General features: G+C 38.1%; 1 protein-coding gene across 3 annotated transcripts; it reads left to right on the forward strand.

Moving 5' to 3' along the window:
• Nucleotides 1–20,431: 20,431 nt before the first annotated feature.
• On the forward strand, nucleotides 20,432–112,909 carry GREB1L (GREB1 like retinoic acid receptor coactivator; the record flags this gene model as incomplete). Of its 3 annotated transcripts, XM_084252787.1 has the most annotated exons (32): nucleotides 20,432–20,588; nucleotides 20,799–20,996; nucleotides 29,416–29,592; nucleotides 36,140–36,316; nucleotides 38,555–38,677; nucleotides 46,952–47,080; nucleotides 49,808–49,924; nucleotides 50,683–50,802; nucleotides 51,868–52,005; nucleotides 53,958–54,143; nucleotides 58,061–58,387; nucleotides 59,414–59,542; nucleotides 60,050–60,184; nucleotides 62,416–62,613; nucleotides 79,028–79,208; nucleotides 81,456–81,648; nucleotides 85,895–86,028; nucleotides 88,912–89,251; nucleotides 93,181–93,296; nucleotides 93,928–94,172; nucleotides 96,454–97,028; nucleotides 97,259–97,361; nucleotides 100,285–100,440; nucleotides 100,729–100,868; nucleotides 102,648–102,809; nucleotides 103,195–103,399; nucleotides 105,505–105,670; nucleotides 106,917–107,144; nucleotides 107,854–107,995; nucleotides 109,082–109,282; nucleotides 111,613–111,751; nucleotides 112,746–112,909. In XM_084252787.1, 32 exons carry the CDS (start codon nucleotides 20,432–20,434, stop codon nucleotides 112,907–112,909), a joined length of 5,901 nt encoding a protein of 1,966 aa, XP_084108913.1. The 3 variants fall into 3 exon arrangements, with proteins under 3 accessions (XP_084108913.1, XP_084108914.1, XP_084108915.1); XM_084252788.1 differs by lacking the exon at nucleotides 46,952–47,080; XM_084252789.1 differs by lacking the exons at nucleotides 46,952–47,080; nucleotides 58,061–58,387.
• Between the last annotated feature and the right edge of the window lie 5,254 nt (nucleotides 112,910–118,163).

The following is a 118,163-nucleotide window of genomic DNA, read 5'->3' on the forward strand; positions in this document are numbered from 1 at the left end:
TATTTGTCGTTCCTAGAGCAAGTCCAAATTAGAACAAGTCCTTCATATATCAGTGAACAGTATGTAATGATTTAATATTTTTTCATTGAATTACATAATTGTACACATTTAAATTTTTAGTGTGCATTCTCTTTTACCAATGTTAATATAAAACTTAGAAATTCTGAGACTGAAATGATTTCCCTATTTTGTGCAGACACAAAGGAAATGAAGGAGACATAAACAGGTGTTTAAGAATGAGATATGTTGTTTTATGAAGTTGAAATTTTTTTTCTTCTACCCCTCAAATACAGGAGATGAAATAAAACATCTTTTAAAAATTATTTTAGTAAAATGAGTGTGACTCTAAAGAAAAATAATTATAACTTAAGACTTCTTGTGCAAATATTTTAAAGAAAAATAAAATGTTTTTATTTTATTTTGGTATTTTTCAAGTCAGTCCCCCTGTCTTAAGGAAATGCTGTTGTAAATTCTTAGGTTTCTTCTCAGAAATATAGTTAACAACTTTTCTTGAGTTTTTGGCTTGGTTAGATTTAACACAGATATTTGTGCCATCTACCCTATTTGAAAACGATAATGTATTCAGCTGCAGTGTCATCTTGATATCTGTTATAAAAATGGTTGTTAATCTCTATAATTGACATTGATCACACCATGTTCTTAATTGAACACCAAGTCAGTTTTTGTTTACTGTTCTTCAAACATTTCATTTCATTTATTTACGTGAATTTTAGAATAAATTTAAAATTAAATGTTACTTTTAAATTTATCTATTGATAAATAAAGATTTTAAATAAAAACCTTAAAAAAGAAAACCCTAAATGGCATAAGGCAGTATCCCCTGAATCTACTGCATCCTCCTTGTCCTTCGCCTGATGCTGGGAGATGTTAATAAGACCTTTTCTTTGTTAGAGGAGATCTGTGGCCTTTCCCAGAATCCTCTTGTTAACTGTCTTTTTCACTCAAGTTGGAGGTTGTCTGACGAATGAATGGTGAGCATTTTTTATGAGCGACCCATATTGTTGACATTGTGTCACATGTTGCTTTTTAATTTCTAATGCCTTTTTAATGTGCAAAGCATGCATATATCTTTCCTGGCAGTAGAAATGAGTCAGCATTTCTGAGACCAGATATTTCTTTATGTAAACAAGACAGGTCAGATTTAAGAATGCTTATTATAGCCTTAGGGTCACTGGAGCACACATGTGAATGAATTTCACTTTGAATTTTATGGAATAAAAGAAAGTACTTGAGGAAGGCTTTTTTCCCCCAAGAACTTTTCTTGCCTCTTGGCAAGTGAATTGCCCCAATATAAAAGCGTTGTGGGGGGAAAAGTAAGCTGCAGAGTGAAAAGGCAATCCACAAATAATCACTCTTTTCTGCCTTTGATTGTGTCAGATTTTTTTGTGTGTGGCAATTGTTTTCTTTTTCGCTTAGAAGAGGTTTATGGTCCAATGTCTGTCAAGTCAGCCCCTGTCTTAAGGTTGCAGTTGTATTTCTCTCTGGAGTTCCTAGAGGTGATGTTATCTTTTGTTCACTCAGCAGTGTGGTGGTTCCTGAGAGCATCTGTCACTTTAGGCATTACAAGATGGATGGGTCTCCAGTGAACTGCTGGTTGAAGCAAATGGTGAAAATAAGAAAAGACAAGGGGTTTCAGGGTCTGCAGAGAGGACAGACAACAAGGAAATACTGTTAGAAATCAAGAGTAAGCTGAGCAATAGAGGACGAGACCCCCAAAGATGGATCATATGTCTTTTTATAAACATCTTGGAAATCAGAATCTTTTGGTGGCTACAGTGATCTGAGGGGGACGTCTGCATCATGGTAAAGAACTCCCTGCTTTGGATTTGTAAAATGGGTTTGGACATTAACAGAAAAGTCTGGGGAAAGTGTTGGAAAATTGCAATGATAGAGAATGTTTTATGTGAGGATTTTGCTGTTTGGACAATGAGTAGTCTTAAAATGTAAAACTTTTAAGGATTTTATCTTTAATTTTTTGTATATTTTTCTTTCTTTCCTCTTTTCTTTTCTTGGGAGTAGTTGAATAATTGTAGTTATTTAAATGTTTGAAAATGTTTAGCCACATAACTAACATCCCTACTGTTTGCAGGAGCTTCTTTGGCTTTTTTGTTGTTTTTTTTGGCAGGAAAATTATGAAAATTCTATACTCATGCCTTAGTGAGGCAAGAACAGATTTTAAGTTATTTTAAGTAAACTTTCACTTAATTTAAATGAACTCTTTGATGAAAGAGAGACACACATACTAATTATTGATCTGCCAGAACAAGGTGGGATTTTGAATTATATTTAGAAATTAATTTTGTTGGTGAAACTCAAAACTTGTAATTTTTGACTGATACAAAGTCCCTCCTATGTAGGAGAAAGAAGAGGAAGGAGGTTGGCCAGGGAGTAAGAAAGGAGAAAGGGGGTGATGTGGTTGAAAAGATGATTTTTTTCAAACTTTTTGGCATTAGTCTATGAAAAAGACCATGGGTTGAAAGGCAAAGAAATTAAGATGATTAGAAGCTTTAAGCTATACAAATGGCAGAGTATCTTCCTTCTCTATGGATGTAAATAATAGATGAAAGAGTAAGAGTGACAACAAAGGATCAGGTCGTTTAAGAGAATGTATGCAGCTTGAATAGGGGTCTGTGGCCCAGGGCCAAAGGTCTTAGCTTTGAGTGTAATTAGAAGAAAATACAAAAATGTCATTACTAGCAGGTGAAGTGTGCAGCACGTGGCCCAAAATTAGCAATTTTAGACTCTGAAGCCATTGGAATTGGATTACTGACCTTTTTTAAAAATCATTAAGGTCCTTGTGGAGTCATATAGTTTCATTGGCAGTAATGCAGTTTGACCTTGTTGACCATATGGAGTAATCTTGGGTTTGAATATAGGTAGCAAGACTCCTGACTCACAAAACAAGATGTGTATTTCTGGTTGGGTGGCTGGGAAATATATGAGTTTTAAAAATTGAGTTTTTCACTTATAATCATTCTTCTGCCTGAAGACATTTTTTTGACAGTAAGAAAGGTAAGGTAAAGATTTTTATTTCAAAATCTAAAATGGTTCATTTCACTCTTTCCTTTCAAGTTCATAGAAAAGAAGAGTAAAATGAAACTTTTTTTTAGAGGATGTAAGTTAAGATTATGTTACATAATTTAGTGTTATAAATATTCATATTGAAATTAGTACATTCTTAGGAAAATCTTCTTTTGTTTTCTTTTTAGACACAGCAACAAAGGAAAATTATGTATAATAATCAATGAAGCTTTTTAAAAAAATCACCTGAAGCTTTTTAAAAATATATTTTCTATTTTTCTTTGTAATAGTTTATATTGACCATAATTTACTTAGAGAAAAGAGTAACATGAACACTATACTTTTCAACCAGTTACATGTAATTGTAGTTATTTAGTTTAATTTCTTCTAGGAATACACTACTGAAAGAGTTGGAAATAGTAGCTCTTTTCTTCTTGCAGACTTTCTTGGAAGTTACTAAAGCATTACTTTTAAAAAAGTAGAAAAATAATTTCAATCAAATTAGTTATGTCTTAAATTTTCGTTAGTTCTTTGAGGAGATAAAATTTAGCATCAGATTATAAAACCCAGAATCCTTAGAGTAAAAAAATTTCCTTTTCACTGATCTCATACCTAAAAATAATCTGTAGACTTTTAGCACTATGGTAATAGCTATCGAAAATGTAGACTTAATAGTTATTCAACATACATTTATTGGGGGGTATCTTAAGACCAAAAGATTTATTTTTGATTATGTATAATTAGTATTTTGGGAATTTTTAAGGAGAAGGAATATCTGTATTTGCCTGTTGTGTATATGGAATTGTGTAAGACTTTGATAATCCATTTCTAATTATAATTTTTGTAGAATTATAAACATTTAGGTTATTATATTGTGGAATTATGTCCTTACATATGTATTTTTTTATGTTTTTGCAGGTGCAAAAAAGCTTTAAACAAGTGAAATCTAGGCAAGAGGCTCCCTGAAGTGTCGACAACCCAACTTAATCATGAACGTGATTCAAAAATGTTAATATATAAACCAAGGTATTGTATAAAGTATGCTCCCAGATTTTTCAAAATCAAATTTGTTTTAGTAAGTTATATTTAGAATTTAAATAAAGCTACTATATTAGCCCTCAGATGGATTAAGCAACTATTTCTATGATTTCCTCTCCTCCCATTTTCTATCCTCCCTGCTTTCTTCATCCCTCCTCTTTCTCTTTGGCAAAAAGTAAAGAAAAATATTCAGCAATAAGGTTTTTTCCCCTACAATACTCTCTGTGTTATATTTCTTGTTTACCTAAATTAGGATAACAACTCAGTTTATTTTCCTTTGTAGACTGTGGTTTTATCTTTCAAACTATCTCTAGTAAGAGAGACAACTAGATTTGTAACCTTGGCAAAAAAAAAAAAAAATGAACCATACCTAGAAACCATGTATATTTAAAATTTTTATCATAAAACACTGAGATAAACATTTTTTAAAAAAGTTTCATTAAAGTTATTTTCCTATTTTTAGGAGATTTAGCTTAGAAAAGGGAAAAGGTGATACTGCCTCCCCCTACTCCCATGTCAAAGAAAATCAAAGCATTGTGTAGAACTGAGTATTTAGGATATTGTTTAAGGTAACTTGTCTATCAGGGCACAACCCAAGAATCTCCTTTTGGAAGTTACAACTTGCTTAAATAGCCTGGCATTTCCAATGGAGGCCAAAGAGCTTTTCTTCTTTTATGACCTGTCGTATCCTTTTGAGACCAAAAAGAACAAGAGGGTCATTGCCACTTCAGCCTGGTCCCTGTTTGTTCCTTCATGGTGACCATGCAGATCCTGAAAGCTAGTATTGGCTTAACATTTGGATCTGGAACATCTGGAAAATGGTCGGAGAGGGAGAGGAGGAAACAGAAAAGAGGGGGAACTGTTGCGTTTTGTTACACCAGGTGCTAGGAGGAAGCGACATTCGCCTTTTTGATATGGGAGGCAAATTCTGTGGGCCCTGGAGTTAGGCTTCAACAATTGAAGAGGTCAAAGGACAGCTGAGTGGGGTCAGTGAGACACCATGGGGTGTATTTTGTTACTTAGTAAAAGGAGCAGCCTCCTAAAACCTTAAAGGATTCTCTTGAAAATCTGTGTTGTGAAAAGGTTTTATGAGTCTCATGGCAAAAACTCCTGATTTATCTAAGGAATGCTTGCTTTTGTCTAATGGAAGGATAATCCTTACCAAATGTTGGCAACTTCTATAAGTCAATATAGATCTGAAGAGAATAGTCAGGGTTTGAAGTGTACTTTGCTTTCCAAAATGCTTATCATTTCGATATTTCTCTCTCAGTAAGGAATTTTGTGCAGTTGAAATATCACCTTTTTCTTTCCTTGGAGCAGAAATTATGTTTGTGAGGTAAGGGGTTAAGGAATGAGCCTATACTAATTAAGAAATTGTTCCATGAGCTTTTGACTGACCCACAAACAGGATATTATAAACCTATTAAAACATTAATACTTGTTAACTCTAAGAAGTTTTATTTGAATTTACTTTTACATATAAAAGGACTAAGTGGCACAGGAAGCGTAATGTTTCGGGATTGTAGAAATTCTTTTTTAATTTAGTTGTATTTCTCAAATAAAAAATTTAGTTGGATTGAATAGAAGTGCGTATCTGTTGATAAATAACTTTAAATCTTGTTTTTCTCCTTGGATGTTTCTTACAGATTTTGTTAGTGAAAAGAAAATCATTAGCACAGTCAAGTCAGAGTATAAGAGAAGCAAATACAATACAGAATTTTCTCTTTGAAGGGAGATAGAGCAGGGGAAAATCTGTGTGTTGTAAGCTCCTCTATAGCACATGATCTCATAATACCACTTCTATGATACCTTTGAAAGTTGGCCATCTGGTGGATAGGTAGTAAAAGGGGACTGTTAGAGGAATTTGACAGTGTTTTTATTTTCCCACTATTTTTTATACACAGTTTATTGTTTTGTTTACATGTACAGAAAGAGCATATAGCACAATGTGTATTGTATGAAGGCAAAAGATGAAATGATGAATAGTATAAAAATAGGCTCTATTAAGGATTTTCTTAGTGATTCGTAAATTCAGAATACTTGTAAATTACTTCTATATGTGAATTTTAAAAATTTTTAAAAAATAATTCCTCATTTTAAAGTAATATATACAAAAATGTAAGATTTAGCAAACAGTGTGCTATATGTCTATTTTCTCAAGGTTAAAGTACCTTTCAACAACTAATTTAGAAACCTAAGTGTAGTGACTGATAATTTCCCAGAGAAAACCCACAGCTGTTTAAGTAGCATTGAAATTGTGGCAAAACCGACAGATACAATTAGCAATGTTAATAAGATAAGAAGATGGAAAGACCTGGCAGATGACAGAGTGGAAAGATGAAGGAAGCAGAGTAACAAATCCATATGAGAACAGAATGTTCACAGTTGCTTTGAATTTCTAGACTTTTTTCTTTTATGCTAGCTCTGTGTTTTACTACTCTCTGAATTACCAGCAGAAGGGTGGTTTTGCAAGTTAAATAATTCATATACATTTGTTCAGTCCCTAACTCATCTGATTTTGAAAGAAGTCAGATGTTTGGCAGTAGTATCTAGGGAAAACAATCAAATTTTTCTGATTTGGAGGCACAAGTTTATTCGTGGGACTCTTTGTACTTCTTAAAGTTAATTTTAAATGTACTTCTACTTGACTGTAATTACCATCAATGGTAATTTCATAACACCTCTTTACAACCTTAGAATTCTTTTTAATTATCCAAATACATTACAAGGAGACTAAAACCGTTTCTGGATTTAGTAAACCAGTACTACCAACACAAAACAAAACAAAAACCTGCAGAAGTCTTTAATGTGTTTTTATTAATTATATTTATCTCATGACTGTTCATAACCCACTTTCAAAAGCAATTCTTGGAAAAATTAAATGGGAATAGGTAAATAAGAGGAATGAGGTAAATGTGTGAAAAATATTATACTTGTTAAGTATTCAGTGAAATTTGGAAAATTATTTTAGTATCTTTTGACATTCTACCTACCATTTGGGGAATTGGTTTTTGCCTGTGGTGTTTCATGCAAATTTTAATGATTGCTGTGATAAATCCCCAGAAGTTTGTTCTCTAAAACCATAGAGACTCTAAATTCTCTGAATGTGGCAGTCTTGATGGATGTGGTAAGCCACACTTTGGAAGCATTTCTCGTTATTTAATGTTTTCTGTTCTGGATTATTGACTCTTCCTTCTGTTGAAAAATTGGTCTCTGGTGACTTGGTAGAGGTCACACGTTGCCTATTATTGTTTTACTTCTTTGATCTTACACAGGGATTGCCTCTGGTAATTATACTAGTTCCAGAGAGTCTTGATGAGATGTGTTTATTTTACAAAAGAATTTCTGGCATTTCAAGGAAGAAAGTAAAGATTTCCAGTAGTAACATGTAACTCTTTGTTACAAAGGAAATAGAAATATACTTTATCATTTAATTATAATGGGTTTTAATAATTATGAAATTAGCTGGCATAGTACAGTAATTGTTTCTCTAACAATTTAAGACATTGTATAGCCATTAGTATATTGATAAAAATAGCTAATTTAAAAATTGTTACTAGCACTGGGTTTTTATTTTAGTACCTTAAATACTTGTAACTTCAGAAACTGTCAAGATCCATCTAGACTGAAAGGCACAGAACTATTAAAAGAGGTTGGAAATTTTGTCTTTTAATCAGTTTGCATTTTCTAAAAATTTTTGGCATAGAGGTTGAATAAAAATTCTTATTTCTAATGTGTGGCTAGCTTTGTGCTTTTTGGGAATGTGCTTGGGAAGAGATAGTATCTCTTCAAATCCACTTAATGTATAATTAGATAGGACACACCAAAAAAGCTCAATGTATTTTTTTTAACTCAATTCCAGTTTTAAACAAAAATATTTTCCTCTAAGAACTCACAATCTAATTGGGGGAGCCAGACAAGTACCAGACCCAACTAATTATAATTAAGAGCAACAAATGTAAAGGTAAAAGGATAAGTGAAGTATGAAAAGAGCACAAAATAGAGAACTTTGAATATATGCTGGTTTTAATTTTGGATATAGGCACTATGAGAACTTGCCAGAACCAGGTTTGAATTCCATGTCTAGAAGTCACACATTGTCACTGTCATCAGTGAACAATTTCAATAGAGTAAGGGCTCATAAGGATCTGATTGCTGGCTATAGGGAATGATAATGATTTGTATATGATTGTAAAATTTCTTAATAAATGAGTATGTAGTATCAAAGAGCAACTTTTGGAATGTTTTTATTGATGGTCACTTGTTCCTAGAACAATGCCCCAAAATCTACTGTAGTGACCAATATGTACAAGGGAAGGAGAACAGCTTACTGTTTTTAGTACTGTTAGTGTAGCACAATGCTAAAGAAAAACAAACTATTATGACTAACATTTTCTGCACATTCATTCTATGCCAGGAACTATTTGTAAAATTTTATGTGAGTATAAAGTCTCACATATTCTCATAAAAACCTATGGTACGGTTGTATTACTGCATTTTACTGATGAAAGACTAAGTAACTGGCTTAATATCATACAAGATAGTGTGTGCAGGATTTGAATTGGGGTCTTCTGAATCTAGAGTCTATGTGCTTAACCACTTCGATGGTAAGATTTCTATAAATGATACCGGGTTGGGTAGATTTTAAGTTTGGAAATTATGTGACAACATTTGTAGAGATAAAGGTAAGAGAAAACTGATGAGTTATATATAGTTGTGTTTTTCAAAATTTTTTTCATTTTTAAATTTTTGTTTTGTTTTTTATAATCGTCTTTTTAGTACTATGCTTGGCACCAATCAATAAAAAAATTCAAAAAACCAAAATAACCACACACATGTACACACACTACCAACAGAATATAGCTCCTTCACGCTCACCTTTTTTCTATTTCAAATAGTGTGTTTTAATGGAAAAGGCATGGGCTTTTGAGTCTAAATATGAATTCAAGTTGCATCAAGTTTATAAACTAGATAAATTTGGTTTGTTGCAGAAACTTTGCTATGACCACCTGTCTATCCCTCTTTCTGAATTTGCTTGCTTCCTGTGGTTTTATTTACTTATTAATGGAAATTCTCATTAGAGGTTTGATGACTGTCACTACATCCATTGGCAGGAATGCTTCCTAGGGGATGTGTATGCTGCATACTGTCTCCCTCGGGGAGGCACACAACATTCATTGTCTTACTTTTAGTGATCTAACCTTGTCGATGTAGGAGGTTACAGGCTTATCCCTTCATTATAGTTTCCCATCAACCTTCTATCTACTGATTTCACTCATATCACTGCATAAGTGAATTTTGCTTTAAAGGTTTCAAAGTGGTAATTTTATAATTTTATCATTCTTTCCATATGTTAGCTGGAATTCTTCATTTAAAAAAAAACTCAAAAACCAGGACTATATGGTTAATTTGACGTCCAGAAAAAAAAAAAAAAAAAAACAGGATAAATGTATCTCATTTTCCTTTTCCTTCTACTAGGGTTTAGTTAGATTTGGTCTTGTTTTTCCAAGAGACTCTCTTTTTTTCTTTGACTAGCAAAATTAATTCACAAGTTTTTAAATTTTGGACGTGATCTGGTCCTTTGCATTTATTCTTTTATGTTCAGTTTCTCTTATCTTTGGCCTGTCGACCCTTCATGTAGACTCATATCTTTTGATGTGACTCATTAGTCTTTGATAGCTTATTTGCTTACTGGTAAGGCTCATCTTGTGTATTCCCTGCCCTGGAATTGGCTATACCTTCGATAGGCCTTATTCTTTTCAGTGAGGGAATGGTATTAGAAAGTCACAATCAGGGTAGTAGGAAGTGCTGATTGTTATTGAATTATTGCTTCTCAGACTTGAATGAACAAAACTTGGAAATTCAGGTTTGAAGCTCTTTAAAAAATGAGTTGTTACTTTAAAAAAAAATACAGATGCTTCTCATTTTGCAATGTTTATATCCTGACAAACCCATCATAAGTTGAAATTATCTAAGTCAAAAATGCATTTAATATACCCAGCATAGCCTAGGCTACCTTAATCATGCTCAGAATATTACATTAGCCTGCAGCTGGGCAATTATCTTTAGTTTCATCAGAAGAGTAATTGCCTTCCTTTTCTCCGAAGAAACAGGAGACACAGTTGGGCATTTTGTATACATGAAGGAATATGAAAACACAAAACAACATCCAAAAACACTGCCAACACAGTAGATAGTAGAATATCAGTTGTTTACCCTCATGACCACATGAATGACAAAGAGCTGGGGTTCATTGCTACTACCAAGAATTATATCATAATACTGTCATGCTACATATTTCTAACTCTGGGAAAAAAACAAATTCAAAATTCAAAGTATGGTTTCTACTGAACATGTGTAGCTTTCATGTAGTCATAAAGTAGAAAAATCATAAATCAACCACTTTAAATGGGGGACCATCTGTATATCCCTATTATCCACTTTATAGTCTAGTGACCTTAAAGTAGTTCTTAGATATAGTTCTTTTTTTTAGCATGTACATTTTTTAAAATGAGTATTCCTCTTGTTGATTCTTGTCACTAACTGTGATCCTGTTAAAATAATTTTTTAACATTAATGTCCAGCTTCTCCAGGTAGCTGCTATTAAAAATCAACTTAGTAGCCCAGTGGAAAATATTTATACTTGGTTAAAAGAGAAACTTGTTGAGGAAATATGGTCAGGTCATTTCAAGTATATCATAACTGGAGAAATAGTTTGGAGAATTATACTTCAAACTATACTCCAATTCTTTAAAAAAAAAAAAAAAAGATTGATTTATTTATTTATACAAGCACTGGGTACAGTCAAAAGCACGGGAGGGTGAGAAAATTCACCAGAGCCAGAGCAGGGAACAGAACAGGCAGACTGACGAAATACACTGCTGAGGGGAGCAGCGGGCGGCAGGAGAGGTCTGCGCGCCATGTGGGACCCTCCTGTGGCCGGGGAGCAGCCAGAGATCGAACCGGCGCTGCAGACTGCGGGCAGCTTCACAACCCAGTGCTCAACCGCTGCGCCACCGGGGAGGCCCTATTCTCCAATTCTTAATGTGAATTCTCAGCCCAAATGCTTGAATGAATTTTATTTTTCAGGAATCCTAATGCATCAGCAAGTGGTGGAGGGATATTCCTCTGCAAATTCAATTGTTCTTACCATCTCTTTGAGTGATAAAACTACTTTTTAAAACTACTTTTCAAGGATAGTCATAGAGTTGATTAGCTCAGCTATTATATGACATCTTTCCATGTATTATATTATTCTCTAAGAGTCTCTTCATTACTTAAAAAAATAAAAAGATACCAATAATAAAAATGAAATATAGTTTTTAAACAACCCATCATCAATAGATAAACATTATTAATACATTATTGCATATACATTTTGGCATTTTTCCTACTTGCATTGATAATTTTACATGAAATTTTTATTTAAAAATTTTCTAGTAAATTCATATTAATATAATTTTTCTTGTGATTTCTACTTACTCAAATTAAATGTTCTGCTACAATTGGAGGAGGAAAATCAAAATTAAAGTGTTTAAGTTTTTCAAGGTCACAGATTGGACAGTATCTCAAATCTAGTATTTTTAAACGAATGTTAGAAGGAAGACAAGGAAGATTCATTCTCAAATTAGTTTCTTTTTATCATTTGAATGTTAAAAAAACTTTCTCATCATTACTAGAAAACAAAAGCTTTTTTTTAGAAAGAAGAAAAATTGGAAGAAAATAAATTATATAAACACTCATGATTTTTTAAGGCGTCTATATGATTGTTTTTGTTCCTGGAATTACTATATGATAGTAACAAACAAAACATATAATGGATTAATGAGTCTTCTAAGGTTGTAATTAATGGGGAGGAAAAAAGATAGTGGGCTGGAGATTTTGCAAAGTTAATGTTCTGGTGCTGTGGGGTCTAAGGCAGGCCCATGCTTCCTCCCTTCTATGTGTGCAGTTATTCTTTGTTAAGAAACTTACCTTTTGTTCAACTTTCCCTTTCATCCATCACTTTCAGCGAAGAGTGAGGTCTCTTTTTTCTTAATTGCGGAAAGGGGTAGTTATTTTATTTTTGAAATTGTTGATTGGCTTTATGCCTATTAGCCCCATATCTTAACACTCCTTTCAGACTTATCTTTCAGCTATGATAGATGTAAAGAAGGAAGGAAGGAAAGACAGAGAGAGAGAGGAAGAAAGGAAAATCAGTAAAGAAAAAATTGTCCTTGATTTTTTTTTTATTTTTGCCTAACAATTTAGTTTTCTTTACAGAGTGTCCATTTACCCAATTCGATCATATTGCAGGTGTCTTAACAGCTGAATGACAAAAGTGATTAGGATAACCTAAGAGAGAAGCTGCTGTAGACAAACTGATTAAATTCTACTCCAGTATTTACCTGGGGCAATTTGCTTAACTTCTCTAGGCCTCAGTTCTCTTTATAATGGAGCAATAATAGTACTTGCCTGGCAGCTAGTAAGCTGTCCATGTTAGTATCGTTATAATCATTCAAAGAAGAATGTTTCCTTTCACATTCTTGACAATGGTGACTACTACTGTTACTCCTGCCACCAGTGGTAATAACAGTAATGAGGGTAGCAGCTACTATTATATCACCTCTCTATTAGATGTCTACCATTGTGGTATGTCTTCACGTACAACTTGACATCTAAAAAACAAGAACTTGTATGCTGAAATCTAATCTGACACTTTAATTATAAAAAAGTCTTTGGGAAGTTAAGGAAATTTTTTTAAAGATTTATTTATGCATACAAGAACTGGGGTACAGGCCAGAAGTGCAGGAGGTGAGAGTATTAACCAGAGATAGAATGGGGAACAGGTAGATTGACTGAAATACACTGCTAAGGGGAGCAGCTGGTGAGACATGAGAATGAGAGATCTGCTGCGCCATGTAGGTCAGCTCCCTAACCGGGGATTGAACTGGTGCTACAGTGGCTGCTAATAGCTTCATAGTGCTGAGATGTTAACACCTTGCACCACTCAGGAGGCCCACTTAAGAGAAATTTTTCTCTCTGTCTCCCGTGTACTTAATATTCTGTAAAAGTAATCACTGCATTAATAATATAGTTAATTATTAACCATGAAAACTTTGTCAAAAAAAAAAAAAGGAAGTCAAAACATTACTGATCAAGAATACTTAAAATGAGGGCCTCCCCGGTGGTGCAGCGGTTGAGCACTGGGTTGCAAAGCTGCCCACAGCCTCTGCAGCGCCAGTTCTATCCCCGGCTGCTCCCCGGCCACTGGAGGAGGGTCCCGCATGACGCGCAGACCTCTCCTGCCACCCGCTGCTCCCCTCAGCAGTGTACTTTTGTCCTTCTGCCTGCTCTGCTCCCCGCTCTGGCTCTGGTGAATTCTCTCACCCTCCTGTGCTTCTGACTGTACCCAGTGCTTGTATAAATAAATAAATAAATCTTAAAAAAAAAAAAAGAATACTTAAAATGAGAAGTTACTTTTCTTTTCCATTTTCAAGAGGAAAAGGAGAATTGAGAAGAGGCTTTGAAGGCATTAGCATGTAGCTATTACCAACCACTCTTTAATGCTTCAGTCCTTATTCCTAAAGCTACCAGTGATAGAAGCTGCCTGTTTCTTCTACCCATATTCCTCTGACTTACTTTCTGTGGAAAAGGGTAAAGGACAGAGCAGAAAGACGGCAAACCAGAATGTCATGGTGGTTTGAACTTGATCCCAATTACACTGTGAGCATTAATTAGTGGTACAGAAAGAGCCCATATTGAATACCATCCTTTTCTTAGAGATTATCTCAATATCTTGAGTGTCAAATGTCTTTTAGCAATTCAGAAATCTCTAGTGGTATAACAAAGCACTTAATATAGTTTGACCTTTTGTAATTTCATAATAATAAAAGAAAACATGGGAAAGTAATAAAATGCAGTATCATAACTTAATGTCGGCCAACTACAAAATTTTATCTATGATGTGATAGAATCACAAGTCAGCTTTCTTCTTGTATGTAACAACTGATTTTGAAAGCTATTTCTCCACTGTCTGACCTCTAGTTAGATTATTCACATTAATAACTGTTATGTCATCTCAGGCGCTATGGGCTCTTTGTTGTCATTTCAGTGACAGTAAATACTATGGCATATGATGTTAAGAATACATTGCAGTGCCTCCCCGGTGGCGCAGCGGTTGAGCGCTGGGTTGCGAAGCTGCCCACAGCCTCTGCAGCGCTGGTTCGATCCCTGGCTGCTCCCCGGCCACCAGAGGAGGGTCCCACATGGCGCGCAGACCTCTCCTGCCGCCCGCTGCTCCCCTCAGCAGTGTACTTCGGTCCTTCTGCCTGCTCTGCTCCCCGCTCTGGCTCTGGTGAATTCTCTCACCCTCCCGTGCTTCTGACTGTACCCAGTGCATGTATAAACAAAAACAAAACAAACAAACAAATAAATAAATAAAGCATGCCTCTATTTAAAAAAAAAAAAAAAAGAATACATTGCAGTAAAAAGGTTTCTTTCTTTGAACTCTGCCCTCTGGGTAGCACTGAACTACCAAGAGAAGAAAGCTATAAAAAGCACTAAAAAAGCACTAAAGAAGAAAACACTAAAAAAGTCTATGCTTAGGGCCTACCTGGTGGCGCAGTGGCCTCGCGCTAGGTTGCGAGGCTGCCCGCAGCCTCTGCAGCACCAGTTCGATCCCCGGCTGCTCTTAAAAAAAAAAAAAAGTCTATGCTTAATTCTGTAATTCTTCGTAGTATCATTACTAAGATAGTGTCCAGTTATGTTTTCATTTGGAATAGAGCCAGCGACTTCCTTTTACTGTACAGAGTCTGTATCATAGATACTTCTCTTTGTCTTCCTCATCTGAGTATTGCTAATGCTCTTGTAGGGTTATGTGTAACTTCTATGATGATGAAACTTGATTTATTTATTTAAGATTTATTTATTTATTTATATGAGCACTGGGTGCAGTCAGAAGCTCGGGAGGGTGAGAGAATTCACCAGAGTCAGAGTGGGGAACAGAACAGGCAGACTGACGAAGTACACTTCTGAGGGGAGCAGCAGGCGCGACAGGAGATATCTGCGTGCCATCTGGGACCCTCACTGGCGGCCGGGGACCAAACCAGTGCTGCAGAGGCTGCGGGCAGCTTTATAGCCCAGCACTCAACCACTGCGCCACCAGGGGAGGCCCTGAGTGCCCATTTTTATGTTGATGTAATATTTTTACTTAGCACAATATTTGCCCTGTACATGTATTTTATCTGTCACATTACTCTATAAACTGTAAAGGGATGAGACTGAGATAATGTGATCCTCTGTGCATGATGGGGCACTTGTTTATTAAACTAAAAGATCTTACAAGCTCCCATCAGCTGCACGATGGGTTCTGGGGAGCGAGTTTTGTGGGCCAGACCCTTAGAGGCCCGCCCTCCAGCATACCCCCTAGTTTACTATGCCTGGACACCTGTGGGTCCAGGGTGTTACTGTGCTTCCTGCCTAACCCTGCAGCTTCTCTGACCCACACCCGTAATGGAAGGAAGAGCGGTCTTGCAGAAGAGGGAAAGGGACCTGGGGGCGACTACCACAGGTTTAACTTCCATTTCTACTTATCACGGGAGAGATTAAGTCTCTCCCAATTATAGCTGGCTTAGAAGTACAGTTACCCCTAAAGATTTGTGGATGATGATGACAGTGAGATACGGCCACACTATGATGCAGATCCCAGAAATATCTGTTGTCCACTCATATTTCTTCCCCTGTCTACAGAACTACAGATGTATTTTTCTGACCTATTTTGGCTTTGATTAGATGGGGTTATTGGGTTATAGTTTTGCAGTATCCAATTTATTGGACCATCTTGAATTCTGTGATGGAGTCAGAAAACTTTCAGGCCATTTGCAATTGGATAAGTTCATCTTCTTAAGCTTATTTGAGAGTTTTTTAGCCCAGAAGTTTGCTGAACGTACAAATCTTCAAGTTCATTCCCTCATCCTTTGCAGTTCTTTCAGTGATGCCTCTGTCTTTAAACAAATTTGCACTGCAAACAGCTTTTAGCTGATGCTATCATTTATGCCTAAAAAAAAAAGTTCTGAAACTTTTCATCTGGCCCAATGGATCCTGTGATGGCTGAAGACACTGATTTCATGATCGACAGCCTTTAATGTTTGGGTCAGAGAGTATTGGCTTCAAGACTTACCCTGTATTGTTAGAATTCTTATATGGAACCTCATAAAATTTAGGCTATCCCTGTAACCATTATGGATGTGTTGGCCAGTGTGCACTTTCAACTAACGCTAAAGAAGAAAACGTACAAAGTGTATCCTAGTGCCGGGAAGGTTCACCTTAAAGCAGAAGGTAATTTCCCATACCCACACAGAAGTGAATCTTTATATACAGACACATTTGCACCAATTCCTCTGAACTAAATATGCAGCCACTGACCCGTGGATGGTCACCGCTGAGGAACTCAAGGTGCAGAAAGGCAATCCCAGCATCACTGAGGAGGAGCAGTAGCTGTGGCTTTGCCTGTTAATGATGAGTGATCCATGTCCCTGTATAATCAGTGATGTCAGTGCCCATCAGTCAGCTTCTGTTGGCTTTGTCATTGTGGCAGACTATTCCTGTGTTTGGAAGTAGGACTGATCGTCATCTTTGCAATAATGCCAGCTCTTCTAAGCCAGTGTAACTGCTTCCTCTTCATTTATGTTTTTACCTTTGAAGTTGAAGAAGTACTTATGAAGTCTCCCATTTTAAGAATTGTGAAAAATTTGCTATCAAAAATCTTCACCATTGTGTTCTTAAGTGAATGTCAATTTCTAAGGTTTGGGGTTCTATGGAGATTTTCTTTTCTTTCCTGCCCCCCCCTTTTTTTTTTACTTTTTCTGTTATTTGCCGTAAATGCTGAATATCCAGATTGGGTGTCAGAAAGACACTGGTTATTTTTATGCTTTGTATAACCACTATAGTGTGCCATGGCAGTCTCCACACCCTTTGCTGTCCTACAAATCAACAACTTCTAATCTTCAGTTTAGCAAATTATTTTTCAGCTTTAGCTACTGTCTTTAGACATTACAGTCATTTGAAATAAAAATTAAATTTCAGTGAGAAAGACTGAAAAAGATCTATTTGAGAATGTAGGCTTAAGGTTTTCAATGATGAAGATAACTTATTGAACCTGTAATAGAATAAAAAGGGGCGAGATTTCCAGGCATTTGTTGCTCTGAGAAAAACTAAAGGAGCACCTTTGAAGTTTTTAAATTGTTGTCCCATCAGTAAGAAATTCCAAGGGTTACTTGGTGCTAGTCCCTGGTAGTTTTCTTCCAGTGAAGAAAGGTGAAGCGGCTATTAAAAGGTGAAGCGGCTTAGATGGATAAACTAGTGGCATGGAATAACATTTATCCTCCACCTCTCACCCTGTTTTGCTTGGGTGTGGTTATTACAAAATAAGTTGCTTTTGAGCTTTAGAAAATTGTATTTATTTATTTTTACATCATTGTTCATTTTTGTGCAATGTTTGGTTTTTCCTCTTAGGTGTTGTCCCCATAAAATTACCACCACCAAGACACCCATGAGCCATCGCCATAGACTCTTGTGCTCTTCCCTCCCATTTTATTCCTTTCCCTCCCCCTCTCCTGGTGAATGTCTCCAATTTATAGTTTGCCTGCTAATTAAATGTTTATAGATGTACTAGTAGGAAGTCGTAGGAGCTGGGACAAAAACAAAGACTTCAATTTTCTTACACTTACAACTTTTAAATCGGGTATCATACCTATACTTTTGGGTATCTACTGTTTGTAAGAAAGACAACTAGTAGTTTAAATCCATCGTAACTCTTATAAATTATTATGAAAAGTTACCAAAATATGATTGACTTTTTCTCCAAATCATAGGAATTGCCAATAAAGCCTTGATAAACCCAGTCACTCCAGTAGAAATCTGTAAATGAGTCACTGATACCAGAAATTGAGTAAGCAGACTTCCTTGCTTTATACAGGCAATTCAGGGGCACCATAATCTCCTATAAAGTTCTTGTGTATAAGTCTGGAAAACTTGAGAATAGGGTTATGATATTCTGTGTACTGCCCCTTCTCTACTCAGGGTTTAATCACAATAGGATCTTGGCCCCCTATCCTGCTGAGTCCAGATACATACGCAGGTTCCTTCAGTCCTCCAGGAACTCTCTCTAGGGATTCAATCAGAGTTGGTGTTCTGGAGGAAATTTAACATCCATCCTTCTCTCTGATGGGCAAGTGAGGCTAAGATATTTTCAAAACTGCCTGTCTTGAAATCAGATTTACCTAAGTTGACTATGCTTTAGGAGCACAGGATCATGACCAGATAGCTACAAATTGATAACTTTGTTTTCCTAAAAAGGTGAGTGAAAAGACTAGTCTGTCTGCTTCTGCATGTAGTCTGTTGCAATACCACACATCATGCAGTCTCTGGAAAATTCCACTGTATACAAGTAAGAAAACGATAGTAAAAAAGGCAAATAATATCCTACTAGTAGTTTGAAAACAAAGGTTTGACTTCATCGGCCATAGAAAGGGTCTTGGGGACCTGGATTGTTAGTCTAGCCAACAGTCAACACCTAATAAAGTGTAATCGTTATTAACATAGTTGGAAATTTTTGAAGCTAGCAAATACTATGAAAAATTAGTGATGACAAGTAAAGGTCATAGCTTAAACACCTCTTACTATATACTTTTGTAAAGGATCCCAAATAAGGTTGTGTTTAGATGGAGTTTAAAAAAAAATTTTTTAGGGCCTCCCCGGTGGCACAGCTGTTGAGCGTTGGGTTGCGAAGCTGCACGCAGCCTCTGCAGCTCCAGTTCGATTCCCGGCCGCTGGGCGAGGGTCCCACATGGCACGCAGACCTCCCCTGGCCCCCGCTGCTCCCCTCAGCAGTGTACTTCGTCACTCTGCTTGTTCTGCTCTCCTCCCCTCTGGCTCTGGTGAATTCTCTCATCCTCCTGCGCTTCTGACTGTACCCAGTGCTAGTATAAATAAATAAATAAATCTTAAAAAAAAAACCTCATTAAAAAAAAGTCTTTAAAAAAAATGTTTAGATAAATGCTAGTAATACATAAATGAATTGAGTTTGAAAGACCCAAATCTTGCTTTCAAAAATTTGCCAATTAAATGTATTGTCATAAAACTTTCATTTTTTCCCCCCCAGAGAAGAGTCTTTTTCTCCCCCATAGGGTAATATGATCTTATTAGAAAGAGAAATAATTATCCATTTACTCTGACACCAATGATAGAGTTGGTATGGAGTTATGGTAGCCCACCCACTCAAAATTGACAGGTTAGTCTTGACTTACTGGTTGAGAACTTTGACTTTAAGCATTTATTACTGTTTGATTCTACACAAAGGTCCTTTAAAGGAGTTTTTGACATGGACTTGGACTGTAAAGGCAAAAAAGCAAAAGTGACATGTTAACATAACCTGTGAAAGTTGTCCTAACAGGAAATATGGGGTAGTTCATACCATAACAAGATATATGGATTTATTTTATTTTATTATTTATTTTCTTAAATCATTGTTAATTTTTGGACAGTATTTGATTCCTCCCCTCAGGTGTAGTCCCATAATTCTCCTACCACCATAGCACCCGTGATCCATTACCAGTCTCTTGCGCTCTTCCCTACCCTGTTTTGACCCCTCTTCCTACCACTTCTCTGCTGTATGCCTCAGATCCATGATCAGTTTGCAAGTTTTATCTTTTTCTGACCTTTTATTTGTTTTCTCTATATTCCACATACAAGTGAAACCATCTGATATTTATCTTTTTCCTTTGGACTTATTTTGCTTAACATAATCCCTTCCAACTTCATCCATGTTGCTGCAAATAGCACAAATTTATCTTTTTTGATTGCTGAGTAGTATCCCATTATGTGTATATATACCATGTCTTGATCCATTCATCTATTTAGGGCCTGTTTCCATATCTTGTCTATTGTAAATTGTGCTGCAGTAAACTTAGGAGTGCAGGTTTCCTTTCAGATTAGGGTTTTTGTGTCCTTTGGGTAGATTCCTAGGAGTGGAATCACTGGATCATATGGTTGATCCATTTTTAGTGTTTTGAGGAAATGCCACACAGCTTTCTATAGTGGCTGGACCAGTTTACATTCCCATCAGCAGTGTAAGAGGGTTCCTTTTCACCACATCCTCACCAGCATTTGTTGTTTGTGGTTTTTTAAAAGTGGGCTATTCTTACAGGTGTGAGGTATTTCACTGTGGTTTTGATTTGCATTTCCCTGATAATAAGTGTGTGGATTTAGCGCATATATATCAGTTGTATGTGTATACTTTGCAGTTATGTAACCCTCTAATTTTATCACTTTTCTCCTTTTTTCCTCTTTTTCTTTGGGGGTTGTATAGACCATGGGGAATTCATATGCTGGGCAACTGAAATCTGCTCGATTTGAGGAAGCTCTCCACAACTCCATAGAAGCCTCTCTCAGATGTAGTAGTGTGGTACCTCGGCCAATTTTTTCCCAGCTGTACTTGGACCCTGACCAGCATCCTTTCTCATCCGCAGGTAAGTTTCTCAATCCTACACCTTTCTAAATTCCTTTTAGAAGAAGTGGGATTTCCAAATGTGGAGACCTCTGAAGTAAATTTGTTCAATGTTAGAAAATACTAAGTGTCCTTGTCTTCAGATATCTCTCAGAATTATTATTTTTTTCTTTTGGTTATTTCCCCATAATAGCTTTTGATTAAATTAGCTGTGATTTATCTGCTTACCCAGATGTAAAACCCAAAGTGGAAGATCTCGATAAAGATTTGGTACACCGCTACACTCAAAATGGAAGCCTGGATTTTTCTAACAATCTAACAGCTAATGAAATGGAAGATGATGAAGATGATGAAGAAATGTCTGATTCAAATAGCCCACCAATACCCTATTCACAAAAACCTGCCCCAGAAGGGTCTTGCACTACAGATGGTGGGTTTTGTTTTTGTTTTTCACAATCCCTCTAATACTATCTGGCTAGTTTGCAATCATTCCATATGTTGCTCAATGCTGAAAAACAGTAATTATGGAAAGGAATGAGGAATGATTGTTTTCTCACTCACATTATCTCCTATGGCTTCATAGCAGGTGTCTATAGGAAAGACAAGTATTATCACTGCATCTCAGAGATGAGAAACTGCGATTCACTGCATGAATGACTTCTCTGAGTTGGTATGTGGCAAAGGCAAGTTTAGACTCAAGTCAGGACTTTTTACAGCACTTCAGTTACTTCCTGCAAGAATGTTGCTGTTTTAGGAACATTTTAGTGTTCTTTCTCCTTTCTGTTCTACTTTTAAAACAATAATGAAAATAGCAGATGCTTTATATTTGCCATTTGTTTTGAACACCCACCCAGTATATTGTAATCTATAAATGATAAAAATTACATATTTTGATAATCCCATTTTCTTTAATTTTTTTCAACCCTCTCCTCTACCAAGATTTTATAACCTCATTTCTAAAAAGAAAATCTTACTATAGAACATTTTTAATAATCATAATTTTGAGGGTGTCACAACTTAGCACTCTCTTCTCTTCATTAAGCTGTATTCAGTGCTGTTTTCGGGCCTTTCCAACCTAACCAATATGTGTATTCTAATTTATCCATATTAGTCATAGTATAACATTCATACTCCGACTACTTGAGTCCTGGCAATTCCAATGCATGAAATCTTGGAGTATGGGGAGAAGGAGAGGGATAACATTTCAGTACATTTCTCCTATAAGCTTGAAGAGCAAAAATAATAATAATAATAATAAAAATTAGGATAAATGAGAGTTTAAAATAGGCAAAGCCGGATAAATGGGTACTTTCAGGCAGTTTTACTTTCTCTTTTCTCAGAATCTGATAAACTATAAAGGGCTCAAAATCCCCTCCTTATGTGATGAGGAGACCTGAATAATTCTCCTAGTGGCTTATCTGCTCCTAAATTTCTACAAGTGGTCTCTCGCAATTTTACAACTTCCTTGAGTTAGGCAGGCCTCAAGCACATTATTCCTTATGAATTTACTTCCATGTGATCGGTTTCTTTTGCTTAAGCTTTTATGTTATCTATATTATACTTATTATAGTATATCAGGTTGGATTACATTATGTATAACCAGCCACCTCCCACTCATCTGCAGGTTTAAAGTCTTGGACCAACTGTATTTTTTTATACTCATTGTTGGTGTAATAAGTGCCTTTAAATCTGTGGAGGTATGGGCAGTGACTGGTATTAAGCTTCCAACCTTTATTACATCTATTCTCATGCTTTTTTATTTAATTGTTCAGTCAACTTGTTTATCAGTTAACAGCTATAAGTTGAAATAGGGCTTTAACTATTGTTGGTTTATCACTGAGCCTCTTCTTATAAGAATTAAGTAGAACCAAAACAACAACAAAAATAATTAAGTAGAGCTAGAGTAAAAGCTTTAGAGAATATTTTTGAATATCAAATTTTATACCAAAAATGGGAGAGGAGTTTCCCTGCTTTTCCCATGTCCTAGGTATGTTTTTAATTTACCTCTGGGTTATCTGCCACTATTGGTATTACTTGTAACCAGGTATGGAAAGTTGCTTAGTACTACCAAGATAAAAACTTAGTGATCTAGTAGATAGCAAGTGTTTCATATGTCTCTCGATGTGGCTTATTCCAATTTCTCTTACTCACAGGGAGAACAGCCCTGAAATTTTCTTTATAAAAATGGCAGTCAAAGAGGGCCCTATAATGCCCGGACTTGTGTCAGCATCCACCTTCCCTTCATGGGAAATTCTTTATTTACCTAAGGCTTAAAGGAAGGTAAAGCTATTTTTAGAGGCAATTTAGATAAGCAGATACTTAACACCTGATGGGCTGCTGGGGGGGGGGTTCAATTCAGATGTAAATTTTGGTTGCTAATTTCTTATGTAAATTATTGGAATAGTGTAGGTTCCTACCCTGCTGGGAGGCAGTGATTGTCTAAAGAGGTGAAGGGCACCAAATTTTAGACTTCCAAATACTGCTTTGATTACTTTCATTTGTGTTTACAGCTGTTTCAGTAAACAGTTCCCTCCCCCATTTAGATTACTCAGTAACCTTCAAGTTGGGAGATAATTGAAGAATGCAAATCTGTTCTTCTGAAGTGAAAACCTTGACTATTTTCTTAAGGAAATGCAGATGGAGTTTATAAAAAAGGGCCCTATACTACTATTCATTTTTAAAATTAAAATAATTTGCAGCAGGAATTGTGTTTTGGGGGCGACATTCTCAGAAAATAAAAACTATTTAAGGAGCAACTTTGTCAAATAAATTGTTATTTGTATGCCCAGAACTTATCTTTCTTTCTTTGCATACAGTAAACAGGCTTAGGTCCTTCCTGAGGGTGCTCTTTCCCAGGTCTTCTAGTAACTTACCTCTAAAGAAAGATCCTATCTTTTTTTCAAGGATTAGTTTAGATGTAATTCAAAATTACTCCGACAGGGGAGTTAATATTTCATTTTTGTTTGAGGTTTTACTTAAGATTTAATATTTGAACACTATGAGATTCATAAGCTGACATATTTCTAATTGGTAAAACAACTACCTGCTACTTGGAATATTTGAATCCTATAATTTTTGAAATATAATCACATTTCATACTCTTCAATTGTCCACCCTTTACTAACACACCCAACTTACTTTTGATCTTTTTCACAAAAAAAACTAAATTAAATATTGCTCTTTGCGTATTTTTTTTTTCCTAACTGGGGATGCCTGATGGTATAATTTATATTTAATTAGCTGATCTGAATCCCAAGAATGAGAGTTTGAAGGAAGCAGTCAGTTAATAAATACAGCAAAAGGCTAGACCCTTGGCAGGTAAGCATCCTCTCTGAATAACTGAACTTAGAAACTGTTCCTTGATTTTACAACCATTTTTGGCCTTGAATTCACTCCTTCCTTACCCTTTTTCTGGACTCAGCCTTGCCTTCTTTTTTTTCTCCTATTCACTTTTCTTTTAATTAAATTGCCTTTGTTAGTAAGTTGGAAGGCAAGATGATAAAAAAATCAACTTTTAAAAAAGACTTTTTTTTTAAAAAAAAGATCAGTTTTAGATTTACAGGAAAATGGTTATAGTTCCTTTTTTATCCCTACCATTTCCCCTATTGTTAATCTCTTGCATTATTATTAATTTTAATAATAATTAAAGCTTGTGGTTTGAGTTCCCTAGTTTTTACTTAACTGTCCTTTTTCTGTTCCAAAAACCCCATCTAAGATACCAATTAGATTTACTTGTCATGTCTCCTTAGGCTCCCCTGGGCTGTGACAGTTTCTTAGACTGTTCTTGCTTTTGATGATGGTTTGAGGAATAATTGAATTGGTCAGGTATTTTGTAGGACACCTTCTACTGGGATTTGTCTGATGTTTTTCTCCTTATTAGACTGTGTCTTTGCGTTAGGGGGTGGAAGATCACAGAGGTAAAGTGCCATTTTTATCATATTGTATGAAGGGTTAATTTGTTCAACTTGATTTTGACTTAGATCACCTGGAAAGGGATGCTCAGCCCATTCTCAAAGAATGCAGCGCGCTGCCCTACCTCCTAGAAGATGGAATCTCTACTTAAAATATTTGGAATTCTGGGCCTCCCCTGGTGGCACAGCGGTTGAGCGCTGGGCTGCGAGGCTGCCCGCAGCCTCTGCAGCGCCGGTTCGTCCCACCAAAAAAAAAAAAAAAAAAATGGAATTCTGCTTCATGGAAACTTGTTTCTTCTCCCCCATTTATTAATTTATTCAGTCATTTATTATATCATTATGCACACATGGATATTATTTTATGTTTTGGGTTATAATCCAGAGTTACTTTATTTTTATTACTCAAATTATTCCAGTTTTGGCAATGGGGAGCACATCCTGTGTTAAACATAATCCCATCATTGTGAGGTTTTTTTAAAGTATAAAATAGGTTATTTTCCTTTTTCATTATCACAGGCCCCTCTTGAACTAAAAAATTTTGAGATGAGACTAGAAAACATGCTTCCCATAGAATCTAATCGTTGTTGAATATTGTTACTTTTGATCTCGATGTGTCCTTCTGATAAATGTGTCCTTCTGGTAACTAAAAACAATTTGTGCTTAATTTGAGTGTGCTCTATAGTTCTCATTATATCATAGAAATCCCTCTAAAATCATGTTTCTTCCACAAAAAAGCTTTTTAGATATTCTCCACAATGTGTCTTCTTGACTATACCCTGTTTAGTCCAGAACCAAATTTATAATTTTTCCCCTTTATTTCCTTTTTTCCCTTAATTTCCCCTGTAATGTTTTGAGAAATCTCATCAGAAATGTCACTCTCTGGGCCTCCCCTGGTGACGCAGCGGTTGAGCGCTGGGCTGCAAAGCTGCCCGCAGCCTCTGCAGCACCGGTTCAATCCCCCGCCGCCAGCGAGGGTCCCACATGGTGCGACAGACCTCTCCTGCTGCGCCCACTGCTCTCCTCAGCAGTGTATTTCATCACTCTGCCTATTCTGTTCCCCACTCTGGCTCTGGTGAATTCTCTCACCCTCCTGCGTTTCTGACTGTACCCAGTGCTTATACAAATAAATAAAGAAATATTTAAAAAAAAAAAAAAGAAAAAGAAAAAGAAATGTCACTCTCTGATCACAGTCACTTTTGTGACTTGCAAAGCCATGAATTTTAAGGACTCACCAGCAAGCATGAGATAATTGGATGCTGACATAATCTGGGGGGGGGGGTGCTGATTTATCAAGTGCCCACCAGATATCAGCCTAGAAATTTGGGTGACAGCACTTAGGAAAATAAGCAAGGAAGAAGCTATGGGAGAGTGTCTTACATCAGATTAAGGGAAGGTAAATGGAGCATTATATGAGTGAGAGAGATGTTAATGATGATAAAAGGAGCCTCTAACTTGGAGTCAAGAGATCTGGTTTCCAATTCCAGCTTTTCTGTTTGCTGTTATATTTGACTGTGGGCCATTTTCTCAACCTTTATGGTCCCTAGTATCCTCATGCACATACCAAAGAAATTGGTGTTGATTAGTGTTACTCAATCTTTGACTCACAAATCTCTCCTAGAGTAATATATCATCATCTAAACCCTTCTGGGGTTTTAAAAACTAATTGTGTGATTACATGGCATGTAATGAAGAACTGACTTAAAGCAGAAAGCATTTGTTTTAGACTAATATATTAATATATTCTGATATTATTCATACATGTGAGAAAAAAGTCTACATTTTATTATTTAATGATTGATGTTTAATTTACTTTTAAGTTATTGTGTAAGTAAAAGCAGGTTTATTTGACATATTTTTTTTTAAATGTTATACTTTTGGTGGGGTTAAAAGGGAAGCCAAGTATATTTAAATGTTTTCCAGGCTCAAAAACAAGTCAAATTTGGGGCCTCCCTGGTAGTGCAGGTGGTTGAGCACCGTACTGTGAAGCTGTCCACAGCCTCTGCAGCTGTCTGCAGCCTCTGCAGCGCGAGTTCTATCCCGGCCAGCTGGGGAGAAACCCACATGGCGCAGCAGACCTCTCCTGTCTTGCCCACTGCTCCCTTCAGCAGTGTACTTCGTCAGTCTGCCTGTTCTGTTCCCTGCTCTGTCTCTGGTGAATCCTCTCACCCTCCTGCACATCTGGCCTGTACCCTGGTTCTTGTATAAATAAATCTTTAAAAAAAAAGTCAAAATCTACTATTAAGATCCAAATTTTAGAATTTCTATATTTTAGAAGTTAATTTTTATAATCTTTGCATTTTTTTCTCTCTGATGAAAAAGTTTCTGGCTACTGTTTGTGGAATTTCTCAGCAAATAACATTCTGCTGAAAGAGATTGTGTTTTTCCCTCACATGAAAATCCAAATTAGAATATAATCGCTAAATTTGTACCTTATCCTTGCATTTTTTTAATTTAGAGATTTATTTGTATTTATTTATGCATATAAGAACTGGGTGTAGGGCCTCCCCTGGTGGCGCAGCCGTTGAGCACTGGGCTGCAAGGCTGCCTGCAGCCTCTGCAGCGCCAGTTCGATCCCCGGCTGCCGGCGAGGGTCCCACATGGCGCGCAGACCTCTCCTGCCATGCCCGCTGCTCCCCTCAGCAGTGTATTTCATCACTCTGCCTGTTCTGCTCCCCACTCTGGCTCTGGTGAATTCTCTCATCCTCCCGCGCTTCTGACTGTACCCCAGTGCTTGTATAAATAAATAAATAAATAAATAAATAAATAATAAATCTTTAAAAAAAAAAAAAAAGAACTGGGTGTAGGCCAGAGATGTGGAGGGTGAGAGGATTCACCAGAGACAGAGTGGGGAGCAGAACAGGCAGATCTACTGAAATACACTGCTGAAGGGAGCAGTGGCAAGACACGAGGGGCCTGCTGTGCCATGTGCGTAGCTCCCTGGCAGGGGATCTAATTCATGTGCAGCAGTGGCTGTATCCCCATGATTTTAGCTTCATAGTGCTGCAACTTTAACCCCTGTGCCACCAGGGAAGCCTTTTCTTGAATTTTTGTTGCTGTTGTTGTCCTAGAAACATATTGGTGCACAATATAAATGACTAACCCCAACATAGAGTAGTTTAGGTAATATGAAGTTATTAGAAAAATTCCAAAACACAAGTTTTCATGACCAAACCATAGGAAAGGAAGATAAAACTGGGCTTCAGAACATTCTTCAACCACCTCCCCAACCCTCATCACTACTGACAGACTTCTGTCACAGAGCAAGGACTATCACAGCTCTCCAGGAGAATCACATGATCAGAATACAGGTTGTATCATTTTTCAAAAGACGTGAAGATTGGTGTTTTCCAGTAGAAAATAGCTGCTCTCTGTAATACTGTTTTGTGATGATCAGCTCCCTATACATTCTTACAAATGGCTATAATGTGAGCTCTTAAGAGAAGATATATTTTGTTCAATCTTTTCTTCAGGCATAGAAGAGCATCTTTTGCAAATCGTTTTTAATAAAGGATGACCTGATGTAAAGGATGACCTGATGACTTAGTGTAATAAATCATATATACACAGTATTTACATAAGATTTTAGATATCTTGTCTTGTCATATCTAGCGAAAATACTAGCTTTGAGTTCTATTCTAGTCCCATCATTTATGAGTCACCAAACTGAGCTCCTGTCTTTTCCTATGTCATTCCATTTAGAGAAGTGAATTTTAATTGAAAGCAAAAATACTATAGTCTGCACCTAAAAAGTTGCGGTATTTTCCAAAGTTTGCTTTGTTTTATCATTTCCTTGTTTGTGGACCAGAAAATACAAAGTTAAATATAAAATATAAATCCTTTGGAATTACCTGCTTTTAGGGTGTTTTCAAAACTGCTCAGAGGGGCACATATATGATTAGATTTGTCTTCTGATTGGAATGTATGCAATTTATATTTTTATCACTTATCATTGATGTAGTATTGGTTTATAACACTGTATATGACATAGGGGTATAGGTTCACACATTTCATATGTATATTACCAGACCACACCCACCACCAAGGTACCCATAATCCTGCCCCAGAATCCATTAGACCTGACCTCCCTCCTTTGTACCCCACTCGTACCCTCCTCTCTCCCCCAGGTAGCCTCAATTCTGTAATCATATTTCTAGGTTTGTTTTGTTTTGGTTTTGTCTGTTCTTTTTTTTGTTTCTTTATAGTTCAAGTATGAGTGAAATCATCCAGTAATTTGCCTTTTTCCTTTTTTCTTATTTTACTTAGCATAATCCATTCATGTGTCACAAATGGCAAGATTTCATCTTTTTTTTTATAAAATGAGTAGTCTGTTGCATATATATGTGTATATATATATGTATTTGTAGTTGGACACTTTGGTTGATTTTATAATTTGGCTATTATAAATAGTGCTGCAAATAGCACATATATCCATTCAAATTAATGTTTTTGTGTTCTTTGGATAAATACCAAATAGTGGAATTGCTGGATCGTATAGTAGATCTATTTTTAATATTTTGAGTAACTTCCATACTGTCTTCCAGAGGGGCTGGACCAGTCCACATACCCACTAGCAGTAAATGAGGGTTCGTGTTCTTCACACCTTTGCCAACATTTGTTTCTGAACTTTTTTATATAGGCCAGTTAATTTATGACAAAGGAATCTTAAATTTAGTAATTCCAACAAGTAAATATGCTCTCCAAATAGGTGATAAAATAAGGGACCAGGAAAATGAATAACTATAAGAAAGTGAAAATCAAAATCAACAAAAAACTATGAACCAGATACACTTTTTGGGGGGCGGGGGGATGGGAGGGGAGGGATTGGGGTCAGAATGGGGAGGCTGCAATTGTATGGGGAATATAAAAATAAAATTTATTATTTAAAAAAATATATGACCTTTCTCTATATTTCACTGTGTCCTTCTAACTGGGTTTTAGGTTTTTGTCAAGCTGGAAAGGATTTGCGTTTGGTATCTCTGTGTATGGAACAAATCGACATCCCAGCAGGATTCCTTCTGGTTGGGGCTAAGTCTCCCAATCTCCCTGAACACATCCTTGTGTGTGCTGTAGACAAGCGATTTCTACCAGATGATCATGGAAAAAATGCACTTTTAGGTGAGTATTTCATGCCCATAAAATTCCTTCCAAGGTAGTGTTAAAATACAAGTTTATTTTAAATTGTGGCAGAATTTTGAAAAAATCATATTATGGTTTAGTTCAAGTATGAGATATTTTTCTATTAGCAACTTCTTAAAAATTAATTGTCATTTTTAACATTTGATAACATTGAGAGTTATCAAAAAGAAATATTTTAAAAACCAAAGTAGAGTCATTATTGGTCTGATGTCAAGTCAACTCTCAATTATTCAATTCTCATTATTCCACTTTGTAAGTTATTTATGATTTTGCAATGCCACCAATTCTAAGTGCACTTGATTACATTAGTTCACACAAGACAATTAGGAATATATATATTTATTTCTTCTTCCAACTCCCACAACTTTCTGAAATTGCATTTATCATACTTTTTTTAGCCTCTCTTAGTTGCAAATGACACATAGTGACATATGTATGCATGTCTTATAGATGATGTATAATGTACAGCTTCATCTCAGAATTGTTTTACTTTCTAGTCTTACTTTGAATCTGAACTTTTACCCCACAACATATCTTCCTTTTATCATGGGAAATAATGCAGAATGGATTTGTTTTTAAAGGTATTTTAATATTAAAACAACAAATATGAAGACACATGAGATTTGTTGCTTTTTGCTCCTGTTTTTTTCTAGAGTTGAGTTGTTCTTGTTTCTCAGAATATCTATTACTGTTGCTGGACAAATAGATGTTTTTAGCAAAAATATCAGTAAAAAGAAAATAAGAGAGAAAAGGGCAAATAATACAATTAGATTGAATATGAGATGTATTTTTATTTATTTGGATGTATTCATCCTAGTTTTACACAGTCATTGGTGTCTAGAAATACACAAATCAGTGCCTTGACTGAGGAAGTTAACGCATGTTTATATTCCAAAATTTCCTTAAATTACAGTTCAAAGCCTTCTCTTAATTCATAGGAAAAGTAGCAATTTTCATTTTTCATATGTTTTATAAAAATGTTCATTTTACTTTTTGAGTGAAATTGAGGAGATAGTTTATTACAGAAACCTAATGGCAAATTTTACACATTGAACATTAGCAAAGAAGTATCAAGTATTTGTTCCTTTATTCATTCCACAGTGTTTGTGTAAAATACACTGGGTAACAGAAATCATGCTATGATGTGAGGACACAAAAATGATGAATTATCGCCCTTTCTCTCACGGAGCTAATGACCTAGTTGACCCTGTCATAGAACAACTTTGGAAAACTTTTTAATATTTGAAAAGCATCATAGTTTTAGCAAAGAAACAGTTTATAAATGGCTCTAACTACAGACAGAAATATTTCCCCATAATTCATTTTTGTTAAGTGATTCTTTATGTGTAAAGGAGTCCTCCAAGAAATACAATGCGAAAAGGAAATAACACCCTGAGAACAAAACATTTCATAATCCCATGTAACCTGGAATATGAGACCAAAGGTCAGAGACTCTGGAATCAGAACTAAGTTTAAATTCCATATTTCTTAGGCCTCCCTGGTGGCACAGGGCTTAAAGTCTCAGCGCTATCAAGCTGTCGCCAGCCACTGCAGCATGAGTTCGATCCCCCACATGGCTATCCCCCACATGGCACAGCAGACCTCTCCTGTCTGGCCTGCTGCTCCCCTCAGCAGTGTATTTCAGTAGATCTGCCTGTTCTGCTCCCCACTCTGTCTTTGGTGAGTCTTTTCACCACCACTCCACACACACCTCTGGCTTGCACCTCAGTTCTTGTATGCATAAATAAATAAAAACAAATCTCTTAAAAATAACTAAATTCGGTATATCTCGCTTAGTACTTGGGCAAACTACTTATCTTCTTGAAATGTCAGATATATCATCTATATAAAATTACCAATAATGCTAACCTTGCAAATGAAATGATATTTATAGGCACCCACCCAGCACAGTGCCTGGCACATAATAGTTGCTTTTAAATGATAGTTATTCTGCATTTTTATCATATTATTAAATACCCATATAAGCTTGGAGCATTGCTTATTTTCTCGAGGCTTGTGAGTGAACATAAATTTTTACTAATTACTTCTCCAAGTAACAGTGTAATGCAACAAAATGATAGAAGTTATTTTTCTTGGACAAGTATATTGTTAAGATTTTTATATACTCAGTACTCTATTATCCAAAAGTTAATATTCAGCCAACATTTCTTACTTATGATGGATTTTTTTTAGTATGCATTAAGACATAGTAGGGAAAATTATAAGCTTCAAATATTCCAGAATCCCTGTGGATGTCAATATCAATTTGTCTAAATTTTTATATAAATTATGCAGATTCCAAAGACTGTGGGGAAATTGATTAAAATATATATTGATCCAGTTGGCAGTGCATGTGTCCCAAATCTACCATGCAATTGGAAGACTTGATTGCCAGAAAAACTAGAAAGGTAATTTGGCTGTAAGAGGTGTTATTTTTATGATCATGACAGCAAGAACTTTGAGCAGATAAAATCTGTACCACACCAGAGCTAACACTGAAACCATACAAAGTTTTAAAAATGAACTGCAGGATTCTAACTCTCTAATATTGTTAATTTTCATCATTACTGTGAAGTTTCTCTTCTTTGAAGATTATCCAGATCTACTGCTTTTCTACTTCCTCACTCCTTTTTTCTCCCCCACATCAGACAATAGGTAGAGGAAAAGATAAAATATAAACCCAGTCCCAGTAATTTGTTAATGGGATATATCAAATAAGCTTGTTTGAGGGCACTGTCTTTAATTATTTTGACTGAAAGGCTCTTGTACATTTTTTATTATAAATTTTATTTTTATATTCCCCATACAATTGCGACCCCCTTATTTTGACTCCAATTCCTCCCCTCCCCGCTCTTGTAGATTTTTACTGTGTTTTGTATCTGCCTTACAAGTAAAGGCAGTTTTCCATCAAGTCATGAGGATCAAACCAGAATGTAAATACCAGGGAGGCAGTGGGGTTTTTCTGCTTTCTTCAGTACAAAAACCTCATACTTGAACCAGTAAGTAGCACATAATAGAGTACAATAAGCATTTGTTGGATGGATGGATGGATGGATGGATGGATGGATGGATGGATGGATGGATGGATGGATGGATGCATAGATGGATGAATGGTTGGTTGGATCGATTTATGGATTGATGGATGGATGGATGGGTAGGTGGGTTCACCATGGCTATTCCAATGCCTGGCACCTGGTAGGTGCTCAATTGATAATTGTTAAATGAATAAAAACAAATGGAACTGCCCATTTCTAAATACTCTGAGTTGATTGTCAGCATCCTGTGACTAGCATATTGTGTGATATTCTGTCTTTAATCCTGATTGCTTTATTCTTCTCTCCTTAATATATACTTGTTAGTTTTGTTATGTCTCATCAGTCACAACCAGATGATCTCACTTTTCCTTTTCCTCTGTGAATTAGAGGGGACTGAAAAGTGGATTTTCAATAAAGGAAAGCATGGCTACTCATCCTCCCAGTTTTCTCCATTTCTTGCTCTATATCCCCTGTTGTAAATAATTGTTTAGTTTTATTTTGTTTGATTAATCTGAGTGAGAAATTTGTTTGGATGCTAGAGCTAAAATAATAACAAACTAGTTTGAGTAACTGGGGGTTGAATAAAGAGGAAATGGAAATCAGGAAACTCATGCCATAAAGTACAGTTCTATCTCTTAGAAACTGGAAGGTTGACAATGCTGCATGTACAAATCACTGTCCACGTTGCTCTCTCTGCAGAACAGCCTCCTCTTCACAGTTCAAAATTTGTTCTCCCCATACCTTAACTTATATGGAATTTCCTCTTTATAAAATCTTAAAAATTCAGTACCATTTGACAGACTCTTTTTATATTTATTTTAAATTCGAGAAGACAAATTCTGACTGTCCAAGACTAGGTCAGATATGAGTCTATAATCTAATAAACTGTGGCCATGGAGGCAAGCCCACGTTGCAGTAGGGCAAGAAACAGAGTTTGGACTAGAAAGTTCAGAGACAAGAGTATGGAGGGGGAGATGTAATAAACATCGTTAGGACCAAACATTTTTATACTTTGTCAAATGAATAAATACTATCACACAATATATTCGCTGTTTCCTTAACCATTATACTTTTGGAGCAGTTTTTTACTCATTTTCAATCTTTCACTGTTTTAAAATAATTGCTAAGGATTTTTTGTACCAAAATTCTTTTTTTTTGGGGGGGGGGATGGAATAATTATGGATTATTTTATTTTATTTTAACATTTATCATTTTTTACATTTTTAGACAATATTTGATTCCCCCCCACCCCCTCAGATTGAGTTCCCATAGAATCTCCTTCCCCAAGGCACCCATGCACCATCACCACAGTCCCCTGTGCTCCTCCCTCCCTCCCACTCATCCCTCTCCCTCCTCCTCCCCTGCAGGATGTCTCTGGTTTATGATTGTGTTTTTCTTTGTTGTGTTTTATACTGATTTTTTTACACTGATGTCTTATTTGGTTCCCCTATATTCCTGTTATAAGTGAAACCATCCGATATTTTTGTTTTTCCTTCTGGCTTATTTCACTAAGCATAATTCCTTCTGGCTCCATCCACGTTGCTGTGAATGGCATGAGTTTATTTTTTTGATTGCTGGATAATAGTCCATTGTTTAAATAAACCACATCTTCTTGATCCAGTCATCTATTTTTGGGCATTTGGGCTGTTTCCAGGTTTTACCTATTGTAAATAGTGCTGCAATAAACATAGGGGTACAGGTGCTCTTTTGAATCTCTGTTTTTGTATCCTTTGGGTAGATCTCTAGTAGTGGAACTGCCAGATCATATGGTAGCTCCATTTTTAGTAGACTGAGGAACCTCCAGACAGCTTTCCGTAGTGATTGGACCAGTTTGCACTCCCAATAGCAATGTAGGGGAGTTCCTTTTTCACCACATCCTCGCCAACATTTGTTGTTGCTTGTTTTTTTGATATGTGTCATTCTTACTGGTGTAAGGTGGTATCTCAGTGTGGTTTTGATTTGCATTTCCCTGATTATAAGGGTCGTTGAACATTTTTCATATGCCTGTTGGCCATTTGCATTTCCTCTTTGGAGAAAGGCTTTTGAGTTCTTCTACCCATTTCTTGACTGGATTGTTTATTTTGTTTTTGTTGAGCTGTGTGAGTTCTTTGTATATCTTTGTGATCAGTCCCTTATCAGTTGAATGGAGTGCAAAGATTTTTTCCCAATCAGTGGGGTGTCTCTCTGTTTTGGTTAATGCCTCTTTGGCTGTTCAGAAGCTTTTCAGTTTGATGTAGTCCCAGGTGTTTATCTTTGCCTTCACTAGCACTGCTTTGGGTGATTAGTCTTTAAAGATGTTTCTGAGATGTATGTCTTAGAGTGTTTTACCTATATTTTCTTCTATATAGTTTATGGTTTCAGGTCTTATGTCTAGTTCTTTTATCCATTTTGAGTTGATTTTTGTGCACAAAAATTTTTGTGAGAGGTAGTGGTCTAGTTTCATTTTTTTGCATTTGGAGATCCAGTTTTGTTTTAGGACAGGGAGAGGGGCAGCCCAAGCTCCGCAAACCTGCCTATTCTAAATGGGTTCTGCCATCCGCCGCATCAACACAAAACATAGGAGACTTTAATGAAAAGGAACTTTAATAAAACTAGGAAACAATACAGGTAAGGCAAAGAATCTAGTTTCTAAATCAAGCACCCAAAGTTACCCATCCCCTTGTGGGTAAAAGTCCATCCAAATGGGATTGGCCCAGAGCAAGGCCCCAAGGCCTGCCACAAGTCTAAAACATCTTCCAGTGGGGACCCACAGAAAAGGGTCACAAACAACCAGACAAGCCCGGAAGGAAAAGAGCAAAATCAACATCAAGATAAAAGCTGCCATGGTCACCTCCCCACGGGTCTCACCCACATCTGTGTCACCCAGTCCACGACCACAAGACAAGCGCAGTTTCTTTACGTGTCTCTAGGCTCCACTCGCCTCCTCCAGGTCTCCACGCGCCTCCTCCAGGTCTCCTGGCTCCATCCTGCTTCCTTCCTCAGTCTCTTCTGCAGCTTCTCTTCTTCCTGCTCAGCTCCACCCTCCCTTGGGTGGGGCAGGGAACCTCCCCCTTTCCTGGGGACCACCCTGTTACAGTTTTCCCAGCACCATTTATTGAACAAACTGTCCGTGTCCCATTGCATATTCTTTGCTCCTTTGTTAAAGATTAGTTGTTCATATAAGTGTGGTTTTATTTCTGAGCTCTCTATTCGGTTCCATTGGTCTGTGTGTCTGTTTTTGTTACAATACCAAACTGTTTTAATTATTATGGCTTTGTAGTATAGCTTGAAGTTTGGAAGTATGATACTTCCTTTCTCCTTTGTTTTCATCAGTAGGGCTTTGGCTATTCGTGGTTTTTTGTTGTACTAAAATTCTTTACCTGTTTTTTTTTTCCTTTGAATCACTTCATTGAAAATAGGAAGTTATTGAGCCAAATATTATTAATATATCTATAAAAAGATATTGTATCAATTTAAGAGGCTACCGGTAACTTTGGTTTTCCTCCTTCCAGGGTTTTCTGGAAACTGCATTGGCTGCGGAGAAAGAGGATTTCGGTATTTCACAGAATTTTCCAACCACATTAACTTGAAGCTCACCACACAGCCAAAGAAGCAGAAGCACTTAAAGTACTACCTAGTCAGAAGCTCCCAAGGTGTGCTGTCAAAGGGACCGCTTATCTGCTGGAAAGGTAGGTCAGTTCCCAAAAGGGAAAGAGAAGGGAGTGAGGGTGTTATGATAAAGACAAATGATCCATATGGAGTCCAGAGTCCAGGTGTGATGTAGATAAATACCCCATACTCAACAGATTATCCAAAAGTGCAAATCTCAGGGGTTATTTGACTTGCTCCTTTTTATTTTTTTAATAGAGACTTTTCAGATTGATAAAAGTGTCTTTGTATTTGTCCCTTGGGTGGGTGGAGTACAGGGCTCAAGAAAAAAGTGGGACTCTGTCTAGTTCTTATGTCACTTGAGTACCTACCTCAAAGTGTCACTTTTCTGAACAAATGGTCTTTCTACTTTATTTAGGTTCTTTGGTAATTCTCAAGCAGCTATATTTTTCTATTTTAATTAAAATTCAACATGCTTTAGAATAAATAATTCTCATCATAATACCTTGGAGAATGCATTATTAAGTTGGTGGTTTTATTTATTTCAAGTGAGGAAGAATTTAACATATAGAAATGAATGCACATGAAATTTCACACCTTTGTGTGATTAATAGGATTTGCCACAAGGTCCATTCATTGCATTAATGCAATGGAAGATATTACACTTTTCAGTGGTTTCTTAGATGCTGATTTCCCCCTTAATTATTAATATTATTATAATAATAAAGATGGCATAACAATTTTCAATATAATGTCATGTTTGTCTATGCATGATTTTGGTCTAAACATGAAAAGCAGCATTAAAAGTCCAAATTACAACTGCAGATTTATCTGTTCTTCACCATAATTACTCTTGGTCACATTCAAAATGACATTTGACTCCTTGGGAAATGACTGCATGTTCCTTACCAAGTATCATTGGAACTTAAAGCATGTGACCACTGAGTCATAAACATGGTAACGTACAGGTAACTCATTATCCTAATAAAATTTAAGGGGTATTCCTCTAGAGAAAGCATATTAAATGTCCAAATAGTAATGAAAGATAAAAATGGTATACGCTTCTGCTTTTTAACTGCTTCCCCCCACATACACATACTTTTGTTTTAGTTACAAAAAATATTTTTAATTTATTATTTCATTCTCAATTATAATTCACCTTTCTTGTAAAGAATTGCACTTGTGAAATCACTTGTGATGCTGTGATTCTGGTTGATTCTGAAGCCTCATGGTTTATAGCAGTTGCTATTTGGGAATTAGAATTACATATATACAAACATAATAACAATGTGCATATAAATTCTTCAAGGAAGGTCATAGCATAAAACATTATAAAAAATTGCCTCTATCCCCTGGTGGGGCAGTGGTTGAGTGCTGGGCTGCAAAGCTGCCCGCAGCCTCTGCAGTGCCGGTTCAATCCCTGGCCGCCAGTGAGGGTCCCACATGGCACGACAGACCTTTCCTGCCGCGCCTGCTGCTCCCCTCAGCAGTGTGTTTCGTCAGTCTGCCTGTTCTATTCCCCCCTCTGGCTCTGGTGAATTCTCTTACCCTCCTGTGCTTCTGACTGTAGCCAGTACTTGTATAAATAAATAAAAATATCTTTTTAAAAAAAATTGCCTCTAGTCTTTAACATACCTGAAAAACTTTGGAAACTCTATACAGCACACTCTGTAATTAACTTTGTCATTTAAGCCATTTATATATTCCTTTTACATGCTACCTTTAAAGGCTAATGTGGGGGCCTCCCTAGTGGTGTGAGGGGTTATGTCTCAGCACTGAGAAGCTATCAGCAGCCACTGCAGCATGAGTTTGATCACCAGCCAGGGAGATAGCCCATGTGGCACAGCAGACTTCTCCTGTCTGGCCCGCTGCTCCCCTCAGCAGTGTATTTCAGTAGATCTGCCTGTTCTGTTCCCCACTCCATCTCTGGTGAATTCTCTCACAGCCCCCCAACCCCCTACTGTACCTCTGGCCTACACCCCAGCTCTTGTATACATAAATAAATAAATCTTTAAATAAATAAATAATTGATATTTTAGCTGTGGTCTTACCTGAAAAACTAGTGTGATTATGTTCACTATGAGTAATTTTTTCCCAATATCTAGTCTCTGAAATAGAAAAATGCAATTGTAATTTATAACCTTTTCTTTGCCTTCTACACATGACAGCTGATCTAGGAGGCAAATTGTGGTCACCATCTTGAGCATTCATTGGGAAATTACTGCCACTTAAGGAGCAAATTATTTTAGAGAGTCCATGAATGTGTTCCATGACCTGTTTTAAACATAAAGATCACAATATGATCTTACTCCTTCCAGAATGTAGAAGCCGACAATCCACCACTGCTTGCCATTCTATTAAACCAAACTCTTCAGTGTCATCAACTGTGACCTCAGAAAATGGCACAACAAATGGATATAAATCAGGATTCATTCAGACAGGTATGGGGTATTTTCTTTTGGGATTTTAAGCTGCAAATGAATATTTAATGAGGTAGCTTAAAATTATTGCTGGTTGGTTTGAAAGAGATATTTTTCAATGGAGCTATTAATTGAGTTATATTAGAATTGAAACTCAGCATTTACCAGGTCAGTCTGTGGGTCACCAGGACCCCAAGTCCCAATAGTCCTATCACTACAAGGCAAGGAATGGAGAAAGGAACTGACAGTTGGTAGAAAATTTAGTCTCTAAAGACATCTAACAGTTCTCAATAAGTGGAAATCTAAACATGAGGAAAACTCATAACTATTTGGTGGCATGTATTAGGACATACTCATTAAGACTGGAGTCCCAGTAGGACTCTAAGCTTACTGAACACTGTAAGGAATATTTACCAACTGGTATACAAAATAAAGTCCCATGCATGTTGGCAGCACAGGGGTTAAAGTCTCAGTGCTATCAAGTTCGTGCCAGCCACTGCAGGATGAGTTCAATCCCCAGCCAGAGAGCTAACCCACATGGTGCAGCAGACCTCCCCTGCCTCACCCACTGCTCCTCTCAGCAGTATATTTGCGTAGATCTGCCTTTTCTGCTCCCCACTCTGTCATCTGCCCCACATCTCTGGCCTATACCCCAGTTCTTGTATGCATAAATATATAAAATAAAATAAACAACACAACAAAACAAAATAAGGACCCATGGTAAGACTGAGGATCACAATGGAAGAGGATCTCATTTCTAGTGGTACAAGAGAGGGGTTAGGCTACAAATACCCAGATAAAATTTTAGTGTCTTTAACTTCTAGGTTATGATATCAGAGCAGGATCAGCAGAGTAGCTGATCTGGCACTGAACAGATAAGTAACAAGTCTAAGGCTTCTAAAAATTCCTCCAGCATAGAGACCTGCATTGGCCCAGGCCCTGAGGTCAGGATGAGGCTCCAGGTGGGACTTAATATTTCCAGGTGGCTGAAAGGCTGGAGGGCTATAACTGATAAGATCTATGCAGATAAGATTTGAGAAAATTATTCAGAACCAGTTTAGGTAATAACTTAGACAAGAAGGAAAATATGTTAAAAGAATTCATAATTTTTTTGTTTACTTGTTTTTGTGAAATACCGTTTTACTCATATGATATGTAATCTTCATAGTACACATGCTTTGCCAGTGTCCATTCAACCACAAGTTGAAGGCTGTCTTCATTTTTTTCACTAAGCATTTCTCTCTCAAATTTATATGAAATTCTGATGAGCTACTAACTTTTTCTACTTATTTTTAAGATGGAAGTAATTATTAGAGTAAGTTAGGAACAATAGCAACCATTTATAGCAAGGCACTTCTTGCTATATGTTCACCTATCTCTACTTCATCCCGAATTTTAAAAGTCTATTTTTTAAGTAGTTTGAGACATTTAAATAGAGGCTGTGCTCTAAGATGATAGAGCATATCTCTTTAGAATAAGTGTGAGGATATCTCTTAGGTATTCAAGTGAAAAAAAAAAGAGTTGGCATTTAACTCTTGGCATTGAAGGATTAACTCTCATTACAATAATGTTAAACCTGTATGTTTCTTTTAGATTTTTGTTTTATTAATTTATTCCATTATATACTTCCTACCATTAGACCTAGGGGCTAATAATACATAATTTAAAAACAATACTATTAAAAATAAGTATTTACTTCAGTCCAACAAAAACTTATCAAGTGTATTTATTATATTCTAAGACGTGTGTCCAATGCTACAAGGCAGGATTCTAATACTTGACTGATGGCTTCATTTGAAGATTTAAAAACCACTCACATTAGGGTAAAAGAGCAATAAAATATATTACATTTCCAAAGAGGGAGAGGTGAATATTAAGTAACCTGTTGTACCTTAAAATAATGAAAATATATTGAAATGTATTAAGCAGTAATGCAGTTTTAATCATACCAGGAAAAATATTTTCAAAATGTGTTGCTCAGAATAAAGGAATTCAACATTCAGGCTCTAGCAAAGACTCCCTCAGTTACCATGAAGGAACATAGACATGGCACTGACTGACTCACAAGGAATATAAGGACCAATGTTGTGTCAGTGTTCTTGTGTATCCCTGTGAGGGTGAAAGTTGTAATATGATCATGAAATAGTTATTAACAATTTAAGATGTCATCTAGAGAATTTAATAGATGAAAGTGCCTTTGAGAGTGAGACTTTGTGTCTGTAGCTTTCTTCTTGGTGAATTATGTCTATGGATTCTTCAACAATAATTTCTTCCTACACATATTGAAAGTAATAGGCTGAAAGAATTTCATAAATGGGGCCTCCCCGGTGGCGCAGCGGTTGAGCGCTGGGTTGCGAAGCTGCCCGCAGCCTCTGCGACGCCGGTTCGATCCCTGGCTACTCCCCGGCCACCGGAGGAGGGTCCCACATGGTGCGCAGACCTCTCCTGCCGCCCGCTGCTCCCCTCAGCAGTGTACTTCAGACCTTCTGCCTGCTCTGCTCCCTGCTCTGACTCTGGTGAATTGTCTCGCCCTCCCGCGCTTCTGACTGTACCCAGTGCATGTATGAACAAAACAAACAAACAAATAAATAAATAAACATGCCTCTATAAAAAAAAAAAGAATTTCATAAATGTATTATTATAACATTGCAAACATTGGGTTATGTACCACCTCCTTAGCTTCTTGGGAGCTTGCCTTCTTAATCTGCAATCAGTTACTGCCTATAATCAGTGTTTCTTGGCCTGAAGGATAGGTAACAGATTGCATAGTATTTGAAAAAAGGATCAACTTACTATTCACACAGTTTTGTCTTGAGTTTCACCTGCCAAGTACTGAATGTTCTGTTCTGGCTGATTTGCCACTTGTCCTTGCATATTTTCTTTCAACATATTAATGTCGTTGATGATTCAAAATTTCATCAACAATCCAGTAAAATATTTTGTCATTTTGACTGAAGGTAGCTATATAGTTAGCTACCCACATGATACACACATACAACACAACATATGTATTTATATGTAATATATATATTATGTTTAATAAAGACAAGTATTCAAGTATAGATGAAAAAAGTCTTTGACTAACCCAAGACCTTGAAAGTGTCTCTTCTATGTTCTAAAACATAATTGTCTTATCTCTTGCATTAAAGTCTATGTATGAGTCATATTTAGTTAATTTTGTGTATGGCATGAGGTGAACATCTAAGTTCATCTTTTTGTGTGTAAACATGCACCTGTGTCCTGGCACCTCTACTGATCAGACTATCTTCTTGTCAGTGTATTGCTTTTGTCAAAAATAAGGTGATGATAAATAGAAGGATTTATTTCTAGAAAAATTGTTAAAATATACCTCATAGGGCCTCCCTCGTGACACAAGGGGCTAAGTCGCAGCACTATGAAGTTACCCGCAGCTACTGCAGCATGAGTTCCATCCCCATCCTGGGAGCTAACCCACATGGCACAGCAGACCTCTCCTGTCTCACCTACTGCTCCCCTCAGCAATGTATTCCAGTCAATCCACCTGTTCTGCTCCCCACTCTGTCTCTGGTAAATCCTCTGACGCCCTGCCCCCACACCTCTGGCCTATACCCCAGCTCTTGTATGCATAAATAAAACAAATCCTTAAAAAAAACCTCATAAAAATCAAAATTTTTACACTTCAAAAGTCAACATTAAGAAAATGAACACAAGCAACAGAATAGGAAAAAATATTTCCAAAACATTTAATAAAAGATTTGTATTCAGAATTTACAAAGAATTCTTACAATTCAGTAATAAGATGACAAGCTAATCAAAACACATACAATTTAGAATAGACATTTCTTCAAAGAATATGTACAAGTGGCTAATAAGCACATTAAAAGATGCTCACATCATTAGTCATTGGAGAAATGAAAATCAAAACTATGTGATCCTACTTCATACCCACTAGAATCACTATAATCAAAATGATGACAATAACAAGAGCCTATGGATATGGAGAAATTGGAACCATGGTAAATTGACTGGTAGGATTGTTAAAATGTGACAACAATTTAAGACTATAGTTTGGCACATTCTCAAAAAGTTAAACATAAACTACCACACAAGTTCTACCCAGAAGTTCTGCTTCAAAATATCTACCCAAGAGAAATGAAGACCTACGTCCTCACAAAAAGTTGCATACAAATGTTTACAGGGCCTCCTTGGTGGTGGAAGGGGTTAAGTCTCAGCGCTATTAAGCTATTGGCAGCCACTGAAGCACCTCCGACCTACACCCCAGCACTTGTATGCATAAATAAATTAATCTTTAAAAAAATGTTTATAGCACCATTATATATTATAGTAAAAAACTAGAAACAACCTAAGTGTCAATAAATTAATGAAGGGATAGACAAAAATGTGGTGTATCCATAAATGGAGTACAACTCAACAATAATAAGGAACAAGTGACTGACACGTTACATTGTTGATGAACATCAAAAATATGCTAAGTAAAAGTAACACAAAAGAGAACATGTATTATGTGATTTAATTTATATGAAATATCCAAAAAAGGCAAATTTATACAGATAGGAAATAATGGTTGCTTAGTGCAAGAAATTAACTGAAAATGGGCATGAAGTTTCTCATGGGGTTTGAGGGTGTATGAAAATGTTCTAAAACTAATGGTAGGGCCTCCCTGGTGGCGCAAGGGGTTAAGACACAACCTATGAAGCTATCCTCAGCCACTGCAACACGAGTTCAATCCAAGGCCAGGGAGATAGCCACATGGCGCAGCAGACCTCTCCTGACTCACCTGCTGATCCCTGCAGCAGTCCTCAGCAGTGTATTTCAGTTGATCTGCATGTTCTGTTCCCCACTCTGTCTCTGGTGAATCCTCTCAACCACCCCCCCACACACACCTCTGGCCTGAACCCCAGTTTTGTTATGCAAAAATAAATAAATCTTTTTAAAAAATTAAAAAAAATAAAACTGATGGTATGTGCCCAGCTTGAAAGTTACTAAACTCACTGAATTACACACTTGAAATTGGTGAATTTTATAATATGTAAAATAATCCTTAATAACATCTCAAAAATAGATTAAAAAGCTGCTCTGAGAGAAAGGTGAAATCCTTTAGCATGTACTGTTTCCCTTGCATTACAATATAGTCTAATTTATTGATATGTACTTTGGGATTGGCATTATTTCAGACCAAAAGGTAAACAGCACAGTCAGGGTTTGCAATCAGAGTTCTGGTGTTTAAATACTACACCTGACAATACTGAGACTTGGGAAAAGCCCCTCAATTATTCTGTGTCTTGGTTATCTCACTTGTAAAACTGAAAACACCAACACCTACTTTCAACTAAGGATTAACTCAGCCTTGCTGTATACTTCTTGTGTTACATTCCTACCAATTATAATTATATGTTAACTGTCTATGTTGCTTATCCCAGTATCCCCGGTACCTGGTAAATAGCTAGAAATAAATATTAGTTGAATTCCATTTTTATTTAAATTTGAAGTTAGCACTTGGGAGATTATTAATTTACCGGTGTTTATGTTCTTCTCCATATGAGATATGCTTGTCTACCATTTGTGTGACAGGATAGGGGTGAGCCTATCAAGTAGTAATAATACAGTTCTAGGAGGATATGGTAAGACTGACATTCTCAGCCAGACTGGGGGAGATGAAGCGTGCTATGACCTTTTATGAAAGCAGCTTGGCAATATATAACAGGAACATTAAAAATATTTATGTGTTTTACAAAGAACTCACACGGCTCAACAAAAACAAAATAAACAATCCAGTCAAGAAATGGATTGAACTTAAAAGATGTTTCTCCAAAGAGGAAAAGCAAATTGCCAACAGGTATATGAAAAAATGTTCAGCATCCCTTATAATCAGGGAAATGCAAATTAAAACCACACTGAGATGCTGCCTTACACCAGTAAGAATGGCACATATCAGAAAAACAAGCAACAAATGTTGGCGAGGATGTGGTGAAAAAGGAACTCCCCTACATTGCTGGTGGGAGTACAAACTGGTCCAACCACTATGGAAAGCTGTCTGGAGGTTCCTCAGTCTACTAAAAATGGAGCTATCATATTTCCTGGCAATTCCACTACTAGGGATCTACCCAAAGGACACAAAAACAGAGATTCAAAAGAGCACCTGTACCCCTATGTTTATTGCAGCACTATTTACAATAGGTAAAACCTGGAAACAACCCAAATGCCCAAAAATAGATGACTGGATCAAGAAGATGTGGTATATTTACACAATGGAATATTATCCAGCAATCAAAAAAATAAACTCATGCCATTTGCAGCAATGTGGATGGAGCCAGAAGGAATTATGCTCAGTGAAATAAGCCAGAAGGAAAAAGAAAAATATCGGATTGTTTCACTTACAGCAGAAATATAGGGGAACCAAATAAAAAAATAATAACAGTACCATACACAACAAAGCAAAAACGGACAATTATAAACCAGAGACATCCTGCAGGGGAGGAGGGAGAGGGATCAGAGGGAGGGAGGGAGGAGCACAGGGGACTGAGGTGACGGTGCACGGGTGCATTGGTGAGGGAAACTCTATGGGGACTACACCTGAGGGGGTGGGGGAAGCAAATATTGTTTAAAAATGAACAATGATGTAAAAAATTAAAAACAATATAAAAAATAAGAAAAAAATAAAAATATTTATGTGTTTTATTCTAGTAATCTCTTTTCAGAGGGCTTAGGCAAGAAAATAACATTAAAGGAAAGTTAAGATATTCACTGCAGTTATTCTTTATATTAACTGAAAAGGAGAAACAACCTTAATATAGAAATAATCCAATAATTTCTTCATATGTAGTCCAATTAAGCTCATTCCTAGACATTTTATGTAACTATTGACTGTTTATGTGTACACACACACACATATGTATACATATACATACACACACACACATATATGTGTGGAGAGAGAGAGATTTTTCTATGTTGTGTACCCTTTCATTATTTAAAAAAAAATAGTTTGTGCTTATTTCAACCATTGATTTGAAAAAATAAGGTCAATTGCCACCCTTCATAGTTTGTCGGTCAGATCTCACCTATATAGTTCCCTGAACTGTTAGGAATATGTTAAAATTATGAGTATAAAGTAGTATATAGTAAGTACTGCATTGCTTGTTCCAAACAATATGATTGAGGCCTGAAACAAAATGGCTAAGCTGTGTAATAACACAGTGAACTTATTTGGGATTCTTACCATGTAAGGCTCTCCATTAAGACCTGAAAAACTTGGGCCATCTTCAATTTTCTGTGACTTTATAATGTTATATTTGCTGACCTCTAATCTTCTTGTGGACCTTAAAAATCACTCCCTACTGTTAAGTTGGACCCTTGGAAAGACACATTAGCTCTTTTGTGCAATACCATTTCAGTCTTTTGTGTTATAAGAAGCTATGATTAGTAGTATCAGTGATTGCATAATGATATGAATACAATTTTTTTAGCTAATTTCTAATGTGCCACTATTAGTATCCTGCTCTTTAGAGCACTTTGTTTTGCAAAATTTCAGAGCTTTAACATTCCTTCTGATACTTTCCTCTCTTCATTGGTCAAGTGTTCTGCTGAAGTACAGTCAGGGTTTTGGTGGTCTATATTCATTTCAAAAACTAGTTGGCTTAAATCTTAATCTCTCCCATAGCTTTTCTCTGAAATGAAATGTGATTTTCTGAAATTATTTTCTGAATCAAAATAGTAACTTTCCTTTGGGTATATCTGGTGTTATATAGGTAAATCAATTCTAATTTATTTTAAAAATTAAAATAAAATTTCTTCAGAGAAAAATGTTTTCTCTTAGATTGCAATGACTTAGTTTTTATGCCACCTCTTAAATGACAAACTCATGTAAAGATAAATATATTTGAATCATTAAAATATGGCTTTATGGGAAACTGTGAAGATAGTTTTAATATAGCATATATTGATACATTTGACGCCACATCATCTGATTTTGACCAAAGTAAATGTTACCACTGTTTAAGGTAATAATACTTACCTTATTGAGTTCTTACAGGGATTAGGTGAATTGATATATTTAAAGTGCTTACACTAACATCCAGTGCATAGTAACTTCTGGTGAGTATTTGTTAAGTACATTAAAAAAGAACAAAAAACCCTGAAATCAGAGGAATTGACTTTTCTAAAATGCTAAATAAACTCAAGGAAAAAAAATCAAAATTTCATAACCTGCTTTTTCTCACCTCACTCTTGTTGAATTAATTTTCTTCCTGCATATATAAATAGTTGCTAATTTGAATGACCTCTTTCATTTTAAAGATTCACCGATTCTCAGTCCAGCTAACTCTGCAATCAATTTGAGTGGCGCTCAGGACCTGACCCGGAATAAGAATGTTGTGAAACCACTAGCTCTATCTTTACAGGTTGTAGGGAAGACTTTTGCTGCAGGTGATGTTTTCCTCACTTTTATTTCTTTGGTAAATACAGTCTACAAAAGACTTGTGTGGAAATTAATTGACAATTTGGTAGAAGTCAATTGCTTCTTTGCCAGTTGAAAGTGGAAATAGGGCTATCTGTGTAATGTGTTGTTAGACAAAGCTTTGTATTCTCTGTATTGCAACCCAAAGAGTCCAGGAATGACATTCAGGACAGAGGAGCGACAGAATGGATTGATTTCATTCTTCCATTCAACAAAGATTTCTTGGCTAACTGCTGTGGTGAAGAATTAGGGATACAAAGATAAATACAGCTCAATTCCTGATTTCTAATATACTTGTAACCTAATAGCAAAGATGATCTATTACAATATATTTTGAGTGTACTATAGTAATTATATAAATATGCTAGGGGAGCTTGGAAGAGGGGGGTTAAACCTGACATTTTAGGGAGTAATGGAGAATTAATTCTTGGAGAAGTTTGGTCTTGAATTAAGAGGATATATTCACTATACCAAAAATAGGAGAAAGGCATTTAAATTTCAGGGGAAAGCAAGGACAAAGCTTGAAAAGAAAAGAAGCAGCACAGTATGAGTAGAAACTTTCTATCAGTTTGGTCTTGTTAGGATCATAAAATGCAAAATTCAGGGAATTGTTGGGAAGTGAGCAAGTGGTGGGCAAGGAAAAGGTCACAGGAAGCCAGGCTGGAAAGCATGACTTTACTCTAAACCTATGGAACAGAGGAGAGACATGGTCTGATGTGAACTTGTACTAGACTGTTTTCAGTAGCAAAACAGATGAGATAGGAAAACTAGTTGGATGTCATTTTATCAGTGTAGGTGAGAAATGACAAGGTCCTTGGATAAGGTGGTAATAGATTTGAAAAGAGGGAACAGATTGGAGAAATACTCAGGAAGAAAAATCAGCAGGACTTGAATGATTAATCTTAGCAGAAAGCCAAAGATGGGATATATGTTGACATTCTCTTTTTGGGCTAGCCATGGTCTCATTATCTGAGACAGAGTTCAGAGATGATAAGCAGGTTCCCCAAGAGGAAAGAGGGAATTTAATTTCAAACTTGTTGAGTTTGAAATACCCATGAGACATCCAAATGGAGCAGCTCAACAGTCATTGTAGGGGGAAATCAGGACTGACAGTGTAAGTTGAGCCAGCAATATGTGGTTAGATTATCAGGATAAACAGTATCTATCAAGGAGAGTGGCAGGATAAGGCAAGCTGTGAAGTAAGGATAGTGTCCTAGAAAATGCTAATGTTTTAGGAAAAAGGGATGATCTGAAAGGTAAAGAGAGAAAGAGAACTGGGCTTCTCTGGTGGCGAAGGGAGTTACGACGCAGCCTATGAGACTGACCACAGCCACTGCAGCACGAGTTCAATCCCCGGCCAGGGAGCCACCCACATGGTGCAGCAGACCTCTCCTGACTCACCTGCTGCTTCCCTCAGCAGTGCGTTTCGGTCAGTCCATCTGTTCTGTTCCCCACTCTGTTTCTGGTGAGTCTTCTCACCCCACCCCCTGCCTCTGGCCTGTACCCCAGTTCTTGTATGCATTAAAAATAAAATAAATCTTTAAAAAGAGAGAGAGAGAGAGAGAGAGAGAGAGAGAGAACCTATCATTCTTGGAAACTTTCCAACAGTTAGGCATCATAATTTATCCAAACCTCTTTTGTTCTTACTCTCTCGCAATAATTCTTACAGGATCTACTTTTTGGTTAGATTTTAGACTTGAACAAACTGAATTAAAATTTTTAGAGCATTAAAAACACTAATGTAATTATAGATCTTGGAAATAATCTTCATGTTTGCTAAAACCATCAGGTGAAGGCTAATGAGCATCTTTGTAATATGAGGATTAGGCCAACAACTTTTGAACCCACTGATCAATCTTAACATCACAAGAAGAGAAGAAACCTGCCCTTATGGAAATATTCAAGAGTTCCTATGAGATACCGTTATAAAAATATAAAATCAAAATCTAAGCAAGTCTCTATATCTATTAACTTGCCAGGTTTTTTTGCAGATTAATAATAAGGGGCTCCCATAGATTCAAAGAATTTTAAGGGGCATGGCAACTACATTCAATGTGCAGATCTTTTTTGAATCCCACTTTGAACAAATCAGTTGTAAAAAACCATTTCTGAGATAATTAGGGTAAGTTTGAATTATAATAGAATACTTGATATTAAGAATTATTGATCATTGTTAATTTTAGTATAATAATGACATTATGGTTTCGTTTTTAAGAGTAACTTTTAGAAACACATACAAATGTATTTATGGATTAAGTGGTGTGATAAATGTGTTTGTTTCAAAATAATTAAAAGCATGTATGTGAGTATGTGGGTTGGGAGGAAGAGATAGAGAGTATAAAGAAAGGTTGGCCATGTGGTGATAAATGGTGAAATTGGGTTGCAGGTATGTAGTTTATTATACAATTCTCTTTGCTTTTGTATGTGGTTGAAATTTTTCATACTACAAAGTTTGAAAGTTTTCCTTATAAAAAATTCAAAGAGATCACTTGGAGTCCTAAAAAAAAATTTAGGTCACCTTTCATTTTAATATAAGTACTGTTCTGATTATTATAGTTGGTTTTATAACTGGGCTGAGTCCTATCAGTGAGATATCTTTGGATCCTAGAGTGTGAGGTTTATCATATGGTTACAGAATCACAGAAAGCAGTATCCTGCCCACCTCTGTTCTGAGTGGCTCCTCTCCTATGCTACAGATGCTGCGAATGGAAACAGTAGCCATGGAGGGAAGAGCAGTGCATCAAGCTCAACTCCCGCACGTCCAGGAAATTATTCTTTGTCACCAAGACCTAGCTATGCCTCAGGAGACCAAGGTACAGTACCCTTCCTAGAATTCTGAAGTAATGAACTTAATTATAAAAGTGCTGCAGAATTTGGAATAATGAATCATCTAACAGCACATTCCCAGAGTTTTTCCTTAGCTTGCTATATAGTGTTTTTAAAATTTGCAATTGGTATAAACAGTAATGATTAAATATCTTGATGATTCCACAAGGATGAACCTATCTAGGAAATAAAGTAGAAACAAACGTATGAGAAAATATCCTGAAAACCATGGACCAAAGAACCGGATTCAAAGTTCCTCTCTATTGACTGATCTTAGGCAAATCTGAGCCTTCCTAGCTCCATCTGCAAAATGGATATAGTAATAGGGCCTCATCTGGTGGCACAGCGGTTGAGCGCTGGGTTGCGAGGCTGCCTGCAGCCTCTGCAGCGCCGGTTCGTTCCCTGGCCGCCGGTGAGGGTCCCACAAAAAAAAAAAAAAATGGATATAGTAATATACTTGTCTTGTCACTTGTCACTTCACAAGGTTGTTAATGGAATCATAATGAAATAACCTGGGTAAAACTATAAATTGTGAAACAGTATACAGATGTTAGGTGGTATAATTAGTGTGATTTTTTTTTCTAATTTTACCTTTACCTCCAGAAGAGTGACTTAGACTTTCTAGGTATACTCAAATTAAAGGTCCTATCTTTAAAAAAAAAAAAAAAAAAAGGTCCTATGTTACTTGGCTTCTTTCCTTTCTTCCCTTGCTGAGGACAAGGTTCAACTTTCCTTTTGTTTTCAGCTGCCATGTTCATTTCCGGACCACCAAAGAAACGACACCGAGGATGGTATCCTGGGTCACCTGTGACCCAACCTGGTTTAGTTGTACCTGTTCCTGCAGTTCGCCCTCTTTCAAGAACTGGTAAGATTTCAACAGAAGATGGATTTTAAGTTTCCCTAAATTAACACAGGTATCTTCTACAGCTGTTCTTTCTCTGAACCCCTGGCGATACATTTCCTTAACCAAGCACTGTATCTAATATTATGTCAGGATATTTGTAGTAGCTAATATTTTGGTCCCATCACATCTTCCTACTCTATAAGCACATGTGCCATCACAGCAGATCTTAATTCAGAATCTGGCTTCTTTTTTTAGCTTATAGGATCTATAAGCCTTTCTTTACATAGGGCATGATGCTACCAACTCACAAATGGATTTGCTTTGCCGATGATGGTGTTACATGTGTTTTCCTGTGATCTGGTTCCTTCTGTGACCTGTTCCTTCCTTCTGTGATCTGGTTCCTTATGTGATATTATTTCTGTCCTGGATAGTTCAACCTGTGGCTAGGAATCTGAAAAACAAACTCGTTCGTCTTTATTATATTAAAGCTATGGCCATTTAGTGCCTAAGTTAAATGTTCAAATATTCATCTACCTTGCTTTAATAAACACTGACAAATGTAGGCATAACAATTCTATGATATAGTGTTCTTTAAACCTTTTTTTGTTTACATAAATAGTTTAAATATTACATAGAGATGTTATGTACACAATGAATTATGCCAATATGTTACCATGATTGCCTCTAAGTAGTACTAATGATGAGTATTTCCTTCTTCATACTTTGCTGCACTTTTCAAATTTTCTATAATGATAGCTATATTCCTCCCTTGATAATCGAGGGAGGAAAGATAAGTTACAAAACAGAATCCAAAAGATGGCGTGTGGAAAACATTTACAAGGATAAGTACTAAGATGTTAAATAAGTAGGTATCTTCAGATAGTGTAAGTGTGGTTCATCTTTTTGTTTTTCTCATTTCTAAGTTTATATAATAAATGTAATTGATTTATTAATAAAGCAAAAAAAACTATTAGATGTCCACAGCATCTATATTAAAAATATTAAGTATTATATTAAAGTTGTTTTGATTTGAAGCTAAATGTAGCTTTCATGTTTAATCCTTCTTGTCAACAACTTTTTTTCCAGAATCCCTTTTATCTGCCCCAGTTCCACAGACGCCATTAACTGGAATTTTACAACCTCGACCCATTCCTGCAGGGGAAACTGTAATTGTTCCTGAAAACTTGCTGAGTAACTCAGGAGTTAGACCAGTAATTTTGATAGGTAAGGCAAAGGAATTCCAAGTTGCCTGTATCCACCAGAGTCTAAATGTTTCTCCATTTCACTGTTTGTTTATTCATGTATTCATTGACGCATATTTGATTTTTTTAAGATTGATTTATTTATTTATTTGTTTGTTTGTTTGTTTGTTTGTTTGTTTGTTTATTTATTTATACAAGCACTGGGTACAGTCAGAAGCGCGGGAGGCTGAGAGAATCCACCAGAGCCAGAGGGGAGAGCAGAACAGGCAGACTGACGAAATACACTGCTGAGGGGAGCAGTGGGAGGCAGGAGAGGTCTGTGCACCATGTGGGACCCTTGCCGGTGGCCGGGGATTGAACCGGCACTGCAGAGGCTGTGGACAGCTTCACAACCCAGCGCTCAACCGCTGCGCCACTGGGAGGCCCCATATTTGATTCTTTTAGCTTTTATTAGTCAACTCCGTCATTCTATCTTAAATATGTAAACTAGAAGTTGCAAATAAAGCAGTCGCTTGCCCACAAGGAGCACTGTTTAGTGAGGGAGCTGTCACATAAATAAAAATGACAGCACTCTGTGTAATTGAGCTGGTGAGATTCACAACCAAGAATTGCAAGAGCCCAGGGGAGAAGGAACTTAATTTTCCCAGATAGGTTCACCCTTGTGGAATCACAAGGGGGTCTAAGAAGACTTCTCAGAAATGATCTTGCAGCTGGGTCCTCAAGGTTGCAAGAGTAGACAGCTAACGAAGGGGACATTCTGGTCTAAGGGAGGCACAAACACAGGAAAAAGAAACAAGCTAAGTTATCTAACATCTGAACCCAGGAGAACCAAGATGCCCCACAGTTAGAGATATGAAACATGGAGACGTATCTGTGAATCGGTATTTTTAAGGAGTTTGAGTCTTTCCAATCTATGTAAAGGTAAAGGTGCAGAAATTTAGGGACCCCTAGAGTCCCTTAATTTAGTGCCTTTCATACTCACATCAAGAGTTCTCTCATTTGGGAGCTTGCCTAGACCAGGAAGACTATCTGCTTTACCTTCTAGATGAAACAGTTGGGGTGTTTAACCCCATTATATCTTTATGGTATATCTATGTGAGGCATTATCTGCTTCTTGAGGTTGACTTGAGTCTACTGGCACGGATGGTTTTGCTCCAAGTCCTGTCCTTTATCAGTTACTCAGCAAGTCTTGTCGTTTATCAGGCTGCCCTATCTACTGCTCCTGAACCTGTAGCTACTTGGGGAATCCCAGTTATTTAAATTCCATATAGTCAGGAGGTTTATATTGAGCATTTGGTTGCATGAATAGTATAACTAAGCATTGGAAAGATACGTAGAGCATGGGGGGCACTTTGGTGTCTGTCTTTTAGAAAGACTCAGAGAGAGAGAGACTGTCCTCTTCACCATATAACTAAAGCAAGGTTGATTTTCAACATATTTTTGTCCTGTCTACTTCTAAGATAATTTGAGGCCATTTACTAACATTTACAAAAATAACATAAAGATAGCTAGGACAGCAAAAGAAGTAGGACTCTCCAAGTACTTTTCTGGTGGATGTTATTATTGATCAATGAGTTTGACATAAAAATGTTTTAAGAAAATATCAGTGAAACATATTGACATAGTTTTCGGATTTCATATTGAAAAGAAACAATTAGAAATTTTATCAAAAATATTTTATCATTACAAATTTTATCATTTCATCAGTCCTCTATGGCAGAAATATATTATGTCCCTCCTGTGAGAAACAGATAATATAAGTAATTTTTCTTTCTATTTATCTGATTTAATATAGGACTAGATTCAGAATATGCAAGTGAATCACTAAAATTAATATATTTGAATGATTTGTTTGGTAGACATCTCAGAGGGCAGGGAACTTTGTTAAGCATCTTTGATCCTAGTTAAGCCAACATACCTGGTTGAATCGCAGCAAGAAATGTTGACCTTTATTGACCCGCTTCTCTTGAGCAGGCTATGGCACTTTACCGTACTTCTATGGAAATGTTGGTGACATTGTTGTCAGTCCTCTGCTGGTGAACTGCTACAAGATTCCACAGTTGGAAAACAAAGATTTGGAACAATTAGGGTTGACTGGCAGCCAACTCCTGAGTGTGGAAAGCATGATTCTTCTGACAATACAGTATCTTGTGCGACTGGGTGAGCTATTTTTAATAATTATTTGATGGTGACAATTTTTGTTCTTTTTTTTGAACCCTACTTTTTCTTTTTTCTCACTTTATCACACTTAATCACCAATTTAGCTCTTTCTCACTTCTAACGTTGTTTTCCTTCAATCCCAATCTCTATGACTTTTCTCTCTTCCTTATTTCTTTTCTGCTCATTTCCATTTACTTTCTACCACCTGCCTTTCCTCTCTCCACCCCTGCCCTCAATTTCTTTCTGCTGTAGCCTCCTTTGCACCTCTCCTTGCATGTCTGGGTCCTAGAAGAGATAAATAGCTCCACCTAGTGTTAACTCTCATGATGGACCTAAGGGCTTCCAAGTAGCTGATACAGGCAGAACCTCAAAGTCTGGTCAACTCACCTTTCTGAGAGAGCAACTGCCACCTGGAATGTAAATATAACCATTGCCTTAGACAATTATTTTCTAGTTTTTCAATTTGCCTTTTTATCTTGTGTATTCACAGTCCCGCCCCCATTTTTTTCCTTTCTCTTGATACAGCCCTTTGATGTAGTCCCATCATCCTTTCCTTCATTTGAGGTAGTTACTGTGGACCTCCCTGGAAGATTCTCTAGGCTATAGGGTTACGGGGATACATAGGTCATGAACCCTTCACTTCCTCCAGTTGATACATGCCCCACACACAGCCCCATAGTAGGTATATGCAGGTGCCCAGACAATGTGGCTTAGCAGCATTTACATTGCAATGTCCTTTATTTTGCAAACCGCTCTAGGCTATCTAATATGCAGACTAATTATACACTCACTCCAGGACTTCAAACCATTGATTTACTTAGGAAAATGTTTAAGATGTAAATCTACACCTAAGTATTTTTATCGACACTCATGAAATTTTTTAATATTTGAAAATACTTTGGCGTTAAATAAAAGACATTGGACTAAACAGTGTTTAGAGAAAGAAATGCACGCGCACACACACACAAGCTTCGACCGGCCAGCACCACCCCCTCCACCCCCACTATAACTCTTGTTGTCCTGAGAGCCCAAGGCCTGCTTTGACATGGGATCTGCTTTGACATGGGCTTCTGACATTTGCAAGGCTTCAGGTATCTTATGAATCACTTTCATGATAAACTTAGAACTTGCTAATCATGAGTATTAATAAGTAATAAAATGATAAAAATCACCTGGGTCTGCAGCTCATTTGATGTCATCATTTCAATTGCTTTCTACTGACTTAACTGCGTTCCAGAATCTAAAACTTCTAAGTGCATCCAGAATCGGTAGCTCAGGTTCATATAGGGCAATGCTATTATATCATATAAAACCAAATCAATATAGAATTTTTAAATCTTATTAATAATTTAAAAACCAAAGTCTGAGTTAAGTGGATGAAGTAAATGGTCAAAACGGAATGTCTCACTTAAGTTACTAAAAGTTCTTCTCTAAAAAAAAATAGAAAAAATATATGTTCATTAGTACAAGAGTCTTCTTTGTCCTGAACGATTACTTCTCTCCAGAGTTTTACTTGCAGTCAATTAATTTTGTCTCTCAGTGTGCAAAATAAAGGTTTTTTTTTAATCTAAATTTTGTATGTTGTGACATCTTTACTCCTCAATAATTGTGACTCTTCTGGAGTCCTTGACTTTTTTTTTCCCTTCAGAAGCTTAAGGAGGCATCAAGAATATTTTCATATATAGAAATTTAGAAAAATAAATCCAAACTTCTAGAAAGACAGACCTAATACTATAATGGCTCAGTTACTTAGAGGTAATAGAGAAGAAGAAAATCAAGACTCTTCAGAAAGAAAAGGCCTTTCTACTATAGTCATTAAAAAAAAAAAAAAAACTCTGCTATTTTACAATCTGAAAATCTTTTCAAGCAGATAATGAAATCAGCAAATCCAGATTCTTGGAAGGGTTTGAGTCAGTTGGAACCTTGTCCTTTGCTGTTAAGGTGGCTGTCTGAAAAGTCATCAGATCTGGGTTACGGGAGATCAGCACTGGAAGGGAAAAAATTACTATTATCGAGTTTGTGAAAAGTAGAGAAAAGGCTTCTGCAATTTACCTGTAAAGGTTCAGGATGAGAAGTAATGGGAGGTGATTGGAAGAAGGCATTTTACTTTAAGAAGTCTCTTACCTCATTTAAACTTAAAATATTATTCTCCACTTCTTATGTCCCAATAGTGATTCAGTTAAACCTTTATAAGTTGAATTTTGAGACAACAGAGAATGCTGTGAATGTGTTTAATCATTTTCTTTTCCCAGAATGCCTTTATTTTTGTAATTAACCATTCTGCTTAATAGAACATGTTATTCAGTCATGGTTTATAGTGGATCTTATGGACACAACTATCAGCCTGGCCTCTGAGTCTTGGGTCCACTGTGAAGGAAATTAGAGACACACACTTTCGAGCTATCGTATGTTCTAATGGAAGAAAGCTTTAAATAGATGACTATCTTCCCACAGTCTGGTATAGTCAGCACAAATCTATTCACTTTCAGCTCATTACTGGCTGTATATTTAGTGACCACTAAGGGTGCTGCTAATTTGATAAACATTGAAGGAAGATCAGAAGCCCTGGTGGTTCCTAGGTAACAAGAAAGCATCCACTTCACCCTAGCAAGTGATTGGGGAGCATATAGGAAACACATACACGTAAGCATTATAATTTTCTTGCCCTCTTTCCATGTATAGAAGAAAAAGATATCAGTGGGTATTTTACTCTCCTACTCCTGCTGGTCTCCAATATATCCAGGAAAACACTGTTTTCTCCAATTGAATAGTTTGTTTTTTAAGTATGTATTTTATTTAATTTTTCTTATCCTTACATACATCCCTAAATCTTCATTTTTCTTACTTTCCCATAGAATACGGGCAGGGATGTGACAGGAAAGATTTCTAACTCAAGCAAGGTGCTTCCTTCCCATACAGAAGTCTAGTTCTTTACCGTGTTCTTTTGCAAGATGCTTTTAGTCTTGGGTTTTTGAGGCTATCGCTTAATCTCCAGTTGCAAATACTGAGGGGTCTGCAATCTGTTTATGAGAACCTGAATTTCAAATTTCAGGTCTACCTAATAAAAGAAATGACCCTGAATCGTAGTAGTAAATGTTGTCTTAATGGTTTCAATCTAAACAAAATGTAGGAACTCATTTGTGTCACTTGAATGTCGAACAATGACTTTCTTATTTTGTTCAAAAGTCTGGTTGAGTCTGTAAAAGAGAAACAAAATCCCCCTAAATCCAGGGCCACAGGTCACCCGTAGAAGGTTAATCATAACCACAGCTGGGGAAGAGAGCCAAATGCTATACTTAACAACTGAGAGCACAGGGAAATAACTAGATAATGAGAGCATCCTCTATCTGGGGGAAAGTGTAAGACTGCCTAAATATAATTTGGGAATTAAAAATAATTGAAATTAGTTTTCCTGTCCATCGTGTTCTCAAAAATAGATAGAGAGGCAGCACACTAAATGTTTTCCAAATTCCTATGAATAAAATGAGAAATGAGTGAAACCTATTGATTATAGACCAGCAGGTTAACTTCTCGCTTCATTAGTCGTGTAACCATTTCTATGATGCTAGTTGAATATGTCAAGAAATATGCCATAGGCAATGACCATCTTCCAGGCATACATAGAATTGATTATATCTGTGAGTATATTCTCTTTTAAAGACATCGTGCTAGAATAAAGGAGAAAAGAAACCTATATTTACAAAATATATATTGAGAGAAAAGAAATTTCACAATGGAAAATATTAGTAAGGGCTCCATGCTTGGGGCCATTATGGGGAAAAGGAGCATACTTTCCAGTTGGAGTACGGTGGACACAGGAGGGCTGCACACTGGTGTTTGTGTGTGTGTGTGTGTGTGTGTTTTCTTTCTAGATGTGATTTTTTAAAAAATCCTAGCTCTAATTCTCTTCAACTTAGGTCCTGATCAGATACCTCTCAGGGAAGAATTTGAGCAAATTATGCTGAAAGCTATGCAGGAATTTACTCTGCGAGAGAGAGCCCTGCAGATGGGTGCTCAGTGTGCACCTGTGTCACCAGGACAGCTCCCTTGGCTTGCTCGGTTAATTGCCAGTGTATCTCAAGACTTGGTTCATGTGATTGTGACCCAAAACTCTTTGGCAGAGGGCATTTCAGAGACTTTGAGGACTCTCAGTGAAATGAGACACTACCAAAGGCTACCAGATTATGTTGTGGCAATTTGTGCATCAAAAATCAGAGGAAATGAATTTTGTGTGGTAGTATTAGGTAAGTAATGTATTTTTTAACCCAATCATTCAATCTACTGTACATTTGGAAATATATTTATTGGGTATCTCAGACACCTATGCAATTAATCTCTGGCTGTTAATTGCTCCAACTTAGGTTCTTACTTTTAATTTTAACTTTTCCCTTTCCCTTCAGATCAGGTGTTTGTAGCCCTTAGTTTGGCTGGTGTTCCTGTCAGCTGGTTGTGAGGGCATTATTTCAAAGCACACCCTAGTAACAGATACCCTTGTCTCACATAACTTCTGTCCTTAAAAGGTTCTGGAAATGTTACCACTCCAGCATGTGATAAAGCCATTGCCACAGGTGCCTAAGCCAGTTAATCAGGTGCCAGCAACTTAGATCATGCATTCTTCTCCTTGTCAGAGAGGATATTTAATGTTATAATGTTGACTCTAAAGAAAAGTTTCAGAAAATCGATATATTATAAAATATATTTTTGTTTCTTCTGCTAATTTTCTGTCAGGCACCACTCTAGGTAGCCATTTGGACTAAATTTTGTTTTTTCTTCTCTACTGAATAATTCTCACTTCTTCCTACCATAGAGACCACACCCTCTCTGTTGGGCAAAACCTGCTTTCCCTTCTATCTCTCTATAATACATATTTCTTTCAGAGAGCTTCATCAAAAATTGAATACATTGACTTTTTAAATTTTCATTTGTAAAAACTTCTTGACAAGGGGAGTTCATATTTTAAGACAGATATTCATAATAACCTTGCAAACAATTTTTAAAGGTTTTATAGTCCTTCCTATACTTTGAACACACACGGTATGTTTTCAGTTACAAATATTAGGTGTGCCATTTTTTTCTCCTTGATCATCTAACATTGCATTAAAAACATTTATGTTTATAGTTGTCATTTTAAAGACCGTGCAGTTGTCCATCTTTTGATGTGCTATACTTTTCTTAACCCAATCCCTGTAGTGACATACTTCAGTTGTTTCCAGTTTGTGCTTTTATAAAGCATGTCCTGGCGTATCGTCTCCTCTCCCTCTGTTCCTCAGGTCAGCAGCAGTCCAGAGCTCTGGCAGAGAGCATGCTCACCACAAGTGAGTTTTTGAAAGAAATTAGTTATGAGCTCATCACGGGAAAGGTCAGTTTCCTGGCATCGCATTTCAAAACCACATCATTAGGTGAGTAGGAGTCAGCAACAGTGCCAGCCCTTAGCTGCATGAGTTTTTAAATTTAAACCTTAGCCTGTCATGGAGATGAGTATATACTTAAGGTTTCCAGCAGATCGTCCCTTACTTGGAATGACTTCTAAGTATTCTGTTGCTGTCCAGAGGAAGGTACACACACTAGTGTTGGAGGCCTCAGCTCAGCCATTACATTGTTCTGTGACCTTGGGTGACACTCTGTCCCCTAGGTTTCAGTTTTCCAATATGTCAGATGGCGATATAGTGCTGCCATCCTGCCTGCTTTGAGTATTGTGGAGGTCAAGAGAAATACAGCCTGTGCAAGTGTATGAACTGTAAGGAGGATACAAACGAGGTTAGCTCTGGCTATAGTGTAAACTCAGACATGAAAAGCTGGCTCACCAACAAACCTGGATGAGAACCCAGCTGAACTGCCCAACTTGGAGCCTAATACAAACATCTCATTCCTTGTAATCTTCTTATCTCTGCCTTATTTTGTGATAGGCGATGATCTGGACAAGCTGCTAGAAAAAATGCAACAAAGAAGAGGAGACAGTGTGATTACTCCTTTCAATGGAGATCTTAATGAATGTGTATCACCTCAGGAGGCGGCTGCAATGATTCCTACACAAAACCTGGGTAATATAACCTTAGACCAAAAGGAGAAAATCATCCCTTAGAACAAACTTTATTAAATCAATGTCCTTCTGATGGTTTTGAGGACGCTTCTTCAAGTCACAAGCTCTGATGGACTTTTTCTCATTATCTACATGATAAAACAAAGTCAAATTTAAAATGGCTTGCCATGTGGCTTGGATCAAAGGCCTTGTTCTTAGTAAATGTCTCCAAAAATTTAAATCAAAGTCAAAGACATAATATTAAACAGTTTTTCCTATTTTTTTTTTCTCAAAAATTTCTGGAGTCCTTGGTAAAATTCCCTTTAGCTCCACCAGGTATGCCCAGAAAGCTGTCGGTACTCACTGGGGGTTTCAAAGAACTACTTGAAAATGTCTAGACTACAGTCTGTTCGGGAGCTGGGACTCCACTCCTGATGTGTAATATACACATAACCTCAGCAATACTGAGGCCTGCCTGGCAGCTGGAGCAGCAGTACCAGTGCCTAATCTGCCCTACAAAAACCTTCACAGATGCAGAGGGGTACTCATGAGGCCGGGGTGAAGATGCCCATTATTAGAGTGGATCCCATTGGGTTCAAATTATTTCCCCTGCCTTCTGATTGATAGGGACACATAGGACAGGACAGAAAAAAAGAACAGGAGAACACATAGATACAAAACAGATCTGTACAAGCTGCTGCTGACAGCTTTTTGGCCTCCACTTGATAGGAACGCATCATTTATATTTTAAGATTGTCAGCGCAATTAAAGTAGCATGACTTGGTATCAGTTCAGTCATAAAAACAAATACAAATACAGGAAATAAAATTTTTTCACTTCTGGACCATATCTGTTAGTAAAGTCATCACCAAGATGATCTAAATGTGCTTATGCAGTTTTTGAATTATTGACACATTGGAATTTTAAAATTCTGAGAATACTTACAGATTTTTTGATTCCTTGTTTGTTTGTTTTTAAGCATCACTTAAAGATATTTTTAGAATTCCCCAAACTTCAAAATTTGCTAAGTAAGTTAAATTCTAAGAAGTTTCCCATCATATAAATATTTGTACCCACTCATCTAACCTGTGAATTGATAGAAATAACAGCCTAATTATTGGAAGACAGATTTATTTTTGGTTATTAATCTTTGTGGTAAAAACTGCACGGGCTACTATTAAAAGTTGCAGCTTTGGGCTTTTCTAATGGTTTCTCTCAGCCAGTAGGAGACCCACCTGTATAAATCTCCACACACTGTCAGGGTTCTGTGGTGGTGGGGCACTGTGATTACTGTCTTGCCTTGGCCGCATTGCAGTTTGATTTTAGAAAACCTTCATTAGCACAGGTTAATTGGCTCTTCAGTTGTACCAGTCGAACTTCCACATGTGTTCCTGATAAAAAGCAACACTTTACAGAAGTCTTGGCTGTTGCCTGCTCAGGTGTTTAAGCTGACTAAGCCTCTCTTTCATTGTGTGTGTGTATGCACGTACACAAGGATAAGAGAGATTGATTGCTTACTTATAACTTGTGATGAAAAGCTACTGGCATGTTTAGAGTATCTGGGCAATGTTCTTCTAATACGTCACCTGTTGAGTGGCCAGCTGGCCCTGTCATGAGTTAGGTCTCTTCAGATAGTACTGGCGTCAGCACTGGACTTGACCACAACCACCTAGACCTGCCAGGTCACAAGAACTGGCAGTCAAGTGGGAAGAAAGGTGAAGGTAGTGTCTCTGTGACCTATGAATGTTATGCAGCCATGGGGAGAAGAATTTCAAACTGTGTTGCAACTGATTTGCTAGAGAGGAACTGTTTACTGTAGCACATCCAGAAACGCTCAAAGGAACTCAGCATTGCCTCCTTCCCTGAACGGGGCTCAGGTACCTGACCTGTGCTGATATTCCTAAATAAAACTGGAAAATCTTTCTTTCCCTTTCCAGAGATGAGTCTTGTCTTCTTCTGCAGGAGTGGAGTCTGTCTCTCCCTTAGTGGGGGAAGGGTGCTGAGTTAGTAATTTATGAGACAATTATTTTTAAAATGGTACACTGTAAAATTACCACATCCACTCTTGAGCACATTCTTTCAAATAACTTTTTAAAAAAATTATTAAAATTTAATCCAGAGTGTGACTAGAAAATGAAATTCTTGGTGACAGAACATTACTTTGCCCTGTGGATATTATGTCTCCATGTGGATTCTTAGTGGCCATTATAGAAGTGAATTAATATTGTTCTTATGACTTTTTTTTTATCTTAGATTTAGATAATGAAACCTTCCAAATTTATCAACCGCAGCTAACAGTTGCCAGAAAACTCTTATCCCAGGTGTGTGCTATCGCAGATAGTGGTAGCCAGAGCCTGGATCTTGGCCACTTCAGCAAAGTAGACTTCATCATCATTGTCCCAAGATCAGAGGTTCTGGTCCAGCAAACTCTTCAAAGGATTCGACAATCAGGTATGAATGACCTTCAAAGATCTACCTAGATCCCACCTTAGATTCCCTCTGCCACCTTCTTTCTCTTAATCCAAATTTTATAGGACAGTTCCATCTTTTTTACATTTTAAAAAACCATAATATCACTTTAATAATTACTTCAAATTTATCTGCAAGTTTTCCCACAGTTTTCTCACCTTTTACCTCCTAATCAAAGATAAATTTACATGTATGTCTGTCTGATACTGTTATGTATCAGTGATGTCATCAGTAGACTAGAAACTGGTCACTCATTTATGAACAGAGATTATCTCAAGGTAAGGATAGCCCTGCATGGGATATGGGATCTATGCCCCATGAACTCCTATGGCTGGGAGAAGTCACATTCTCCTAGAGGCTTGCTGACATTTAGCACACTATCAATATATTTTTTATCCTAGAAACCAAAACACTATCCCCATGGCAACAACGAGAAGCCTCATTTAAAAAATACAAAGTTAGAATTTCTTCATTAAGAGAATATTTATAAAGGGACAAAAAATTTCCAGAAAATGTAGAAAGATATGAAGTAAAAATTCTAGAAGTCTGTGGTAAATATATCCCTTTAAACATATAATTTGCTTATAATTACAAAAGCAATTTGATAATTGGAACAATTGGAAAATGCTTGCCTTTGTAAACTAGATTTGAAAAATAAATTATAAATGTAGTTCTGATTACCTCAGCTGTGGGGAAAACAGGGTGGGGGGAGGGAGGAAGAGAGGAAAGAGAATTTTGACTGGAAGATGAGTGGTTTTGCCATAATAAAAATGTTTACTTTCAATATTTTTGAAAACAGATAGGAAACAGAAACACTCAAAATAGCTTCATAAGTGGTTTTTATGTTCCATACATACCATATGGTGTTCCTTAAATACTACATCACCTGGAGATCTTGTTAAAATGCAGATTCCCCTTTAGTGGAACTAGGCAAAGTCCAGATCCTGCATTTCTAATAAGCCACAGGGGATGCCCATGCTGTTGGTCAAGGACCACATTTTGAGCAACACGGCTCCAAAAGAAATCTTTCTTTGTTAGTTCCATGGCCATATGAGCTGACAATTGATTTTTCCCTCTTTAACATGCCTTAGTGACTGACTGACATGTGTAAAGTCTTTCCATGTCTTCTGGAGACCCAATTGCCTGGTTAACAGTGCAGTCTTCTTTTTAGCCTTTAAGATACTTAATGACAAGTTACAAAATGAGCTGTTGGAAATATTGATTTATAGGTGATTTATCAAACATCAAATGCCTTCTTTCACAGTTCTCCCAGAAACCAGAGTGAGTTTTTGGATCCCTCAGCTACTGGCTATTTCTGCTCTCCTCAGTTAAAGCAAATAGAATGACTTTAGCGGTACCAAGCAAGCACTAATAGATTTTTTTCTTATGGATTTTCCATATGGAGGGAGCACCTTCTCTTATAGGTATTTTATGTGCACCAGTCGACATTTGTGGCCTTTCTGAGTCTGTGATCTGATATCCCAAATCATGCTTGAGCAAACGCATCACAGCAGCTGTTTCAAGCAGTGAAGTCATCCATGGTCAGTGGCTCTCTGCAAAGCTTTTCCTGAAATAACCTCTTGGTGACCTGTACTTTCACCTTGCTTAACAAATGCAAGACTCTAAATAAAACCTTGCACTTTTGACAGATGAAGAAATAGATGAAGAAAGGCCCTTCCTTTTTTCTTTACGGAGCCCTTAGATTTTTCTAAAGTGAGCATTTGAAGATTATAATTCCTCAGATAGATAACAGAATTTGACTAGTTACATAAGCTTCAAATCCATAAAAGTCAATGTTAAGGACAGAAACATTGAACATTTTGAAAATTTGAGGCCAAGTATATTTCTAAAATTATATCTGGCATTGGCATACACTGAAATTTTTGCTCACAAACCAATCACTTCTGTATATTTAAAAGTAACTTTATTAATTTTTATTTTAGAAAAACATAGTCATGGAATTCTTTACTTAAAAAAATAAAAGAAACAAATTAGCAAATTTAAATATTTATAACCCCACCATTCAGGGGTATCCACTGTTAAAATCTGGGTGTTAACAAATAACTTAATGCCTTGCATTCCGAGGCTCTGTTCTCTGCCTGTATGTTTTTTTCACTTAGCATTATAGTATGCATATTTTCCCATGTCATTGTAAGCTTTTAGAAGCATTATTCCTGAATGTATAGTATTCCATATCATAAGAACACCAAAATTTATTTACTTTTATATTCAAATACCTTTGTATCCTTGAAACACATAACAATTGACAACAAAAGAGGAAGGACCATAGCATTAAAGTGTCCAGGACAAAGCAGGAGATGAACCACTAAAATAATTCCATAAAACAGAAAGTATTCTCAAGAAATCATCTGACTCTGTTTCCTCATTTTTCTTCCTGTGAATCAAGGAGAACTTTGTCTAAGCTCCCAGAGGGCAGTACCTTGAAGACAAGGACTGGTTTCTCATCTTGATGTGCCTAGTACCTAATTTAGTATCTCTCTGGTCTTGGCTCCAGTAGGTTTTCAACAAATATTTGATGGAGGAAGGGAAGTATCAGGCAGAAAGAAACAATGTCCAATTGTGGTGCTTTCTAGTGCCATTTACCTTGACCTAAAGGAAGCATTTCAACAGCCAGTCTGCCAGGAAAAGCACCAGTCAGTGAGAAGCAGCCAAGGCATGCAGAAAGGGCATGTCCTTGGCAGCCCATGTGTGGCTGAAAGAAAAAGGTGAAAATAGAAACCATCATGTTGTTGCAGACCCAGCAGTAAAGTGAAGCATTTGATACCTCAGTTCACATTCTAATTAAAGAATAGGAGAGAGAAAAAGGAAACCACAGAAAACATAATGGAAAGAATTTAAAAGTAAAATAAAAAGAAATGAAATGGGTTCCATGTTTTCAGGCTTACCAAAATGGATCTGTTGCTGCTGGAATGATCAGTAGAGAAGCAAACTAATTCTAGACTAGGAAATACCTTTATTTTAGTGTCATTTAAAAATTTTTAGTTTTTGTAGCAAAATTCTTCTAATTAAAGAGATCCAAAATTCTATTAATTAGAATAATAGAATACTGGTGTGATCAAAATGCAAGCCACATGAAATTCAAGGTGGGTGGGAGAGAAACTGGAAGGGCTGGTGACTATCCATATTTTCTTCCTCCCTCCCTGGAGTTGGGACCCCAAGGCAGTGGAAGCAGATCTGACAGTGTCCATTCAAGGCAGTTATCTCAAGCTCAGGAGAGTGACACAAATTTGGTGCATGATATATACCTTACTTTTAATTATATATAAAAGAACCAGGAAGACATTTTCCATTTGTTGCTATTAGATACATTATCCAGATGATTATCCAAATGGGTGTAAGGACATTTCAAGGCAGAGGTAAAGATTTGGAGGGGAAGTAAAGAGACAGAGGAAGGCATTTTCTTTTCTCCCCCCCCCCCACTTTCTAAAATATATTTTCCTACTCTCATTTTACTCCTTTGACCATCACCTAAAATTTAAGTAGAAGAAAAGATAGTATTTCTTGGTCAGTGACAAAGGTAGCAAATGATGGGATCACACGGATGAAAGTCCTAGAAAGCCACTCTATCCTGAGGTGTAATAAACACCAGGTCTAGTGCTGCTTCCCTCCTGATCCAAGCAAATAGCACAGTGGTATACACCTGCACAGACAAGTGTCACCAAATGCAGATTATACTGGGGGAGAACAGAAGGGAACCAGCTGGACCATCAGAAGACAAAGGCACTGCTAGTGCCATGGACACTGAAAGCAATTAGCAGGGTTTTAATCAGCTATTTTAATCCCCAGGTTATTAATTGGCTGAAAAGAGATTGTCAGGGGAACAATTAAAACAATGCCCATTGTTGTAATAATACTTAAAAACTCAGTATGATCTAATGATCCAATATTTTCTTTATTTTCATATCCTTTTATGCAGTAGAATGTTTTTGCCTACCAAAACTATGGAAAAATTGATTCAATCCACAGAGAAGATGAACAGCTAAAATTAGGAGTTAGTTTTTATTTTTCTTTGAGATAAGCTCCTTGATGGAAAGAGCAAGAGATAAAAAATAGAAATAAACACATTAGAAATAAAATTATTTATATAAAAAATGCTGTCCACTCCAAATAAAAGAGTAAAGAGGCTTTAAGATGAGTGCTGGGACATCTTTAATAATACCTGTGTAATTTGGATTTCCCTGATCCGTATCAGTTTTACTTGATATTCAAACTGATCAACTGCTTCTAATGATGGGTTCTGGCCACTCACTCAGTTTCCCCTCTTTCAGCCCGTGACATTGGTGCTCACAAGGTATTGTGAACTTGGTACTGTGTTCATGGGTTTTCATGGGGTTTTGCAACTTTGGGACCCTTAGACAGCTAAAAAATTGCTGACCCCCCTTTATACTTCTTAATGGAGTGACTTCAGAGGGCATGATGTGATTTTTCTCTAATCCTATAAAGGGATCACAGTCTAACACTCAATTTTTCCTTAAACACCTGAACCCTGTAGTTTTCAGTAGAGAAAAAGGGGGCACAAGTGGCTGCAATCCAGCTGCTTGGAGTCCTTGTCCATCCAAGAAGTATCCTCTACAGGGGCCTTTTGAGTGGGTTATTTCTGTGGAGGTTGTCTAGGATGGAGGTACCACATATGACAGCTCCCCAAGGTGTAGATTAATCACCTTTAGGGAGCTCAGTGATTTTCACCACTACTGGCTCTATTCTAGAAATCAGTGAGTCACAAAATGTTGTAAAAGAATTACTGGTGCCTCCTAAGTAACTACTCACATTAAAATTAAGATCTAGTATTTAGATGGCATTGTCTGAATCTCTCCATGCCAAATATTTTTATTGTGGAGTTGAAGAAATGTGACAGACTTGCTTGTTATTTATTAGTATATATATATTTTTATTTAATCCTGGAGATCTGTGATAAATAAATTATCAGGAAGACAAAAGGTAAGTTTTCTCAAACCAGCCATTTTTCAACATTCTGACCATTCTAAATCCATTCCTCTGAGCATATTTTTGAAAATCAAAACAAAATAAAAACAAACATGGATGCAAACCCAGAAACTAATCAAAAATTTTATGTATATGGGGTGGAAGAGATAGGGATGGGATGAATATAGCTTTTAATATAGTTTTTATATATTTATTGTTGGGGATAGTACTGATCATTTAAAAACTTTTATGTATATCACAGAATAGAGTGAGTAAAATTTTTAATGCTGAAAAACATGGTTCTTACTTGAAAGAAAGGAGCCTCAAATATGGAATGAGGGAAAGTAAGGAATATGCTTTTTAGATTTAAGTTGGAAATATAAGTATGAACTCATAATTTGAAAAAAAATTAAATATGCTTCCTAGTTCTGTCCACTGAAAGATCTTAAAAAACATGACCTCTTGGGGCTTCCCTGATGGCCTTGGAGTTCAGTCTGAGCACTATCACCACTGTAGCCTGTTTAATCTCTGACCAGGGAACTAACACACGCAGGGCACATCAGACCTCTCCTGTCTCATGCACTGCTCCCCTCAGCAGTGTATTTCAGTAAATGCACTTGTTCTGCTCCCCACTCTGTCTCTGGTGAATCCTCTCATACACACCCCCACCACCCACATCTCTGGCCTACACCTCACTTCTTGTATGCAAAAATAAATTAAAACAAAAAAAAAACAGTGACCTCTTAGTGTCAGTATACACAATTATCATCCAGATTTTGGCTTATAAATACCATTCCCTACTGTCCCAGTTCTGAAATGGAAACAGATGCCATGTTGTGCCAGAAAGCAGGAAAATATGCAAAATCGATGAGGACAAGTCAAAAGGTCATAACAGCCTGCTTGAATGGGGATTTTGCTGGCTACATTAGCTAATTTTGAATATCTAAGGAATGGTGGCAATGAATTATAATCTACAGAAGTTTTGTAAAACCTGTGAGTTCATAGTAATTCTGAAAAAAATTGAAAGGGTGGGGTAGCAAGTCCTTCTTTAATAAAGAGTACCAGATAATAAAAATGTGGGGATATTATCAAATTAGAAAATTCTTTTTTTTTTATTTTTTTTATAATTTTTTTTTTAAGATTTATTTATTTATTTATACAAGCACCGGGTACAGTCAGAAACGCGGGAGGGTGAGAGAATTCACCAGAGCCAGAGCGGGGAGCAGAGCAGGCAGAAGGACCGAAGTACACTGCTGAGGGGAGCAGCGGGCGGCAGGAGAGGTCTGTGCGCCATGCGGGACCCTCCTCCGGTGGCCGGGGAGCAGCCGGGGATCGAACCGGCACAGTGGAGGCTGCAGGCAGCTTCGCAACCCAGCGCTCAATCGCTGCGCCACCGGGGAGGCCCTAGAAAATTCTTATTTCCTATTACCAATGTAATTATTCATTCTGACAAGAATCATCCATAGATACTAACACCCTTGGGAAATGCCATTCAAGAACAAATATTTATTAAAAAAAAAAAAAAAAAAAAAAAAAGAACAAATATTTATACAGTCTCAAGGTATTCCACATATTAAAAATTATAAATAGGGTATAATATCTTTATACTTTTAAAAAATGTATTATTTTATTGAGGTAACAATGGCTTATAATATTGTACATAATTAAGGGGTATAGGCTCACCCTCTTCAGATGTAAGTTACTATACTACACCTAACACCTAAGCACATATGAGTGAAATCATCTGGTATTTCACTTGACATAATTCCCTGCAGTTCCATCTGTGTTGTCAAAAATGGCAAGATTTCATCTTTACCTCTAGCTGAGTAGTATTCTGTTGTGTATATATGCACCACATCTTTCTAATCCACTCATCTGTATTAGGCACTTAGGTTGTTTCCATAACTTCACTATTGTAAATAGTGTTGCAATGAACATAGAGGTGCATACATCTCTTTTAATTAATGTTCTTGCATTCTTCAGATATATTCCTAGGAGTGAAATTGCTGGGTCATATGGCAGATCTCATTTTAATATTTTAAGAAACCTCCATATTGTTTTCCATGGTGGGTGTGGTGAGGGTTCCTTTTATCTACAACCTTGACAACACTTGTTGTTTCTGGTGTTTTTGGCATGGGCCATGCTTGAGAGTGGGATCTCTTTGTAGTTTTCATTCACATTTCCCTGATAACCAGAGATATTGAACATTTTTTCATGTGCCTGTTGGTCATCTGTATGTATCTTTTGGAGGTATGTATATTTAGGTCTTCTGCCCAATTTTAAATTTGGTTTTAAATTTTCTATTTGTTGAGCTATATGAGTTCTTTTTAGATCTGGGATATTAGCCCCTTGTTGAATGTATGATGTACAGACATTTTCAATATATTCCCTGTTGAAAGCCCAGCTGGCTTCTTTGCAGAAATTGGCAAGCAGATCTTAAAATTTGTATGGAAATGAAGAATTAAGTTGGAAGACTTTCACTTCCCCATTTAAAGTTTAATATAAAGCTATAGTAGTAAAGACAGTGTGGTACTAGTGTAACTACATAGGTGAAAGTGAGAGAATTGAGAGTTAAAAAATAAATCTTCCTATTTATAGTCAATTGAATTTTGTACTCAGTGAAGAAAAAATTATTATTTCAACAAACAGTGCTAGAGCAACTAGATATCCACATGTGAAAGAATGAAGTTGAACCCCTATCTCACAAAATAAAGTGACTCAAAGTAGATTAAAGCCCTAAGTATAACAGCTATAACTTTAAAAATCTTAGAAGAAAATATAGGTATGGATCTTCCTGACTTCATACATTAAAAACATTTGTGCTTCAAAGGACACTTTCAAGAAAGTGAAAAGAGAACTCACAGAATAGGAGAAGTTATTTGCAGATCACATATCTGATAAAGGACTTGTGGCTATAATATTTAAAGATATATTACAACTCAATAATAAAAAGATAACTAGCCTAATTAAAATAGGGGTAAAAGATCTGAATGGGCATTTATCCAAAGAACATATACATATGACAAATGAGCACATGAATATATGCTCAACATCATTTTCCAACTGGAGAAATGGGGATCAAAACCATATCCTCTAGGCTGGCCAAAATCAGGCAGCCAATAATAAGTATTGCTGAAAACAGGGAGAAATCAGAACCTCATACACTGCTGATGATAATGTAAATGGCATCACCACTTTCAAAAATAGTCTGTCAGTTTCTCAAATGATTAAACAGTTACCGTATGATCCTGTAAATCCATGCCTAGGTAAGAAATGAGAAAGAAGTGAAAATATATCCACATGAAAACCTGTACACAAATTTTTTCATAGTAACAAAAATGAGGAAGCAATCCAAATGTCCACAAGCTTATGAGTGGATATATAAAAGGCAGTATATCCATACAATGGAATATTATTCAACAATAAAATAAATGAAATATTGATTCTAGCTACAACATGGATGAAATTTGAAAACATTATTCCTAGAAAAAGAAGACAGTCACAGAAGATCATATATTGTTATGATTAATTTATATTAATTTATATTAAATCACTTCATGTTAACAGAACACATGAAGTGATTGGTCAAAAAAGATAAACTCATGCAATTTGCAGCAACATCGATGGAGCTGGAAGGGACCATGCTCAGCGAAATAAGCCAGAAAGAAAAAAAGTAATAACAGATGGTCTCACTCATAGCAGGAATTTAGAAAACCTAAATAAGAGACCAGGAAAAAGACTAATTATAATAAAGTAAAAATCAAAATCAACAAGCAGCTATAAACCAGAGACACACTACAGGGTGGGAGGAGGGAGTAGGAGCAAAACAAGGGTGATGGGAATTGTATGGAGACTATAACCAAGATGAAAAAGCATACATTGTACAAAAATGAAAAATGATGTAAAAAATACATATAATAAAAAATAAATAATAATACAGTTTAAAAATGAACAATAAAAATTTTTTTAAAAGAATGAAAGTGATTGGTGATTGTCTAGGGTCGGGGGTATAAAGGAAACAGAGGTGATGGTTAAAGAATATGGCGTTTCATTTGGAGTTCAGGCAGGTGTTCTAAAATTGTGGTGATTGTTTTACAACTCTGTGAATATACTAAAATTGACATATATATTATAAATGGGTGCATTGTATGTGAAGTATATATCAATAAATCCATTAAAAATAGTAATTCATGTATATTCTTCATTAGCTCCCCTTCAAGTTAACAACTTAAAATTTACATAACTACCATATGAGTATCAAAACAAGATCCTGAAATAATAAAATTAACTAAAAAACCTCACCAGTCTTTCCCTTAATATTTTTCAGTATCAGGATCCAATTCAGGATCATACATTATATTCAGATGTTGTGTCCTCTTAATCTCCAATCTGTGACATTTCTTCAGTCTTTCTTTGTTTTTCAATGACCTTAACTTTTTGGGGGGAATACTAGCCTGTCGTTTAGTTAAGGTCTTACAACTGGGGAATGCTTTATGTTTTTGCACTATTAGATTGAAGTTGTGTGTTTTTGGTAAGAATACCACAAGTATGATATTGTGTCCTTCTTGGTGCGTCATGTCAGGAGTATATAACATTACTATGTTTAATTATTAGTAGTGTTAACCTTGATCATTCGATTAAAGTCTGACAGGTTTTTCCATTATGAAATTATTTTCCTTTTCACAATTGATAAAAGTCTTGGGGGGATGCTTTGAAACTATGTTAATATCCTATTTCTCCTTAAATCTTTAATCACTGCCTATGAGCACCTGTCAGTTAATCTTGCCTGTGAATTATTGTGGCATTTGGACATGGGGGTTTTGAATTTCTATCACTTTTCCACATTTATTAGTAGGAATTTATTAATTGAATTCTTCTGCAAGGAAAAGTTGTTCTCTCTTTATATCAACATGGGTCATGAAAATTTATCTTATTCTGTGGGTTGTTTCCAACAGTATTTGGGTGCTCAAAGTTTTCCAATTTTGGTCTTTAGGAACTCCTCCAGATAGGCTGTGATTTTTTTTAAGTCTTTATTTTTTTAGAAAAATTTTCTTTACAGCAAAATTGAGAAGGTTCAGAGATCTACCCTGTAACCGTTAGTCCCACATTATCAACCCTTATTATCAACATCCCCCAAAGTGGTATAATTGTTATAGCTGATGAACTTACATTGTTTGTGTTCTGTTAACATGCTACCGTCCCTTCATGTTCTTCAGTATTTTCTGGAACCACAGACATCCTTGGATTATTTTTAATATCCCTGCCCCAAACCTTGAACTAACACTCTTCTCCAGTGCATTCTGATTCCTCTTATTGGAGAATGGTATTTAGAAACCAAAATCTGAGTGCTAACTATGCTCATTGCTACTGAGTGCATATTTCTTACCTCTGTTTGTTAAGAAATATGCATATAGACCTCTGTCACTTAACAGAGGTAAGAAATATGCATATGGATATTAAATCCCATGTGCACATGGTTGCACATACATCTCTTTAATTTCATATCTATTTTTTAAAATATGAGTTCAGCTCATCCACTGTAGGCTGTGAATATAAGTTGGTACAGCTTTTACAGAAAAAGGGACGGAGATTAATAGAAAGAAATTCCATATAATCTAGCAATACCCATCCTAGATATTTACCCAAAGAATATGAAAACACTAAAACAAGATTTATGCACTCCTATGTTCATAGCTGCATTATTTACAATAGCCAAGATATGGAACCAACCTAAATGCCCATTTATAGATGACTGAATAAATAAATTATAGATATATGTTCAATGGAATACTACTCAGCTATTTTAAAAAATGAAATAATATCATTGGAACAAAATGGATCTTGAGGTGATTACGCTAAGCAAAATAAGTCAGAAAGTGAAAGACAGTTACCAGGTGGTTTCTACAGTTGTAGAATATAATAACCAAAGAAAACAAACTTAAAAAGAATAATTTATAGACTCAGTGAAAAATAGGATGCTTGGAGTGGGGGAGGGGGGATGGAAGGAGAGAGCAGGCAGTAGGGGAGGGGAAATGACTGGTATTGGCACTGGAGCTTTGATAGAGGGTGAATGAAGCATGTGCACATATGAAGTTATTAAGTTCTAATCTCAAAGTTATATAGTTGTGTAAATGATGGATCATGCAATAAAATTGGAAAAAAAACATGAGTTCATAGTGATAACCTCCAGTCCCATATGAACACCACAGGGTTCATTTCTCTTTTAGTCTTTTCCCCTTTCTTATTTGTAACTTCTTTCCCTGACAGGGAGAAACCTGGTCTTCATTATCTACACTAAATTTACTTCTTTGATTTTTTTTCCCCTAAAAGTCATACAATCACTAACCCATACTCCAGTGAGAAACAGATTTGCTAAAGTTTTTGTGAAAATAACAGTATCCAGCCCAAACACTGATTGTTTACTTTGGTGTGTTCTTTTTCATCCTCATCCCCTTCAGTATGGTTAAGTTAGTTTTCATTTGTTACTGTTTGGAAAGAATTGGCATGCCTCTCCCTACACCCACTCCATTCTTGGTTGATTTTGTTTGAATATTGCTATGTTCAAAGATACATAAAGTGATATATTCAAAGAAGAGTCTCTCCTTTTTTCCCTACTTTGTTCCCATTGTCCCGTTCTTTAAACGCCCTTTCTTATCCACCCTCCATAAGTAACCTCTTTTGTTTCTGGTTTATCCTTCCTGAATTTGCTTTACAGAAATGAGGAGATATGCATGTATTTTCTTCCATGGACGTCTTTCTTAGAACTGTCTTATTTTTTGTATTTTTATTCCATTTCATTGTGGCTTTAAATGTTTCCTGTATTATTAAAAATATTAAACATCTTTCCATAAGTTTATTAACCACTTAGGTTATTTCTAAAAAGATGCCTACTAAGGTTTTTTGTTCACCTTTCTCTTGGATTTGAGGAGTAATTTATGTATTCTGGATACTAATACATTGTTAGTAATGCTTGTTACAGGTTTGGGAGACTTGTTCCTTTGTTTATAGTGTCTTTGATGAATAGGAGTTCTTAAGTTTATCTATCCTTTGTCCTTTTGTACTTAAGAAATCCTTATGAGGTCATACAGTTACTCTCTAACATTGTCTTCTAAAAGTTTTAGAGTTTTACCTTTTACATTTAAGTTTTTAATCTATCAGGAATTTTTGCATGTATATCTATAAGACCTCATCTAATCTGTCTCTTCAGCACTATTTACTGAAGAGCCCATCCTTTTGCCATTGATCTGCAATGCAAGCTTTAGTATAAGTCAAATGGGATCATATGGGATCTATATCTGGTGTCTACTCTTGTGCCAAAACCACTCTATCTTATTAATAGAGCTCTATAATTTCTGTTCTCTGATTAGACAAATAGTTCTACCTTTTCTTCTTCAGGACTGTCTCAACTGTTTGCTATATATATATTTTTTTAAAGATTTATTTATTTATTTATTTATTTATTTATTTATTTATTTATTTATTTATTTATTTATTTATACAAGCACTGGGTACAGTCAGAACGCAGGAGGGTGAGAGATTTCACCAGGGCCAGAGCGGGGAACAAAACAGGAAGAAGGACTGAAGTACACTGCTGAGGGGAGCAGTGGGCACGGCAGGAGAGGTCTGCGCACCATGTGGGACCCTCGCTGGTGGCCCGGGAGTGAACCAGTGCTGCAGAGGCTGCGGGCAGCTTCACAGCCCAGCGCTCAACCGCTGCGCCACCAGGGGAGGCCCAGCTATATAAATTTTTAAACATTTTTTTCAAATTAAACCAAAACAAAGTTCTTAGAATTTTTATTGGAATCACATTATAGATAACTTTGTGGAGAATTTAATTCTAACTATCAATATATATTATGATGTAGCTCCATTTAGGTTTTCTTCAGTGTCATTTATAATAATGTCATCATTTTCTCCACAAAGATCTTATACAACTTTCATAAGATTTATTCCTAGAGACTTAATATTTTTTAAATTATTGTAAATGGTTATTTTTTTATTTTTTTTTAATTTTTTTAAGATTTATTTTATTATACAAGAGCTGGGGTACAGGCCAGATGCGCGGGAGGGTGAGAGGATTCACCAGAGACAGAGTGGGGAACAGAACAGGCAGACTGACAAAATACACTGCTGAGGGGAGCAACGGGCGAGACAGGAGAGGTCTGCTCGCCACGTGGATTACTCCGAGGCCAGCGGGGATTGAACCGCACTGCAGAGGTTGCGGACAGCTTTACAGCGCTGCGTTCAACCGCCTGGGCCACCAGGGAGGCCCCTAGTTATTTTTTAAATACATTTCTATTTGCAGTTGGCATATAGAAATGCAACTAGTTTTTATAAATTGATTTGAATCCATCAACAACTAAATTCTTATTTATTTGATTTAATCTATGGATTATTTAGTGTTTTCTATACAAGTGTATTTTTTTAATTTTTTTTATTTTTATATTCCCCATACAATTGCACCCCCCTTATTTTGACCCCAACCCTCCTTTCCCCGCCCCCCCCCATAGTGTGTCTCTGGTTTATAGTTGTTACAAGTGTATTATTAGTAAATGATAGATTTATTTCTTATTTTGCAGTTGTAAGTGAAAAAATCAAGATATACAATTACAAAATGTAAACTAGGTAACAAAATTTGCTTAGAAAAAAGACATGAAGGAATGCACAAAATGTTCACTGTGGCTTATTTTGAGTTAAAGGATTATGGATAAATTTTTTTAATATATCTCTATACTTTCCAGTTTTTCCAAGATGAGTATCTATCACTTTCATAACCAGGAAAGAAACAAAACTTAAAAATAAAAGCAAGTCTAAAACAAAATTTAAAGGTAAGGATGCTCTACAGAAATGCCCAGTTAGAAATAACACAATCAAGTACCTCTGATGTGCCTGCTTTCTACTTAAATTTACCACTGCTGAGCTAGCTGGCTGTATTAGTTATAGACTAATATACCCTGTTATTACTAAGAAAAACCCCTCTTAGATTCATGGAATTTGTCTTTCCATTAAAGGAACGAATGAAATTCACATGTTAAGATCCTTATTTCACTTGTTTTTAAATGTAGTAAATTCTTTTTTTTTAAAGATTCATCTATTTATGCATACAAGAACTGGGGCACAGGTCAGAGGTGCAGGAGGTGAGCGGACCCACCAGAGACAGAGTGGGGAGCAGAACAGGCAGATTGACCAAAGTACACTGCTGAGGGGAACAGCAGGCGAGTCAGGAGAGGTCTTCTGTGCCATGTGGGTATCTCCCTGGCTGGGAATGAACTCATGCTGCAGTGGCTGCAGATAGCTTCATAGGTTGTATCTTAACCCCTTGTGCCAGCAGGGAGGCCCAAATATAGTAAATTCTTAATTATCCATAAGTTATATATTTTTCTCTTTATTTATGGCCTTACTAGGATGTCCTTAATTAATATACCCCAGAGATAATAGATCCTGTCTCTGTACTTCTAGTTACCTCTTCCACCTCATAGTACTTCATTTCCCTTGGCAAAATTATCTGTCTTCTCCATCATAAGATCCATGAAATTAAGATCTTTGTCCTGTTCTTCTGTGTATCCTCAGATCTAGCACATACCTGATACACATGCTCAATAAATTACTATCAAATGTTAAATGAAATTAAAGTGCAATCAACTTTCAAAAAAATCATAATACCAGTCAAATGTAATGTTTACTTGATTGTTTTTACAACTACTCATTACATTTGACTACATTTAGTTGGAAATTGAAAACAATGTCTGAGGAAAGACTCCTAATGAAAAATATTTGGAAGCAAAGTTAACTTTCTTTGCACCTTCTCTGGGACTATGAAATCTTCATATACTGTAACATTTTTTTCTTTTATTCTATTTAGAGCTATGTATTAGCATTTATAGATCCTAATTGCATATAATTAATTAAGCTGGTTTTATATTTTTTAAAGTTAAATGTAATACTAACTAAGTCAACTTAGTTGATGAAACTAAGTCAACATCACTCATGAAAGTCTCTTCATTTTACTTATGATTTATTTTTTAATTTTAAATTTTGTATATAGTTGGGCCTGCTTGGTGTGGCTGATCTCAGAGGCTAAATAGATACCTTGAAGCCCTTGGAGTTCCAGGCTGGTTCTCAAGGACTATAATCTAAACCACAAATGTGACATATATACCCCCAAATCAGTCTTCTAGTTCCTTCTCCTGCTTAGAACATTGTGGACTTGAATCACAAGGCTCTTATCTCAGGAGGCTTAGCTGTCCCGCTGTGCAACTACTTATCTGTGGGAGAGCAGTGGGGTGTGTTTGCCCTTGTGTGTTTGGGGAGTTTTCAGGTATATTGAGATTTAATTGATGTAAAATGCTGTGTAATACAATGTGGAAATTTATACACATACACAGCTAGGTGTGGTGTCATGTGCCCTGGAGTCCCAGCTACTCAGGAGGCGGAGGCAGGAGGGTTGCTTAAGCCCAGGAGTCCTGAACTGTACTGTACTAAGCTGGTCTGGTGTCTGCACTAAATTTGACATCACGATGGTGACCTTAAGAGTGCACAACCACCAGATTGTCTAAGGAGGGGTAAACCTGCCCAGGTGTGAAACCAAGATGGTCAAAGCTCTGGTGCTGATCTGTTGATTCACACATATATTGCAAAAATGTCTACCACAAAAAGATTACTTAACACATCCTTCACCTTATATAATTACTGTCTTGGCTCTTCATTTTTAAGAGGATTTGATGTTTTAATTAGTTATACCAGTAACAGCTCCATATGCCTACAACTATCTTAGATGTTTTTATGTAGAGGAAATTTTATTGTATACAGAGATAGTGATACAGAAATAAAGTTAGTTTTTAACATTTTGAATATAGTGATCTTGAAATTTTCTGTTCTGTTCTATTAATTTAATATGTAATTTCGACATTCATTGGGCTTCCCGTACTACAGATAACATATAAAACTGTCACTTTAAAAAATGAATAAAATACTACCTAATACAATTTTAAAAATCTAGTTGTGGTGTATTTGGGTATTACATTTTACTTCCCTTTTTCTTATATTTTGTTTTGTTGCTAAATTTGTAGAGGGGGCTTATGTAATTATATTAATTTGGCCAAGAACTATAGACCAAAGCTTCATTCCCCCCCCCATAGCCTATAGTAACTGTTAGCAGCAGCATTTTGTATATCAGTAGAATTTAATTAGACAGAGGTCTCAAACATTTAATTGCTTCTACTTAAAGTATCAGATTGTCTACTGTTGGCATTTGTGAAAAGTATGGTAGGTGAGGTGGGGTGTTCTAAAGAAAAGGAAATCTGATATTTCCTCCTCAAAATTGTGGAGGGAAATATGAAAATTACCTACTCTGTAAATCCTATACACAGTATCTGGCATATCATTTGACAGTGAATTTAAGTGTTTCATTCATATGTATGTATGAAGATAAAAATTTTTTTCTTTTCTGCAGGTGTCCTTGTAGACTTGGGTCTGGAGGAAACTGGGACAGCTTATCAGAGAGCAGAGAAATATGTTGTTCGTCTGGACAATGAGATTCAAACCAAGTTTGAAGTTTTTATGAGAAGGGTGAAACAGAACCCTTACACACTGTTTGTGCTGGTCCATGACAACTCCCATGTGGAACTAACGAGGTGATTGCTTCAGAGTGAGCAAATACAGTATTTCTTCTACAGCAATTATTATTATGGAATAAAGTAATAAATTACTTTAAAAGGTAGTGATTTGAAAGCCCAGGAGCTCTAACATTTGGCATCTTCTTATGGGTAACTTACCCCTACTCTTTCCTTCCTTTCTCAACTTTTCTTGTAACTTAAGTGAAGATTTTATTTTAACTAAACTCTCAATGAATTTAGAAATTTCTGTTAAATATGGTCTTCACCAGCTCCTCCAAAATAGGAAATTGGGTCTTCCTCACCAATCCCCAAACATTCTCCCTCTATACTTACTGCCAGCCACTCACACCAGATTTTGTAATCTTAAGAGAATAAAACCAGTGCTTTAAGATAATTTTTACTGCACTTATTGTCTGTAATAAATTTTTAAAGGCGAATTCCGTACATTTAGACACCTATAAATTTAAAAAATGATAAGTTTTTAAAACTGTAGAAAAAAATTCATGATCTTCAAAGCATTATGGAACTTGGTGCTGCAGAGAAGGGTGGTAGCAAAAGGTTGAGGCTAAAGAAGTCCCAGAAGAGAGATGTGCTTTCCTTCTCAGACCTTTTTTTCTCCAGCCTTTCCTTTTTCTCTGCTTCATTCCTTGCCTTTTTCCTCCCTCTTACCTTTAACAGCAGTAGAGGTGCCATTTTAATTATATGAAAACACATCTGAAACCTTCTTTAATTTACCAGTTTGAGAATATAAAGAATATAATATTTCTCTTAATGAAACAGAATTATACATTTGAGAATAATATTCTTAATGAAAGAACAGTAAATGTGGCATGATGGAGGTAGCTTTGGTTGCAGATCAAATTACAGTAATGATCTAGTAGAGGGACCTTTGCTCCTATAGATTTAAAAAGCAAATAGATTATTTTCTTTAAAGGGAAAAACCATCATTAGGTATTACATACCATAATTTGTCTTTACCATGTAAGGAAGGAAAGGGAAGTTTCGGGTATCATCAACCATGTAAGATTTTCTTTTCTCAAGAACACACTGAGGTTATGGATTTCAAGATTTTTGGTCTGTTGATAGAAATATCAGGATTAAAAAGTGCTTGTTCAGAAGACAGAATGTTTGGAACTTTACAATCCACAGAGTATACATATGCAGGTGTAAATAAGATCTTGCATTACTATTCAGTTATCAGTAGTGTTCTATGAGCAGAAATAGCTCACTGACCTTATCTACCTCATCCTTAAAATTTGGGGATAATAGCACAAAGGATATGCATTGAACTTCTTTGTTTTGGTTTTTTTTTTTTTAAAGATTTATTTATTTATACAAGCACTGGGTACAGTCAGAAGCGCAGGAGGGTGAGAGGATTCACCAGAGCCAGAGCGGGAAACAGAACAGTCAGAGTGATGAAATACACTGCTGAGGGGAGCAGTGGGTGCAACAGGAGAGGTCTGCGCGCCATGTGGGACCCTCACGGGTGGCCAGGGATCGAACCGGCGCTGCAGAGGCTGCGGGCAGCTTAACAGCCCAGTGTTCAACTGCTGCGCCACCAGGGGAGGCCCTGAACTTCTTTGTTTTTAATTACATGGAACATTGAGATTGTTTCTTTCATACACACATGCACACACATGTAACTTTGATACTTCACAATAACCTGGTACGTACAAATTGAACAGAATTGAAAATGATGCTGGTCATGCAGAGAAGGATGAGAGCCCCCCCCCTTAGAACTCCTTAAAGTCTAGCTACCTCAAAGGAAGGAGTGATATTAACACCGAGGAGATCCTTGCATAGTTATAAGCATTACACTTTAATGGAGAAGCTCATGCTTTCAGATGAACTTTCGAACTAATGTGCTCCATCTAATTATGATTTGAGTTTACACTTTGAGGTATATCAAGGAAAAACTGAAAAAAGAAAAAAAAAGTCTGAAATCTGTATGGAATCGGTAAGGAGGAGTGTCATTTTTGCTCTTCCAAATCAAATACAGTTGCTTTTATTCCTGTTTTCAATTTTTATTTATTTATTTTTGTAGGACCCTCGGCGGCGGCCGGGGAACAAACTGGTGCTGCAGAGGCTGAGGGCAGCCTCGCAGCCCAGTGCTCAACCGCTGTACCACCAGGGGAGGCCCCTGTTTTCAATTTTTAAAAGCTAGAAAAATAAGAACTAAAACATCTCCATTTTTGGTGTCTGCTTCTGTATCTAATCAGTTAAATTAGGAGGTATTTATTAACGTGAACTTCATTACTTCTACAGTGTCATTTCTGGCTCTTTGTCACATGGTGAGCCCAGTCATGGATTGGCTGACAGAGTTATTAATTGCAGAGAAGTACTCGAAGCTTTCAATCTCCTGGTGCTCCAGGTTAGCTCTTTCCCATACACTCTACAGACCCAACAGTCCCGAATTAGCTCCAGCAATGAGGTTCACTGGATACAGTTGGACAACATGGTAAGTCTCCATTGTTTTCTCTGCTACATAATGATAACTAAGTTCCCCAGGGGAGAGAAGCTTGCAATAAGTATGGTTATGGCTTTGTAAAATAAAACACAAGAGTTCAAAAGTCTAACTACACTAGGCTTTGTCTTCCAAAGGGTCCATATTGCTAGTTATTACAAGACTAACAACTAGTGAATGGTGTGCTATATAAATTTGGTTAGGTGATCTCTTTTAGATTGTGATGTAGGTACAAAATTAGTCATATAATTTTTCCCCAAAAGAGCTGATATTATCTGACACCATCATCAATATCCCAGATTATCTTTGTGCCTTTAAATAATGAGTTTCAATCTAAGACTTGAAATCTTTTGGTCTCTTTGGTGGCTTCTCTGTCATGTCTCAGACATGCTCCCTCATGATGCCCCAGCAACTGGATTTTTTCTTGCGGTACTTGGGACACATGATTTTTTTTAGAGTAACAACATTCAGAATTTTGTAAAGATGGTCTTATTAACTAATATGACAACCTTTGTAATTCTTAGGAAGTTGTATTTATAGTTTAATGAAAACTTAAAAATTTAGCAGATTGGGGAAACTATATCTAATTCTTATTTTTAGTTCTTAAATTCCACACTGGCTTCACCAGCCATTTATTTAATAACCTAACCTATGATTTTGCTCAGAAAAATAAAATGAGAACAATTGGGTGCATCCTATTCAGCAAGGTATATTGCATCAGAGAAGGCGCAGGCCTGGAATAGGGTGTTATATTTTTCCAAGGATGAGAAAGAATGTGAGGATGAAGTGCATATAAGAGAAAGCCTGTCCACTTATTCTGTGCCACACAGCAGTCTAGGTAAGGAGGGAAATCAAATGAATGACTTTTTCAACCTGAAATGACTTATTTGATACATCTATCCAGAACATAGCCAAGAACTTAGAAGGAAATAATCAACTAATGAAAAGGCTTCTAAGCTGATGAAATAGATGTCACTCAATCTATGCTCTGAGTATCCAGTATTTATAAGACTCTGGTCCTTTTGTAAAATAAATTTACTCTAAAATAACATCCTGTTCCAAGCAGGATGAACTGCTTCTTTGGGGTCCTCAAAAAATTAAAAGTTGTCAATTAAATAATGCTTTATTTTTATCACCGGGACTTTCTAAGTCACATTATTGCTTATTCCTTTAGATGGGTTACTAAAAACTCAGAGCCAAATGTGTAGGCCACTTCCAACAAATGCACAAAAACTTCTGGTAAGCATCCTTAGGAGTGTTGATTTAACCCCTGGCCTAATCTTATTTCTCTTAACCTTACTTATTTTCCCTTTGGTTGCCTAATTTATTTTAATCTTATTATATGGTTTAAATTGGTGTGTTATCTTTCTAAAATGAGTTGGAGAGTAAAAATACTAATACATAATAAATAGCAAACGTGAGGCTAAAACACACAAGCAACATGACTGCAAGAAGAAATGACTGTAAAATTAATATAGAAAAAGATATGAAGTCATAACTCTTATTCAATGTTCTGGGGCTACTTAGTTTAAGGGTAAGCAGTTTGTCACACACTTTAGGATTTTCTGAGGGAATCTCTGTCATCTCTCAAAATAGTTATTCATTTTCATAGTGATAAATGAGTCATCAAGGAGAAAAAATTAAATACTGTATACTCTGTTTAAGAAGGTAGAAAAGTATACATTCCATTTTGAAATAAAATTTGGTTGTAAAAGGATAAGCATTTATGAATTACCATCATTAAATAATGTCAGAAAAGTTAAATTTTCTTTATAGTTTTGAGTTTGTTGATCTCAAGAGGTCTATAAATCTCATGTGTTACTCTAGAGAGCTGCTCCAAGAGGAAAAAAAAAATCTGACATTGTGACTGCATGGTCTAAAAAAAAATGCTGTTCTTCAGAAAATGTCTGAATAAAAGAAGAAAAAAATCATGTATGTAGTTACCATTTGGTTAGAAAGCATGTCAACAGTTCACTAGTCACATATGAAGTTCATTTTAAGTACATGGAAATTTCAGTGCCTCAGAGAAGATTGTAGAGTTCGTGTCAGATCATGTAATAAAAGGCAATTTTTTTTCAGTTTTATTGATGTGTAATTGACAGAGAAAATTGTAAATATTTAAAGTATATGTCATGATGATTTTATGTGCATATACATTGTAAAAAGATTCTTTTCATCTATTTAATTAACACATCCATCCTGTGTCTACATGTACATATTTTCATGAATACATTTATATTCTCTTAGCAAATTCCAATCATATAATACATTGCTATCAACTGTAGACACATGTTATGAATCAGCTCCTCAGACCTCACTCATCTCAGAGATCAAAGTTTATACCCTTTCACCAACCTCTCCCTAATTTCTCTACCCACAATCTCTAGCAACTACTTTCTATTCTGTTTCTGAGTTTGATTTTTTTTTTTCAGATTCCACATAGAAGTGATAGCACCCAGTTTTTGTCTTTCTCTAACCTATTTTATTAGCATAATGCTTTCAAGTTTCATCCATGCTGTCGCAAACAGAAATTTCCTTCTTATTCAAGGTTTAACATATTCCATTGTGTGTGTGTGTGTGTGTATGTGTGTGTGTATACACATATAGCTCTGAAGAACAGCTGGGACATTTCCTCCTCTCTTGATTGGATTTACATTGCTTCCATTTCTTAAAATGCCTTGTTTTTGGTTCTTGGTCCTGAATATATTTTGACTATTGTAACTATTTTAAATTAATTTTCTTTTCTTTACATTTATTTGAGCAAATTGTGAGGGAAACTTGGCTTAGTTGTCAGGGAAAAAAAGGGTAAATGGAATTTTGATTAATTAGTTCTACTGGTTTTCTTACTAGCCATCACCATGTTCATAAGTTACATCGTGTTTTGACCAGCCAGGGAGTGTAACAAATGTTAAAGTTATTGCTTTCAGCTGAGTCAGGAAACCTGTAATTAATAATTCATTTAAATGAAAACCTAGGTGCCCATTAAAAAATCCATTCTCTGTGAAAAATGTTTTGTTAGGAGTCTGTTTTGTCTTTTCTTTAATGTGGATATGCTTTACTTTTGCTCTAGGATTTGGTTTTTTAAAGATTTATTTTTATTTATTTATGCATACAAGAACTGGGGTGTAGGCCAGAGATATGGGGGGTGAGAGGATTCACCAGAGACAGTGTGGGGGACAGAACAGCCAGATCTAATGAACTGCACTGCTGAGGGGAGTAGCAGGTGAGACAGGAAAGCTCTGCTGCAACATGTGGGTTAGCTCCCTGGCAGGGATAGAACGTGTATTGCAGTGGCTGGTTATCACCAGCCCTAAGACTTAGGGCTTAATAGCCCTAAGACTTTAACCCTTGCACCACCAGGGAGTCCTAGGTTTAGTTTTTTATTTTATGACCATAATTACTATATTTAGAAAAAAACTTGCCTCCATTAAGATTTGGAAAAATCCCTGTGTCAGGAAAATTTGTTCTGGGTGGGGGTTTGCGGGGAGGGAGAGATCACTTCATCTTTACCCACTCATCCACGGATGGACACTTAGGTTGTTTCCCTGTCTCGGCTGCTATGTCTAATGCTGCAGAGAACATGGAACCGTAGCTAGCTCCTCAACATCCTATTCTTACTTCCTTTGAACAAATACTGAAATTGCTGAATAGTTGTGATTTTAACTTCTTGAAGAACCTTGTTTTCCACAGGAGCTGCACCAACTTACATTTCCACCACAGTGCACAAGTCTTCCTTTTTCTCCACATCCTTACCAACTCTTGTTATCTCGTGTTTGTTATAATAGTAAGTCTAGCAGGTGTGAAGTGATAGCTCATTGTGGTTTTGATTTGCATTTCCCTAATGATTAGTTATGTCCAGCACCTTTTCACATACCTATTGGCCATCTGTAGATCTTCTTTGGAAAACTGTCCATTTAGTTCCTCTGCTGATTTTTTCATTGGATTGTTTTTGCTAATGAGTTGTGTGAGTTCTTAACATATGTATTTTAGATACTAACCCATTATCAGATAAATGGCTTGCAAATATTTTCTCCTATTCCATACATTTCCTTTTCAATTTATTGGTGGTTTTCTTTCCTATATAGAAGCTTTGTAGTAGTTTGCTGTAGTCACACCTGTTTACTCACAATTTTTTTTAAGCTCCCAGGAAATAACCTATTACAGGGATATTACCCCCACCCTAGAAAATAAGATACATTGTATCTTGCCCTCACTGGGATTGCTCTGTGTTTTGAATCAGGAGGACATGACCTGCGAGGAGAAGCTGTACTTTGGTTTGAATGAGTACAGTAAGTCCCTGCAATGGGGAATCACAAGCCCACTTCTGAGATGTGACGAAACTTTTGAAAAAATGGTGAACACGCTCCTGGAGAGGTAAATAAGGACCTTCTGCTTTTTCTTTAGCTGTACTTGCATATATTTAGATAAAATAGCCACAAGTCTTTTGTGTCGGTGTCACAGGGAGTTTGGTGGAGCCTGGGCTGTGCAGATGGCATGTGAAGGCAGAATAAAAATAGCCTTTCCTAACATGACCTTGTATTAATATGGGTTTTCTGTGATCACTGAAGACCTACAAAGGAAACTAGCAACCCAAAGTGTAATGTAGAACCTCTTTCCATGCTCTGAATTTTCTCCCATTGCTACCACCCAGGATTACATAGGCAGAGAGGAGCTTGCTTATTAAAGACCATACCTCAAGGTTTAGCTTCCCCTACCATATACCCCATACCGTGGTATTTTCTCCTTTTTTTCCTCTTCTGTCTACCGCAAGCAAAAACCCTGGGATGACTTTAATAATTAAACTTTACTAAGAGATATTTGAAGTGTAGACTGGAGAAAATTAAAGAGCAATCAGATCATTTAAGTGAATTCAGTGTCCCTGACTTTACATGTTAAGGATTATGACTGTTCAATCTTTTCAGCCTTCTTTTTATTACCCAGTTCCAGGTCACACTCTGAAAGAGTAAAAGAACTTTTTTCTGACATCATAAACTCAAAGAGCACGTAGAGGCACTAGAGTCTATCTCATCTAACAGAGCTCCCTCTACAGAATTCTGTCTGATCTTCCAATGATGGGGCAAGTGGGTTCTACGTGATGAGGTACATTCTAATCATTGGTAGCTGAAGTTCTCTAACTCCAGCTGATCACTAGCTATCTATTTAACAACCTACACTGTAACTTTGCTAAGAAAAAAATAACTAAAAATGAGAAGAGGTGCATGCATTCTCTCTAGCAAGTTATACTGCTGTGTCAGGAGAAGGGACAGGCCTGAAGTAGGGTCTTATATTTCTGCAGCTGTTGGGTTTGAGGAGACTTAACTGATACTGTGACATTAATCCTCTCACAGTACATGTGATCTTAGATTTCCAGAAATGTCCCATGAGACTCCCTTTTAAGTGTTTTCAATCCGTCTATCCCATCCACCAGCTTGGAATGTCTCTTTTATTCCAGTAACATCAGGCAGGTTTTCATTACTCATATTACATGACTCCTATTACAACTCATATAATATTTACAAATCTACACAATTTTGTATAGTTTAATGCAAACAAAACAGATTGAGAAAACTATTCACTTCATGCTTCTTTGAGAATGTGAGATTTAGGGCCCCCCGGGTGGTGCAGGGGCTTGAGCGCAGTGCTGTGAAGCTATTCACAGCCTCTGCACTGTACCACGGGTTCGATTCCCAGCCAGCCAGGGAGATACTCACATGGAGATACTCACATACCTCTCCTCAGCAGTGTTTTCGGTCGTCTGCCTGTTCTGCTTCCTGCGCTGTCTCTTGTTGAATTCTCTTACCCTCCCATGCCTCTGGCCTGTACCCCAGTTCTTGTATAAATAAATAAATCTTTAAAAAAAAAAAAAGAATGTGAAATTTAAATGCCTGTGTATCAAAGTTACCATCTGTTCTAACTTTGGCATTCCTGCATGACTCAGCAAAAAAAGTTAAGTGTGAAACATGTATCATCTGTTTTTATTTCCTCCAACCCGGTCCTCTCAGGCTAATGATAGCTATGATTTATTGAACACTTGAAGGAACTGCCCAGACTTGACTGATTTCTTTGCTTTGCTCCAATCTAAATCTTTGCAATATAAGAAGATACTATGAGAGATCTGAATGAACTAGACTCAGTTCTGTCTCTGACTAGTTGGATGATTTTGGCAAGTTTCTCTCTGCCTCTTAACTCATTCTCCTTCTAGGAGAAGGCAGGGTGATCAGAATCTAGGACATCTGTGGTCCTTTCCAGCTCTGAAGTATTTTGAAATCACACTGTTCATTTGATGACCTTATTTGGCATTTGACTATGGGCTTTTTTTTACAAGGCAAGTGGGCCACTTCTTTCACTTTAAATATAATTTTAAAGTGGAGCAGCAGTAATCCCCTATTAGCCCACCCAGCTACAAGGCGGCTCCATGAGCTCCCAGCTGGTCATCAGAAAAAAAGTTCACAGATTCATCTTCATTTTGCCAGGTTGTACGAGAGACTTGTCCAGACTCTGGCAAGGGCCTTACTTTGCCAAAGACTTTTCTTCACCACTCCTCTTTATGCCTGCAACGGATCCTCTATGCCCATTTTTACTCATTTTGTCTTCAGAAAGACCTGGCTTTCTGAGAAATAGCACATAAATTTACTCATTTGTGTGATTTATTTTCTGACTGTAAAAACTGCCAATTTGAACAAAGTGATCCTCCTACCTGGCAGTCCAAGCCTGGGGATAGGGCGTGTATCATGGGTGTTAGGAGGAGGTGAAGAGGCCCCTATCTGCCCTGCTGCTTCACTGTTCATGTGCTAGGAGGCCATACCACTAGGGGGTGCTATTTCTCCAGTCAGCACTGAGTTTTCTCAAGCACAGAGGCTTATCTTATAGGAAAATATAGTGACCTGACTAGACTGTGCTTCTCAAAATTTACTATGTCTACAAATCACTGGGATCTTGTCAGGCTGTGGATTCTGATTCAGTGTGTCTGGGCTGGGGGATTTGGTATTTCTCACAAGCTCCTGGGTGGTGCTGTTTCAGATCCAGAAACCACATTTGGAGAAGCAACAGTCACTAGATTATCCCTAAACTTGCAGCGCCTATTCCTACAAGTTCTGATTCAACTTTTCCTTCAGGTGATGTGGGCTCGAAGGTCATTCTAGTATTCAAGCCTATGATAGCCCCTTACTACTATTCCTCTGTATTCCTAGCACAGACCTTGCTATCCCAGCTGGTCCTGCTGCCTGAATGCCGGCTCCCTCCTGTGTTCTCTTGAAGGTACCCCAGGCTGCACAGCATGGTCATCCGCTGCTACCTTCTCATCCAGCAGTACTCGGAGGCTCTGATGGCTCTCACTACCATGGCATCTCTTCGAGACCACAGCACACCAGAAACACTCAGCATTATGGATGACCTCATCAGCTCGCCAGGAAAAAACAAGAGCGGGAGGGGACACATGCTCATTATCAGGGTGCCCTCTGTGCAGCTGGCGATGTTAGCCAAGGAGCGGCTGCAGGAGGTGCGTGACAAGCTGGGTCTACAGTACCGCTTTGAGATCATCCTTGGGAATCCTGCCTCTGAACTCAGTGTTGCAACTCACTTTGTGGCACGATTAAAGGTTAGCAATGGACAGACATTTCTCCTTCAAAATACCATTTGTTTCTGTTCTCTAGGACTCCCACATAGGTGGCACAGAGGCCTGAGTTTAATAGGGTTTTGCACATATGTCAATTTGATCTTTATGACGATATTAAAGTGAAACTAAGGGACATGTTCACTTTCCTAATTGGAGACAGTTGACTAAGATTCTGTGAAGCCCCCTTTTTAGCCTGTGCATGCAGTTGGTCTTCCATGCTCTCCAACTGCAGGTGCAAAAATGAGATGACCCAATTTGACCCCCTGTTTATTGACCTTGTTCAAGATGCAGCTAGCCTGCGGCCGTCTGTTTTCTCAGGGGAAAGGTAAGTTGTTCTCTCTGGTCTCTGTGGGGGTATGCCTTTAAATATTATCAATTTACTATTCCTTTTCTGTCCATCCAGCCTATCAGCTCATGTCTAGAGTCGGTAAGGTATTCTCCTTTATCTTCACTATGCGTATAAAACTCTTCCCCACCCTCTTGCATGTGGATCTACAACAGTTTATTGTTTCTTTGTGGTTACCTTGACCCTCAGCCCCCCATGGCTTGGGCTGGATTGAGGCTTATCCAAGCCTCCTGGAGAGGAGTTCAGTGCATGAGCCACCCACTGCCCCTCTGCATGGCCAGAGACTGACTGCTGTTCCTCAGCCCCTCCTGTTAAGTTTGGGAGGGGGTAGAATTCCTAAATCAACTAATATAACCCCCTACCTTATGCCCTGCTCAGGTTTTTCTGGGAACTTTGAGAATCCAATGTGGCCTAGCCATTAAAGAGCACTTGATAAAATACTCACATACATATATACATATATATATATATGTATATATATATATATGTATATATGTATGGTACCTAGCCAGGTACTGTGTCTAAGTTAAACCAACATATTATCTATACACTAAATATGAGCTATTGGGTTAACAAAAATCTAGCGTGGCACAAATTCTATGAAAAGCAAGCACATATACTTGGAGGATTTGCATTTCTATCCTGGGCTGCCAGTTCCCATCTACAAAATGAGAGGCTTGGATTGTATGATATCTAAAAGACCTACTTTGGGATTATTAGTGTTCCTAAACATTTTACAAATGTAAACTTTTATTTTTATTCTATTTGCTAATCTAAACTGAATAATCCAAAATGCAAATAAAATATCTTGTGTTAGATTGTAATAAATCTAAAATAGAATCTCCCATATTTAGTGGAAGTTCTAACAATTCTATCTCATATATAGATATAGTATTCATAATTTTACATTTATCCATGGACCACATTACAGTGGATTTCCTAGGATGAATATCCAATGAGTTCTGCAACTCTTCTAACAGTCTTGACTCATTGAAACATAGATCTTGAGACAATTTGAATGATGCCAATGATGACCCATCTGGTAAAGCAAATAATGGGTGGTGATGTGTGAAGTCCTTCACATCTGTTTCAGGGAGATGGTTTAAAAGGTTGTGAGGCTGCAGGGTTTTCTCTGGGTTGCCACTGACACTGACAAGTTTAGCAACTTACAGTGTGTCATTTGTTTACATCCTTCAGAAGTGCCAATCACTAAGTATAAATCAGGAAATCCTAACTAATTTGCCCTTTGGGCCAAAGTTTTGAAACCAGTGTCAAGACCTGAGATTCTTAACCTGCCTGCTAAAATATCAGAATCAGCTGCAGGGCTGTTAAGGAGCAATGGGTCTGACTGGCTATTCTGAGAGCTTGTCCTGCGTGACAGGGATCTCAAGTAACTACCTCACAAGGCAGTTATACCTCATATAATTTGATGAGTAGCTGTCATCCAACACCAGTAGCTGATACCAACCACACCAGAGATTTCCATAGTGTCAAAACCACTGGATCACATCAGTCCATTTTTTTTGTATGGTCCATTTGTATAAAAGTGAAATTATGAATCCCAGTAGGATGTTCAAATCCTAAACAAGGCTGCCACTTGCCTGGTGGTCTCTGCTTCATCTCTTATTTCTGAGTTACCAGCCTCCTTTACCATTATTGGGAAGGCACGGTGTGCCTTTCATTTTGTCTTGAGTGAAATGCAATGCCTCTTTTTCCGGTAGAGGCTCTTATTTTTGCATTTTACCCTAATTATCTTATGTATTATGGTTAACTTCTAAGTGATGATAAGCTCTTTAGAAGGATACAAGGTTTAATCTAAATAAATCAATTCTTCCAGAAAGCCTGTGAAGCTTAGATTTCCTTGTCCTTGAGCCCATACTTTCCTTGAACTCAATGCTTGCCCATCTTTTCTGTTGTCTTAAATGCCCCTGCAGTAAAATCATCCTGAGGGTGCCATGGTTGTTCACAGAAGAACTGCATCCATCTTTCATCACAAGTAGCAATTGGTCTGATTGGTCAAGATTTGTTTACCAATCTTTTAAAGATCTTGTAAAGTAAATCATAATACATGTTTTCCTATTATAATAACCTCATTATTCTTGGTGGAGCCATGACCTGTGGATGATGGTTCCTGGGAGATAAAAAATATTCAGGGAGAACCCCAGTGCTGGGATATCATGAGTCAATGTGAAAACTTTAAGTGAAATGATTCCAGTTTTCAGAATTGTTTGCTTTAATCTGGTAATATTATGGTTCCCTTTGACAGGAAAATATATGGAAAATTGAATTTTTGTGGAGAATCTTTCTCCAAATAAAAATCTTTTTGACAGACTGATTTTCTAAGACATATATTCTCTCAAACTTACAAAGTTGTGTAGAATGATTGGATTCCCCAAAGCATGCAAAAATGTAAGATTCGGCCACTAGATTAAGTCTCTTCCAGTTTTACAAATTATATGCTCTTTATTTGAAGTAATCATGAGTATATTTATTTCTAAAAACTGCTTTTTGCAGACATCAACAAATTATTAATCAAATCCTATATTATTCCTTGCTCTGTGGTTCCTTTTTATTCCATTTTGTGTTTAGCAGAGGAAGTAACAGCCTATTTTAAAATGAAATCATATGCATTACTTAACACCTCACTTCTTAGTCTCTTGTTCCCTGAAGTAGAATCAGAAATGTCAGCTCATTTCTTATAACTCCTGCTAGAGACCTGACATAGTTAAATACACACTTTATAAAAAGCAGAAATCTTATTTACTTAAGAGATGGTCTACTTTGTTTCTGCTCTAAGATAGAAAAATATGAGATCTTTTCATTTTTTGATATCTTTCAAGTTGGTGGGAATTTTTCCTTTTTGTTGATATATTCAAATTTACTGAAGATACACACGTGTATATATGTATATGTGTTAAGATACTTAAAAAGTTGATGCTAACCGGTTTTTATGAAACCTTTGCTCTACTCTTCCGAGAAGCAGGGTTTTTTCTTGGTCCAGGTTTGGTTATTTAACTTAGCCTTCTTGGAAGACACTCTTTGGAGCCCTAAGCCAACGTTATTTGTCAGTTAATTTGAAAAATCATAAAGGAAGAGGAAAAATAGCCATCAGAGTAGCTAACAAAAATGTCTCTTTTCATGGAGTTTTGTTGATATTCTTTTATTAACCATTTACATCTAAACTGTGTTTTTTTTCTGTCAATCAATCCCAAAAGTTTGTCCGTTATATGAAGAAAATACACTTAAGACCCTTGAGTCAGGTAGTTTAGCCAGGATTTCCATAAGGTTTGTATCCCTGGTGGTGTATGTTACTTTGTATGTTTCTTTGCCCAGTGTGGGTAATGCAACAAGATTTCCTATTTTATCCCACTGAGAAAAAAAACTAAAGGCCATTCTTCTAAGAAGTGCTTGTGTATGCTTTTTAGTTGCAACACAGACACACACACACACACTTACCAGAAGTCATTTAGAAGCACAAATGTATAAAATCTGGAGCTAGAAACCTTTTAAAAAGTGGAAACTTAAATAAGGGGTTTTGACTTTATCATATGGCTCCTTTCTACAGACTTGGAGAGGAAATGAACCAGAAGAGTGGATCCCTCGGACATATCAAGATTTGGAAGGTCTGCCTTGTATTGTGATATTAACTGGCAAAGATCCTCTTGGAGAAACATTTCCCAGGTACAAATCATTACTTTGCATCTTTCGCTAGTCATCCAGCTGAGCTAATGATTAATACTTGTCTGATAATTAACCATATCATTCATTTGGCAAGTGAGAAAAGAATTGTTTTACTTAGGAATACAAGAAATTGAACCTTCCTTGATTCTTTTGACTTTCCAGAGATCACCTTACAATCTAGGGAATGGAGGAAGCCTCAGTTGACAAGTATATGTGATTCAAAGTAAGAGAGGCAGAGAGGCAGAGAAAGGCATCCGCTCCAAATGAGGACTTTTTTTTATGAATTAGCTCTTTTTCTGCTGCTTCCAACTCCCTCAAGGCTCTAAGGCCCATAAATTGGAAGCCAACCACAACAGTAATAGCACTCATTGAATGCTTACTGTGTTAGGCATTTTCCTTCATTTCTTACAATAACCCTATGAGCCACGCACTATTAATTTATTTTATACTTGGAGAATATGCAATGACTAGCCAGAGATCATAACAGGTAGAAGGTGGAAGAACTGATTTAGAGCAAAGATTATGTGGCACTGAAATCCATAATTTTAATTGTGTGATATGTCCAGCTGTCCATACATATAAACACAGTGCGTAGTCAGGTGGACTCACCAAAAACATTACTTTTGTCCAGGTCTTTGAAATACTGTGACCTCCGGTTAATTGATTCAAGTTATTTAACCCGCACTGCCTTGGAGCAAGAAGTGGGTCTAGCATGCTGCTATGTATCAAAAGAGGTCATCCGGGGACCTGCGGTTGCCCTGGACCTTAGCGGGAAGGAGCAGGAGAGAGCTGCCATCAGCGAGAATGACACCGATGAACTGCTGATTGACCTGGAAAGGCCCCAGAGCAACAGTAGTGCTGTCACTGGAACCTCAGGTCAGTATTTTCTTTTCTCTTTCAAGGGGTAAAGGACAGGAGTGAGGAGGAGGGAGGGCAGAGGAGCATTGGGTGACTCAGGCAGCCCGTGTAGACCTCAGTTCCCTGGGAGAGACACGTGGAGATGTGACAGGTGAACATCCACAAAATACTTCTTTGGGTAAACACTTAATGAAGAACTTATCAACCCAATCTGCACCATTTTCCTTAATCTTCCCCATCCATAATCACCTCATGGACGTCATGAAACCGTTATGTGCATAAAGGTTCTTTTTCTTCTAGATCTTGAAGCTGTTAGTTTGTGCTTACTAGCTTAGTTCCTGGCCGACTGAATTAGTGAATGAATGAGTGAATGACTTTTGTAAATACATAATGGCAGTGTTGCTAAACTGCTGGCTCCTCTGGAAACTCTGCTTGACTGTGATGACCCACGTGCCGCCCGCCAGCCCCTCTGGTGACCTTGCTATGTGGCCTGTATGGCAGTAAATTTTCTTCTAAGTTATGTTACATCAAATGTAGCACTATTTAAATTTTTTCCTGATTATGAAATAATGTCGTAATGTAGAAAACTCAGAGAATGTAACAAAATATAGAGAAAACATTAAAAATGAAACCGAACCCCACACGAGAGGTGACGACTATTAACATCCCTTCCCATGATTCCCTCCCTCACACCGTCCCACGTGTGCAGACACACACTGTTCTCTCTGTCGGCAGCTGTTGATGTCTCTGTGGGAGTCGAACAGGCAGATACTGCGGGGTTTCCTGTCTGTCTATAGAGACCCTCAGCTGGAAGAGCATGCGGACTGTCCTTCTACTGGGCTTGCCCAGCTGCGCCCCTTCAGTCAGGGATCAGGGCTGTACCTCCCTCCACCCCACCACACCAGGCTCCCCAATTTTCTACAACCAGTGGCAAAGCGAAGAGGTTCAAAGCAGATAAAGAAGGGGAACAGAAGGGAGAGAAAACTATCACATCTATTAGTAGAAGTTTGGGATTCCAGCACCAGTGAGGGAACGGGGAAGATGGGGTGGGTGTGCAGGAGGGGAGAGGGGAAGTTTGTTTTCCTTCCTGTGGTGCTTTCATCAGCCCCCTCCTTTCTGGTCACGTCTAGAGCTGCCCCACAAGCTCACATGTGTGCTGATGAACTCACACAAAGACAATGGTTTGCCTTCTGCTATTTAGAATTCACTTCCTTCCTAGGACAATTTGACCGCCCGTTGTACTCACACCTCAGAGCACACACGCACCTCTCACCCCAGCCCCCTCCCGCACCAGCTCAGGGCTGACCCAGGGTGGTCAGGAAGGTGCAGGTTGTGGATGAGGGCGGGGATGTGAGGAGAAGGCAAGCTCCCATACAAGACAGAAAGACACAAAAGTCCAGAGAAGCAGTGACGTGGTTTCAGTAACCTGCAGGTGCTAGCTCTTCATCTAGGACCTCCCAAGGCCATGATTTGACAGGCTTGCCTGAGGAGCCTTCAGTCCTGAAGGCAATGAGCATTTGGTTTGTCTTCAGACCAAAGAGAGGCTGAGCTATTAAAGGAAAAATCATATTTGAAGTGAAATTGGCAAATAGTCAGGCAAGAGCAAACACCTCATTGGGAGTAGATGCTCCCTTCCATCCCCCTTCACACGGGGCCCTTCCCCCACTGGTTGCGCATCCGTGGAAGTAGCTACAGCCAGGGTTATCCACAGTCAAAACCTTGACACCCGAGACCCAAGAAGGCAGGGCCCACTGGAACAGGACTTGAAGGTGGCGCATCCTGACCTGACCTGTGCTGGTCGGGGTCTAGAATAAATCATATGGCACATTCAAATTAGGTCATGTAGGAGAGTTTGATAAGGGAACTATTTTTCAAAGATGCAGGCAGGATTCAGAAAAGGAACAAAAGATGGTGGGTCAACCCCATGTGCCTGGACCAACACTGGGCCTGCAGAAGCCTCGGGAGGGGGCAGTTTGGGGCGAGAAGCTGGCGTGATGCGCGCTGTTGTCGGAGTAGAGGCACCCTGGTGGCTTTGCAGGGGAAGAGCCAGGGAATAAATAACCCACTTCCTGCTGGCATCTCCCACTGGCAAACCCCACGGGTGCTGAGGAGCCAGGAAGAACCAGGGGAGGAGAGCAGCAGGCAAATTTCTAGCCCAGTTTATGCAAGTGGAGGAGCAGTCATGTCCTGCTGGCTTCTGGCCTTTCCCTCCTCCCCAGGGGCGCCAGGAGCCTGGGGCGCGCACCTTAGCACGAGTAACAGGGCAGGTGTGGGGCGGGCCCTGTCTGTCCTCTTCCAGGCTCCATCATGGAGAATGGAGTGAGCTCCTCCAGCATGGCCGACAAGTCTCAGAAGCCGTCCCTGACCCCCAACTTCCAAAGCCCAGCCAACAGCGTGGGGCTGGATGAAGGGGTCTCCGCGGGCATAGCGGGAGCTGGAGAGACTCTGAAGCAGGAGTGTGATTCCCTGGGTCCCCAGATGGCCAGCAGCACCACCTCCAAGCCTTCGTCCTCCTCCTGCTCGGGGCCCCGGGCCCTCCCGTGGCCAGGCCAGCCTGTCCCCGGCTGCAGGAGCCTGCACGGTGCCCTGCCCCCGATCGTCATCTTATCCAAGGCGGCCTACGGTCTCCTGGGCGCCCAGCGAGGAGGCAAGGTGCCTGCCTCGGCGGCGCTGCTTCCCCACGCGGACGTGGCCTGGGTGAGCTCCCTGCGGCCGTTCCTGCACAAGGACATGAGCAGCGAGGAGCAGTCCCTGTACTACCGCCAGTGGACCGCGGCGCGCCAGCACCACGCCGACTACGGCAACCAGCCAGACCCCGCCTCGGGGGCCCGGACCTGCCACCCCCGGCGGCTGCTGCTGACTGGGCCCCCTCAGGTAGGACCAGGGCCGAGGCTTGGGTCCTAGCCGAGGGTCCCCAGAAAGCGAAGAAGCCAGGGAACCTCTTGGGGAAGGGGGTGGGGTGTAGCCCAGAGCAAGGAGGACTTGGGCGGGCCTCTCGCCTCTCGGAGGCACATGGAGCCGTGAAGAGCACAGGTGTGAAATCTCTCTTCTCTCCCTGCCCTTCTTCCTCTCCTCCCCCTTCCCAATAAAAATGATTCCACCAGGTGGGAAAGACCGGCTCCTATTTGCAGTTCCTTAGGATCCTCTTCCGCATGCTCATCAGGCTCCTGGAGGTGGATGTGTATGATGAGGGAGAGATCAACACCGGTGAGTGCTGCCCCTGGGAGGGGGCCAGACACGCAGCCATTAATGCCAACCCCGTGGGTTCCTTTGCCTTCTGGGATTTCTCCAGTAGCTCATGTGCAGGGCGACTTGGTTACATGTAATGTGCCTCGCAATCGTTGTAAGTAAACTGTGGTCCTTTTTACCTACTCGAGGTCAGGGCTGGCGACTTCGCCTCTTTTGGCCTCTCTCTCCTCTAGCAAGATGCTGAGCAAAGAGGCATTTTATAAAGCCCGGATAGGTAGGTGGGTTAATTGTTCGCGTGGGGAAAGCATTCAAATTTAAAATTCCATTGTGGTGTTTAACTGCATGAGGATCTAGGGAACTTTTTATAATCTAGATAGTAGTCTTTTCTTGGTTAGTCAGATTATATCTTCTGTTTTGACTAAAGGTTCTGAGTATCTTGGTATATAATTGGGCATTCAGATTTTGCTATAGTGAAATGAAAACTTCTGAATATAGACCAGGACCCTGGCACCGTAAACAAATCTTCTTCACATTTCCAGTAAGCCGCAGGGGCGTGTGCTCGACAGGAATGTGGGGCTAGTTTTGTTTCTTTCTTTTTTTTTTTGAAAGCTTTTTTTTTTAAGATGTATTTATTTATACAAGAATCAGGGTACAGGCCAGATGTACAGGAGGGTGAGAGGATTCACCAGAGACAGAGCGGGGAACAGAACAGGCAGACTGATGAAATACACTGCTGAGGGGAGCAGCGGGCAAGTCAGGAGAGGTCTGCTGCACCATGTGAGTAGCTCCCTGGCTGGGAGATTGAACTCATGCTGCAGAGACTATGGACAGCTTCATAGGTTGGGTCTTAATCTCTTGTGCCACCAGAGAGGCCCTGTGGTTTTAGTTTAAATGGTTTTAGTTTAGCCTTGCAATTGGCCATCTTCTCTGAGTCAAGGGTCACAGAACTTGGTACTCCCCAGTTCTTAACCCCAGTTGTCACCTATGTCCCGTGCAGCCCTGTCTACAGGGCCAGAAAGTGGGCATGAAGCAGGCAGCAGCCCCATAACTGGGACTGAGCTTCAAGCTTCAAACTATTGCTTCACACCAAATACTCTGCCCTGGGAGAGGGTGCAGGGATGGGGCGGGTCATCTGGTAGCGCCTGGCCTCTGTGAGTTTGGCTTTATTCCTTTTCCCTCATTCTCATGCAGATGAATGTGATGTTCTCTTAAGAGGCATGACACCTTAAAAAACCCAACAGACTACACCTTAGATTTTTAAATAAAATGCAAACTTCAGTTCAGGGATATAAGAAATAAACTGTTATATTAAAAAGAGAGTCCCTGTATTTATTGCCTTTAGGCTTTTTTTTAGGTAAATACTGTTTTCAACATTGTATAAGTTTTAGGTGTGCATTTTCACACCTCAGCAAATATATACCACTGCCCCACCCTACCACCAAAGGTCTAGTTTCCATCCACTGTCATCCAATTGACTGTCTACCTGTTCCACCCATTCTCCTCCCCTCTGGTAACCCCTTTCTGTAATCATAGTCTAAGGATTTGTTTTTGTCTTACTGTGTTCGTTTGCTTGCATTGTTACTTGATAGTCTACATGAGTGAAATCATCTGTATTTGTCTTTCTCCTTATTTTACTTAGCATAATCCCTTCAAGTGCCAACCTTGCTGCAATAGCAAAAATTATTATTTTTTTTTTATAGCCGTGCAGTGTTCCATTGTGTAAACAAACCACATTTTCTTTATCCACTCATCTGTCGAAGGGCTCTTAGGTTGTTTCCATAGCTTGGCTATTATGAATAATGCTGCAGTGAACAGAAGGGTGCACATATCTTTTCAAATTAATGTTTTCATAGTTTTGGGGTAAATATCCAGAAGTGCAATTGCTGGATCATATGGTAGTTCTATTTTTACCTTTTTGAGGAACCTCCATCCGGTCTTCCATCACAGCTGCACCAATTTACAATTCCATCAACACTGCCAGGGAGGGTGGGCATTCCCTTTCCCCCTTATCTCTGTATCCTTGACAACACTTGTTGTTCCTGGCCTTTTGCATAAGAGCCCTTCTCACAGGTGTGAGGTATGTCATTATTTGGATTTGCATTTCCTAACAATAAGAGATGTCCAACATCTTTTCTGGTGCCTATGGGCCATCTGTATGCTTCGGGAAAATATCCAAATCTCTAGGCTTCTTTTGGAAAGCTTTTTCTTCCTTTCGCCCCTTGAAAGTTGCCTTAAACTTTTTGATAACTTATATTAATGACAATAAATATCATAAGTGGACACCCCCCATATGCCTGCCACTCTCTGAGCAGTTTCAGCATAATATCTGGAATCCTTACAACAATTAGGGAACCCTGTGGGGTGAAGGTGCCAACAGGTGAGTAGTAAAGGACATCATCCGGACTCAAACTCATGTCTGTTTCTCAGACCTGACTGCATCTAAGGAAGTTTAAACATCACAACAGGTGCCTGGGTAACAAAAGAGATAAGGGGGGCACCTAACCACAGGGGTTTTGACTAGATCCCAGGTGATTCTAATATGCAGCAGACATTGGGAATTTTGCCCAATGCACTGTTCAAATCAGTATCTTAAAATCCCACAACTAAGAGTCTAAGAATTTATATTATCCAAAATTTAAAAAGCTTTTATTAGAGAAATTCAGGGGGGGCTGGAGGGGGAGGTTCAGTTGACCTCTGCACACGAATGCATGCGTAGAGAGCCTAAGGAGGGGGGCTTGTGAGGGCCAGCGTCCCTCCCAGCATGGGTCTGCATGGACAATGTTGGCTCCCTCTCCCCAAGTACAGAGGGGCTCCTTTTTCAGAAATGCCTCGGTCCACCCACCTGGGCTTTGTTTGCTAAAACCTCTCCTCTCTGACACCTGGAATGGAGGTCAAGAGACCAGTCGGCCTGTTCTGCGCACTTTCTTTCTTTTTGTCCTAGATCACAGTGAGAGCAGTGAAGTAAGCCAGTCAGAGGGAGAGCCCTGGCCTGACATCGAGAGCTTCAGCAAAATGCCCTTTGACGTCAGTGTGCATGATCCCAAGTACAGTTTGATGAGCCTGGTGTATACTGAGAAGCTATCCGGGGTCAAAAAAGGTCAGTGCAAGAGGAGCCAAGCTTACTATCCTCCTCTGAGGTCAAGGGGCACCGAAGTCAGGGCAGGAGGACTGGGGGAATTTCATCTTTAAGGGTTTAAGTAACCCGCCTCTCCGCTTTTCTCTTCTCTTCCACACATACATGTTACCTTTCCATCTTCATCCCTGGCTCTCAGGGCTTAAGTTATAGAATCCGTTGAAATGCTCTTTGGGGGTGTCGAGGACTTTCTTCCCAGGCCTAGGGGCTTCATGCATATCATGGGAAGGGTTTTTGCCCCTTTATACACAGAAGCAATAAAGGAACCCAAAGTTGAAGAACCCAGGAAACGAGAAACGGTGTCCATGATGCTGACCAAGTACGCAGCGTACAACACCTTCCACCACTGCGAGCAGTGCCACCAGTACATGGACTTCACCTCTGCTTCCCAGGTGCAGCCCCCCCACCCCCCGCCCCCGCCCCTGCCGGTACCTCACTGGACCTCCTAGGGAAGGCGTGCAAATTAAGGCTACCAGCTTCACCTCCTAGACAAAGGATTGCTTATTTGTGAGGTGGAGGTGCTAGCTGGGAAGCAAAATGCATTAAACAATATATTAAAATTGCTTTGGGTTTACTAGGATTGGAGGGGAGGGAAAGAGAGGAAGGCTGAGTTTTATGCTTTAAGTCACTTCATTGAAACAAACCAATTACATGTATCATGTGTAGGCTAGAGAGTAGCTCTTACTCTGAGGTTCTGGGGGGAAAAAACCTAATTATGGTATATTTGTTGAAAGGGTCGTTCCCCCTTTGTATTGATGAAAAACCACGGGGTGTGCCCATGATGCTGTGATTCTAACATGTCTTTGATGTGTACCACGCTAGTCAAGTTTACCCCAGCGCGACATGGTTTCACTAGGTATACAGTGGCATCAATGTCTGCTCTTTAATGTAGAGAGACCTGAGAAGTAGGAACGCAGAATGTAAGGCAACACCCCACAATATTTGGCTTCTTTTTGGTCAGTACACCTTTAAGTACAGAAGATGGGAAAGGCAGCAAACGATGTCGTATCCAGTGCATAGTTTGGAGATAAGTTCCATCGCTTCTTGATTTTTATTACTTGGCTCTGAATACCTCCAAGGACGCTTCCCCTAGGATATGCTGACTGGACTTCCCCCACATTTGAGGAGCAGGTCTTCACCCTTCCCCACAGGGTATCAGAAAGAATATATTGAAAATCTGTATCAAATCATTCTGCTCTTGTAATACATGTTACCTTTTATATCCTGGTTGTTTTGTGGTATTGCTGAAAACTTTTGGTGGGCCATTGAAAAATTTTGGCTTCAAATCGGCTCACAATGCTTTGAAAAATTAGAGAGTCCCTGAGCTTAAAAATCAGGTTTTTATAAAATTTCTTAATTAAAACCCAAGTATATTGTTTCTATATGGTTACAATACTAAGCATATTCCCACACAAATCAAAGCAGCAGAATGAAATAAGCGTTTCAGGGACAAATTATATTACTTTTCTATGAAATGTGATATTTAAACACTTGGGAAACCTTTCTGGGTGCTAGCTGTTGCTGGAAAGTGATGCTATCCTTTCATTAAGGCAAATATTGTCTGCACTGTAAAACATGTAAAGACCTTCTTGTAATTTTTCAGATTGGTTAGTGGGAGAGCATTTGAACTTTCCAGCAACTTCAAAAATAGATTAGATTTATATTTCGCTTTGGTGAGTTAAATGGTCTTTCCCGAAAGCAGACTTCCGGGCTAAATGACCGTTCAGACCTCTTCCACTTGTAGCCAGGAAAAGTGAGGGCACAGAGCATTTTACTATTAGTCCTAGTATTTTGCTTTGAAAAATACTGACTTCATTTGACCTGACCCACATAAAGCAGAAGTGTTTTTCTTCCCTATAACTGGGCACTGTGAGGATGTTTACAGAGCAGGGCATCAGTGTATTTAATGTCTGTGAGACTGAGTTATGGTTCAAAGAACTCGAAAAATGCGAAGAACAGGTACCTCTCCCTCCACCATGGACAGGCTTTGTAGGGGCAAGATGGCCACAACTTAAAGACACAAACGCTCACCTTCTCAACCCTTTCAACTTTGTGCACAGAGCCAGATCTGGTGGTGTCCGTCAGTTCAGATTAGCGAACCTCTCTAGGCAAGTGGCCTGGAAGATTGTACACTGTGCGCTTACATTCTCTTTTTTTCTTTGCAAATGTAGATGTCAGATTCCACCCTTCATGCATTTACCTTCTCTTCCTCCATGCTGGGAGAAGAGGTGCAGCTCTATTTCATCATTCCTAAATCCAAAGAGAGTCATTTTGTCTTCAGCAAGCAGGGCAAACACCTGGAGAGCATGCGGCTGCCCCTGGTTTCAGACAAGGTGTGTGATAGTGTCGGGACACAAGTACTGACAGGCTCACACGGGTCCTCTCAGTTTTTTTTTTTTTTTAAAGATTTATTTATGCATACAAGAACTGGGATGTAGGCCAGAGTTGTGGGAGGGTTAGAGGATTCACCAGAGAGAGTGGGGAGCAGAACAGGCAGATTGACTGAAATATACTGCTGAGGGGAGCAGGGGGCAAGTCAGGAGAGGTCTGCTGCACCAGGTGGGTTGCTCTCTGGCAGGGGATAAAACTCATGCTGCAGTCGCTGCTGATTGCTTCATAGTGCTGACTTTAACCCCTGCCACCTGGGAGGTCCTGGTGCTCTAAGTTTCTTATACCTAAGGATTTTCATTTCTCTCGCTCTTTTTTTCCTTGCAACAGAATTTGAATGCAGTGAAGAGCCCTATTTTCACTCCTTCCAGTGGTCGCCATGAGCATGGACTCCTAAATCTTTTTCACGCCATGGAGGGCATCAGCCACCTTCACCTTCTGGTGGTCAAAGAATACGAGATGCCGCTGTACCGCAAGTACTGGCCCAACCACATCATGCTGGTGCTTCCGGGCATGTTCAATAATGCAGGCGTGGGTAAGGGGCCTCCCTGGGATGGGGTGAGGGCTGAATGATAAACTGAGCTCCCTTCCTCAAGGGATTAAACTTTCAAAGGTTCCCATCTCTGGAAAGTGTCCTGCCCTCCCCTCCAAATGAAAGGCCTGTTGACTTTTCTTTTCCCTTGATCTGCAGTTTTAACTTCCGAGGACTAGTAACTAAAAAAGCCAGCGGTATATCGCATACCCTGGGAAGGGCTTGGGACGCACCAGTGTAGGTGTGAGTGTTCTAGGCTGAGCACACTTGCACTTGCAGCAGGAATGTAACAGTGAGAGAGGTCTGGGGAGGAAAGCAGCTAGCTCACTGTTCTGGAGTTCCCAAGTTGTGGCTAATATTAAAGGCTCATGGTAAGTTTCTGTACAACCCAGGAGTTAAAAGCATCATTCCCTCCTATGGCCGTCATCTTGAAAGTGCCTGCAAGTTTTCCCTGCCTTTTCCCCATGGGCTGATTTCTTCCAAGGGACACAATGGGTGTGTGTATGACAGGCCTGTGGGAGGCACCGAAGTCTAGAACTCAGTTTTACTCAGGTGGAAAACTTCTAACTGGACCCAGTGTTTTAAAAGCTGTACTGTCTGGTCACGGCTTGCATTGTAGTTCTAAATCAGTTTTCCCAGTTTTTGTGAGTGTCTCATTTTTAGTGCAGCCTCAGAAGGGCTGAGGACATGAGCTCATTAACATTTGGAAGAACGAATATCTAGCACAGGGCTGGCTTGAACAGCAGAGGTGACCTGAGTCATTTGTGTGAGTCTACACGGTCCTTCTTTACAGGATTTCTTTCCGTTCCCCACTTCTGTGTCTCCCTCAAGTCCCTTTATTCTCCTTTCCACTCCTTTTCATATCCTTAAGCCTTAGCCTTCATGTTACCCTTTATGTTTGTCTAGTTCCTCTTCATTTATCATCTACATTTTTTTGCACTTAGGCGGCCCTAAACAGAAATTGGCTAATTCCTTATGGTCACCTTAACAACAGCAAACACTCTGCGTACTTAGCACATTCTAGGCACCATCCTGAGCAGCATACAACCACCTATGAGGCAGACATTATCTTTGCCTTTCTACAGGTGGGGAAAGCAGGGCACAGGGGAGTTAATTTGTTCAGGGTCACACAGCTATAAAATGGTGGAATGAGGATTCAAACCTAGGCAGCTTAACTCCTGTCTGTTCTTGTGCTCACTGTATCATTTGCATCTTGCCAAAAAAAGAAAAAAAAAGGCAGATCTAGAGAAAGGATGCTCGTTTTCAGAATCTTCAAAGATATTGTTCACTGATGCAAATTTCCTAATGGTATCTTAAGCACAGGACACATTAGTGGAAGAGCCACACCCCTTACCCCAGCCCCAGCCACTCTCTAGTACAAGGTGCTTCAAAGAACGAGTCCCTTCATTTTGTGACTTTTAGGAACTAACCTATATAATAAGCATTTAGTCTATGTACTAACCTTTCTCCCTGTAGGGAAACTAGTTTTTAATTTTTTTTTAAAGATTTTTTTTTTTCCATACAAGAACTGGGGTACAGGCCAGAGATGCAGGGGGGAGGGGAGAGGTGGAAGAGGATTCACCAGAGACAGAGTGGGGAACAGAACAGGCAGACTGACGAAATACACTGCTGAGGGGAGCAGCGGGAGAGACAGGCGAGGTCTGCTTCACCATGTGAGTTTCTCCTTGGCGGGCCAGAGATCGAACTCGTGCTGTAGAGGCTGTGGATTTCTTCATAGTGCGGTGCTTAACCCCTTGCGCCACCGGGAGGCCCGAAACTAGATTCTTGTAGCACTTTTCAAAGCTTAGTTCACGAGTCATCTGCATCATGCCAACATCTCTGGTGATAAGTTCCTGGGAATTTTTTTTTTTCCTTTTTAAAAAAATCATGTAGTGTAGTAAGCCAATGTTGCTTTGATAAAGAGAATCTACATTTTAAAATAGACCAGTGGTTCTTACCAACACTGCTCTGAGTATTTGGTTAACATCCCACACACACCTGCATGGTCACCATATGGACACACATGCCTCTGGAAGGATGTGAGCTGTCTGTGGGGCCTCCGCCAAGCCTGAAGAAGGATGTGCAGCTGTCATTATGTTGCCTTCCAGGTGCGGCCAGATTTCTCATTAAGGAGCTCTCATATCACAACCTGGAACTAGAGAGGAACCGCCTGGAAGAGCTGGGAGTTAAACGCCAGTGTGTCTGGCCTTTCATCGTCGTGATGGATGACTCATGTGTCCTGTGGAACATTCACAGTCTTCAGGAGCAGACCAGGTAGTGATACTTCCCAAGAAGTTTTAGGGGAGTATGACAATACTATAGAAGGTATTTCCTTGACTGCAGTCATGCATGGACGTAAATAAGAGGTACAGCCTTATAGAGCAAAATGGTCATCCATGAAACCACACTCACTAGCACATTTTGTGGTGACTGAGGAACTTTTGGAGACATTTGGTATGCCATTAAATTCCTGAAAATCTCTGCATCGTGACTTTGGTTAGCTATGAAAGTCTGTTGAGACATTATGTTTTGTTTAAAAAGTCTAGTGGCTTCTAAATCAGGACACCCTCTTTTTGACCCCAAGCTTTGGATCATAACTATCTGGATGAAAAAGCAGTTATTTTATCTCTCTGTCTTAATTCTACCACCTGTAAAAGTATCGCTGGGTCAAAATCAGAGGTTCTCCTGCTGGAAAGTGGTGAAGTGGTCCCCAAGTTCCAGAGAATGCCAGACATGGAAGTCTTTTTTTTTTTTAAAAGATTTATTTATTTATGCATACAAGAGCTGGGGTACAGGCCAAAGGTGTGGGTGGGTGAGAGGATTCACCAGAGACAGAGTGGGGAACAAAACAGGCAGACTGACCGAAGTACACTGCTGAGGGGAGCAGCAGGCGAGTCAGGAGAGGTCTGCTGCACCATGTGGGTTGCTCCCCAGCTGGCCGGGAATTGAACTTGTGCTGCAGTGGCTGCGGATAGTTTCATAGGTTGCATGTTAACCCTTGTGCCACCAGGGAGGCCCTAGACATGGAAGTCTTATGTGATAAATAGCCCCCAAAATGTCAATGGTACTCCAGCATAGCCCCATGTCAGATGATCTATACACCCCAAAGCTCAAACATTTTGGTTTTGTGTTCTTTCCATTGTAGATTTGAAGACAGTGAAGTTTTCAAACATCCCTTTTTTATAACCAGAATAACCAGAACTGGGAATTATACTTAATTCTAATCTCTGGCAACCTTTTTAGTAGCTCCCAGTTCACTATTCACTTTGAGGTATTATGGGCTGGAATTCTTTCTTTGCCTTAAGGTGATTAAGCCCCTGCTCTAAAGTGGCAGCTTCCTTGAGTTTGCAGTGACAGGCAGCATGACACCGGGGTGCAGCATCCTTCGCCATTCCAGGTTAATGCAAAGTAAACCAGCTGATTATTTCCTTTACAGATATAAATACTGTAAAATAGTTCATAAATGATCCTCCATTCAACGTTACTGATATCTTATATAAACTACCTTTATATTTCACAGCCAGCCCATGGAAACAGGAGTTTCTAGTAAGAATGTGTCCTTGAAGAGTGTCTTGCAGCATATTGAAGCAACACCAAAAATCATTCACTATGCAATCCTGGGCATACAGAAATGGAGCAGCAAGCTGACTTCCCAGAGCCTGAAGGCCCCCTTCTCGAGGTGCCATGTGCATGACTTCATTCTCCTTAACATAGATTTGACTCAGAATGTGCAGTATGACTTCAACAGGTAAGTCAGGCCTCCTGAATGCAATTAATCCTGATTGTTCTGCCTAGTTTTAACCTCTTTTTATTCCTGTGTCTTTGAGAAACTGAGAATCTCTTCATATGGACAAAGTGGGGAGGGGACACAACTCACAACATCCCCCTTTATCATCCTTCAAACTAACCCAGACCTTCAATAATAGGTGTTACAATGTGAAATGGTCAGAAAACATACTTTAGCCACCTCATTATTCAAGAACTTAAAGCCTGTTTATGTGTGGACCCATAAATTATTGAAGATTAACTCTTCATTCACACTCAGAATTTAATCACTCTTCAAATGTAAGACCCAGAGAGCTGAATCTTATAGACAGAAACCAGCAGATGTGAGCAGTCCAACCCTAGGCTTTGCCACCTCAACCAATTACGTTATCATCCCAGATAGCAAAAGAACCAAAGTCATTGTTATGTCAACCTTGCCTGCAAGAGTATAGAGTGTACAGCCCTATTTCAGTTCAGGTGTGCCTAAAACCCCATGGAGTGCCTGGGACCAAAGTCACCCCACTTCTTCCTTTAATATTCATGATATTCAAATCTGGGGGTCTTGGGCATGTTAGGAGGGCAAGCTCCAGGAGGGGTCAAGGTGATTTTGTTTGTGGCTATCTCCTAACACCTGCCTCACTTTCTGTTGAGGTTTAAAAGGCAGTCAATGAAACTTCTCCTATATGATTCAGGTATTTCTGTGAAGATGTTGACTTCAACCTGAGAACAAACAGTAGTGGCCTACTCATCTGCCGTTTTAATAACTTCAGCCTCATGAAGAAACATGTTCAGGTTGGAGGGCAGAGGGACTTTATCATCAAACCAAAGATCATGGTAAGTTTCACAAGCATGATTCTACTGTTAGATATAAGTCAAAAATTTCTGATCTTTGTTATTAGGTACTGGCACTAAGTACGTGCCACTTGCTTGAAAAGTAAGGTTATAGAAGTCAAACTTCTAGTCTCATTTCTCTTAGTGAGGACTCACTACAATCTAAACATGCTTTGAAGTTTCAACAGAATTACCCTTATTTAGATTTCATTAGCAACTCGATAAAGATTCTGTTTCAAACTTTACTTTGCTAGTTTAGCAATACGAAATGTTAACACTTTTCTCATGTAACACATAAAGTAAAATGAAAAGGTCAACATGGGGCCTCCCTCGTGGCACAAGGGTTATAGAGTCTCAGCGCCTTCAAGCTATCGCCAGCCACTGTGGCGAGTTCAACCCCCAGCCAGGGAGCTACCCACACGGCGCAGTAGACTTCTCCTGTCTCGCCCACTGTTCCTCTCAGCAGTATACATCAGTAGATCTGCCTGTTCTGCTCCCCATTCTGTCTCTGGTGGATCCTCTCACCTTCTGTTCCTCTGGCCTGCACCCCTGCTCTTGTATGCATAAATAAATGAATCTTTTAAAAAAGAAGTCAAAATGGTCTCTAGTCCATTGCCAGATTTTAATAGAAAATAATGTACATCACAACCTTTTAAGGGTAAATCCCATGGGCCTGCCCTTTTCTGTTTGAGATCCACTGGCAATTAACATGTGGACACCCCAGTGGAGCTTAGAAGCCTTTTCCTTTTTTAGGGGGGTTGGGGAGTTGGGATGTGATGGAATTTAACCCACTCATATCCAGCAGTATTGTAAAGGCTTCCTATTGATCCTCACAATGTACTTGCTAAATGCAGTAACTTTCAAAGAAGCCTACTTTTTCATTTTTCCCTAACCTTACTGTGTGTAAATTATGTTAAACCCAACTGTACCTTTCAGAACCCAAAAGTGATGGGCTTACATTTGAACCTGGATCTGTCACTATACTACCACTATCATTTGAGAGGCCATTGAGTGTGATGCAGTGCTTCCTTGCCCACTTCATTGAGTGACAGAAAACATTTCCCATGATAATCTCGGCTCTCATTTCAGGTGTCAGAGATCCTGGCACCCATCTTGCCCCTTCAGTATGTCTGTGCTCCAGACAGTGAACACACGCTACTGGCAGCCCCCGCGCAGTTTCTCCTGGAGAAGTTTCTTCAGCATGCTTCATACAAACTCTTCCCCAAAGCCATCCATAACTTCAAGAGTCCTGTGTTGGCCATTGACTCCTACCTTAACATTGGACCAGAGGTAAATTGGAAGGGGCTAATATTCTGCTTTTACCTCCTTCCATCCATTTTTCCCATTTTATCTACTGTTTGAAAGTTTAAATGACAAAAGCCTGAGCCATACTTAGACAAAGTCTCACACAAAACATGATCCCTGTACCTATTTTGCCTCTCCTTAAAGGCCAGTGAACATAATACTCAAAGCTTAGCTCAGAGCTCAGCTTTGCTAAGAAGCCTACCTCAGAGATGTTGGACAGAAACAGCTGCCTGCTCCTACTCCTTCCTGTCATAACACGTTTCACACAATACCGGATTCGTGTAATGTTTCTCCACAAAATTGAGTTTTCACTTGGCACAGTATGACTTAGCCACCATCTTAAGAGAATCTCAACGACTGCTGAACAATTTAGAGTATCATGGGATACCTTTATACTTGTCATTTCTCCAATTCCCACTACTTGACTTTTTCATTGCTTCCTCAGTTTTCATTCTTGCTCTCTCTCAAGTTCTTCACCAGTTGTGTTTTTTTTTAATTGCCTCTTGTATACTTTTCATGATTTTTCTGACTACTGATGGTCTTCAGGATTTAAAGGGCTTCTGTCACAATATTTTCCGATACATTTTTAAAGTTGTATTGTTTTACTATATCCTCCTTATAATTTTTTTAAATGTTAGAATATTGGAGTCTCCCTGGTGGCCTACGGTTAGTTAAGTCTCAGCACTATCAGCGCGATGGCCTGAGTTTAATCCCCAGCCAGGGAGCTACCCACATGGAGCAGCAGACCTTACCTATCTCGCCTGCTGTTCCCCTTAGCAGTGTATTTCAGTAAATCAGCCTGTTCTGGTCCCCACTCTGTCTCTGGTGAATCCTCTCAGCCTCTGCACCTCTGGCCTACACCCCAGTTCTTCTATGCAAAAATAAATCTTTTAAAAAATAAAATTTGAAAAAAAAGTTAGAATATAACACATGTAATTAGAACATAACACTTTGGCAAACTACTTTTATTTCCAGTTTTTTCTTTGCATGTATTCACAAGTATCTCTTAATACTGAAATCCAACGTTAGGATTCAATTCTGGAAATTTTAGAAACTGGTTTTTAAAATTAGTGTAAACATTTTACATCATTCTCATAGTTCAATAGTTTAAGAGTTGGATCAGGAATTGTAGAGTCTTAGAAGAAGAAAAAGCCTATCAGATGTAATAATATCTTCTATAATCTGTCAGCTATATAACTACCCCAGGTCTTCCAATTCTGCCATCACAGAATCCAGAGGTGTGGGTGTTAAGGCAATACTATCTCAATTCTACAACCACTAATAGCAGCTATTACTGAATGAATACTGTGGCTTGCATTAATTATGTAATTCACAAAATAGTCCTATGCATCAGGTACTATTGTTATCTCTACAAGACAAGGAAGCTGAGGTATCAAGAAATGAACACTGGGGCCTCCCCAGTGGCGCAGCGGTTGAATTCTGGGTTGCGAAGCTGCCCGAGGCCTCTGCGGCGCCGGTTCGATCCCCGGCTGCTCCCAGGCCACCGGAGGAGGGTCCCACATGGCGCGCAGACCTCTCCTGCCGCCCGCTGCTCCCCTCAGCAGTGTACTTCGGTCCTTCTGCCTGCTCTGCTCCCCGCTCTGGCTCTGGTGAATTCTCTCACCCTCCCGTGCTTCTGACTGTACCCAGTGCATGTATAAACAAAACAAACAAACAAGCAAATAAATAAATAAATAAAAACATGCCTCTATAGAAAAAAAAAATTAAAAAAAAAAAAGAAATGAACAAAACTGAGGTGTCACACAGCTATAAAGTATCTGAACACAAGCAGTCTGACTCACGTATTAAGCTATTTCACTGTTCTGTCTCCCAAACTACCTTATTCACATTCCTATTTTTGTGAAGTAATGTTATGTACATAGAAGCCATAGGGCTAATAATTTAAACTCATCCACTGTTCAAAGCTTCTATCCAATTGAAAGTTTATGTAAATGAAAAGTTTATCAAGCGTATTTTTTATTATCAATAAGGTAATCTAAGTATTTAATCTTTCCAAAGTATGTCTTTTTGTGGAAAGTTTTATTTCATGAAAACTTTGAAATCAAGGGACTTTTTTGTTTCTTACTAATTTCATAACCATTTCTCTTAATGAGAAATAAGAGAAGCTTTAAATAGGCTAAACTTTGACACAATAGTATGTGTAAAGCTTAAGTAACCATTCCACTTAAATTTCAATGTAAAACAATCATTTTTTTACCTTACCCTGAAATAGTAAAAAGAACCTGACTTATTCAGCTAAAGTACGGGTTGTTGCTTGCATCTGAGATGCCTACACTATTTCTGTTTGATTCCAGGTGGCTATATGCTACATCAGCTCCAGGCCCCACTCCAGCAATGTCAACTGTGAGGGGGTGTTTTTCAGTGGACTTCTCTTGTACCTCTGTGACTCTTTTGTAGGTGCTGATCTTCTTAAGAAATTTAAGTTTCTAAAAGGTAAATTTTGAACCTTGCTTCTGGATGTTAACGATTACCCCAGACAGAATATTGAGATGGAAAAGATAGAAAAGCACTTTAACAATATTTTTGACAATATAGAATACCTTGCTTTTAAAACAGGGAAAGAAGGGATGTAGTTGGGAAGCCTTTTCACTTTACTGATTTTCTTAATGGGGATGATGACAGGGGAGAATAAGTCAAGTTATCCTAAACTAAATGCAGATGAACAGCCAGATTTATGATCATATTAATTTTAGAAATGATGCAGTGCAAGAAGTAATGCTTCTCACATAACCTGATTTTTATTAAAATTAATGAATTGATTCTGATACAAAAGATAAAGATGTTCCAAAAGTCACGCGCCATGCAGAGAGATTTGCATAAGAACTGCGGATTAAGCATCACAAATAATCCTGATAAGATAACCTCCAGGTCAGAGAAAAAGGTTCAGAATACTGTATATAGCATATTACCATTTTTATGAGAACAGAAAAAATGATGTATTCACTTATTTGTATAAAATACATCTGGAGCAGAGATTTGAGGCAGAATGCGTATGGCAATTATGTCACCCAGGGGACATTTGGCAAGATCTGAAGACATATTAGGTTGTCACCCTGGAGTTGTGTTACTGGCACAACTGTGCCAGTTGTGTTACTGGCAGCAAGCAGAAGCCAGAGGAGCTATAAACATCTGACAGAACCGGAACAGCCCCTCACAGCGAAGTACTGAGACTGAGAGACCCTCCCCTAGAGGCAAACGTGTAATATGAGAAATAGTGTAAGACTGGATTTAGCTGCTGGGTAGGGAGAGTTTTCACTTTACACTCTTCTGAACTTTTGAACTCGTACTATTCTTTTATTTATTTTTGAATAATTTTGATGTTTGGTCTTAGCTGTGTTACTTTAGAGCCTATCAGAGAGGTTTAATGTTCTCTATCATTTCAATCCTAAGATACATTCAAGCCTAAGATACATTCTTTCTCCTGAAGGTGCTACCCTGTGTGTCATCTGCCAAGACAGAAGCTCCTTACGCCAAACAATTGTCCGCTTAGAACTAGAGGATGAGTGGCAGTTCCGCCTCCGGGATGAGTTTCAAACTGCTAACAGCAGTGATGACAAGCCCCTCTACTTTCTCACTGGACGTCATGTATGAGCTTTCGAGAGACGGAAAGTAGTAAAGGGATGGTGGGGTGGGGCAGAAACAAATTATTTTTTCCTTTAAAGTACAATCACTGTGGAGCAAAGTGCAACATATTTGTCTATTCTCCAAAGAATCCCCCCCAAATCTGACCTAGGTTTTTTGGGGGCATCATTCTCCTTCAGTTCTAATTTCAGGACCTTCAATCCAGGTTAACTCCACCCTAGGCAGTTATGCAATTCCTTAAGACATGGCCTGCCCATGGGAGCCTGAGGACATACTTTGGAGAACAAACATGAATGAAATTTGCATTGTTTTTCTCTACAACACTAAGTTAGGAGGAAATCTGACGCTCAGCATTAGCTAGCCTGAATGTGTTACATGAGACTCACACCATTGGTGTGGAATTAATTGAAGATTAACGTTTGAGGCCTGAACCCTCAGTTTCTCTTCAGAGCTGTACTTTGGTACAGCATTTTACTCAGGGGTCTGAAATGATAGAATGTAGAAGATATTTGTATTTAAAAAAAAAGTAGCTTTGTCTTTCTCTGTGCAGTGTTAGCTTAAGATTTATAATCTTATATGTATTGAAACTTTTGGCAAAATTTCCACAGGAGTTAAAAGTTTACTATTTAAACTGAACAAAAAACATCAGTAAATACAGAGCAGGCGTGTGTGCATTTATGCAGCTTCTTGCTTAAATTCCTTTGCTTTTTCTATTAAAATGTTTGCAGTCTCTAAGCACACCATGTCTGAGAATATGGAACCGTGATTAACCTTGTACAAGGAGAACCTGACTCAATAGTTGAGCCAATAACTAAGAAGCTTTCAACAGTCACCCCACACCTGCCCTGTTTGGTTGAAATGAAGTAGCTGGCACCAGCAAAGTAAATGTCAGGCTAAGGTTCCCTGTGGATTGGAATTAGTTTGTTTCCTTTCAGGGATGCAATCAAAGCTTCCTTTAAAAGATACACTGGATGAATATTAGTTGCCTTGTACTGACAACATAGAAATTGCTGGAATGGGAAAAGGCGCCACAGAAAGAAAGAGAACTGTTTTTTACATAATCTTACCAGTGATTCTTTTACAAGAGAGAAGAATCCATTTAAAGTCCTTTTGACTCATAATAATCAAGTGGGGCTGTGTCTTTATCAACTGTAGAAGGCGTAAGTTTGTACGGATTTCTAGAAAGTGATCTGTTACAAATTAAGTGTCTTTGGGAAGTTTACTCTTAAATGCTTCAATTCTCATCATTAAACGACACTTCAACATTTTTCTCATTAGCCGAATATACCACTTTATTCCTCCTTAAAATGGCTTTTTTAACTTGAATCAATGTCTTATTTGTGGCCTGAAACTACAGAGAGGGGCCTACTAAGCCTACATTTACTTAGAACAAAGAAAGTATTAACTGACGGGCTCTATTGGCTTGTGATAACGAGTTTACAGCTAGTGAAAAGATGCAATGTACTAATCTGAAAATGATTTGCAGCTCTCAGTTTTAATATAACTACTTATGATGGTTTAAATGTATTCTGAAATGAGTTAATTCCTTTCAACCCTATTTTTAATTGTTCTTCAAAGAGAATCTGCCTTATATATATATATGCTTAAAAATACTCCTATTAAGTACAGCAGAATTTTTGGCAAAGAGGTACGTTTTGAAGCAGGTTGATTTAGATATGAATGTATTTCAGTTGTTCCTGTTTTGCTGAAAAGACCTAATACAGATAGTAACAAGAAACCCATGTTTGTGCAATATTCCAATGATAATTACTGTATAGAGCAAAAAAAAAAAAATACTTGAAATAATTCCAAGCATGTGTACCTGGGCAGATGGCTTCTCAGGGTTTCTTCTGGCTTTATGGCTTTATACTCTAAGGAAAAATTTTTTAGAGTTTACTTTAGATGCAGGTATTTCAGAGCTTTACTCTGAGAACTGAAATGACTACAATTTCTTATATACTATTAATTCTGTGGAAGAGAACTGCCAGAATAAAGCCAAAAGGCCATCAACCCAATGATGGAAAATTCAAATTGACCTCCTTGTCTTTCTAATGCCTGTCTCACCAAGGTTTCTATCTTTTAAAATCACCTTATCAGTATAATTCTTTAGAGAATGTTAAGTCCTACTCCTTTAAGGATAAAATTGCACAAGCACAGGACACCACAATTTGTTAATACATACCTTGGTGTGTTCAGCTTCAAGCCTTGCCATCTCTTTAACATTGTGGTATGAATGTGTTCGCTAGGCCTGCATAATAATTGACCTATAGACCTGTTGAAACTTGCCGTGGATGCCAGTTCACACAGGTTAATACTGAATGTAAACTAAAATTAGAATGAGAATCATTGTATTCATTTTTTTTTGGCTGTAATTTATGCAATTGCTTTCTGTGATTTTTAGAAAATGGGGCACCTATGTTACTTTATTACTGTAAAATTTTCTTAACCAAAATTTGGTGAATTTCACTAGTCAGTCTACCTCACATTTTGTTTATGATTCTAAATTGTCTTAAGTTGTGTCTACACTATGTTCTTGTCCTATCGTTTAATTTGGTGAATGTATTAAAATTCTCTCCCCCCTCCGAAAGCTTGTTTTCTCTAAACTAATTTTCTGGCATTTTCAAAAACTGGAACGAGCTTTGTAACTCTGGCAATGCCTAAGCAAGGTGAGAAATCCATATATCAAAGATCGAATGACAAAGAGTCTACTATTCTGGCCTAATAGCCCAAGTAAGTGCCAATTAATCGATGAATTAAAATCAGTGGCTTTTACATACATGAAGCAGATACATGTACACACACACACACACACACACAAAAGCCTCTACAACCACATGTATTTACAGAGTTACACATAAAGATGACAGATTTAAAATTAAAGAGATGTTAATATTTGTAGTACATCCATAATCTTTTATCTATGGCAACTATACTTACTTTGGTGTCCTTAGATGAACACCTTTGGGTTGCTAGAACTGTGTAGTGTGATCTAAGGTGTCAATTCCATTTATAAACGCTACAAAATTTTACCTACTCTTCAGAAGAAATAACTGAATCTAGAAAATTCCCTTTCAGTTCTGTTATGTGAAGAGCTAAAATAATAAAATTTGATATAAAACCATCAAACTGCTCTTCTAGGGTAAAGGTACTGCTCAGAGAGGGGCAATAAATATTTGTGCATACGTGACAGATTCAGGAGTGAGCAGAAACTGTCAGTGTTCTGCTACATATCCCAAAGCAGGTGCTTTGCAAAGACTGAAAGTTGTGAAACTGCTGTACCTTCGTATTCAACCACTTAGGGCTGGAACAGCATCCAGGGAACACACAATCCTCAGTCCTTTCTTTATTCATGGAAATTGCCCTTTAAAGTTCTCGTGTCCAGTACAATATTGGCTATAATACTGAAACCCTGGCTTCACAGAAAAAAATCACTAACAATGATTTCAGAAGGGGTTTTTGAGACCAAGGAAAGGACATTTATTCAACAAAGTACCTGTTCTTATAACTGTCAAGTACTGACCCTAGGGAAAGCACCTACTTCAAAACTATGCCAACAGATGGAATAAGTGGTAAGAAAAAGCAACAAGTTGATTTCTGACCTCTTCTTCATTTTATAAGCATTTCAATGTATTTTATTTTTAACTAGAGGGGTGAAAGGAGATTGTTGTAAGACAGAACCTTCCCTATCTGCCAGAAGGCCATGAGAATAGGTAGATAATATACGTCTGCAGTCAATACCTCAAATATGAATGCAGGAATCTTAGCCCCTGGTAAATAATGCTACGCAAGAATATGGTTGTTCTCTTATCCAGATACTAGCTGGGCAACCATGCAAAGCAAGCAAAACAATTAAGGTATCATGTATGTCTATTATACTTACTGTTCTACTGCTAGTTAAGCTTGTAGTAGACACACCAAATTCACGCTTGCATATTGGATGAACTGGTAACATACTGATTTTATAATTCTTGCAAAGTAAACCCTTGCATGTCCATACAGGCCTAGGCACAACTGATAAAAACTTCATGGTTCCTGTCTGTATGTGTGAATCTTAAGTTGTGTATATATGAGATATTTTTATAATGGCCTTAAACAGTTATTCAAGGGCAGCTGACCAAAAATACCATAGGCCCCTTCATATATCAGCATTTATAAAATCAACTTCTTTTGACTGCGGTTATCAGTGTATACTCACTGTGTCCACGACTGCCTTGATCACTCTGTGGGGACTGCATTTCTTTTTCTAACATCATTTGAATTTTCTTCAGTTTTCATCTATGTTGGAACAGTGCTGACCATTGATTCTTAAAACTCTTTCTATGCTTTCTAACACTCTCTTCTCGTTCTCTAACCTTGCACATGTCTTCTCACTTGCTCTTATGTAAGACTCTTAAACAGTGGTACTTACTACAACCCTCATACCCCCTTATTTCACAAACCTCAGGATCATGATCTCTTCTAAAGCTTCAAATAACTAAATTCATAAATATCCTTAGTTCACACTTTTTCAGGCAAGCAATAAGTCCAGGAATGACTAGACAAGCAAGCCTCAAGTCCAAAGGGAAAGAAAGAGTATCAAAAGTCACACAATCATGAAATATTTACAGTGTCTTACCATTCCACCCATATAAAGCCTATAGAACCTTATACTACTCTATAAATTTAAAAAGCAGGGCCTCCCCGGTGGCACATCGGGTTGAGCGCAGCGCCGTGAAGCTGTCTGCAGCCTCTGCAGTGGAGGTTCGATTCCCAGCCGGCCAGGGAGATTCTCACATGGTGTGGCAGACCTCTCCTGTCTCCCCTGCTGCTCCCCTCAGCAGTATATTTCGGTCCATTTGCCTGATCTGCTCCCCACTCTGTCTCTGGTGAATCCTCTCACCCTCCCGCGCCTCTGGTCTGTACCCCAGCTCTAGTATAAAAAATAAAATAAATAATAAATCTTTAAAAAAATTTAAAAAGCACACCTTTTTATTCAGAGGGGGATAAAATGTATACTTATTCATCTTGAAGTCCTAATTTTAGTCAGTTTTTAATGGAGATATGATAATTTCAGCTTATAAAATTAATCTGTTAAGCCACAGTAGTATTTCAATCTTGGGTTATGGCTCTTTATTTCTTTGAACAATTAGAAAATTCTCAAGTTAGGATTTTAGCCTTTTGGAAATAGAGTTTAGAACAGTTATTGCTGACATTTAGATCCTTTGGCAAACTGGTGAATATTGGCTTTTAAGAAGTCAGTGTTATATTTCAAGGTATCAAACCT

The sequence above is a fragment of the Talpa europaea genome, assembly GCF_964194135.1.
Source record: "Talpa europaea genome assembly, chromosome: 13".
NCBI lineage: Eukaryota > Metazoa > Chordata > Mammalia > Eulipotyphla > Talpidae > Talpa > Talpa europaea.